Source organism: Pararge aegeria, chromosome 6 (assembly GCF_905163445.1).
Source record: "Pararge aegeria chromosome 6, ilParAegt1.1, whole genome shotgun sequence".
Classification (NCBI taxonomy): Eukaryota; Metazoa; Arthropoda; class Insecta; order Lepidoptera; family Nymphalidae; genus Pararge; species Pararge aegeria.
The window spans coordinates 704,133-848,311 of NC_053185.1; the positions used below are offsets into that span (position 1 = coordinate 704,133).

General features: G+C 37.6%; 4 protein-coding genes and 1 non-coding gene across 7 annotated transcripts; 1 reads left to right on the top strand and 4 right to left on the bottom strand.

Annotated features, from left to right (window-relative positions):
• Positions 1 to 685: 685 nt before the first annotated feature.
• LOC120624370 (ankyrin repeat domain-containing protein 29-like) lies at positions 686 to 52,688 on the bottom strand. 3 transcript variants are annotated; one of them, XM_039890874.1, is made up of 9 exons: positions 52,356 to 52,688; positions 15,117 to 15,227; positions 7,944 to 8,042; positions 5,719 to 5,817; positions 4,973 to 5,071; positions 3,840 to 4,037; positions 3,338 to 3,433; positions 2,046 to 2,129; positions 686 to 1,997 (listed from the first exon to the last, which is right to left on the bottom strand). In XM_039890874.1, the coding sequence occupies exons 1-9, from the start codon at positions 52,365 to 52,367 to the stop codon at positions 1,887 to 1,889; spliced, it is 909 nt and encodes a 302-aa protein (XP_039746808.1). In that variant the 5' UTR covers positions 52,368 to 52,688; the 3' UTR covers positions 686 to 1,886. The 3 variants fall into 3 exon arrangements, with proteins under 3 accessions (XP_039746808.1, XP_039746809.1, XP_039746807.1); XM_039890875.1 differs by having other exon boundaries at positions 686 to 1,949; positions 1,998 to 2,129; XM_039890873.1 differs by having other exon boundaries at positions 686 to 2,129.
• Positions 18,578 to 20,702, top strand: LOC120624369 (protein ANTAGONIST OF LIKE HETEROCHROMATIN PROTEIN 1-like). Its single transcript, XM_039890872.1, has 2 exons — positions 18,578 to 19,242; positions 19,784 to 20,702. Exons 1-2 carry the CDS (start codon positions 18,811 to 18,813, stop codon positions 20,600 to 20,602), a joined length of 1,251 nt encoding a protein of 416 aa, XP_039746806.1. The 5' UTR covers positions 18,578 to 18,810; the 3' UTR covers positions 20,603 to 20,702.
• LOC120624371 lies at positions 19,241 to 21,399 on the bottom strand. Its single transcript, XM_039890876.1, has 3 exons — positions 21,134 to 21,399; positions 20,701 to 20,792; positions 19,241 to 19,759 (listed from the first exon to the last, which is right to left on the bottom strand). The coding sequence occupies exons 1-3, from the start codon at positions 21,372 to 21,374 to the stop codon at positions 19,265 to 19,267; spliced, it is 828 nt and encodes a 275-aa protein (XP_039746810.1). The 5' UTR covers positions 21,375 to 21,399; the 3' UTR covers positions 19,241 to 19,264.
• A 453-nt stretch (positions 52,689 to 53,141) lies between the features above and the next one.
• LOC120624250 (zinc finger protein 540-like) lies at positions 53,142 to 66,728 on the bottom strand. Its single transcript, XM_039890689.1, has 6 exons — positions 66,712 to 66,728; positions 64,013 to 65,901; positions 63,086 to 63,577; positions 55,143 to 55,244; positions 54,178 to 54,334; positions 53,142 to 53,360 (listed from the first exon to the last, which is right to left on the bottom strand). Exons 2-6 carry the CDS (start codon positions 65,890 to 65,892, stop codon positions 53,142 to 53,144), a joined length of 2,850 nt encoding a protein of 949 aa, XP_039746623.1. The 5' UTR covers positions 65,893 to 65,901; positions 66,712 to 66,728.
• Positions 66,729 to 85,742: 19,014 nt separating this feature from the next.
• On the bottom strand, positions 85,743 to 85,814 carry Trnam-cau. The gene has a single exon. It is a non-coding gene; the product is annotated as a tRNA-Met (tRNA).
• Positions 85,815 to 144,179: the final 58,365 nt, after the last annotated feature.

The following is a 144,179-nucleotide window of genomic DNA, read 5'->3' on the forward strand; positions in this document are numbered from 1 at the left end:
ATCTTAAGCTCGATAAGTATTGTTTTAAAGAATGCAGGCGAGAAGCTGACCCTTCAATTAAATACAGTAACTACCGTTTATAAAATATTGTTTTATTTACAGACATTTCATGTTATATTTAAGTGATATTTACTTTTAAAATACATGTAATCAAAATATTGTTATTATATAATGAGGTATACATATAAGGCGATGCTAAAATGTTACTCGATAATAATGTAAGTGACGTAGTGTATGGAAACTGATAGTACGCAGTCACGATATAAATGTCCTATTAGCAAATGTCATAATATATATTACAACCATAGAAATGTTGATCACCCTAGAAATGTTTTTGGCACTTCAAGTATAGATAACACTTGTCATCGAACGACGGCTACTAGCGGCCGTACTACCTATACAACGGGTAACATAATTAAGAAATAATTTTGAAGGGTATATGTATATTTTGCATTTGTATATTTCTGAAAATGTTATATTTGTAAAAAATGTTAAATCAAAAGAAGCATTTTTTATTCCATACAAACTAATCATCAAAACATTCATAAGTATTTACTTATGTCAACCCTATTGAAGATAAAAGACCGACATGCCCATAGTACCTACGCTACGCGACGCGTATCTAATAAAGTGACAGGAGTCGCATAATTTTTAATTTTGGATGTTATGTTAGGGCTGTATTTGATTTCTTTTAGTTTTAAACTATGGCAGTGGTTTACTCAAAAACTATTAGGTTTTCGGTTTCACGTTAAAACTCAGATATGTACGTGTAAATGGTTTATCAGAACCAGCACACTAGTAGCTTTAGAGCGTAGAGGCAGTTTTTTATATATTACAATGTTTTCGTGGTACGAAATAACAATTGGTGTGCTCAGAGTCTCGTTCGCGACGACAAATTGACGCGTACACAGCATTTCTAGGGTCCTGTTATTAATATTTCTATGATTACAACACAATGTTAAATTAATGATAGTTGTAAATCATCGTAAACAATTTTATAGGAACTTGTAAACTCATTAAAGAGGAACTACTGATTAAAAAAGGGCACTGGCCTCTTCTCTCATACAACGCTATATAACCACAAGTCGTTGCCCGCGACTTTGTGTGTAGAAATGTTTATGTGTATGCATAAGTTAAACTTTATTGTATAACACTATGCATAACAACATATCGATCTCTTGCTCTATGGAATACAAAAACAAATTCTTTTTTTATATATTAATAGCGGGCAAACAAGCAAGTGGGCATCTCACGGCAACGGTACATTTTTGTGGAATATATATGATTTATCTCTGTGCTAAATTTTATTCAGTATCCGTCTGCGTTCCAAAATTTCTTATTTATGATACTAGTATAGATAGATTTATTTAATGTCATATTAGTAAGATGGGATGCCACAATCAATATCACAAAAGGGATAGAGTAACAAATCTCTAAAGCTACAGATGATAGCGTTAATCTCCTAATATTAGAGGATTCGGATGTGTATTTTCTCGCTATAATGTTTAGAGCATGTCCTCTCGGATCTGTTGTCCTATCGGACTACGAGAGTGAGGGAGTAGGGAGTGCAATTTGTTTGCGCATACACTAAAATATCTACCGCAAGTTGGAAAATCACTCTGGAGACCACCGCTGCGCAAGTTTTTGAAGAAAACTGTATTTTATCTTGGACTAGCGGTCCCCCGCGACTTCGTCTGCTTATCAGTCTACCTTGAAAGATAGGCATGCTGTCGCGGACTTGGCGTTACTTTATCCGTTTCCGTATCCGCTCCGCTCCTATTGGTAGTAGCGTGATGTGATATAGCCTGTAGCCTCGATAAATGGACTATGTACCAAAAAAAGTTTTTCCAGTTGGTTCTTGAGATTAGCGCGTTCAGTTTCACGCATCACGAGTGCTCGAGCTGGCGCAGGTAGGCCGCCACGTCGCGCTTGCCCGCGGCGGCGGCGGCCTGCAGCGGCGTGAGGCCGGCCGCGTTGCGGAGAGTGGTCACCGGCACCTGCAGCGGCGTGAGGCCGGCCGCGTTGCGGAGAGTGGTCACCGGCACCTGCGCCGCGCGGCGCCGCGCCAACAGCCGCACGCACGCCATCTGGCCGAACATGGCCGCGCCGTGCAACGCCGACTGCCCGTTCTGCGACCCACTCGTTATCAACAACTAGTAAAAGTTAACTAGCCACTCTGTACAAGCCAAATAAATATGACGAACACTGCGACTTATATTATTACTTTTGTAGGATTTTTCTCCCAAAAAAACAAGTGAAATAGGTATATGCACATAGAATCAGCCTGGCTGTTTACCGAGCATGACCTTACGGTAATTAGTTTTAGTTTGAAGTCTATTGTAACACTAACAATAAGAATAATAATTCTTTATTTGGTAACTATGACCCATCTACACTATTATATAACAGAATAATTAAAAACAGTAATAATAAAAAGATATATATAAATAAATAAGAATTATAATAAAATATATTAACATAAAATATATTGTTAAGCAAAGTACCTACAACTATGCAAAGATTTAATAAAAGGAACGGATTTGATACTGTAAAGGTCACAGGGGGTAAATTCTGACCACTGGATTATAAATAAATAAATATACAATACACACATCGCAATCTAGTCCCAAAGTAAGCGTAGCTTGTGTTATGGGTACCAAGATAGCTGATGAATATTTTTATGAATATGATACACATAAATACTTATAATATACAGATAAACACCCAGACACTGAAAAACAATTATGTTCATCACACAAACATTTTCCAGTTGTGGGAATCGAACCCACGGCCTAGGACTCAGAAAGCAGGGTCGCTGCCCACTGCGCCAGTCGGCCGTCAAATGTGCCGTCGGCCGTGGATTGTACAATTATGTTATTTTAAATACCTACGTTACATATAAAACAACACATCTTACTGAAAGAAATACAGGATTTGTGAACTTGGCTACGATAGTTAATAATTCATGATGATAAACAACTTTCGTTCCGTAACTTTGAAGTCCCAGAATCTTTGTATAAATATAATCATTATAATCATTGTAAAAAAAAATACGCGGTGACAACCATTACATCAACTGTGTAAACATTTAAGGTCAAAGGATCACGGATGACTATGACCACAGGAAAAAGGTTTAAATGTTTTAAAATACTGATGTGAAATTATTACTTTTAGTTAGGATTGACATTTGTTTTAGATAACTTTCATAAGAAACTGATGTTTCTACCTTTTTTTGACTACAGAGGTAATAATATACCCAACTTGGGTTACGTGGGATTCTCAACAACAATCGACTCTCACCAGATCTTGCTATGCTTTTATCTACCACAATACTAACCGGTAGTATGCCCAGGTTGGGCTTATATTTGAGCAGCTCCGCTACGACGGCGGCGTGGCCCTTGTGCGCCGCTTTGAACAGCGGAGTTGCGCCATCCTGAAATCAATGTAACAATGCAATCAAACACTATTCTAAGATTTGTAAGCTTTTGACATTTTAAGAAGTTTTTTATGCCCTTATAATTTTAAGTGGATAATCACTAACGTTATAAAATAATATTATAATATAAGAATTAAAAGAAAAATTTGTAGGGCGAGTCAAGTGGTATTTTATAAAGAAACTAGATATAGCGTAAAGGGAAGGTGGAAGAGAATGTTATTATCAGGAGTGCTGGTGTATCCCACTTCTGATGATGGCTTTCATAACTTAGCAACACAATATGACACGACGTGGTAGAGTTACTACAAACAGACAAAGTTTCTGACTATTCGTTCACCCACCCACTCAAGCCATCGTGTCGTGTAATGTGCGCATCAGAAGTGGGATCAGTGTGCCGGCTCACCTGGCGCAGGCGGTCGACGTGCGCGCCGGCGGCCAGCAGCGCGCGCGCCACGCGCTGGTGGCCGCACTGGCAGGCGATCCACAGCGGCGACGCGCGGTCGCTGCGCACCGCGTCCACGCGCGCGCCGGCCGCCAGCAGCGCCGCGCACACCTCCTCGTGCCCGTTCTGCGCCGCTATGAACAACGGGGTCGCCTTGTCCTGCAAGCCGGGACGCGGTGTTGTATGCGGTGTATTACATGAGTGCACTAAGTATTATCACACGAGTATTTTAATACCTAATTGTCAACAGTTTAATTAGATTTCATCTACACCTATAATATTAGACTGCTACAAAAGATTCTCAAACATTAGAATGGTAAGTCTACTGAATATATATACACGTAAAATGGTAGTGACTGGCGTATCAGTAGAGTTTCGTGAGTAGAGTTCTTTTTATTAAATTCATACAGAAACAACGCATCGAGCAGTATAAATGTAACTGTCTAGTAAATCCTTTGCTTAGAAGGAATAAAAAAAACAAAGGAATGTTATGATATTCGGTAGAACAATATCATCCAAAAGATGCGATATGATATTATGGTTAATATGGCATTGGGTGTTTTAATGTCCGCAATAAGTTAACTGTTCCAGCCAATCATTTCTAGAAAATTAAAGCATAAATACCTACATGGGTATGTGATTAAATTTAAAAAAAAAATCTATTAAATACATTTGTAGGACTTCTGTCATTTCTGTCACATGAATTTTAAGATTTCAATATTAAATGTGCGTTAAAACATTTTAATACATTGGGCAGAGTACATACTCTGCCCAATGTATTAAAATTATACGATTGAAACTTAAACCAAGAATGGAATCACTTAGATCGTAGACTAAAGATTTTAAACAAAGATTTTCGTGGCTAATCAACATTTATTAACAAGTGAGGTCAGTGTAGTATGTCGAAAAGTTCGTGAAATATCAACAAAAAGAACACGAAAGCGGGTAGTCAGATTCTGCCCGTGACAGCCAACTTGACATCTCGCATCTCCGCAGTCCTGTCGTGACCGCGACCCATGCAACATGCTCCAAATATCGAGAAATCCCATCTTAATATCGGGTTATGTACAAGTCGAAGTATTTTTACCATTTACCTTCATGCAGGAGTTGACGTTGGCTCCCCGGCGCACCAGCTCCTGCGCGACGGGCAGGTGGCCGCACTGGCACGCCACGAACAGCGGAGTGCCGCCGTCCTGCGCACCCACCACTGTACCTCACTGACTTGTACTAGGTTTGCTCGCTCGCTTTTGGGGAGTCGCTTTCGCAACTTCCTTGTATTTTCCTTTTTTTGTTGTGTTGCAATAAAGTTTTTCTATTCTATTCTATTCTATTCTATTCTCTATAGCGTCAAAGTGAAATGGGCCTGTAGTCACTCGATTTAGAGTCTCAAATCCAATCCAGGCCGTAGTCCACCACGCTGGCCAAGTGCGGCTATCAGGCTTATTTTGTTACGATGTTTTCCTACATCGTAATTGCGTGTAATTAAATTACTGAAATTAAAAACGCACTTAACTCAGAAAAGTTAAAGGTGCGTGCCGGGGCAAAGAGAAGCCGAAGCTCTTACCACTAGGCTATCACTGTTCATATATCCTGCTGATTTTTTTTTACACATGCCAAAAGCTAGCTAAGAATTGCAGGCTAATTTGAGTTTTAAAAATATTAGCGATTTAGATTCATTTTATCCTGACGTTCAAGTATTTCGATAAATGAAAACGACTCTTCGATACCGAGCGAGCAAATCTTGTACTAAGTGATCGTGAGTCGATCAATGTAATAGACAGGTAAAAGATATTGTATCTCGGTGAATATAGTTACATCAGAAGCTAGGTCGCGTGCGTACCGTGCTGGGCGCGTCGATGTCGGCGCCGCAGTCCAGCAGCAAGCACGCGATGTCCAGGAAGCCGCCCTGCGCCGCGAAGAACAGCGCGCTCGTCCCTGTCTGACACACGACCCCGCTGTACCCACTGTAGTACCCTCTCTCCTAGCAGCTAGCCCTGGGCTGGGGCTAGCATGCTCGACACGAGCAGTGGCGTGTATAGAGGGTATGCAGGTGATATAAAATGAAGGAAGAATACTTAAGGGTAGATAATCCTTTCTGGAGATTTTGTCATTTTATATCATCTGCATACCCTCTATGCACGCCACTGGCCACGAGATAATCATCTCTACCCGTTACTCGTATTTTCTACAGAGATAGTAATAATAATGTAATAATAAGGTAATGTGTAGACAAAACTCGCTCGTGGCGCACATGCTAGCTTTATACAGGTGATCAATAACGATTTAGTCTAAATTGGTAGCGGGCTAACCTTTTAGGGGTATGGCATGAGTTATATTAAACCCTTATACCCCAATCTCTCAATCGCTTGGCGGCACAACTTTGTCGATATGGTGAAAACTAGCCACGGAGAAATTTCAGAAATTATAAATTTCTAAATATACCCCAGGTTGTAGCCCGGGACCTTCCACTCTTAAGACCACAGGGCTGACCACTGCTGGTTTGGCGACCTCCTCGGGGCATCGAAGAACGATGTACGAGTTTATAATTTCAGAATGTACTCTGCTCTCCTAAACCGGAGCATCCTCAGGAGATGTTGACTTTACAATTAATTTGAATGTTAATTTCGGAGCGAAACATTATACATTGACGTAGATCTGTTTGGTGTGGAATATAAGGATTGAAGAAATTATAAATTAGCCCATACAGATTCTCCTGCTTTTCGCAGAGTATGTATGTACACCCAATTAATTTCCATAATATGTTGAGTTGAATGTCTCTGGTGTAATTACTGAGTGTGCTGAGATTTAAATTCATAAGGCATAACGTAATAAGACCAACACACATTAGCACATTAGGTCAATAACATAAAAGTTTCAATACGGCTAAATTATTAAAACGGTTCGGTATTCAAACCATCAAGAAGTCGTTTATTTCGCCGAGTGCACACTTGAGCGGTACGAAAGCAGCTCATTCATAAACCGTGAATTGCGATGAAAAGCGCCAAGAGCGAGCGCTTTTACAAAATGCCAGCTTTCGAGCTCGCTACATGATTCAGGGCTTTACTACCAACAAAGGGGAATTTTAAATGCGAGAATCTCCCTATATGAGTAGAGGTACTAAGGGCACTGAAGCAAGAATGGTATGTCACCAAAATAAATCTTATGTACCTACCTAGTCAAATCGTATGTATATAAAAATAAAATGACCTGACCGATTTCAATGTTTTCTTTTTGATTTCTTTGCCTACTATAATTTGGTAATATTTCAAAAAAAGGATTTTGAGAACACCATCATTGTACTTTTCAAATAAAATTATATGTAACGTTATTCTTTTGACAATTTCGATTGGAAACTTTAAGAAAATTAAATTTATGAAAACGTATGGATGGCCACTCGCTGCTCGATGGATTCTTTGTAAAATAAGTTTTTGCATTGCAGCTGTGTATCGCATGTTTCAATTATTGTGAATTTTGCTTTAGTGACACATTATTGAACCAGAAGACCTTGTGAGATCAATCGTAATAATAAATCATAAAATCATACGCACACGCACACATATACCTATACACTCACTCACATACTCGTACACACATACTCACACTCCGTTTACATTCATTAGATATTAGGATTTTCGGAATAAAGTACAAATTCATTTATTTCAAGTAAGCCCCTACTTTTTTTGAATCGTCAAGTCTGTCTGTTTGTAGTGAATCTAACACCGGTTCGGAAGGCAGACTCTACCGAGAAGAAGCCGGCAAGAAACAGCAGTTCCTCTATTCCAACATTGACTATTTATATTTTACATTTTAACCTTAATTTTTTTTTATCTTGTGAGAGATGAAAGCAGAGCCGGATACTTCCAAGCAACACAGTACAGTACAAACTCATGGATGGAGTCTAGCTAGCGAGCACAACAAGATCGCTAGAGATACATTCTTTTGTGACTAAAAACAATACCTACCTAACGTTACAAACGTTAAAGTTAGTTTTACCATAGGAGTTCAATAAACTTTTTCATTTTCATTTATGTCGGTGCGGGGATGGCACAAATGGGTGGCACGTACCGTCCGGCAGCAGGCGGGGTCCGCGCCCTGTGCCAGCAGCTCGCGCACGCACTCAGTGTGCCCCATGGCCGCCGACAGGATCAGCGGCGTGGTGCCGTCCTGCAAGCGGCACAAAATATTATGGTCATACAAACACAGCTCAAACAAAACTAAACAAATGTAACATCATCATCTATATTGAATATAAGCAGACGTTACTTTTAATTCGATTATATTTTATGAAAATTAAGCTTAATTATCTTTACTCCGCGAAATGCAGGAGAATCTGTGTGGTGTTATTTATAATTTCTTCAATACTACACACCAAAGCAATGTACGCACGTTTCGCTCCGAAACCGGAGCAACCTCCTGAATATTTGTTAACAACTTGTTATCTTGTTAACAATTGTTAATTGTAAAGTCAATATCTCCTGTGGATGCTCCTGCAGTTCGCGGAGTACATCAAATTAAGCTTAATTTTCTTAATGTATCATCATCTATATTAAACCAGTAGCTTTTGCCCGCTTTTTTCGTCCACGGTTTACGATTTTTACAAATTCACCATTGTGTTACAAATCCACCGTGGGAACCATTTGTTTTCCTGAAATGAAAACTATCCTATGTTAATCTCCATTCTTACAACTAACTCTGTGCCAAAAATCAAGGAGATTGGTTGCTTGGTTAGGGTGTAAAAGAAGGACAAACAAACAAACTTTCACATTGATAATATCAGTAAGGATTACCGGCCCACTGGAAGGCATGGGTCTCCTCCCAGAATGGGTAGGATTTAGGCTGCATTGGACATGTGGTAAAATTCAAGATTCAAAATTTTTTTATTTCAAGTAGGCCTAATATAAGCACTTTTGAAACGTCAAGTCTGTCTGTTTGTAGTGATTCTACCACCGGTTCGGAAGGCAGATTCTACCGAGAAGAAGCCGGCAAGAAACTCAGCAGTTGCTCTTTTCCAACATCAACAATTAGATAGACTTAACACACCTTTGAGAACGTTTTGAGGAACTCTCAGGCACGCAGTTTTCCTCAAGATGTTTTCATTTACCGTTTAAGCAAGGGATACTTTAAATTTAGTAGTCGAAGAGCTTTTTGTGACAGATCACATCCGGGGAGGTATTATCACCATGCTTATTTCTGCCGCTAAGCAGCATTGTTGCAATGCTGTGTTCCGGTGTGAAGGGTGCGGTTCAAATTGCAGGACACAAGGCAGCATGATGCTATAGGCAACGGTTTTCCACTAACCATCATGTGGGCCGTCTGCTTGGTCCGTTAATTATTACTATAAAAAAAACCCGCTCAATCTTAGCTTTAGGTTTAAGTTGGCGAACGAAGTTATCACCATCCCCTTACAATTATGTAAACAAATATGTATGAACGCTTCATATTTTTTTTTGAATTTGAATTTGAATTTGATCACCCCGAAAGGGAGGCCGAAGGTCTAACCACTGAGCCTCTAAATTAAATCGAAATTCAAATAAAAAATTCCACATATTCGGTGATACGAGAAGCGTGGCTTTATTGGCAAAGCTCTCAGGTCGGAATTGCCGAATTGCCGGGGAGATTGCATGATCAAATCATTGCCTGTTTCAAAATTATAATTTACATTTCAACTTTATTTATTTGATTTTTACTCCGAGTGTAGGTTAATAACTTTAACAATTTTAAAATAAAAAGCATTCTTAAAAGAGTTGGTTTTAAAATAATCCTTGATTACATTTGATAGCCCAATTCTCTAGTATGATTGTATGCTATTTCACATAACGCTAGTACGACACTTAGTAGCCGAGCACATGAAGTAAAAGCGCAGGCGTCCGTTGTGACACGGTGGGTCGGGGTATATTATTTAGAAAAGCGGATAAAGTTGCGGGGAACAATTATTTAGGTAGATATATAAAAATAATGAATAAATTATAAAATCCAAATACAAATATACATTTTATAATAATATTTATTGAATTTGATAATTTTAAAACTCTATTAATATTGTACTGTATTGAACCTTTAGTACATGTTAACTCCTTGTAACTGGGCTACTATTTATAACAGTTACATCAAGTTTTTCCTTGTATGTAATTTAGTAAGTACAAAAAGAAAAATAAACAAAAAAAAAAGGTATAAAAAGAAAATCACCAAAATTGTTATGTGACGTCAGCACCATGATGTGATCCAATCGCCAATTATCAAAAATGTAGAACATAGACATTTTTTATTATTTTCCTCTACAAGTTAGACCTCGACTACAATCTCACCTGCTGGTAAGTGATGATGCAGCCTAAGATGATAACGGGCTAACCTAGGGGTACCGCAGTTATATATTAAACCCACACCCCTCGGCTAGCGGCACTTCTTTGTCGGTAGGGTGGTAACTAGTCGCGGCCGAATCCTCCCGCCACTCAAAAATGCATTATCAATCACTCAAAAAATTTTCAAGGTCAACAGACTCATAGCACAAAAGCTCCAAGAAATCGTATTAACGTTGCGTAACTGATTGCGATGCGAGCGCGTTGTCGGTCGATAGCTCATAGCGCTATAACAATTACGACCTCTTGCTTACTTGGCGTAAGCGTGTAAGCGACAGCGATTACTGGAGCTCGATCATAGCAATCTTAATAACGAAACACAAGAAATGTTGTGTAAGCGTCAACTTGACGCCGCCAACTAGACTCAGAGCACTCGAATTTCAACAAAACATCTGTCGCGTAGCGACTTTATTGGAAATTTTAAAGAACATTGCCTGTTACGATCTGAAACAACTGGTGTACGCTGTTGTGAAAAACAGAATTGTATACTCCCGACAAGTGTTCTCCATCCTTAAAGTACTATAGCTCTGGTTATTACGATTTCCATGAGCTTCAACTACTTTTTTTACTATGTAAATGTCGACTTTAAAGTCGAAAAGTGATGTAGCGTTCCAGTTCGATTTCGCGTAGAAAACAATTAAGACAGGCATGGGTTTAATATAACTGCCACATTCCTGCTTCATCACTTACCAGGAGAGTTCATAGTCAAGGACTAACTTGGGCCGAGTCTACCGAACTAGTTTTTAAAGATTTTTATAGTCTGTGCCCATGCTTTGTCCCCTCGGAGGACAGAGGAATAAAAATTTATTGATATTACAAATACGCATATTTTGTTATAATCAAATATACAAGATATAGTTATTTTAATTAATAATATAATAATAGATACATCTTTAATGTCTTAAAATTAAAAGAGAAAAAAAGAAAATAAATAATTTGAAAATTACAAAATAAAACTTTCTTATCGCTCTAATCGATATTTTCCAGACAAGCCTTTATGGAAGAATCAAATATAACGAATGGATGGCGCTTTGATCGTAATACTATATTCTATACAACGCGATTTTTAATCGCTGTCACTAGTAACTTAGGTACGAAGAATAGCTATCGAAATAAATGACCAAAAAAAACTTGAAAGTGGAGCACGCTACTATAGTACAATCTTTGTGATAGATTGAGTTCGGTTGCATATTATATGAAACCAACCTGTTATAGGCGATTCGATTTTCTTTATGTAGTAAGTTTTTCTGTTGTCGAGATTGCGTATGACTAATGAATAATGGTTATTATAGACCGGTCAATGCTTGACTACCCGTTATATTTAATAATTTATTAGAAAAAACAGCTCGTACGCGCGGTTTCACTCTCGTTACCTTTGGATCGTATTTTGTTTATTTAATTCCCCGGAAAAAAGGTAATGACAAGGTTGCTTGGAAGCATCCGGCTCCGCTTTCATATCTCATGTAACGTAATAAATGTCTATTTAATTACGTTACATAAATTTTATAATAATATTGTTGGAATTTGCGCGCGGGCAATCTTCCGAAATGTCGCGAAACTGGATCCCGGCGCGAGGGGAGCGGTGCGCGGGGACCAACCGCGCTCGCGTCTTTCTAACTGGACGAAAATTCCAGGGTTCGAGTTTCGAGTCTCAAGTTCGAGTTTCGAGTCTCAAGTTCGAGTTTCGAGTCTCAAGTTCGAGTTTCAAGTCTCAAGTTCGAGTTTCGAGTTTCGAGTCTCAAGTTCGAGTTCCTCGCTTCGAGTTCCTCGTTTCAAGTTTCAAGTTCCGGGTTCGACTCCCTGTTGTTGTCGACGTCACCTCCGACGCCGATCTCCGGGTGCAGCTGAAGACCACCTCGTCTTCGCCTGCCTCGCCTCGAGTCTCAAGTCTCAAGACTCCCTGTTGTTGTCGACGTCACCTCCGACGCCGATCTCCGGGTGCAGCTGAAGACCACCTCGTCTTCGCCTGATCCTTCTGGGCCACGCAATCAACGGCTACAAGGGCAGTGCTCGCCCACTGCAGAATTTGGAAGCGAACTAATTGACTGGCCCTTTCACCCACGACCGCTGACCTTGTTACCCTAAATAAATTTGTGATTACGTGTTCCATCTTTTACTAGACCTAACTAGAACCGTTACACTCACAAGATAGAAAAATAAATTTTAAAATGTAAAATGTAAATTGTTGATATTGGAAAAGAGCAACCACTGAGTTTCTTGCCGGCTTCTACTCGGTAGAATCTGACTTGCGAACCGGTGGTAGAGTCACTAAACACAGACAGACTTGACGTTTCAAAAGTGCTTATATTAGGCCTACTTGAAATACTTAAATGAATTTTGAATTTGAATTTGAATTTTGAATTTGAATTATTTTATCCCACTACAAGTAGACCCTTGACTGCAATCTCAGCTGCATGGCTAGCGTGGGCAGGAGACAATTATCTCCCCTGGGAAAGTATAAAAATATAACTTCTCCCACACATTTATTAACTCCAATTAACATGTCCACCTGCTAAAGCACGGGAACAGGGAGAAGTTTACCCCCTCTTTTATTATTGAACATATATTATTTCCACTTGTGCGGCGATGCTCTCAGAGTTATATTATATATACCTATATCCCTAATTGGTAAACAAATTATAAATCTCTCGGCAGCACAGCTTTGTCGCTAGAGTAACTAGCCACTCCGAGGCCTTCCAACAAACTATCCCAGAGAAAATTCAGAAATGATGAATTCCCAAAATACCCATCCGGGATCGAATCCCGGACCTCCCAGTTACAAGACCACATCACCACTGCGCCAGGGAGCTCGTCAATGCTGATGTTATGATAGCCTCACTTACTTTAGGTACGGGATATGTAATGTATATTTTTCATATAACTCGCTCCACAAGACTTGTTATCTAAAGGCAAAGGACGTCATAACATTCTTAAGGCTTGGCGGGGTGCGTGGGTGTAATATGGTACGAGTATCTACTGAAATCCGTTACCACTTTATGGGTTGTAATGCGATTTGAAATGAGAAACTTCCCGCATTTAGAAAAAAATCTGTTCAATCCAATATTGCTATAACGCTTCGGAGAAAGATTTCATCTCTCGCATAATTTGAATGTTGCATTCGCCAGAGCCCACGAAGCGTGAAACATATATAAAAGTATCTATAGATTATTCAATTTATTAAATCCATTTCCGAAACATTGTATTGAGGTGTTATTGAAATTTGTCGCGAACTGTGAGAAGTATAGTTTAAATAAAACTTATAGTAATATTTTACGGGCCAAGCAGATGGCCCTCCTGATGGTAAGTGTAAAACCTTCGACTATATATAGAGCAAGACTTCATAGGGCATGCAAGGCAGTGGCGTGCACTTCATGTATGCACAAAAGCACTGCCTACCCAAAAATGTTTGTATAACTCATAAATGCGCAGAATTTTCACATTTTATGGCAGCTTCCTTCTTTATGCATGCCCTGGGCAAAAACCCTGTGCACGCCACTGATGCAAGGTGCACGTCCTGCAACATGAGCATCAATTTGAGGCGTAGGTGTTAAGTCTCATGTGCGTAAAATTACACCGGCAATCGCACCCTTCAGACCGGAGCACGCCATTGCGACAATGCTGCTTAGCGGCAGAAATAAGCAATGCTACATCCTCGGACGAGCTGTCACAAAAAGTTCTACTACTACTAAATATATAGTTAGTATAGTTGTTTACATACAGGTAATGGTGCCTTTGTCTTGGGCGCCCCTAAACCCCATGCTACACTCTGGATTCGATATGGCTTTACATTGCATTCGTGTTGCATAATCTACTATTTGTTTCCGTAGTAGCTTTTTGTTCTTTACTTTGCATATAAACAAGAAACGATAGAATATAAAGGTAATATTGTAAAGTGACGAAGACTAAATTATCGTCTTGATGGTAGTAACCTGGTAACCACATAAGATTGCTAACGTGTAGTGGAATAAAAAAAATGCTGTTCTAATTTGATGCCATTATTTCCTGAACATACAAACTCTTTAAGCTTTAAGCTGTGTGTATCAACTCGGCCAATCATAGCGTGCCATTTAAAGCAGCCAAATAAGCCAAGATAAGCCAGCCAATCCCTACCAAGCCTAGGGGCTTTTTGAATAAAGTGAACATTATGAGCCGAAACTCTGCCAAACTGAGTAAATTGTAATAGTTTAACATTAAAATAGATGTATGATTGTGACTATCAAGTTTTGCTTTGTTATTTTATGCCCACCGTTTCCCTTTATGATATTCATATAGTTAAAAAAACTGTTAAAGGCTTGTACATAAAAGGCCGCTGTACTTAGTGCACTCGCCATAAATCATCATCTGAATGCTTCCTCTCACGGACACGTCATTAACCTAAAAACGAACGGTCTCTGCGCGGAGTGTTACGGAACACGCTCAAACATAAATAGCGCTGTTTACAAAGCAGTATTTACTCTTGAGGAATTAAGTTTTATATAAACAAACTAGCTTTGCTTACGGGGAGTAAATTTCTGTACCTACAACACAATTTGACGATCACTCTTCGCGTTGTGTTGAGTGTTAATGCCCCTTTTTTTTTGAGATATTTTCTCTCAGTGTTTTGATAATGTCTCACTAACCTGCATTGGCGCAGGTTGGTGGGTCTATATTCTAAAATCATCTCTCCGTTGACGTGGTTTGTGCCCAGCAATGGGATGTTAATAGGCTGTGGACGATGATGAATGTCTCATTGCTGGGAAATCTCCTCCTAGGGGAGAGGGGTTATCATCACCATATCAACTATAATGATGATGATGATGATGATGTTTGATCAACTATGATGATGGTGATTATGATTTTAAAGTACAAATAGTTCGCAACGTAAGTTCGCATGTTCACTCACCCTGTCCCTGGAGTCAATGTGCACCTTCCCCGTGTCCAGCAGCTGTTTGAGGCGCTCGCAGTCTCCGCGTAGCGCCGCCAGGTGGAACTGCACGTCCGTGCGAGACTCTTTCTGCAACAAAAGAAGGGCATCAAGACCCTTGGACTGGAGATATTCTAGTGGGAAGCGAACGAGACTAGTAACGACAAAGACGTGTCGCAAAACGATAATTGAACGATTACGTATCTCGCGAGAGGCTTACGACGTCACTTTTGTTCATTTATTGTATGGAAAAATTACGTCATTTTTGTTTATTTATTGTATGGAAAACTGACGTTTGACAACAGTGATTACAAGATTTACGCCTGTCGCAAGCCTATCGCGAGATACGTAAGAACCCTGCCGGTACGACGCCGATAGAAACCGATTGGGATGGGTTCAATATATAACTTCCAAATTCCATACCCCTAGCAATGGCTAGCTAAGTTATATAATTTATTAGATTAAATGTCACTTTGCATCTTCGGCATCACTAATACTTCAGTCAAAAAAATTGTTACAAGTTCTATAATACCAGCACTTTTGAAACGTCAAGAATTTTTATTTGTATGCCTGTAACACTGTTTTGGAAGGCAGATTATACCGAAAATAAGCCACTTGTGAAATGTCAGAATGTCTGTTTGTAGTAACTCTACCACCGGTTTGGAGGGCAGATTTTACCGAAAAGAAGCCGGCAAGGAACTAAGCAGTTGCAGCATTTTGCAGTTCGTAGTCTTTTCCAACCTCATTTTACAATTTAACAATCATTGTTCTATCTAGTGTGAGATGAATGCGGAGCGGCTTGCTGCAGGAAACCCTTCTATTAGGGATTTGATCAATGGAACTTACTTAAGTGAAGATTTAGTCTTAGATGGTAGCGAACCTGGTGTTAATCAATGATTGCAGCCAAGTCAACTTGTAGGGGAATAATTAAAATGATAAGCGCATCGGCTATCAAAATTCGTTCGAATTTAATACCTTATTTCGGTTTCACTTGAGGTGCAGACGTACTAATGGACAAGTGTACATCAACAAGTCGGGCATCACTCATGCCCATTTTCTCGAAACATAGACATCGCCTTAATCGAATGCCTAACGATTTACGTGATGTCTACAGAAAATAAAACTCTTAGGTGGTAACTATTGGTGTACGGTGGATTTATGCGTAAGAATCTCCTTAGATTAGGCGTTACTTATTTAGATCTTCTACTTATTGTCTTATTGATCGTTAGTGAAAACGGGCATCAGTCTACAAGATGCTGCAACGTTGTTCAGTTTCAATTCTTAACGTGCTTCGAGACATCTTACTTATTTTATAGTGATAATTGACGGGCTACATAATGTACTTTTGTAGGTTGCCTGCTAGAGATCGCTTTTAGGCGATAAGGCCGCCCATAGCTGTTTGCGTGTTTTTATTGCTTTTATATGGTGTAGAATAAAATGTTTTTTGTTTTGATTTTGATTTAATTATCGCCTATAATACGGGCAACACTCAGGTTAAGAGTAGGAACTTAGGTAGACACAGAATCGTCGAACTTCACTAAATATTGTTACACAAAATTCTAAATAAATTTTTGACAAAAGAACTTTTATTACTATTGAAATGTTGTCATTTGATTCAGTGCCAAGTTCAATATAAACGCGTCAACAAGACGACGAGGTGTCGCAATCAGGTTAATCCGATTGGACAACAAGCGTGTTCATTGTTCCTCGGTCACAGTTCACAAGAGTTGGCGCGTCTCACGTGTTGTTGCGATCAATCAACGTTATGAGGAATCAGGGTTCCTGATAGACTGATAAAATTAACGATAAATTAAGTTATGTCGGACCTGCAATACAGTTTAAATATTTTAATTCACTGATTATATATGCAGTGTGGTGACGGCATATCAGAATACAGATGTCATCACCCTTTCTTTTCCTGCGGGTGTCGTACGAGGTGATTAACGGAATTTATCAGAGTTACTAGTAGTAGTTAGTACTGCTATCACCAGCCCTGTCCTGCCCAGTCTGCCAAGTATAGTGATTATCGGCATATGCTTAAGCCCAGCAGTGGACTATTATGGGCTTTTTTTTAATAAATTAATAAATATACTTAGATAATACACACATTTATTTATACTATAATATACATAAATTCTTATAATATACAGATAAACACCCAAACATTGAAAAACATTCATGTTCATCACGCAAACATTTTCCAGTAGTGGGAATTGAACCCACAGCCTTGTACTCAGATAGTAGGATAGCTGCCCACTGCGCCAATCGGCCGTTTAAACCTAACCTAACCTAACGTCGTAAACGTAATAATAACGTAACGTAATTGATGACGATAAGGAATGCATATTTCAAGTTTATTTTTTCCCGCAAAAATTTTTTTTATTATTTTATAAATTTAAGAATACTTCTGTCCGCAGAGATTTATTTTTCGGCATAAAAGCAGTCTCCAGCACTCTATACAAAAAGTCACGTCTTTCCGTTGGCATTGCTCCGCTTCGTGAAAGAAGGACAAAACATTAACCAACATACTTTCGCATAGATAACATTATACTATTATTTTCTACATACGAATAGAAATCTGGTCACGATACAGATACCGTTACATTATGAGGTTTACTACGCAATACTTTAAATGGCAGCTTACATAGGTCCAGTGGAGGGATATAGGTCATTCAAGATAATTTCTTTGTCTGTTTTAATTTTTAGCCTACTTACTTATGTTGTTTTTCTTAAGTTTTTTTACATTATTTATTTATTTAGTAGTATATATTATTTATGTACTATAAATTGTGAATGAGAACATAATATGATACAAAAAGTGTACAAAGGAAAGCTTATATCTCTATAAGATATCTCTTTCAGCTACCGCAGGATGTGAGTAAGATGATTTTATTTTATTGTAGGTCAAATTTTTAGTAGTTATCATTTAGTATTTTGTACCTTTATTAGACCTAACCACAATAAAAAATATTATAAGTAGTGAGTGATAAATATACAATAACTACCTTCATAAGAAGGCAACCCTATTTCCAACTGTAACGTATTATAACTAACTGTTTACATTGCTATACGCGAACACCGTTCACGCGAAACCGACATTAGTCAGATGAGCCAAATTGGTTACTTATCTATGTTACGTGCGGAATCAGAATTTTAGCTGTATCATCTTCGGTCTGTATTACTTATATACCACTAATGGGAAAAGGGTTGTTTCTCTCATGAGAAAATCTGGTGTAAATAGATTACCAGAGAGGGTAAAAAATACCAGCCAATCGGGATTTTGCGCTAAGCTTTAGGACTAACTAGGCATATAAAAATCTCCTCACAATTATTAAAAAAATACGTTTGAACGCTTCACTAGACTCCAAACAGTACAAAAAACTTTTTAGTTCGAATGTGCTGTCCCAAAACTTGAGTTATGTTTGGATCAACCTTAAGGGTGCTCCCTCACCGGGAGCATTCACGTGTACTGTAACATTATAGATTCGTCTTTGAGCATTACATTACAATTCTACCTCCCTGACGCTCCCTCACCGGGAGCATTCACGTGTACTGTAACATTATAGATTCGTCTTTGAGCATTACATTACAATTCTACCTCCCTGACTGACGAGTATTTGCGTGTAATGTAATATTGATTCGACTTTGAGCATTTTCAGCATTTCATAGCAAGATGTCAGACGAAGCGGTCGTTGTGCTGAGTGCGGCAATATTAATTCGACATTGTTATTTACGTAAAAAAAAAACACAGAAGAAACGATATTGGTGTCATGAATTATATCAAAACCGGCAAAATACAGGCGGTTTGGATATTTTAGAAAGAATCAACCGACCCATAAGTAAACTTAAAATGTTTTTAAGAATCTCTTCTTCGGATTTTGAACACTTAATAAATCTCATTGGACCATATGTTAAAAAAGAAGATACTAATTATAGACAAGCAATAACAGTGCAAGAAAGATTAGCTGTTACGTTACGATTTTACGCATCTGGTGATTCTTATTCAAGCTTGCAGGTTACTTTTAGAATGTCCAATCAGATTATAAGTTGTATTATCAAAGAAGTGAGTGAAGCTATAATTGGATGTTTAAAAGAAAATATACTGGTGAGTTTATTAATCTAGTTTATTAATCAATCAGATCTCCAAATTCACGCATAAACCCCTCACTTTCTTGGCTATTAATACTGGCTTCAGGCGAAGAAAGTTGGGCGTCTGCAGTGGATGGAACTGCTGCTGGTGAGGGTGTACTTTGGAGGCCTGATGGTCCAGCATGGTTTGATTCATTACGCGAAAGTTGAGAATCAGGAGTCCAATATCCATGTTGCTGGTACATGTACTCATATTCACCGCGATCGGCACTAAACAAGATATTGGAAATGTGGTGCTGTACACAGGCCCTAGTATTTTGAGAGTACGTCTTGAGTTTTTCAGTAATAAATTTCCCAAAAGTAGTGCATTCATCCGATTTAGCAGAAGTAAAGTCTTGCAAAATTTGGAAAGTCGAGTGCATTATTTCATCACTTCCATCCACCTTCGCTTTTTTCCGTTGTGGTGCATCAGGATTTTCAGGTGGCTTGTTGCGAGTCTCCTGCAAGTCTTGTGTCCCAGGTTCACAAGGAATCTAAAACAAGGTTTTTTTTTTCAGTTACCTAGCATACCAGATGGTTGGCTAAATTTGGCTGAAAACTTCAATAACCAGTGGAATTTCCCTCATTGTGTCGGCGCTATAGATGGCAAACATGTAGTCCTGCAAGCCCCATACAGAAGTGGAAGCGATTACTATAATTTTAAAGGTTTTTTTAGTATAGTTCTATTTGCGGCTGTGGATTCAAATTACAATATAATATATATAAACTGTGGCTGTCAAGGGAGAATCTCTGATGGAGGAGTATTTAATAATTGTAATTTGTATACTAAAATGCAGAATAAATCTTTGAATCTACCACAGCCAAGAGCATTGCCGATGCGGAACAAAGAAATTCCTTATTATTTTATTGGGGATGAAGCTTTCGCATTATCAGAAAATATAATGAAAGTGTATTCAGGACATCATCGTAAAGGAACAAAGGAGAGAATTTATAATTACAGACTTTGTAGAGCACGGAGAGTAGTCGAAAATGTGTTTGGCATTATGTCAGCAGTTTTCCGAGTGTTGCGGAAACCCATGTTATTGCAACCAGAAAATGCTACTTTAGTAGTTAATGCCATAGCACACCTACATAACTTCTTACGAAGAAATCGGCGAAGTAGGGATTTGTACACACCTCCGGGATCTTTTGACAGGGACAATTTAGGAGTAATCACACCAGGATCTTGGAGGGCTGATACCGAAGAAAATGCTGGTTTAATGGATTTGGATGAACAACAAGAAGCAGCACAAATAGTTCCTCAAGAGATACGTGAAGAAATTAGTAATTATTGTTCGCAAGAAGGAGCAGTACCATGGCAAAACGAATATGCTTAATGTTTATTAATGTCCTGCTTTATTTAGCCTTGATAGGTTAAAAAATATTTAAAACCTGTGTAAACAGATATTAAATGTAATATACATAATATACTAACTGAATCTGTTGTCTTCCGTGGTTCATATCTGTCCAGTATAAATGATAAAGCTGCATATGCGAACCAGGTACTAGTATATACTTCTTCTGCACCTGAAATATAGATTATGTAATATGTACTGAATTGAATAAATTAATAAATAAATAAATAAATAAATAAATGGTGAAGGCACCTATAGTCCACTTGTTTAGGTATGCGGATGCCCAGTTTTGAAGTGTAATCAACATTGATCAAGATCATTTCTAATCAAGTTTACATTTTTTCTAAACAAATGGCCTATAGTGAAGGTATCATCAACAAACAAAACATGCCCTAGGTACACACGAGTCGTGTGGAATGTGACCTCTCCGCCACTCACACTCACCCCTTGCTTGTCACAGTTATTGTCATGACTAAAGTAGATGTAGGTACATAAATAAAATATGTTACCCACCTTTTCCGGTTCCTGAAGCACTTTTTTTCATTTTGCTCTTTTCTCTTCTAAGAGATGCTAACAGGCTTGTGATTTTCTTTTGACATTCTTCTACGGTTATTCCAAATTGATCCGATAATTTCACCCAACCGTCTTGTTTTATTATTTTATTAAAGTGTTGAGGATGCTTAGGGTCCCATAATTCCCTGATTTCCCTATATTTTTCTATGAATAATAGAGTCTTCTCTTTGTCCCAAGCCATTACTTAAATTTACAACTGTCCGTGACGCCAAAAAAATCTCCGAAGCGTCAGAAACACTTTATGACAACGTGCGTTCACTTCACTGTCACGTAGGCTACTGAGCGGGCGGGCGGGGGGCTAGGGGCAGTGAAGCCCCCCGCCCGCCCGCTGAAGCTGTGAAGCGCATTGATGTTACAAGTTGTATCAAGATATTACACATTGTATCAATACAAGGTGCGCATTGTAATGCTCGGTTCTCCTCCTTCACTGATGTATGCCCGTTTTGTATCATTACAAGGTGCGCATTGTAATGCTCGGTTCTCCTCCTTCACTGATGTAATGCTCAAATCTGTAACGTTACATAACACGCGAATGCTCCCGGTGAGGGAGCACCCTAATAAATAACATTCAGGACATTACATAAGCAAATTGCTGTGACCTATTAAAAGTACCTAAGTACTTTCAAAATTAGCTCGTTAGTCGACAAATCCGTGTTAGAGGAAAAATCATTTTTCGAAGGATCTGCTTGGCAATAAAAACTAATAATCATCTACCATTTACATTGTGGAACAGAACAGCTGAATACCATCGCGTACCTCAGTAACCAAAGCCCTGAAAGTGCCACCATCGCGTGACAATCTAGCTCGGTGCAGAAATAATAGCTGTAGCGGCCACCATGTAATAACGGATAACTAGCTGACATTTCTGCACGTAGGTCTGTAATGGAGATTTTATGTCATGACGATATTATGCCTTATCTAAATATCATCACAGCTGGACCACGTAATTGATGTTTACCATAAAATTGGGAAAAGTGTTGCTAGCCCACAAAGCGAACAACATTTCGCGGTTGTGAATGAGCCATACCTCGGGGCGTCTTCTCTGTTTTTGGAAACAAAAAAAGCCATGGCTGTATGAGGATTCTATTTGTTCTGTGGTTTCACAGGATAAATCAGAAATATAGATTATCATACGCGTATCTGTGTGTGTGTTTCATGTGAGGGCGATGGAGCGCGGAACAGCCACGTTAGCGCGCCGGTATGCGTCCCAGGCTGCAGGAATTACTAGGATTTTAGTACACACTCCACTATCATTCTACCATATCCTATAACATAGCCTAAAGGACATAAGGTCTCTTCCAACCGAAGGGTTTGCCAATAATCACCACGCGGGGCAGACAAGTAGTTGAACGCTTAACTGTTTTGCTTCTCATTTTCTATGTTTTAAACCCCGACGCAAAAAAGACGAGGTGTTATAAGTTCGACGTGTCTGTGTGTGTGTGTGTGTGTGTGAATCAACCGATTCTAATTTTCTTATTTGAAAGATGAATGTTTTTAGCCATATTTAATGAAAATCGGTCCAAGGTAGCCGCCATCATAAAATACATATTTTTTCACAACTCCGTCAATATGGACATCAAAACGAAGCGATTTTTTAATTTAAAATTTTTTGTTCTTTAACTGTGTGTCTGTGTGTGTGTTTGTTTATGATAATCATTTGTTCAACAGCCGGCATGAATAATGGCTTAACGTGCTTTTTGACGGATTATAAGAATGTACTTATTATACTTAGTTCATTTTTTTTTATTTTATTAATGTTGATGAAGTCTAAGATGCTAGGTAGCTAGGTTAGGGTAGTATCTATTAGTGATTCCAATATCGCCCCTGTCTGGGGATCGATCCGGGGATCTTACATTTACAAGACCGCACACTGCGAGGAAGGCCGTCAAGTATCGTATCGGATGTACTGATTACATGTGGAATATCCTGGTAAATCAATGAGGTGGTAAACCCAGCGGTAGGTAAGGCGATCCGATCATTCCGCGCGGTAAACCGTGCGGCACTGCGATGCATATTGAATTCCTCGCAGAGCCGAGCGACGGACCATATACGTGAAGTATTCATATACAATTTTATATACCTATCGCGTTTCTCCGCCGCGCCAATTCGTCGCGGCTGGCTGGCATGTAAATACTTTAGTATAAACCACCCTGATGCCCGTTTTCGCTAAACCTAGGAGTCGCCTTAACCGGATGCCTAGTGATTTAGGTTATTGCTAGAGACAAAAAACGTTTAACGAACTCTTAATAGTATTCTTAATTTAAAATTCATAATTCGTTTAAAGGAAATTGCATACAATTGTACAATAAACTACCCATTGACATCTTGGAGATGTCTCAGTTCAAAGTTTGTATTAAACGTAAGCTTATAGAAAAGTCCTATTATAGTGTAAAGGACCACGTATTCGATAAAAAAAGCTTGGGTGTGAATTATTGCTCTAACCAGGTTGCTCTTCTAATAATTTGACATTGTGAGATAGTGATAACAAAAAAAACACCCGGCTAAGTTTGTTGTGGGCTTCTTTTTAGACCAGGACGCGTTTGGAACCCTCGTAGCTTTAGTTTTAAGTTTACGAATGTGGTTATCCATCACCTCACTACCGTGTAATTCTTATATTCGTTAATAAAGACATTTTTGACTTTGACTTTAATAATAATAATATGTTATCCCTAGCCGCTTCGGATACGGTCACTGCACACTTGTTGCATTGTTAAAAGGGCTTCGCTCGTGTGCCCTATCTTTGCACTGAAAGATCGAGGGCAGTGAGGACAAGTTAAGGTACAATCAACGTTGGCGGCCGATTGGCGCAGTGGGCAGCGACCCTGCTTTCTGAGTCCAAGGCCGTGGGTTCGATTCCCACAACTGGAAAATGTTTGTGTGATGAACATGTTTGTTTTTCAGTGTCTGGGTATTTATCTGTATATTATAAGTATTTATATGTATTATATTCATAAAGATATTCAACAGCTATCTTAGTACCCATAACACAAGCTACGCTTACTTTGGGGCTGGATGGTGATGTGTGTATTGTCGTAGTATATTTATTTATTTAAAAAAAAAAAAAAAAAAAAAAACGTAATTATACATTATGTTCCAGTGTGGTTACGAACTCTTATGTGATATCTAACGACATTAGGCGCCGTCTAAAGTTACGAAACAGATACGACGGATCGAAAAGTTAAGGGAACTCGTAAACTGACACAGATGACAAAAAATATAAATTCGGTCTTTTTATTAACCCTAAATTAAGACGACCAAATGGTTCTGCAGAGTCCATCAATTAGCGCACTAAGGGATTACTGAAGAGGGAAGGTCGCTCGCTCGTTTCTCTTCTTGTGAGTTTACTCGCGACTATCGAGCGTGCATTAAGAAGCTTCGCCCGAATACTTTTTATAAGCATAGCAGCTGTGTCACGGTTTTCTCTACATCTAAATGTATGTCATGTTACACGTTGAATGAATATGCAGTAGATGGAAACATTGTTTTCTACTCACTTAAAGATGTTTAAATCAGTAACAAACATATTTGAGTGTTTAATTTTCATTGTCTTAAGGAAAGCTAAAAGGTTTTTTTGTATAAAACCATGTTAAGCGATTCCAACCGTTAACATGTCCGTTCGCAAAAAAAAAATACATTTTTTTTAACGGAACCTCCATTTTACCAGGTGGTACACCCGAATTGCTCACCCAACCAATTATATCAATCTGGGTTACCAGCGCAACTTAAATATTTCCCTCAACAAAGATTTACCAACTACGCGGGAGATATTATTTTGTATTCCGAATTGCAGACAGCCGGTTGGCGCAGTGGGCAGCGACTCTGTTTTCTGAGTCCAAGGCCGTGGGTTCGATTCCCGCAACTGGAAAAATGTTTGTGTGATAAGCATGAACGTTTTCAATGTCTCGGCGTTTATCTGTATATTATAAGTATTTATGTTTTTTATATGCATAAAAATATTCACCAGCTATCTTAGTACCCATAACACAAGCTACGCTTACTTTGGGGCTAGATGGCGATGTGTGTATCTTAGTCTTGATAGAAAAATCAAATACTACTTATTGGCCTGATCCGTGCTTAGAACCCTTGGCCTCCTGATCTGCCGAGACCGACCAACGAGAAAGACAACCTATATAACAAGCTATGAATAAAAGTTACAAACGTTTTATTAAAGTTTACGATGTCACTATTGAATCAAACCGACTTTATTGAATAGCATGCTCGGCTTTGGATCAGGTGACGCGACTGGGTTCGATGTCGATTTCCGGGTCGGGAGAAAATTCACAGGTCAAGTTTTCTGTCAGGAAATTCTCAGTATCTCTCCAGAGTCAGAAATTAGACGACGTATGTTTCACCGCCTTGGCGCAACGGTGAGTGCTATAATTTAAGCAGAAGGTCCCGGGTTCGACTCCCGGCTGGGGCAATTTGGGAATTTATTATTTCGGAATTTTCTCTGGTCTGGTCTGGTGGGAGGCTGCGGCCTTGGCTAGTTACCACCCTACCGACAAAGACGTGCCGCTAAGCGATTTAGCGTTCCGGTATGTTGTCGCGTAGAAAACGATAAGTGGTATGAGTTAAATATAACTGCCACACTCCCTGACAGGTTAGCCCGCTACCGTCTTAGATGTCGTCGTAGTGTAAATAAAAAAAAATATAAGGAGGTCGCGATGTGATAATTTTCGTTTAAGCCCGCCAACCTGGAGCGGCCTGGAAGGTCAAAGTATTTATAAGCTAAGGAATCGCGAGGATAAAGTTATATGAACCAAATAACTGCCTTGACTTACTTCTCTGCACAATGGTTTTTAAATTAACTGTACTTTTTAGGCAATGTTTAGTCTATGTTATAAGATTGTTATTATATGTATTAAGTTAATAATCAAATAATAATAATCAAAACTCCCAGCGTTCAAAATCTCCAAATCTCCGTAACAAAGCGATCAATAGCCAACATCCCCACTGGGCGCGCGTGCCGTCGAAATAGAGAGTTGTTTACATCCGGGCGTTGCGCGGCGTCACTCGTCACTGTCAGGTTTTTGTGTTCCTGCCGCAAAAACTGACGGAGGCGGGCATTGTTCGTGCTAGCAGAATCGCGGCGCCACCCGTATGAACAAATATGTATTTTTTACGAGCGGCGTCGGCTTCGGTCGCATACAATTAATTTATAATTATTTTTTTCCGATACATACTTTTTTCCCCTGTTATACAATTTTGAAGATAGTTTAAAACTGCTTTGGTCGCGTACAATGAATTAATAATACATTATTACTGATATTTCTATTACTTCGTACGTCCTTAAATTAAATCCCCCGGTTCACTCCCTCATTTTAAAATTACTCTTTCTTAACATATACCAACAACCTAAAATCTAATTTAATTATAAACCTAAAAGATTTAAATTCCAAATTTATTTAAACTATTGGCCGGAATATAAGCAATTTTAAACTACAAACTTGAACTACTAACTTTGTATGATATGTTTTGGGAGTATTGTAACTATAACCAATAAAAAGTATTGTAACCAAACCAAAAACCAACAAATTTAATATTTATAATATTAGTGGGCTAATGTTGTTAACTGTATAAAAGCAGAAGCGGTTCAAAGGTGCCAGCGGTGGCTAATAAAACGACCGGATGGCGAGCACAAGTCACATAACCTTAGCCTCAGGACTTTCTAATGATTTGAATGCTCCAAATTGTTGGCGACATTATAATAAATTTAAAATTCCACCATTCTGTCATAAAATCATTTAGGTCTATAAAACAAACCGGTTGAGTTTTTTGCTGGCTTTCTTCTGTGCAGTCTTTTTGGTTTTTAAAGCGGTAACAGTGTTAAATATGTACACGTATTATGATGTTGGGTAGGCATATTTCTTTGACTTTGGCGCAACGGTTTTTCCGAAATCCTTAAGAAAATAAATGGGTGGGAATTGTAGGTCGGAAGACCGATAGAGTCTATTGAGGAAGGTTCAAATGACTACCTCAAAAGCTTAGCGATGGGTAGACTGGCCCACCGAGTCTTTCATTACTTAATATTATAATTTTCTTTGTTTGTAGTTTACATCTGCGATGATCTTTTGAGTAAACTACTGATTTTATAGAGTGGAAAACTTAGTGTAGTGGAATATTATTCACTGACCAGCGATAAATAATTAATTACAAATTAATGTCGGTAAACAGGGTAACATTTATGTAAATAATTTTTTTATTTAGTTTTTTCCAATACTTATATTATTCCACAGTTTCTGTTTATTCACGGTATGTCAGTGTTATTTAATCATTTGGTATTTTCGGACAAAAGCTTTTTTTTTGCGCGAAAAAAGGGTCAATAATGCCAGTTATAGTACCTACTAAATTTTAAAAAAAGTTTTAATCGAGAAAATATTAAATTTTGGTACAAAACACTCATTGGGTCGCTCGCTCGTTTCACTTTTGTGTCTGAATGTGCGGTATAAAACTCTGCTTCGTCATACTTTTCACTTGAAGCAAATATACGGAACTGTATAGATATAAGCCTAACATGACTTAGCTTTATTGTATCAACCTCAATAATGACTTCCACATTATAACAATGCAATGAGATTAAGACTCGAGATAAAATAAAGTGTGCGTTACTTGCACTTCGCACGCACAATCGTTTCACAGCCATCTATAGATGATCCAACATGTCGGCTGCGGAGACATTCCAAGTAGGTAATAATGGACTGACCAAGCAGATGACCTACCTGCAGTGGCGTGCATAGAGTGTATTCACAGGGTATGCAGATGATGCAAAATCTCCAGTACGAGTTATAAATACTTAAAGGTAGGCTTTTTATAACTCTTAATATGCCTATCCTTGGGTTTTTCATAACTAGTACTGTAGATTTTCTTCATTTTTTATCATCTGAATACCCTGTGCATACCCTCTATGCACGCCACTGCCTACCTGATGGTTAGTGGAAAACCATGGTCTATGAACAGAAAAACATTTCGCAGGGCACGAAACGAATACGTCCTGCAACTTGCCGCCCAGTGACCATCAACCCGTGGCGTAAGGTTCATGCGACTGTATTCTACAAAGCCGTTTAAACCGAAACACAGCATTGCAACAATGCTGCATAGCGGCAGACAGTGGCGTGCACAGAGGGTATGCAGATGATATAAAATAAAGAAAAACTCGAGTACGAGTTATGAAAGACTTACGGATAGGCATTGTAAGTTATTAAAAGTACGAGTTATTTATACTAAAGGGAATTTAGTATAAATAACTCGTACCGAAGACGTACATCTGCATACCCTCTTCATACCCGCTATGCACGCCGCTGGCGGCAGATATAAGCATGGCGGTAGTACTTTCCCAGGCGAGCTCAGTTACAGAAAGCTCTACTACTACTACTATTTTGGTAATACGGATCCAGTCAGGCTTATAAGCAATGCAATCAAGCTGGCTACCGAACAATGAGGATACTGTAATTCAAAAATTGTATAATAGCACTGCGGGCATTTGCAGGTCACGGGTCGACCTGGCATTGCAATTCCGCCGGGATTTGCCAACAATTATAATATAAAACCTCCTTGAACTTTGGTGCAGTCTGTGTATTCCATATAACTAAGTTAAATAATTTGTTGGAATTGTAACTTAAATTATGAAGCAGCTTGTATTTGGTGTACATGCGTGTATGCGTACAAAACTTTAGACTATTATTTTTAGTTTAGTTAAAATTAACGCTTTCTTTGAGCTGGGGCACCTCTTCACCGATTGCATCCATTTTCCAGAAATTTTAATTTGAATTTGAATACTTTTATTGCACACCAAACATTTAATTACAGATTTTTTTTCTTGCGTTTATGTGTGAAATAATTCTTGTTGTGTATGTCATGTCGGAGCGTCTAAAAACGCTGTTTAGGAATGTGACCCAGAAGGAGAAGGAGTCATTATCGGTGTCAAAAGCAAACTTACACTGCGAGACGACGCGTGCAAATATTAACACCGTAGTAGCCCTTCTCGCATAATATATGCAAAAATTTTTTTGGAATCGCTATGTAGCGATAAGGCCACCAAATTGGAACATTGTTCTATGTTTATTTATATTACTATGTTCATCTTGCTTTATGTTTATTTCTCTATAACTACTTTTTCTTAGGTATACAATAAAAGTGGATTCATTCATTGCTTCAAATATTCTTTAAATCATTACCGTCTTTCCCGCCACAAGCAAAAGCAAATTAATCTTCAGCGATCATCATCATCAACTCCACTACAAGAAACGGATCTCTTTTCAGAAGGGTCCAAGCCGTAGTCCACCACGCTGGCCAAGTGCGTATTGGTGGATTTCACTCGTATTAGAGAACATTATTTTTGATTAGTAAGAATTGACGGACCAAACAGATGGGTCACCTGTGGTAAGTGGAAAAACATACCCTATATAAGAAGAATCAGTTCACATGGCATGCAAGGAGCACGTCCTGCAAAATGTCGCTCTGTGTCCATACATTTGAGGCGTAGGTTTTAATAATAATAATCTTTATTTCGGTCATTTGTCCATATCGTGTTAGTAATACAATGTAATTAAACCTATGTACTTAAAAACAACCTTATTCTATACACAAAATTCTTTATAGTCTAACTGAGCCCCCCCCTATAGCGCGTGTGCACACCATTCCAGCAAAAGTTAAGTCTCACGTGCCTGAAATCACAGCGGCAATCACAACCTTCAGACAGGAACAATGCAGCTTGAATTGCTTGAAGCAGCAGAAATAAGCATGGCGATAAAACTTCCCTGGACGTGCTCTGTCACTGTCTGTCAATGTGAGATGGTGATAACGAAAAAAAAAAATAACAACCGGCTAAGTTTGTTGTGGGCTTCTTCTTAGACCAGGCCGCGTTTGGAACCCTCGTAGCTTTAGTTTTAAGTTGACGAATTTATTTATCGCCATCAAATCACTCCTATGTCACATTTTACACGTTACGGACGCATCAAAAGTGCCATCTATGTGCTTATTTGAATAAAGAAATATTAGACTTTGACTTTGACACCAAGCTCTACTACTACTAAAAGCTACACTGCTACCATCTAAAATCACAGACTAGGTACTTTTAAAAATATTCTTAGCACTTAAGCTACTTGGATAGTATATAAATATTAACCATTAACATTTCTTTTGTTAAGAACTTAACACATTATTTTTCTTTAGCCAATACATTATTTGTCGGGGGTTTTTTTTTATATTTTTGATTTATTTTACATTACTGTATTGGTAAGATAAAATTTGAAAAGTAAAATAGTAATGCAAATCGGTTCTCGCTGTGTGTAAGAAGGTGTCTCAAAAACACTTGCCACATTTTAACGTAACACTAGGCCACGTAATTATTCGTGAAACCTTATCTCTGTCACCCACATAACGATTATGCAGTTGTTGAATAATAATACGCCTGTCTAACGAAACCTTGACTTCTGTGCCTTTTACACTTGCAATAAACGAGCAAGTAAGTTGGCAACGACTCTTAGGTACTTTTGGCATATTACGAGAAACGGAAAATATGACCTGATCATAATTCTGGGAAATATACGTGTTCTTATAAAATGTTGGTTAAAAATGTACGCCAATTTTCTATGTTTTTTCCTTTTACGCCATTGGTTGCCTGGAAGAAATCGCTATGTAGCGATAAAGCCACCAAATTGTACTTACTCTCTTGCTATGTATTTATATCTCTTTGACTACTTTTTTTCTTTGATGTACAATAAAAGTGTATTCATTCATTCATTCATTCAATGTTGCGGGAAAAGTACCCAAAAGTTCCGTGCAGCTGGCACCATGCCTGAAATGACCGGATTCGTTTTCAGATCGTTGCAAACTAAAGTAGTGGCGCTTTTTGTGACAGAGCTCGTCCGGGGAAGTACCCACCAACACCATGTTTATTCCTGCCGCTGAGCAGCAATGTTGTAATGCTGTGTTCCGGTTTGAAGGGCGTGGTTGCCGGTGTAATTACAGGCACATGAGGTTTAATAGCAACGACTCAGGTTGATGGACACACCAACACACACACAGGGCTGTACGTTGCAGGACGTGTTCCTTGCATGCCCTACAAAATGCTGCTCTGTTTTAAGGCGATGGTTTTCCACCTACCATCAAGTGGGCTACTTTCTTGGTCTGTCAATTATTACTATAAAAAAGCGTATTCCATGCTTAGTGGCCGCTACGAGCGATTTTTTATTTGTTCTTTTTCCCATTTTTAGTTGCCTAAAAATATTACCTAAACATAACCGAAATAACAAGATCGTGGAGGCTCTGAATAACTTGTGATTGGGAGGGGAAACCTGCGCAGTAGTGGTGAATGGACTGACAATGATAATGAACCACTTGATTAAATAAAATCTACAAGTGCTTAAGTTTATCTAAGCTAAGAACCAACCTACATCATTCATCATCATTCATTCATTCATTCATTTATACCTACGTACCACACAATTGCTAAATATTATCTTTGTTATTTTTTATTGAATAATAAACTCCGAAAACTAAAACATTTGAATTAAGTAGGTACCTATATCAAGTGGGTTTGTTTGCACAATAAATTACTTACATTTTTATCTCAAGGTCGCATCGTTCTTTCCTTCTACTTGTTTTGCGAAGGTCGTGTACATGACTTACTGTTATTTGTAAAGCGTTGCTACCATTACCTATGATAACCGTTTGAAAATATTTGTCAATGACGATACAATACACAGGAGATTTAAATATTATATTTAAATTGACTGCAAAACGACTTTGTAAACTGGGACTGTCTTGTAATAAACAACCGGCCAAGTGTTGGACTCGCGCACGAAGTTTTCCGTACCATAAAAACGCCAAAAAACCATGTCTGTAGAAGCGTTTTTGGGGGTACCGAGTTTCGGGCATGCACCTGTCACTTATCGTAGTTTTGTGCAGTATTTGATCAGAGTAGTGTAGTACTCTCCTCTCATCCTGAGAGGAATCGGTTGATAGTGAAATTTTACATCACCGGTCATGACTTTATCATTAACATGACGTCATAAGTACCAAATACCCACTCAGAATTATGAACACAATATATAACCATTAAAGCTAGCCATTGCAATGCCCATGAGGCCCAGGGAAATCCCCTTTGAAGCATTGCAGTCTATCTCGGAACATTGGGGTATGTATCTAGTTACCACTACTTATGCCCGTTTTCACTAAACCCAGGCATTGTTTAAATCGAATGCCTTATGACTAGGCGATGTAAATAGAAAAAAAAAACTTTTCACCAACTGTATGCCTAGGAATCTCCTAAGATTGCGTTACTTGTTTAAGCAATCTTTGTGCGTCGTTAGTGAAAACGGGCATAAGTTACGGTAAGATATCATGAGTAGGTATATGACGGAGATTTTTTTCTATTCCACTACAAGTTTAACCCTCCCTGCTGCTAAGTGATGATACAATCTTAGATGGTAACGGGCCAACCTTTTAGGAGTATGGTATTTATATTAAACTTATAACCCATAATCAGTGTCTAAACAGCATTGTAACGGAACGCTAATTCGATTGGCGGCACGTCTTTGTCGGTTTGGTGGTATCCTGCTGGGTACCACCGGCCAAAGCATTATACCACACAAAAACCATAGAAGTACCATGATGAGGACTTTGATATAGTGAGTAAATACCGGTTTTGATTGTACTAGAACATTATGCAATAGTGACTGTTTGGATGCATTGTCGGACAAATGTTAGGGCACGGCTGTAGGGGCGTTGAACCCGTGATGAGTTTGTAACTTTTGAACAACGGAAAATATTGGATCGATATAATTATTTTCGAGCCAATATCTGTTTACTTGTTTCTTTACAAAATGGTACAAGCAAACTTGCAACTTTCCATTTCATATCATTTTTAAGCAGTTGTATTTATAAAATAATGAGGTTTGCATATTATTCCAAGACCTATAGTACCTTAATACAATATTTTTTCAAAATTACCGGGATAAAATAAAAGTAATGTATGATTCTTGCAGTATTGAACAATCTCTACATTATAAAAACATCACGTTGCTCTTTTCTGGAGACAAACAATGGGTAAAAACCATAAACCATTTATAACCACAACTATTTTTTCATTTGTAAAATTAATCTTAAACTCACATATAAAGCTAAAGAGTTTGTTTGTTTGTTCGTTTACTTAAACGCTATGATCTCAGGAAATACCGATTTGCGACTTTCCGATTTGAAAATTTATTTCAGTGTTGGACAGCCCATTTATCGAGGAAGGCTATTAAATATACCTGATATCGAAGGAACCAACCATGTAGGTTTTCTATATTATGTCCTGAGAATAAAAAAAATGCATCAAGATATTTCTTGTGGACCATTATCGGTCCGGTCCGACTATATAATAAACTCGGCCCTTATTAATAAGCAGGGCATTACGTCGAGATCGTTTTCAGTGTGTTTTCACGCTCTTCCATTTAAAAAGGTGCTGTCAGTTGAATTGTGTCAAACAAATCATTCCGGCGATCAATTCAAAGCCTTTATTACTCCTGAACAATATTGAAACCGAAACAACATTTTGAATTTAGGAGCGAACGGTCTGTCGACTGTCGAGAATCTAGATTTTGTAAGCAGTAAGTAAACGTTATCCACACGTTGAAAACGCGATTTCCCAATGAATCATTCACTTCGTTGACCTCTGGCCACAAACTGCGCCGCTCCTCGCGAGCTGCATACCAATGCATCGTCCGTATAAATTAGACCTTTGACGTTTTCATTGGCTATACCATTCACACAAAATAACGTTCACTTCAAATACTTCTACTATAAAAAATATACAAAAAAAAAATCGTCAAACTTTACCAAAGGAGGTGCTCAGCTGGAGACATGGTACGTAATGTTCTTTTCTATTACTCTGATGCCCGTTTCCACTAAACCTAGGAATCGCCTTAATGGGATGCCTCGTGATTTATTTAGGTGATTACTAGAGAAACAAAATGTTTCACGAACTCTTATGATATGTGACGTTAAGCGCCTTCTAACTCACTGGACATAAAAATTATATTTGTAGAAGAAAACGCAGTTCATTATCAAAGAACTGCCATTATCATCATCATACCCGCGTTAAATTACCAACGTCGTTTTATTACCAAGTTCCGTTCCGTTCAGTTTTATTACAAATACGCCTTTTTGAATATTGGACAGAAGCAGGCGTTCCTTTGAGGAAATCCATAATTTGCTATACTCCGCGAAAAGTAGGAGTATCTGTTTAGTGTAATTTATAATTTCTTCAATCCTTATACTACACACCAAACAGATCTTCGGCAATGTACCCTTTACGCACGTTTCGCTTCGAAACCGAAGCATCCTCAGGAGATGTTGACTTTACAATGAATAATTGTTTACAATCATTTATGCAACAATTATAAATTACACCATACAGATTCTCCTGCTTTTTGCGGAGTATGGCAAATTAAGCTCAATTTTCATAATACGCCTTTTTGTTAAATATACCGTAACCTAACATCTTACATGATCGTCTGACAAGAATGATCCATACTCAATTAACAAAGCATAATTAACTTTCACCAATCTATTAGTAATCTCCTAAAAATAACAATAGTAGTTCCTCTAATCTTACACGTAACACGGTGCTTTACAGTTAATTATAGCTTAAAGGTCAAACTATAAAACATTATGCAACCTACAGTGGTCGACGATTGTCGAAATAGATACAGCGCTTAAACCTAAAAGCTGTTATCGGATTGAACTGAATATGAAATGCGAAATGTTTTAGTAATAATATAAACATAAATTCGCCTTCACATAATGTACTACTTACTGACTCGAGAGTTGTCTGTCATCATTTATTTAATTATATATTTATTAGCTCTCCAGAGAAACTAACAGTAATTTTATACAATATAAGAGTAATGAAGTTTGTTTTAAACACATAAAACGATAAACTTTTTACAACTTAGTTATACATAAACGATATCCATCATCATGAAAATCATATCAACTTTTTTTTTTACTAGGTTTTATTCTTTGTTAATAAACCAACGAAAAAAATATTTTTCATTTAAAATTAATATTTACAATAAATATAAGCCGTCTAACTGTTCACTTATGGGCATGGTACCATCATCGTATCAACCCATTACTGGGCACGGGTTTCCTCCCACAGTAAGAAGGGGTTAAGGCCGCAGTCCACCACGCTGGCCCAGTGTGGATTGGAAGCTATACAGCTTTAAAAATAATTATTCGTTACGACACTTTAGTGCCTCTTTGGTCTAGTGATAAGCATATTCGACTTCGGTTCACGAAGTTTTTGGTTACTTGGACCAGCCCAGAGCTAGAAAATCGTTGTAAGCTAAAATAGGGGGTATACCTATCTACTCGTATCTCGATGCGAAAAGATTAGCTATCGTCTGTGTCATCGGTCATGCGGATAGATCGATTTTAATGCGGTTAACCAGTTCTAAGCTGAATATTTCTCTTTAGCAATTTGATAACATGCTCTTCTCAAAGTTACCTCTTTAATTTTCTCAGCTGTTCTTCCAGAACTGGTAGAATAAAATTATCATCACTCGTCATAACACAAGTTATGCTAACTTTGGGGCCAGATGGCGATGTCGTAGTATATTTAGTATTAATTTCTGGACTTCTGGTTCTTCTACGAAACGCATTTCTGATTTCATCACTTAAGAGACTCTGAACATAGCTCTCTCCATTGACATCCTTCTGATAGTAAATCTCTGAATAACAGGTAACTATAACCGTCACTGTATCAGTATTATAAATTAAATGATTTATGAAGGAGGCGTAGCTGCGTTACGTCAAGATGCAGTCGTGTTAGTATCGCTTGGAGAATTTGCAGCGGAGCTCTATCTTGATAAGATCAAATCGATCAACGTTATCAAGATATGCTAATATACGTGCAGCGACTTATTTTTCAACCTCGAATAACAGCTGCATTCCGCGATTAAAGAGTAAATTAATTCATAGGTTACAAAACATGTTAGTCCATACTAGTGAGTGAAATGGTAAGTATAACCTTTTTCTAAATCTTCGAGAACACCTATGCCCGTTTTCACTCACCCTAGACGTTGCCTAAATCAAATGGCAAATTATTAAAGTGTTGTCTTTGGAAAGAAAACGTTTCCCATACTCTTAGCTAATAACTTTTGGTGAACGGCAGATGTATGGCTAGGAATTAAAATTAAAAAAATTAAAAATATTTATTTCGTTTCGTACAGCAAAATAATACATTGAAATTGGGGTCATCCTAGTAAGTTACTAGTATTACTACTAGCACTTGTGGCAGGCAATAGCCTTAGAATAGCCTTAGACTAGGCATTACTTATGAACGGCCTACATGAATTAAGTTTCATATATACATTAACATGTATAATAAGACAATGCGTAACAACAATAAGTTACACTTAATCAAAGAAGATTCCCAGGCATACGTTTACCTTTAACCTATCTATTTTCAATAGGCAACTCATATAACCTAACTTGTGTATGGTTTTTGCCACAAGCTATGTATTTTGTGCTTGTATTATCATATTTTCATTTTTCGTAAGGTTTTAAAGTTATTAAATAAAACTAATTTATATTTTTCATAAGTTTCAGTTAACGAATTCCCTAAATCTTAGGCACCGTCGAATCGGTCATGTTACTTAAGATGACGATTTTGACTTTGGTCATTACTAGGAGTTGATGAAACGTTCTATTGCTCTACGCATCACCCAAAACATTAGGCATCCGATTTAAGCGTTTCCTAGGTTAAGTAAATCAGTGCAATTATTATCTAAATGCTCGGCACATATGGCTCCTGGGATTGTAGTGTTTGGACCAACCAGGCTGCTCCAAGCAACTGCAACCTCGCAATAAGCGAAATTCAGTAATTAGGTTTCATATAGAGGATGGTTTAACTTGCTTTCCGAGAAAAGACCCAATATGCAAACCTACGCTGGGCCTTTCAGTTACCGAAATAAGTCAATGTTGCTTAACCAGTGCAATCGATTGGATTTCGCTGTCATGTCTCTAGCCTTGTTTCTAGCTACCCTCGTTATTAAGATAGTTATAGACAATGTAATCTAGAAATGTGATCTATCTTATTCCTTTATATTTTTTATATTTTTTTAGAACTACCCGTCGTATTTTGTATGTAGCTTTAAAATACTTTACCTACTTATAATTCCGAGCGCTGAACGATGAATACCGGTGTACGGATAAACCCGATTGGGTTTTTGTTACGCTGTAACAGATATTATTATGTTAACATAAAAAATGTATATTTTTCATTAAATAATAATAATAATAAAGTGACAGAATTTAGTTACTGAAATCAATTGTGTTGAGAAACAAAAAGATCGTTAGGTTTACAGATAAGCGAAAACACTTGTATCAACAAGAGCTTTGCATTCAAATAATTATCATATTATATATATGTATATATATAAGAGAGAGTTCATATAAAAAATAAATAAGAAAATATCTTTATTATTATCGCTAAACACTGGGTGTTTATCTATACATAATAAGTATTTATGTATATTATTCATTTAAATATTCATCAGTCATCTTAGTACCCATAAAGCAAGCTACGCTTTCTTTGGGGCTAGGTGACGATGTGTGTATTGTTGCAGTTTATTTATTGTTCCGTAAAACAAATATACAAAGTATAGGAATTTTACAAAAGCAAAATAATGGCGTCTAAATAAAACAAAAAATGCGAAGATGGTGTCTACATACGACGCACAGGAACGTTATAATCCTAAAGAGGAAATAATCAAACTGCTAATAACACTTTTGTAGTTAAAACTCCTACAGAAACTAGCGAGTGGGCTGTTAATAATACAAAATTTGTGTGTGATGCCTTACAAATTGGGAGTAATGGTTCCCCCTGAAAAGTTAATAATAACTATTATAACATCCGAGCGGTGATAGCGCATTGGGTAGGAGCTCGTCTTCACTTTCGGGAGTCCGAGTTCGAATACGTAAACACGTACCGCTAACTTTTCTGAGTTATGCGCGTTTTAAATAATTAAAAATATCAATTGCTTCCACGATCGTCGAGTCCATCAATCCGCACTGGGCCAGCATGGTGGACTGCGCCCTTAACTCCTTCTCACTGTGGGGGGAGACCCTTCTCTGTAGTGGACCGGTAATGGGTTGATTTTATGATGAAGATTATAACATAAGATCCGAAATAAGACGCTGTTATATATTTAGTTTACTGGAAGAAGAATTAGTGTCTTGTTACGTTGGTGACAAATCTTAACCTAAGGAAGTAAAGTTTGTTCGATCTTTTTAGGAAATTTAATTAGAAATCGGAGAAGTATTGAATAGAAGCAGGCGTTACTTTGCGGAATTACACAATATATTATGAAAATTAAGCTTAATTTGCTATACTCCGCGAAAAGCACGAGAATCTGTATGGTAATTTATAATTTCCTCAATCCTTATACTCCACACCAATCAGATCTTCGGCAATGTACCCTCTACGCACGTTTCACTCAGAAAACGGAGCATCCTCAGGAGATGTTGACTTTATGATGACATAATATAATGATGTTAATCTATACACATTAAGCTTAATTTTTGTAATAAATCGGAGAAAATAATTTATCCAAATAGTTAAGTAGTCAGTCAGAACATGCTTTTCAATCTTGTTACATTTTTTACATTGTTGTTTTAAACATCCATATAGCTTTGAAGTTACGACAATAATGAACTAAACATGCCTGCTATGAGAGCCAAGCGGCAAAAAAATCAACAAACAGAAAGCTCAAGTTAATTACTTCTTATGAGATTTAGTAGGTATAAAGTCAAAGTCAAAAATATATTTATTCAAGTAGCCCATAGGTGGCACTTTTGATGCCTACATAAGAATAACACGGTAGTGAGATGATGGCGATAACCACATTCGTAAACTTAAAACTAAGCTTTAGTTAGGCGAGGGTACCAAACGCGTCCTGGTCTAAGAAGAAGCCCACAACAAACTTAGCCGGGTGTTTTTTTTTTGTTATCACCATCTCACAATGTCATTTTAAATTATTATTAATATTGCTATAGCAGGGTTATAGGCAATACTACTTCTGAACATTATGGAAGTGGGTAAAAGCGTCTATGCTATACAAGGAAAAATGAGTCTATGCTTTTAAGCGAGGTTCAGACCGGAAAAGCCCTCGAATCAATATTACACAAAGCAGCCCGACGGCGGGGCGGGCCCGGCGTAAAAGCATGTCTATACCTTTTACGCACTTTTATAACAAGTACATTATCTACATCTGAAGTACTTAATAGTGGCAAGCTTTGTTTAATTGTTCTTTAATAAAATCGTTCCTGAATATAAATTAAACTGCATTAAGCAAAAAGTTAAATATAAAGTTTTAATAATCTCAAGATAAAATAAAAATAACTAAAGGTTCCAATTAGGATGAATAAATACATTTGGTTTAAGTTAAAACTTAAGAGTTTCATAAATCAATATACCTACCTAGAGTTTTTGGTGAAAATTTTTCACGGACAGATCAGACATTTGTATTATACAACGTGTACATGAAATCCGAAATAATACTTTAGAGGCTTTAGGGGTACATTATTTACTGTCTCTGGGAATTTTCTGTTAAACCGAAACGCTAATAGTTTTTAAGTAAACCAAGTGTCTCCTGTCACTTGATTAGGAGCACGTCGCGTAATGTAGGCAGGTTCTATGCACGTGTCGAAATAATTTTATCGTCAATAGAGTTGTAATAAAAATAGAATGTTACTTAGAATGTTTTGAAATTTGAAAATGTTTTTATGCACCCTTCAACAGTATTTCGTAATTGTGTTACACGTTGTATACAGGAAAGGTATTTATTGTAGAGCTTACAAGGCCAGGGTCGACTTCAAATCACCCGTCAGCTGCTTAGCATAGGAGATCGAGTCACGATTATAATAAGCAAATTGCGCAATCACTGGCAGGAAATAACGGTGAAATAGATGTCATACATAAATATAAAATGGTTTTATCCTTTTAAACAAGTTTTCTTGGCAGCTTTAATCCGAATTCTGTACATTTGTACACATATTATGACAAAATAGCATAGTGATCAAGGCATCGGAATTCTTTGCGTGGAGACCGTGTTCGAGCCCCGGCGCGCAGCACTGACTTTACGGAGCTATGTGCGTTTATAATTTAAGCAATTTAAATAAATATCACTTGCTTTAAACGGTGAAGGAAACCTACATGACTGAGAGTTCTCCAAATGTACTCAACGACGTTTGAAGTCTACCAATCCGCACTTGGCCATCGTGGTAGACTACGGCCTAAAACCTTCTAATCCTGAAAGGAGACCCGTGCCGTATAGTGGCCCGGTAACGGGTCGTCGACGATGATGACGATGACAAAACAATGACCCTAAAAAGTAATAAGTTTAACTATATATATAGTTATTATAAACATTGTAATTGCCAATATTTTAATTGTACCTAGAAGTAACAAATTCAAGTTTTAAACACTACCCTGAAAACAATTTGCATGCCAATTTGGCGTGGTACAGTTAAGATCTGCATATATTTTTTTTTTCCTGTAACACCTATTTACCTGTATCAGCAAATAAATAAAATTGAATTGAATTGAATTGAACTACTGTAACCCGAAAATATTTACGTAAAGAATTAAAAGTACTTTTCGAACAAAAATCCAAAAGGAGATACGACTGTTTGTTACGGAGCCTTAATGAATTGTTGGGCTTTTTATTAATTTACATGTGTGTCAACGCTATGCCAAAACAACAAATGATCGAAGAATGACATCACGTGTACGTGTCATGTTCAAAGATAAATTTTTTGACAAAAACAGAATCTATTTTAATCTCATCAACTTGATAACTTTTTATTTTTGAAGTTATAATTCTTATGGCGCGTTAGGGAAAAATGGCGAGAGTAAATTTTTACGACGCGCGCGCACACCGTCCCAAAAAACCGACACCATGAAGTTAGCTATAGTATAGCGAACATTTTAGTTTTTCTAAAAAAGGTTTAACAGTTAACTTTCAATAATTAAAACAATACCTCTATTCTATTGTTAGTGTCTTATTTTCTTCAAACGTAGAATAAGGCGAAATATATTTTTGAAAAGATTTTTATCTTGTTACGGTATAACTTCTAACGCGTGTATATGAGTGCACACAAGTGTTTATTTTTAAACTGCGAATCATTTCCTAGTTCCTGGTCACATATGCAGCACTGATGGAACTGTCTCACACAACGTTTTTCTCGTCGAGTTTACAATATTTCTTAAATATAGTTCAACGGGTATACTTGGATGTCACAATAAAAATAACACGAAAGCGGGTAGTCAGATTCTGCACGTGACATCCAACTTGACATCTCGTACCTACGCAGTCCCGTCGTGACCACGATCCATGCAACTGGGTCGAAATATCGACAAATCCAAAAATATTATCGTGGTATGTACTCGTTGAACTATATTGAAGAAATGTTGATTAACCACGAAAATCTTAGTTTAAAATCTTGAGTCTACAATAGATCTAAGTATGTATTAAGGGTGAAAAATGATGCAATGTGGGTTGGAAACGCGGAAGTGGCAATGGCCACAGACATGGGTCATGGGCATCGTATCGGAACGCCTAATCGCTTAGCGGCACGCCTTTGTCGAAAGGGGCAATGGCCAATTTAGGAGTTAAAAATTCCCAGTATGCACCTGCCGGGAATCAAACCCTCCGGAGACCTCCGCTTATAAGACCTCAGGGAATTCGTCGAAAATCGCTACAGAAGGTATATAGGTATATAGGTATATATTTCCAGCAATAAACGTGGACTTCTTCGTTGCTTCTACCGGATTTTACTAGAATCTCAAATGTTACAGTCTTATAGTTTCACCTCAGGTCAATCTCAGGTCGAGATGTTGTTAACCCATTTGGCCCGTTAACATTTAGGTAGTTACGATCTCCTGCCAAGAACTAATAGGTCAAAAATAAATGAAAATGGAAAATGCGCTCACGTGAAAATAACGATAAATCTTGAGTTAAATTAAGTTTTTAAATTAAGCATCAGGTTGAATGCAATAACCAACAGAAATGATCTATACTTATGCATAGAGGTAAAGTTTGTGCATTTGTAAGTTTGTTATACTGTCGGGGGTAATCTTTATATATACTGAACCGATTGTATATATTAACCAGAAAACTGAAAAGAACTTTTCGTCGTACTCGGATTTGAAAAGTATGAGAGAGAAAAAACGGTCGTAAGAAAACGATTCTTACGAACGCTGTGACTGTGAGAGATATATGACTATCTTTTAAGGTTGTTAAATACGCGAAAAAAGTCGCGAGGGACCGCTAGTTATATATGTATATACTATGGTAAGTAAAAATGTATAAAGCGGTTGTGATAGCGTATATATAATATCAATAGTTTATGCTTATTAGGTAAGCTTAGGCAATTGAGTCAAGGAAGTCAATCTAATTTAATCCCGACGTTAGTTGGTCGGGATCGTTAATTTAATTTTAGTAAATAAGCACTCTGTAACCAGGTGGGGAAGAAAATTGACTGATGACAATGATGATAAATAAAATGCCTTGAAATAATAAACATTAATTACTCAATGAATATTTAATTAAATAGCGCAAGTATATTGCATGAGTCAAGTTCAAAATAAAGTTTAATTAATTAAGAGGGGAATAATATCATTAAGTCATAATGCATTGCAGCCAACACGCTTCTGGCCGTCAAACCGTCTACGGACGTGCAAACAAGTCGGCTGTCCACCGAGTCACGCCCAATAGTACAAAAATATTAACGCTTGCGAACGCAGTTGTTTGACGCCTAGAAAAATCCAGCGGTTGACTTAGTTTTGATTCGGTTTCGGCATGCCTGCGATTTGACTAGATGCAATTAATTTTTTTATTTGCCATACAAGTATATAACCTATGTAACCTGAAGCCACATTTCATTCTATACAAACTTTGCGATAACTATGCGCTCCCAATAACTAATTAAGGTTAATAAGTTATTGGGACAGTTCCTAAATATAGGCCAGAGGGTCATTTCTTATATAAACGTTTTTAGTAGGCCTAAGCCAACCATACCGAATGATGTAACGTGATGAGTCTTTTTGAAACTTTTCTGAAACCTAATGAGAAGAGGCGACAATTACTGATATTGTACAACCATCGCTATCAAAATACCCGTTGTCTCTATCATAATAGAGACGACGCTAGGGAAAAATTAAATAATACGACAGAAGTCTGATATACAACTCCGCAACCCGCAAATTGGCGGATCTGTAGAAGCGTAAAACAGTAAACCGACCAGTTCAGTGCGTTTGCGCAACGTTGCACCGTTAACACGATTACCGCAAATTAGACACAGCCGCGCAATTATCCCATCATTTCTATGATTGAATGAAATGTCTACCGCGCGGTGGGTAATTGGTAGCTATCCACTGTGCCTAATAAATAAATGGAGAATTATTGTTTTAATATTTTTTTTAAGTGAATCTACCATGCGGGACTGCGATTTAAATATGCAATTTAGAAAGGTTGTCTCATTAATTTCTTGGTAAAACTATGGTTAGCGTATGGTTTCCTATGTCAAACAGCTTATTCATTAATTACGGTTAGTAACTAACGCCTGATTAAATATAATCAATTTAATCCAAACTTTCAGAAGGCAGATCCAATTTATATAAATAAATATCCAATTTATAGAAATAAATATCCAATTTATAGAAATAAATGAATTTTGAATATTACTTAAAACGCACATAACTTAGTAAACTCTGCCCCCCGAAATTGAAGTCGAGCTCCTACCCACTGAGCTATCAACGCGTCAACGGTACTATTATGATGATAAAACTAATAAATCTGCTTTCGCATTCGTAATATTACCTAGTTTTCTTTGAAGTAATTATTCAGTGACATAACATACAAAACAAGTGCTAGCGGTAATTGAAGGTAATACAAACACTAGCAGCCTCAACAAGTGGCATTTACGTCGCACCTGTATTGTTTTGTTGCGCGCAGAACACAGTTCTCATGGCTTCGCAATAAGCACCAGACATTGTTATGCGGCAATTGTCACTAACAGAGGTCAGGTTTTAATTGCGGTAAAGAGTATTTGCTAATACGAGTTGTATACAGTTATGTACAGATGGAATCTATTATTCACTGCTATTCTCACATAATGTTATGGTGTTCAGGCTCGAGAATGTGATAGTTTGTCAGAGCGTTGAATAATGCGCAGATACCTTATACTTATACACGTCGTCATTATCAACAAACTAGCGACCCGCCCCGGCTTCGCACGGGTGCGATGTACTCATGGGGGACAGTAATACAAATCTCGTAAGGATTAGGCAGCGATTGCAATGTACGACACCACATTTGAAATCTTAAAATTTATTTGCTTTGCTATTCTCTAATCACATCAATCCATTACCGGTCCACTACAGAGCATGGATCTCCTCCCACAATGAGAAGGTGTTAAGCCCGTAGTCCACCACGCTTGCCCAGTGCGGATTGGTGGAAATGTGGCTATTCTATAATATATATCTTTAATACATAATATAACCCTTCCTCTTGAATAACTCTACCTATTGCAGAAAATTGCATTAAATTCTGTTGCTTAGTTTACGAGATCTAAGCGTACAATCAGTGTGAGCGACTTTACTTAGTATACTATGTAAAGTAAAAGACAGGGCACGGGTCTCCTCCTGGTTCAGTGCGGATAAGTGGACTTGTCACATGACACGCCATTGAGAACGTTATGGAGAGCCCTCAGGCACGCAGGTTTCCTCACGATGTTTTCCTTCACGGTTCATATTAAATTTCTTAAAACGTACGTAACTTCGAAAAGTTAAATGTGCGTATCGGGATTAGAACTTGGTTCCCCCGAAGCCCTAACCACTAGTCTATCACCGCTTGTTTTTACACGTGAATACGTTAGTAAAAGTTAATATCAAAATGATGTTGTACTTATAAAAATCTCTGAATTAAATTGAAAGTTCTGGAAATAATGCTGTCCTTACTACTTTGTAAAAAATACTGTAGTACTTTTAAGAAGACACTTTACGTTAAGTTTAGAGATTTGTGTTTACCGGTATCAATGAGACAAGATTAGCCCGTAATCAAGTTATTGATAGTTCTAAACCTAGAGAACTCACAAAACATATGTGCATTCTCGTGAAGCTAAATTTCCCACAGCACAAGTCTCCCAAATCAGTATATCACATGGCTTATGAGCTCCGGTACGACAGTAATGTCATGTCCGAGACATACCACGTCGCCTTTTACAGGGAGAGAAGCTTCGACAGCTTTCTTAACGATTTTGACACAATTATGGCTGCGACCCCAATTTCTCATTCCTCATACGCATCGGCATGGAGCTATGATGGTTACGCGTTTTCTCTCTAAATAAGCTCATGCCATCGGACGTGACTCTATTTCGTACATTATGTGTTTACATTATGGCTTTGGCTTCCCTTTCGGCGGATAGAGACTTTGAACAGACTTCGAAAAAGGAAGATTTCGTATATTTTTTTAAAGTTTGTTTATTAGTTATGTTCACGGATTTCTCTGCTAACTGAGGACCGATTGAAAAGAAATTGTATTTTTCGGTACAGTAAACTTGCTAGGTGGTCCCATGGTCAGGATATGATGATGGGATCCTTTTTTTTTTTTCTCGCTGGGAAATTCGTTTAGGCATCCCTGCCAGGGTATGTGGGACTCACTGGCTGGTAAAACATCAGCCAGAATACCCACTAAAACCCAGCGGAGCCGCCTGCGCCCAAGTCGGGGCGTCAAAGGATCGCGGTCGCATGCAACTTTGACGCCCCGGCGCGCTCGCCGAAGGTACACGATGGTGTCTACGGGGGCCTGTTCTCCTTCTGCGGAGGGGAAGAGCATCAGCCGCCTGCTCTCTCTCTCCGAGGCCTCCTTTACAGCCAGATTGATAACGCTCGACAGCGAGAGGTCACCGTCCAGGAATGATGATGGGATCCTGGAGAAATCGACGGCAACCCTTCAAATAGAGTAGTTACCTAAAGCTATTTGTGTTTTTTATAGTTGTGCATTTTCGTTCGATATGCACAACTTGTTTCAATAAAACTGATTTAAATGAATACGTATGGCTTCCGAAACTATATAATAACAAGGATTCCACAAGTTGTTATTCGATTACTTGATACTTAATATGATAGCGAAGCAATTTATGCTCATCATAACAAAGGAGCTGCTGGTGAAGTACCAGGAGAACTCCTCAACAATTAACGTCCCCTCACTGGGAAAGCATTATTTTAAAATGTCACGTCATCTTAGTTCTACAAAAGTGGCTACTACAACTGAAATAACTAAAAATCAACCCAGTAAAAAACGCACGCTTTTTTTGTAGTGAAAGTGTATTAAATCATAAATATGAACCAAAATTAAAGCGTGTTGTTCCAAGGCAGAAGGTTACAGTTAACAGATAAGATTTATAGTACCGTATTGCAGATGTTTTAGCAATAGAATGGCATGGCAAAGTTACGGTGTAGACTGGCTGTCTAGCCATGGGGAGGCCATAGTTAAAATAATCCTTTTAAAATTAATCTATTTGGTGCCACAAACTTTTAAATTGAGTCGGTTCGAGTTAACTTAACATTTCTTTCACATCAATTGAACAATAATAAAAGCTTATGTAAATTTTCATTTAATATTACTGTATGTAACGTAATTGTCCAAGATAGCACACTACACTACAAATTTGTTAAAAGATTGTTTACATAAATAAAAATAAAATAACTGACTATGGTGACTAATATAGTCAGTTTTTCCACCGGTTTAGAAGGATTCTACTGAGAAAAACCGGCAGAAAACTGAGCAGTTGGTCTTTTTCAAAATCAACATTTCCACACCAAATAGATCTTCGGCAACGTACCCTCTAGGCACGTTTCGCTCCGAAACCGGAGCATCAATGCGAAATGAAAAAAGCACAATGAATAATTGTAAAGTGAACATCTGAGTATGCTCCGGTTTCGGAGCGAAACGTGCGTAGAGGGTACATTAAGCTTAATTTTCATAATATCTTTGATTTTATTTGTCTTCCTATTATGGTTTCTCATAAAACCCGCAAGAACTGTACATTTTTCCCAGATAAAGTGTGGCCTTTGTATTAATTCAAACTCGGGGTAGAATCTATCTCTGTTGAAAAAATCAGTGAAATAGTAACAAACATCCAACCATGCATACAATATTTCGCCTTTATAATATTAGTTTTATTAGTAGGATTCTTCCTTTCAGTTCACGAGAGCTATTTAACGCTAACGGTGTCTGAGATAGCGTCTGGCTCCAGGAGGGCAGACGTGGGATGAACAATTTTAGACATTTTGCATTTCAATGAGCGCGGGTGAATATATTTAGCATGACCTATAACGGTGGTCGACTCGCGATAGTGCCTGTGCATATATAAACAAGCAAACAAATTGTATTGATACCCAAGTAGTTTTTAGCATAGCATATTACCTATCTTTTGATAAACTTGTTAGTATTTCAACTTCCAGTGCTGGCATATCCGCCGTAGGCAGTGTAGGCAGCATAAACTATCACGTGCTTTATCATCAGCATCATATCAACCCATTACCGGGCCACTACAGGGCACGGGTCACCTCTCAGAATGTGAAGGTTTTATGCCGCAGTCTACCACGCTGGCCAAGTTCGGATTGGTGGACTTCACACGCCGCGCCGTTGAGAACATTATGGAAATCTCTCAGGACTACTACCTCTCTTTGAGTGATGGAATTTGAAGTAGATTCTTTATATTCTTTTTTTTTTAAACTGTGTGTTAAAATCTACTTATAAATATTACGTTTGTTATATATTTATATATATTATGTTATTATATATTTATTTAAATTATATATGTATTTGTATCTTTACATTTTGGTATTTATGTATATCTATCAACACTCTTGGCACTATCCCATTCTCTTGCTGTAAGTCCTATCTACAAAGGTTGCCTGTAAGAGATTGTTTGCAGCAATAAGGCCGCCTTTTCATGTCTACATTGTGTACTCTATACTCCTTATTGTTTCTTTTCCTGTATGTTATACGTGCAATAAAGTGTTTCTTCTTCTTCTTCTTCTCTCAGGCAAGCAGGTTTCCTCACGATGTTTTCTTCCACCGTCAAAGAGAGTGATATTTAAATTTATAAACGCGCATAAGCGATAAGAAAACATAAGAAAAGAAAGGAAAACTGCGTAAGGAGATCTGTATTCCTGACAGCTCTCCATAATGTTCTTCTCAAAGGCGTGTCAAGTCCAAAAGACCCGAGTCTTGCCACTACAGCCCACTGGCCATAGTGGGTTGTAAATGATGCTGATGAGTGTAGGGGCTTCTCGTCAGCCAGGGGTTCTGCGTGCTCTCTTCTCTTTTTATAGCTCTTCGCGTGGATATTATTGAATTTCAAATGATAATATTCAGAAGTTTCCGCAACAAATCCTCGATAGCATTAAAAGTTATTTAGCAATAGGGTACCTACACTAAATATATTTGAAATGAAAGCAGTAGCATAGCATGATGAATTACATGTCTTTATATCATACTTATTTAAGCACCAATAAATCATTAACGAAATAAAATGAAGCAAATGTCAGCGCAGGTGGCGCAAGTAGAGTTAAGGATATTTAGTAGGATTAGCGTTGGGAATTAACGCAGGTCGAAGTTAATTATACTAACAAAATAATGAATCTCTGCGACATAAAGTTTTTTAATTAATAACTATACTACATTCCGCTCTCGTTTTTCGTCTGCGTAATTACAATTACGTAATTAGTAAGTTAGTTGGTTCATAATGATAATGCTGATGTCAATATAAGTTTGTTTGTTACGCTTTCACGCAAAAACTACTTAACAGATCCTCATGAAACTTTGTACACATATTCTTGGAAGTGTTAGAAGTAATATAGGATACTTTTTATCCCGACATTAAGCTCGGCTCCTTTGGGAGAGGGGATGAAAGTTTTAGACTATTTTAATCCATAACTCCGACAAATAAAAACCGATTTAAATAATTATTTTTGTACTATAGAGGTTATAATATGTGGTAAATTTAGCCCAAACTTTGTGTGGATCTGAATGTGGTTGGAGATAAAGGACAGAACTCCTCAACGGACAGCAGCAAACCCCTCATTTAAGGCTTAGTGATACTAAATACTTAAATTTTTTTTATAACTACAACTAAATTGAACGCCACATCAAAATATAAAATCAAACGCAGACGAAGTCGCGGGCAACAGCTTGTATGATATAAATAAATAAATAAAATAAAGCTTTACACTATGAGAATGGTATAAGTGACAATGTCATCTCAAAGGTGAGTAAATTGTTGTGAATTTAGGAAACTACAGAGTGCTAAACTCGGTATATTAATAAAGTGTTCTTCCAGATGATTTTGCGGTTCAGTGACTGAGAGCGGGACTGGTTTAGGAACAGGTCGGGCCGGCGACGCTAAATATGGCACCTCTCTGCACCCTCGCCGGCTGTTGCTCAACTCAACTGCACTTAATTGGTGGGAAAGGTAAATATCTGCAAATTCCAAGTGGTCTAGTATTTATAAAATTTGCATACCTTACCACATTATGACCCTGATATTACCTACCCCACCGAGCGTAATTTTAGCGTTAGAGTTATGCACTCCTATCTAAAGGGATTTCTATACAATATCCTGTAATTTTCTTATAGTTATATTTATGTATGTGTATTGTATATTTAAATGCAGCTTTTATGTAAACTAGTGGTCCCTCGCGACTTCGTCCGCGTTTAAGTCAAACGTAAAAGATACTAGACTTTTTTTTAACTTTTGAAGGGTAACAACTTTGTCATGCCATGATTTTATCGAAACTTCTCAGAAGGAAAAAAAAACCCCGATTTTGAAACATTCTTCATTGGTCTTAACTGTTACCTAACACTGAAAGAATTTTTCAAATCAGACCAGAAGTTCCTGAGATCATCGCCTTGAAGTGAACAAACAAACAACCTTTATATATTAATATAAGATATAATATAATATTATGTAAACAACTCATGCATAAAAAGTTCCACTTCCCGATCACAAGGTTCTGGGTTTAAGCGAAATTGTTACCTCTCGCTAACAACAGTGGGTTGTCTGTATATGAAGATGATACTTTAACTAAGTCTTGAAAAACTAAAGTACTAAAATCCCGTCTAAGGTAGTCGATTAATTTACTAGACGATCACAATCAAAATATGAAAAACTTGAAGCAGAAATTCAAGATATTATTTCTACTATAAAAACGTTAATGGTTCTACATTATTTCGCAGTTAAGTTGCAGAGACTTCGGACTGGTTTTGTAACAGGTTGGGCTACAAAATATGGCGCCATCCTCACCGGCTGTCAAACTACTGTAATAGAATGGTGAAAAACAGGACACAAGGAATATCTGTTTGATTAAACATGAAAAAACTGACTGACCTAATAAATACAGGAATTCCGTTTGATGTATTTTCGGAACTGTGGGAAAATGTCTTTAGCATTTTATTCTTGTTGACATAATATTAAATACAGTTTATATGTAAATAGTCCATGTTTTTTCTGAGAGTGGAAAAAAACTTTTTGGTTTTGCTGTAACTTAAGTCGTACATAAAATTAAAACCTAATTTTTTTTTATGACTGAGATTTTACCAGCCCTTATAACTGTGCTATCAATAGGTATTGTAACAAAATGTCCTTGTTATAATAGCTTTGTAATGGTTAAAGAGTTATTAAAATCAGCAAAAAAAAACAGTTTATTAGTTTATCAATTACAAGCTAGCAAAAAGATATTTCTTCTTTATAAATATAATTATTTAGAGCCATATAAAAGGGATAAAAAGTATCTTCCTGTGTTATTCCAAGACTTGAGGAACTTTAATGCCATCATTTCTGTCATTCCAGCAGTTCATGAAGAAGTAACAGATGAACTTTATATGTATCCCAGAACTAAGCCCTTTACAGGATCAAAAGTAGCCAGACCACCTATCTATACATAATATCTCATCAACCTATTTCTCAGTTGAGCCCTAAAATAAATGGGAATTCTGATTATATTATGCATTGTGGTCCATTATTTATAAGACATCTTGCGAGTATATTTTCTCTGAGCTTCTGCAAAATAATGTTTGGGTTTTACTGAATAAAAAGAAAAATGCTAACTAACCTATGCCTTATCACATATAAGAAAGCCAACATACTCTTGGTTCATGTATGGAAATACTGATCAATCTATACTATTTGATGTTATATAGTGAAATAATTTTCTTATGTAGGTATCACTGAAACAAAATAATAGAAATAGAAGAGAAAAGAAATCCCCTTTCCCGCTCGATATGAGCCTTGAAAGCCTGAGTCCATTGCATAGTTACAACAATAGTTCAACAGATTTGAATTAAATCTATCAACTTTCAGATTATTGACAAACCCCTCAGCTGATGTTCTATGAAAGCTGATAGTAGGAGAAGATGCAGTCTAAGTGTGATAATCTGGAACCCAGAAGGTAAAATCTGTCTCAATTTTGTATAATACATATCTTAATGCTAAGCTAATCAACCATATGTTTAGATTGGTTTCCAAAACCAAGTCTGCTTACTTCTAACAAGTATTGAGGCAGATAGTTAGTACTAAGGAAATTAGATAAGCCTAGAAAAAAATTTACAGATCAGATCTAAGTGAATCAGATATTAATTATTAATTGCGTATTTTTTTTAACAAGACTGCTATTTATTTAAGTATTATAGGCATAAAAGCCACACAGTATATCTAAGAAGAAATCTGTTTTAATAAATTAAATTATTAAATATAATATTGTGGTCTACAAATAATAACTACATAGTAAAATAATTTTTATGTAGATAAATGTGCCAAGCTCAATTTATGAGCACGTGAGGTTGATAAAAATTTTGTTCCAATAGCTAATAAAACAAAAAAACGAGGGTAAACAAATGCTTAACGCAATAAATTGGGAATTACTTTTGGATTGAGTATTTTTAGAGTACGTTACGGAGATGAAAGCACGTGTACCTAATCAGCAGTAGAACCTCAGGCAAGAGCTGTCAACAAATTCACGACCGGTAATAAAATGCACTGCAATGCAGTACGTACATTTGATCTAAAGTCGCAAATAAATAACATTATAATGATTGATACTTACCTTTAACGACATTTTTGCATTAATTAATTTATCGCCTATATATCTCAGCACTAAAAAGTCATCATTCGATGAATTACTTAAACTTAATATGTAGTTTTTGCACTGCAAAATTATTGTTTATTTACTGTTTACACTTCACTATTAAACGCACAACAAAATGATTACGTAATTATATATTTCGAAGACTATTTACTCTTGATTCTGTAATAAATTACCGTCACGACGATCGAATTCTGAGGTCCTCGAATATTTATGTTTCCGTAAATACGAGCGCACAGCGCAAGTCGCGCGATTTATTGCCTGATCTCTCGATTTGCTTCGCGCGCCCGCTGGCTACCGCGCTCTTGTACGAAGTTTGACAGTGACAAATGACACAGGATTGACATTTGCATTAGCAGTGTTGCTCTCTAATAAAATGTATCAATGTTGCTGCTGTTTAAACTTTTTGAAAACGTGATTAAGTTGAAATGTATTCTCCTGCAACGTAAAAGGTGCTGCCAACGAAATTTGGGTTTGCAGAGGGTTTTTGTAATTATTAGCTATCTATTTTATATTTTAAAACCCGTAGCATTTACTCAAATCTACCAATACAAGCGATGCCATCTTTGCAGTAAACCTGTGTCTAGTTTCCATATCAGTGACAGATGGCGCTGACTCATTTTTTTCTTTCTTTTCTTCAAATGTAACGTAAAACGTGCGAAAAATGGAAAATGCGAAAAAAACAAGATATTGTAAGGATGCTATGTAATTTTAATAAGAGTTAGTCAACAGATAACATATGCTAAACTAGGAGCCGCCAGAGGGCGCGTCGGGCATCAAGTGGCGCTTGACAGCCTCTGCGGCGCGTTTGGCGTCGAACAGGTCGCTGTGCGCGGCCGTGTAGTGCGCCCGCAGCAGCTGCGCGCGGTCGGCGCGGAAGCGGCACGCGCCCGGCGCCGCGCGGCAGCGGTAAAGCGGCAGGCCGCGGTGGCGCCCGCTGCGCAGCACGTGCTTGCGGAGATTTTCCTGCAATTTTAAGACATGTCTGAAAACTCTAACTATACCTACCTTGCTCATTGTTTTTCGGCATGGGTGGAACGCCTCCTACAACAAGCATGCCACCCTCAGTAGCGTGCACTTCATACATGCGCAAAAGCACTGCCTACCCTAACATTTTTTTATAACTAATAAAGGGGAAGGATTTTTCCATTTTATTGTTTATATCAAAAACCCTGTGCACGCAACTGGTCAACCTGAGGCGTAGGGGTTAAGCCTTATGTGCCTGTAATTACACCGGCAACAGCACCCTTTAGACCGGAACACAGCATTGTGACAATGCTGCTTAGCGGCAGAAATAAACATGGTAGTAGTACTTCTCTGGACGAGCTATTCCTTAAAAAACTAGTACTACTAGAGGAGAGTATAGGTTCGGGCTTAATAACAGGTAGGTTCAGAGATTGATAATGTTTCCAACTTAGCAATTAATGTTTTCTTAGTTTTCATCATACAGGAAACGACGACGTTCGGCACAATGCCGCGTTGCCAGCCATCTTAAACTGATAATGGTCGCTGCATTATCATTAGCTCCCTAAATTAATCCAGTAACTTTTCTAACACTTTTTTAGCACTATGTCTGTAACAGTCACAGTAAAATTTTGCGTATTGTTTGCTCACTTAAAATGGAATAATATTAAAAAAATGTTTCTCATCTTAAAACTTTTTTTTTTAGCGGATATAGCCGAAGCCTCTTGCCAGACCAGACAGAGGAAATTCAGAATTTATAATTTCGTTCACGGAACCTTCCACTTTTAACCACAGCTTTCACCAATTCAATATTGCTCACCAGACTCCCGCAGGTGAACTCGCAGTGCGGACACGCGTACGGCTTGACACCCGCGTGGCACACAAGATGCCTCTTCATGTGGCTCGCTTGGTCGGTACGGAACTCGCACATCGAGCAGTCGTACTGCTTCACACGCTCCCCGTGCGCGCGACGGTGTCTGAATTAAAATGATTAAAAAGTCATTCAAATCAAAATTGTACAAACAGACGATTAGCAGACTTTATGGTACTCTAACTGAATCAAAATTATACGTATCAGTCGAATTTGTAGTACTCTAGCTCAAATACAATCATATCCGGAATACAAATCCCGGATAAAATAGTATCCGGAGAAGATTTCGATGACTTCCAACAACAAGAGATATACCTATATATAGTTATAACTATACCGTTGTCCTATCGGTAAGTGATCGGCGAGACCATTGGACCCAATGGTAGAAAGCTTTTATGAGATTGTTGTAAGGTGTAAAGAGACCATTACAACGTACTAGCTTGGGCACTTTTTAAATTATAGGTAATCTAAAAATACCCATACATTGTAACATGATATTGTCCTGAACCAACATTAGAATAAGTATTCATAAATTATTTACTACTGCTGCGTACCGTTGATAGGTTGACAGGTACGTAATAATTTAAAAAGTGATACTTTGAGAAAGTATACTCTAGTGTCTACATGCAGTGCCATCTGTTTATAACCTAATAAAACTTGTATGACATTCAATGCGTGCCATCTAGTGAAAACTCTATGAACTATGATGTTAAGTAGATTCTTGTAACGTAGTTCACCGTGGCTACGAAAGATGTCTCTACCTCTTTACATATTAATTAGATCAAAATAGAAAGATGTGTTTATCAGTTTGCTCGGAATTCTGTGTTTTTTTTTCATTTTAAACAGACTTTAAAAAAGGAGGAGGTTCTCAATTCGTCGGTATCTTTTTCTGCAACTGCACCTTCTTAGCGTACCTATTTAGCTGTGCTGCAGTGGATGCAATATAGGAGCACTGCTCATGAGGGCAACGCCTTTCGTCTACCTCGCAAGCGACAGTGTGGTGGGTTAACGCGAGGCTGGAAAAATAATATTAATTTTTATTATACTTTTAGATCGTCTGTTAATCTTACACAATATTAGATTTGATTATGATTTAAAGAAGCAGGAATTACTACAATAAATCTATAGGTATACTCATATATGGATCATAAAAGGAAGTTCCCTAGTCCTTTGTTAAACAGAATAAGAATTCATTCATGGTCTCCATGATACAGGCTTCCTAGGGCGGATACAACTAGCAATTAAAGTTGTCTTTTTGATAAGAAAGTTTTTTTTTTCTTATTCTATCGGAGGTCTGTCTAGTCTTAATGAGGCTGGCTGCATGACGACGATGATGATAATAAAAATAAACTAGCGCACCCCAACGCCATCTGTCGGGCTGATTTGTGAATCTAAACCATCCAGGGTGCCACCCAAACGCATACTAAAAAAATCATTCAAATCGGTGCAGCCGTTTAGGAGGAGTTCAGTGACATACACACGCACACAAGAAATATATATATAAAGATAGCAATGCTATTCTAACGAGTTTGGTATATTTTTATATCGAAAGCGAAACTACGGAAACGTTCCTCTGATTTAAACCTGCAACCAATAAACCTTGTACCACACTGTCTAATCAGTACGCCATTACGGTCAACATTTTGTATCAGCAAAGTAAATGTAGTAAACAGGTAATAAATAGCAACGGGTGGTAATTACATAATTTTCAGCCGGACGGGATAGTCGACGCAGAAGGAATTCTCTCCGACGCGGGAATGTGATGGACGGGCGGACGGACTGTTATATCTTCTTAACTGCTATCGAAACAAGTGGCACATTCCACCTTACTTTACTTACTTTTAACTCAAAAACAGAAGTGTTCATCTAATGAAGAAAATTGATCTCCCCAATTGTGATGTAAATATGTTGCGGGGCTGTATTTGAGTTTTATATTTACTTTTTATTTATCATCATCATCATATAAACCCGTTACAGGCCCACTACAGGACACGAGTCTTCTCCCACAATGAGTAGGGGTAGTCCACCACGCTGACCCAGTGCGGATTGGTGGACTCGACACACCTTTGACAACATGCTGAACTCTAAGGCATGCCTCCTCACGATGTTTTCTTTCGCCGTTGAAACAAGTGATATTTTAATAACATAAAACACACATAACTTAAAAAGGTGCGTGCTGGGATTCGAACTCGGCTCCCCGAAAGTGTTAAGTAATTTTTATGGGTGGTGATAGCATATTGGGTGGTAAAGCTTCGGCTGTCATACGTCACTTTTGCATAAATAAATGTGTAAGTGACTTTTGACAGCAGTGATTGCAAGATTTACGCCTGTCGCAATCCTGTCGTGAGATACGTAACCCTGCCGCTTTCATTTGAGGGGAACCGAGTTAGAATCGTTTCGCAATTAAGTAAGTACAATTATCACTACCTCCTCCCGCGGGTGGCGTAGCAGTGTTCTCTGTGCTACTACTACCAACTGCTGCGATCACCAACGCGTCTGCCCAGCGTTGTGATTATGAAGCATGGGTAAACCCTCCCGCTGGGAGAGGCCTTTATCCAGCAGTCGACTTACAAAGGCTTTTGATGAAATAACACTAAGTACAAGAAAAGATTGCGAGGAGACCTGCATGCCTTCGAGTTCTCCATAATGCTCTCAGACCGTTCCCCGGGCCCGTAATGGTTTAAAGATTAGCTAACATTAAATGTATAACTTGTAGCCTTAGTGCAAGGTTAGCTCGCTCGCGATTGAGGAGCCGTTTTCGAGTATTAAACTTTGTATCGACAAAGTAAAATGGACCATATGTAGCTTTATTTGGAGTCGCAAATCCTGTACTTCCTTCCTGATTTTGGTTTTACATACGTTCCGTTTAAACCCCAGAAATTGTAGGCCAATTTGGGCTTTTATCATCATCATCATATCAACCCATTACCGGTCCCCTCCCACAGTGAGAAGGGGTATAAGCCAGTGGCGTTCCAAGGGTCTTGAATAAGAGCAAGCCCAGTTACATATAGACTAATTCCACTCATCATAGGCAGTTGTTTATGTGCCAAATAACAGACATTTACTCATCTTTGAAAAACACTACGATTATGGTCCACACGCGAGTTATGATTAGAAATTTCGATTGATAATAAAAGCCTGGCTTTTCGGCTTCTATGGTAATACCATCACTGGTATAAGCCCTAGTCCACCACGCTGGCCCAGTGCGCGATGTTTTCCTTACCGTTGAAGCAAGTAATATTTTAATTACGTTAATCGCACATAACTTAAAAAAGTTGGGGGTGCGTGCTGGGATAAGTTAAGATCAAAATTGGGGCTTTAGTACAGATCAAGTATTTCGATACTCGAAAACGTCTCCTCGATTGCATGCGAGCCAATCTTGTATTAAGACTACGGGTGGGTTTTAGCCATTGACAGTCGCTAGTTTCCTCTTGGCATGTGCATTAATGCAGCGGCGTCGACCGGCGGGCAATAACGCGTAAGATACGGCGCAAGTTGGATCATCAGCGGCGCTAGACTCGGCGAGCGCTGGATGCGATGAAACTTTGTAATGGCGTCGCCAAGATTCATGCGACGGCGACCGCAGCTAGGTGCTAAAGTTTAAAGATCTAGCCCGCGTCGTGATAATCTGCATTCGCAACTTCTGAGGATGGACTCCGACTCTATTGAACCCTGTTGAACTCAGTAGTGTGTGTATCTAGGTACGTAATCTATAATACATATATACTAACTTCTGCTCGCGACTTCGTCTGCGTGGACTTCAGAAGTGGGTCTAAAGCTTCGCTCGTTAACAATTTTTACTCCTACCGCGAGAACTATTTGAGAGATCGGTATAGAAAGTACGGTAAGGTAATTTGGCATGCATGAAGCCTTTGACATGAAAAAGAACATAGGCTGCGTTTTATCCCAATATCTTAAGAAATTCCCGAGGGAAAATTGAAAATTGTTTATTTTCAATTTTACCACACGTAGAAGGGTTTAGGCCGTAGTCCACGCTGACCCAGTGCGGATTGGTGGACTCCACACGCCTTTGAGAACATTATCGAGAACTCTTAGGCATGCAGGTTTCCGTGCGATGTTTTTTCCCTCACCGTTGAACAAGTTATATTATAATTTCTTAAATCGCACATAACTTAGAAAAGTTAGAGGTGTGTGCTGGGATTCGAACTCGGCGACCCAAAAGTGAAACCGAAGCCAAGGCACACAAGGCTATCGCTACTTTAATGATATTATAACTGTACACAAATGAGGTTATGATAAGTGTCCACGTCATAAAGGAACTGACGAATACAGTAAGTTTAATTGAGATTTACACGACATGCCCACACGACACGCTATGGGTGTTAATAATGACGCGTGACGTGCGAACGAGGCCAGGATAAAAATATAACTGGTGCGAACCAAGTTTATTTATATGATATGAGGTAAGCTCGATGTGAGATGGCTATATAAATTAAAAGCTCCGGTTTTTTTATACTAATAGTTGGCGGACCAGAGGGTTCACTTGATGGTAACTGGAAAACCATCACCTAAACACAGCAACACTTCAAAGACATGCAAGGAGCACGTCTGTGTCTATCAATTTAAGTCCTAAATTGCCTTTAATTACAACGGCAACCACGCCCTTCGTACCGGAACACAGCATTGCAACCAGTGGCGTGCACAGGTTTTTTGACCAGGGTACATGTCATAAAATAAAAAAATTCGAGTTATTTCAAATAATTTGGGAATGCAGTGCTTTTGTGCATTGATGCAGTGCACGCCACTGATCACAACAATACTGAGGATAGTACCTCCCCGGAAGAGCTCCTACACAAGAAGACTGACAAAGTCGTGTCGCTAAGCGATTTAGTGTACCGGTGCGATGTAGCGTAGAAACCGATTAGGGTATGACTACCATACTCCCTAATAGGTTAACCCGCTACCATTTTAGGCTTCATCATCACTTGCCACCAGGTGAATTCAAATTCAAAATTTATTTATTTATGTAGGCCTACCACAGGCTTCTGAAGCGTTCATATATATAATATTATAAAATGAATAAATAATAAATGAATAAATAAGGGGATGGTGATAACTTCGTTCGCTAACTTAAACCTAAAGCTACGAGGGTTCCAAACGCGCCTTGGTCTAAGAAGAACTCACAACAAACTTAGCCGGATAATCACCATCTCACAGTTAATTTATACTAAGCTATGAAGTGAGAACAATTCACACCCAAGCTTTTTTAACGTTTAAGTAATCCTTAACGTTATAATAGGATTTTTCTGTAAGTCAAGGGCTAACTTGTAGTGGAATAAAAAAAGCGCTAATGGTATATATTACCTACTGTCAGTTCCCACCATTTCGCGGCTTAACCGATCTTGATGTTTGGCACTAAGATAGATTTGACTGTGGTATTTGTGACACGCTGTTTTGTGCGATATTATAGCTTTCGACTGCGACAGCAATTGCATTTGTTTTTTTCCTTTATACAAGTAGCCTGTTTGGTTTGCTCTTCGACTATTTTAGTTGCGAAATGCATGTCGGTCTGTTGAACCGTTGCTGCATGAAAGATTGGTAAACCAACAAACAGCATTTATAGTATTAGTATTGGTTTAATCTTAGATCCAATCCAATGGAGTAAAATAAATATAATTTAAACGAAATCTTGTCTAACTTTTCTGCATAGGTACGAGTATATCAATATTTGGACGGCCGATTGGCGCAGAGGGTAGCGACCCTGCTTTGTGAGTCCAAGGCTGTTGGTTCGATTCCCAGAACTGGAAAAGTTTGTGTGATGAACTTGAATGTTTTTCAGTATCTTTATATTGTTCATAAATATATTCTTCAGTTATCTAAGTACCCATAACACAAGCTACGCTCACTTTGGGCCTACACTGCAATTTGTGTAGTACCTATATTGCTTTATTTATTTATTATTTATTTGATTCGTGTCGGTGTAACTTTTAGCAGTAGTACCTAAACCATTTAACCGATTGAGAAAGCAACCGCCAGATATAAACTAATCAAAATTAATTTCCATGCAAAATACGACTTTATCCGTACGTGGGCGAAGTCGGGGTAACAGCTCATATTAAATAAGCCAAAAGCTTCGGCACTATTGGATCATACAAAATGCAAATCCTCATAAGTTACAAACTAATGCTACTGTAAAATCTTTAAGAACGGGAATCCATGAAACAAACCGGAAAAATATAAAAAATAAGTAATTTTAAACATGAACTGACTTTACTTTAAAATCGAGCAAGTGTTACAGTTAATTTATAAAGTGGGTAAATAATTAAACTTTTGATGACTATAACTTCCAGATATTTATGATCATGACATTGAGTTGGTGGGTATTTTGATATAAACACGACTGCATTATCGATGCACCGCAGTCCTACATGGACTCGAACGATGCAAAGATACCTCCCGGTGTCTTAGTCGTTTATCACAAGCTTCGATCAAGCACTATCTATATTCATCGCAGCTGGTTAGCTAGATTATATTATTACATCATGGCGTTAAACTAAAATACCTAATTAAGCTAGAAATGTTGAAGTAGTACTTAATCTTACTTCGAAGTCAAAAGATTGACTTTGTCTTTTATAACATTACTAGTGCTCCGTGATTTCACTTCCATCAACTATAGGCCGTAGCTTGATGGGGACGGACGCCAACAGGGACACAACCCCACTCAGTTAAAGGAATCAGTGTCATCATATTATCAACACATTACATGGTCTCTTTAGGGCACTGGCCTCCCCTCAGAGCGAGGTTTTATGCTGTTTACCACCAAGCTGGTCTATCTAGGACGGGCTGGTAGACTTGACACACTTGATAATATTATAGGAACTCTCAGGTATGCAGGTTTCCTCACGATGTTAACCTTCACCGGCAAAGCAAGTGAAATTGGTGCTTGCCAGGAACTCTATAGGCTATAGCCGTTTTTCGGCTATCGAGTCACCAAGACCGATTTTTACCCAATGTTGGAGTGTTGGTAATTTTTCATGAGGCCATCACGCCAATACCAATTTTAACCCAACAAGCTGGCCCAAAGTTGCGTGGTTAGCCTACAGATATATTTGACGGCCGATTGGGCCAGTGGACAGCGACCCTGCTTCCTGAGTCAAGGATATGGGGTCGATTCCCACAAGTGGAAAATGTTTGTGCCATGAAGATAAATGTCTTTCATCGTCTGGGTGTTTATCTGTATATCATAAGTTTTAATGTATGTTATTTATAAAACTATTCATCAGTCATCTTAGTACCCATAACACAAGCTACGCTTACTTTGGGCTATGACTGAAAACGTAATATATTTATTATTTTGTTTTTATGTGGATTGTGGACGTTTTATAAATATAGGTGCAACTTCGGCTGTTACCGTTTTCTAGTTTAACAGTAACGTTACAACACGTGCGTACAATAAAATGAAATGTCAACCAATGTCTTTGGTGGCACTAATATTTTGATCCGGCGTAGTTGTGGGCATCCGGAGGGAGTTTATCCGAATTTATTATCGCGGGGTGTAAACACATCGTCGCGGGAACACCGGGCGGGCGGAGAATGCGGCATCGCGCGCGGGTATCAAAGAGTGTCGACAAATTATGAATGTTTCCCGATATTTGTGAAGGAGTTGCGAGACAGCTGACACGGCCGCATCCGCCGCGCGTCCCATCGGCCGAGTGATGGCGACACCGCGCCCGCTGACGCGCCGTTTATTTTGGTTGGCCGCGCCGGAGTGCACAGCAGCGCTTGTTTATTGTCACAAACATATTACAAGTGTCATAACGCACATATACAACTGAAATAAATGTCGAATATTGTCGCGTAAATATGCCGCTGTGAAGTCGTAACAATAAAGTATAATGCCTTAACCACAGATTATTTATTCCGTTGCCAATGATTTTTTTGATATGCAAATAATATAGGTACTTCTTCTCATGCTTATAATTACCTAATACTATACTAACTATAAATTAATATGACTGAATTACCTGTAAACATAAATACTTATAATAAATAGATCAACACCCAGGCATTTTAAAGTTGCGGGAATCGAACCGACGGCCTTGGACTCAGAAAGCCGGGTCGCTGCAAACCGCGCCTGCCGGCAATTGACTTATGTCTTGCCTATTTGCGGTAATCACCTTGTGATGTGAGCAATTGGATCCGCGTCATATCGCCCGCCCTGGATATTTCTTCATTTGCTTGGCGGATTAGAGTCGTAACGTAATGTTTCATTAAAAGCTTATAATATTCTTCAAGAATTCGTCTATCAAAATATGTAAGAAAGATTTTTTAAATTCCAATTTTAAGGAATTCGTAGTTCCAGAGATTTACGCGTTCGAAAAAACCAAAAACATTATTTTATTGAGCATTCTTTCAATTACTTACATACACAAGACACATATATAACAGCTCACTGCTGAACTAAAGGCCCCTCCCAACGGGAAGGGTTGTCCATAATCGCCAGTTAGGGCAGACGGGCTGGTTGTGTACGCTGCTGTTCTCTGTTCTATCATCATATAAACCCATTACCGGCACAATACAGGGCACGGTTCTCCTTCCACAATGTGAAAGGTTTCGGCCGTAGTCCACCAAGCTGGCCCAGTACGGATTGGTGGATTTCATACGCCTTTGAGAACATTACAAGGCAATCTCAGTCATGCAGATGATGTTTTCTTTGTGATATTTTAATTGGTTAAAATCGAACTCGGCATCCCGAAAGTCAAGCCGAAGGCTATCGCCGTTCTCTGGTATATATTATACTTTATAAGCTTCGAATTAATTAAGAGACAACCTGAAGACAGGACATGAGACTGGCGACTTAATTATAAAAAACGTATCAAATTTCATAGATTCTTACCTATCTGCGAATTTTTTCTTGCATTTGGTGCATTCGAACGTCTTCGGTATTTTGGTCATGCCGGCCTCCAGCGGAGCAAGCTCCGTAAGTCGAGAATCCAACCCTCCGTGGTCGCTCCTGCAGTGGTTTGCCAAACTAGACTGGCGCGTGAAGTTGGCCGCACAGATCGTACATACGAAAGGCCTCTCAAAAGTGTGTTGTCTCAAATGCAGCCGGAGGGACGCTTTCTTAAAACTCTTGGGGCAAAGTGGACAGGTGTATTTCTGGACTGATTTATTGACAGTCCCGTCGCTGGTTTCACTTAAAGGTTCGGTGTGAAGAACCTCGTGGAAGAAGCATTCGGCTTGAGAGTCGGTGGTGAAGATGCACTGGCTACAGTTCCAGAGGATGGACGCGTTCAGTGTTTCAGTCTTTTGGAACGAGCACGCGTTGTCTCGGATGTGACGACTCACTTCTTGTGAAAAGATGAATGATTTACCACATTTCGGACACCTGGAAAATTGCAAATGCACCAATGTAGTTGATTTTATGTATTTATAAGTTGAACATGAGTTTGAAACTATATTAGGTAGTAGTAGAAGGATTTTTGTGACAGAGCTCGTACGGGGAAGTACTATCGCCATGCTTATTTCTGCCGATAAACAGCATTGGTTGCCGCTGTAATTACAGGCACCTGTGAAGTGTTCCTCTGTTTATAGGTGATGTTTTCTACTCTCCATCAAGTGGGCCACCGGCTGGGCCCGTCAATTATTGCTATAAAAAAAAAACTTCTTTTGTTACATAATTTTAAACACGTAATTGGGAAAACCTAATATACCTATCCTAAAATAATGATAGATTTCCTAAAATAAACTTTAGGATACGATAACTTTTATTTGGCATAAGTTGTTACTTTATGATCTTATGAATTGTAAATATGTCACTTACTTTTTTTTAATATTAGGATGGACTCGCCTAATGTGTTCTTTCAGTTCCAGTATATTTTTCAAGACAACTTTTTCGGAGCAATAAGGACATTTTTTACTCAAATCCTTGGTCTCAACTCCTCTTTTATTCATATTCTCCTTCCTTCTTACCCTGTGTTCTGAAGTCTGCCGATGGCGCTTCGCTTCTTTTGAGGCAGTGAAAGTCTTTGAACAGACGAGGCAAAAGAAAGCCTTCTGTTTGTGTCTGGATTTCAGATGTGCTGCCAACGTAACTGAGGATTTGAATTTTTCTTTGCAATGTTGACATCTGTGTAGTTCCTGATAATTATCGGTAGCTGTAGCAGTTAGCTCATGACCAGTATTCAAACAATGCTTTCTAATCTCTATGTTGTAACGAAATTCCTTATCACACGTCGCACAACGTATAACTGTCTTCTTTCGTATAATAATGGGCATAGATCGGTTGATGACTGCCACAACTTCGCTGTGCTCTGAACTCGACATGTGGTTAAGCATTTCTTGAGACGTTTCACACTCGTACTTACAAAAGGAACACCAATATCTGCCATCGATTGAAGAAACGGTAAGCTCATGCTCCTCGGAATACCAGTGTTGCATGAAATTTGAAAGCCAATTTGCATAAAATTTGCACGGGCTGCATTGAAATGGAGCCTGATGGACTATGGCCTCTATATTGTTAAGAATTAACTCTCGATCGTCGGCGTCACTTTTTATGTCTGTAGCTTTTCTGAAGTGATAGTGAGAAATCAAATGTTTCCCCATTAAGTGCGTTCTGACACGCGATTTACAACCAGAGCATTGTACGAAATAAGATTTTCTTTTCCTCTTCTTTTTTTTGATTTTTATAACCTTCGGTTCCAATTTTTGTTTCTTTTTCTGTGGTTGCGCGCTTGAGTTTTCATTCACGAATATAGACGGGCGCGTTGTTCGCTTTTCAATATTTCGTATTGGTTCTAAGTGTCCTGAAAATTCCAACTCGTGTTCTGGAAGAACTTTGCGCATATGCAAGTTCGACATTAGATGTTTCTCGTAAATAGCCCTTGAGCCTAATCTACGGTTACAGGGACCGCACCAGTATTGAACAGATCCTTTGGATTGGATTGTTGTTTGCATTATTTGTGTTTTTTCATTCGCACCTGGGACCCATTTTCCTTTAGTGTGACCCGGTGGTGGTGCGTCATAATCATAATCGCGATCGTGATCCTGGTCATCTCTCATATCCCAATCTTCATGGTCCGGAGAAGCAGGCCGCCATTTTCCACCTGTATAATTAGGTGGTGGTTTCCATTTCCCACCATGAGCTTCTTCTTCATCATCATCTTCAGAATCTTCGGATTCCTCTGATTCATCATCACCTTTATAGTCGTTGTATGTGCTAATGTTATAAGATGTACTTGGAAGATCCTTTTTAACAGAACCACTTATGCTCGCAACAGCATTAATAAGTTTTGTTTGATTATCCTCGTTGCTTCCTATTCTTAAACTGTGTCCACCGATCCAGTCTTCTCCCCTCAGGTTACTTTCTATGGGACTCATTCGCGGGATATCTCTAGATGTAGACGCGGCGGCTAGTGAGCTTTTCTTATCGATAACTTTTGAACTCGGTGTGGGTGGAGTTAGTCGAGATAGAGGGGATTTTTTGACGCTACTCTGTAATTCCAATGACTGGAAAAATACGTCAGCTCCTAGGCTGTACGATGGCTCTAATGGATCGATGGGTTGAAGGTCTGTTTTTTGGGTGTTCTTGCCTTTGCCGCAGTTCTGTTTTCTGTGTTTAACATAATTGTCGAGACCGATGATCGTAGCGTTGCACTTGATGCAGAGATGGTTGTCGTCGTCGTCGTCGTGCGGTGACAGCATCTGAAAGTTCTATTCATAATTCATATTCATATTCTTGTTTCACTAGAATCATACCTGATGAAATGCAATGATAAAATTGAATGACTTTTACATGGACTCCCATGCATGGCTCTTATAGATCTTGTTTTAAAGTATTATGTAGCCGTAGAATAGATGTACCTACACTGGGAAGGTAGCGTTAATCTACGATTGTAGTGTATGCTTCGTAGTACCGGTTATCATCATGATAATCATTTGTTATAATCACCGTCATTAACCTATTAACGCCGCACTTTACAGGAAAGACGACATCCATGGCGCAATGGTGAGCGCTGTAGTGTTAAGTTGAAGGTCCAGGACAGGGCAATTTGGGAATTTATTATTTCCGTCTAGTAAGGTCTGGTGGTAGGCTTCGGCCGAGGCTAGCTACCACCCTACCGACAAAGACGTGCCTCTAAACGATTAAGCATAAGTATGATGTCGCGTAGAAACCGATTAGAGTTATGCGTTAACTATAACTTCCATATTTCCTAACAGGTTAGTCCGCTACCATCTTAGACTGCACCTTGAGATTGCAGTCAAGGGCTAACTTGTAGTGTAATAAAAAAAAAGAGGGACTAGCTTAGCTCCACGCTGCTCAAATATGGATTGGTGCCCGAGAGCAATGGCAAAAAGAGCTTTCCAAGGAGTTTTATTTATTTCGAATTTTCGAACCTGTGTGATACTAACATTTTCTTGGCCGGTTTTTTTTTTGAATCGAGGCCAGGATTCGAGTTCCTACCGATGCCTATGATACATAGATCCGGAAGCGCCCTTCAGACTACTTTATCTGCTGCTGACCTTAAAGATGCCGCCTAGCACGGCGTCTCACAGTTCTGTTGTTGATAGGCGAAGGAAGACCAACGTTCGGCGATTCTTCGTTGGATGACAGCATCTGAAAGTCAAAGTATACAAATCTTGAGATGTTCCGACAAGATTGATAGCCCGAGCGGGATAGCGACGGGGTGGTGAGGGTGGTGAATCTCGTGGAGGTGGTGACATCGTCGCGGGGTGGAAATAACTCGTTAATCGCGTGGTGCATAGATATTAAGCGGTGACGTCTCGGAGGTCGTCGTTGAACTGGGGCATTAACTTCGCTTCGAATGCGAATTATTTACCCTACTAAGAAAACGTGATGCTTAGTTTTATTTGGTTTATGTTGTCTGTTCCGTTATACCTCCTTTAATTATTGCATATTTAAGTTTTTTTAAATAACATGAAAACAGACTGATGTCTTTTATATTATATTAACTAGAACCTTAGCCCGCGACTTCATCTGAGTTAAATTTAGTTATAGTTATTCTTGCGGGGACTTTTAAATTGACCGGTTTTAAATGATGCTAGATATAAGCTCAATTCATTAAAGATTTCAGACGAATCGGTCACTATAACGTAGAGTAATTACATAAAAACCAACTAATGGAAGCGTATCATCATCATCATCATCATCTCAACCAATTGACGTCTACTGCTGGACATAGGTCTTTTGTAGGGAGTTCCACAATGCACGGTCCTGGGCCGCTTGCCTCCAAATGTAATTTTCTACATTTTACTTTATAGAGTACTTTATAGAGCTCAGCCTGATTGCTAATGATTTTCTGTTATCCTCTAAGGAGTTCCGGCCTCAATTCCTACAACCTTACCTCCAGGCAACGAGTAAGATTTGCCGATGTTATGTACTACCGTCAGTGGCGTGCATAGCCCTTGGACCCAGGGTATGCACAATGTGTTTAGCACACCATTTTAGTAACAAAACTTTATTGGTCCTATCTGAAGGCTCTGTATGACCCTGAGGTTAGGGTATGCACTGCTTATTTGCATAAATACAATGCACGCCACTGACTACCGTCGACTAGAAAGACAATGGTCCTCCATCTTCGAAGGTCGGTTGTAAAAGAGCGAAAACCGAAGAAAGAGAATTTTATACGATCGTCATGCCTCTTTTTAAACCAACTTTTTCAAATTAAGAAAAAACTGACTATTACCCAGTTTGAGTGAGGGTATCATAAATTCACACGATAATAATTGCAATGAAATATCAATAACTTTGAGGGCAATCTGCACATTATCAAAACGGGATAAATAAGATGATACTTTCAAAGAAAAATTATATTGAAATTATTTAGCTAGAGGCCAGTTAAGTAGACAAGATAAATAATATTATAAATTTCGTAATCATGAAACTAAAAATGTTGATGGCTTTACGTTCTCCCAGGCTCCCATTGTCATTTCCAAAACGAGTAAGTTAACAAAATGACCGAAACAACAACTAACTTGTATATTATATATGACTTCAATCTTAGCTCTAAGGCGTCAATAACAAAAAGAGGTACGTATGTTTGTTTCCACAGAATTAAATATATACAGAGTCCTCATTCAGCCATTATTGCATGCAGTGTATTTTGTCCTAAAACAGTGAAAACACCCCGCGCATGTCTTATTCAACACCCGAGGAATGTTGTTTGCGCTTGCAAACTTTCCCATTTTCCCCATTTTATGGTAAACGTTAACCTACGCCTACTCTAATCGGTAGGCCTCATCATCATCATATAAACCCATTGCTGGCCCACTACAGGGCACGGGTCTCCTCGCATAATGAGAAGGGGTTAAGGCCGTAGCCCCCCACGCTGGCCCAGTGCTGATTGGTAGACTCCACACACCGTTGAGAACGTATTGGAGAACTCTCAGGCATGCAGGTTTCCTCACGAAGCGTCGAAGCGAGTGATATTTTAATTACTTAAAACGCTATGTGCGTTACTTTGAAAAGTTAGAGGTGCGAGTGAGAGGTGCTGGGATTCGAACTCGGCTTCCCGAAAGCGAAGTCGAGCTCCGACCAACTGGGCTATCACCCTACGCGTGGGAAGTTAAAATAAAAATGATAATTCCAAAGGATCTTTTGTATGGGGATTGTCTCTTCGGATGACGTAAACTAGATGGCGGTCTTTAAGGTTTTCGGAGTAAACCGGATCATTTCGTATAGGAATTATAAGTTGCCGTAAAGATTTGTCTAGTTGACGCCGCTTACAGCAAAATGAAGTTATTGTTCATTTTGTTTTAGTTGTTGAAGTATAGTTGGTATTCCAGCGATTCCGTGATGATCGATAATGTATGCGAGCCGCCACAGCCAGGTCTCATTACGGTGAAACTTTGTTTCGCCATAACCCGCCATTTGCATAAGGCTATCTATCACTCCATTAGCATTAGTTTAAAGAGAACTAAGTTAAATAGGAATGTGATTGCAACTCGCGACGTCGACTAGGCCGGGGAATAAATATGGAGAATTGCTGCAATACGACGCAAATTGAAGTTTAATGCCGTAGTTTTGATTAAACAAGGCTTGGTGGTTTTAGGACGCCATCTATATAAAGTATTACTAGATATAAACATTGAAACATTATAGTTATAACTCCCAATGTTTTTTTTCTATCATTTATTATTGATTTTCATTTATTTAATAATTAACAATGTTTAATTATATAAATAAAAATAATACTTATACAAAAAAAAACAACCGCTTCTCCGCTTGCGGGGCTTTTGAATGCCCCAGTAACCGACGCTCAGTTTCAAGGACTACTGCCTTCTGTATCCGAACCTTGATCCATCAACCAGGCGAAAGATGTTGGTCGAAGCTTTTCGCGAGAATACCATAGACTGAAATGACTATCGAAACAATAACGGTCGACTCAACACTCCACATGGCGGTAATCTCGTGAGCAAGGTCCAAGTATTTAGATATTTTTCATTTTCATCAAAAATTATTTCACGGCGCACTGATCGATCGACTAGCACTATATCAGATCTATTAGCTGATATAGTGCTTACCTGACCCTAATAATATACAACGTGCAACAGATTTACGAAACAATATTGAAGGATACATGAGTATATTTCATTAGGAATAAATAAATCAAAAGAAGCATATTTATTTTTCCATATACACGAATTTTTAACATTCTAAGTGTTTACTTATGACAACCCTATTGAAGATAAAAGCCCGACACGCGCGTAGTACCTACGCTACACATACCTAATAAAGTGACGGCAGTCACTTGATTTTACTTGAGATGTTAGGGCTGTATCTGAAATGTTTTTAAGCTTCTATTTAACATAATTACAAACTTTTTTTTAAAATTTGAATCGAACCCACGGCCATGGACTCCGAAAGCAGGGTTGCTGATCACGGTGCCAGTCGGTGGTCGGTGTTTGAAGGTGAAAGGGACTTTTATTAGTAAGTATAGGTCGTAGTATCGATGAAGGGCTGAAGGACACGTCCAAAATGTGAATCGCTGGGTCATTAATAATGTTCCGTTCACCTGTCCGCTTACTTCGCTACACCACTGTACTAGTACAACACCCCTAGTACAAGTTTTGTAAGTTACGATAGCGAAATTCACTGTCGAGTTCTTTCCTTATAAAGTCCTCGCGAATATCGAGTGTGTCTTCCATCTTGTACTTTACAAACATTACTGCTTTTCTCAAGACATGATTTTTGTTTAGTTCGTTACACAAAAAAAATCTATCTAGCGTTTCTTGCGACTTCTTCAAAATTCAAAATTCAAAATTCATTTATTTCAAGTAGGCCTAATATAAGCACTTTTGAAACGTCAAGTCTGTCTGTTTATAGTGATTCTACCACCGGTTCGGAAGGCAGATTCTACCGAGAAGAAGCCGGCAAGAAACTCAGCAGTTGCTCTTTTCCAACATCAACAATTTACATTTTGTATTTTAACATTCATTTTTCTATCTTGTGAGAGCTGAAAGCGGAGCCGGATGCTTCCAAGCAACCTTGTCATTAAAAAATTCATCAATTGTATAGTAACCTCGCTCTAATAAATGTGTTTTAACAAATTCTTTAAACTTGTGCATTGGCAGGTCCAAAATCACCTTAGGAATCATATTATAAAAGCGTATACTCAATCCCACAAATGATCCCTGTACCTTACGCAGACGATATGCAGATGACACTAATTTATGACCATTTCTTGTAAGTCGACTGCTTATGTCCACTTTTTGTTTATAAAGACTAATATGTTGTCTTACAAATACTATATTGTTATAAATATATTGTGAAGCTACAGTAAGTATCTTCATAAATTAAAGTTTAATAGTACCAAGATATCTTAGAGTTGGTTACCTATTAGACACGTTTAAGGCTTGATACAAATATAAAGAATATGATTAAATTTAAATTTTTCACAATTCAAGATTTACCAACAATTATGTTGAACACTATAATATCAACTAACCCATTGCACTGATTGCGAATGGTTGACTGTTGTTAGTCTAAGCATATTATTCCTATTTAAATTTAAATTTGAACACGTACATCATACATCAAACAGTTACAAAAAAGAAGGTAAGGTAGGTCTAATTTACTCAGTGGCTATAATAATATCGACACTTACGAAAACCATCAATGTTTTCGCGATACGGAAATCCGTACTAGTGTTAACACTTTCACTAGAATCATTTGCGAATTGGATCGGAAATTGATTCATGCGTATTACGTTCACTATTCACATTCCGATACCTAAATACAAACCATCGCCTTAGAACTGCAATAAATGCTTGCGAAATATTGGTTCTCGGGTGCTTGATGGTTTTGTTTGAATTTTGCACCAATCTCAGGTAGATCTTATGCAAATCGTATCATCCCAATACCGGCTCTCTACAGTTAACAGTTCTCCTCGCCGAATGAGAAGCGTTTAGACCCCAGTCCAAGTGCTGTTTCATGGCTTTGTTTGAATTTCGTATCGGCTCTCAGATAGATATAATGTAGCCCGTTTTATTTATTTTCATTACGAAACCATTACCAGCTCTCTATAGAGCACTGGTCCCAGAATGAGGAGGTTTAGGCCCTATTCCACCACGCTGGCCAAGCTGCTTGGTGACTTCACACGCATTTAACAACATTACGGAGAACATCAGGCATGCAGGTTTCATCACGATATTTTCTTTTACCTTTATATATATATATATATATATATATAATACAACGTGTACATGAAAACCGAAATAATACTTCACAGGCTTTAGAGGTATATTATGTACTGTCTATGAGACATCCGTGGAACCGAACAACTAATAGTTTTTGAGTAAACCACTGCCATAGTTTTTACTGAAAGAAATCAGATACAGTGCAAACGTGCAAACTTAGGATCATGTAACTCCTGCCAGTTTATTAGTTACGCGTCGTGTAGCGTAGATACTATGCGCGTGTCTGTCTTTAATCTTCAATACGTTTTAGCCTATGTACTCTCCGTCCTTTCAACTAACACTATGCTAAATATGAAATTGATTTCTTGCTTATTTAGGGTGTGAAGAAAGGACAAAAAAAAGCCGTCCAGTTCAAAGTTGCCATAGTTGGACAAAACGGCAATTGTAACGATTTTACTACTCCATGAGAATTACTTCGCAACTAAAACAGAAAGTGGCTTTCAATAGTCCATGGTACGATACTGACGCACGTCAATCGTGCCCTCGCCGGCTGACACCATTGTGCTGACAAACAGCCGACAAATGACAGCTGACAAGTGACGGCTGACAAATGGCCGCCACCGTCAGTGGCGTGTCGTTAATGTCATGATTGCCATTACACCGCGAGTTCGGGGAACTTTTAATAATTATTATTTGACGCCATCTTGAACCGACGGCATGCTTTATTAATATTGTTTCCATTGTCAGATTTTATTGATGACTTTTTAGTGTGAATGGCTACAGGTCATGGCCAAGAGATTGTACTTCTGTGTGTTTTTTTCATTTTTTCTATCGTAATTGTCGGATCAATCAGGTGGCTCACATATTTGTAAGTGAAAACCGTCGTCTATAAACGGAGCAACACTTAGTATGGCATGTAAGAAACACGTCTTGCAAATTGCCTTCTGTGTCAGTCAACGAGAGTTGTAGGTCTCATGTGACTGTAATTACTGGCCCTGTAGTCTGGAACACAGCAATGCTGCTTAACGGCAGTAATAAGCATGGCGGTAGAAGGTACTTCCCCGGACGAGCTCTGTCTCACAGAAATCTACTACTACTATGAAAGTCCTGACCACTAGGCTTCGTATACTATGGAGTATGGAACATCACGAAATGCATTTGTTGCATAGTTAAGATTTCAATTTTATAGAGAAGGGCCAGTTCAGTTCTATGTGAAAAAAATACTTGAAAACCTTTGTTATAATAACCGACAGCGTTTATTACGGTTTTTCACAAGCCCCATACAGATAAAAAGCAACCTGTGTTACTCGCCGTCATTTCAACTAAATCTATGCCAAGAGTGCCTGTAGAAGTGAAAACAATAACTGTGTTTTTTATAATCTTAAATATTTATAAAGTTTTATCAATATGTAAAATTAGCACGTTAAACAACACACACTCACCTCACAATGTAAAACAAATAATTGTTAAAATAATTATTATTAAGTACCAATAATAATAGAAGCGGGCACGCACCTCTAACTTTTCTAAGTTATGTGCGTTTTAAGTAATTAAAAAAATCACTTGCTTCGACGGTGAAGGAAAAACATCGAGAAAAAAAACTTCTTTATAACGTTCTCAAAGGTATGTGGAATCCACCAATCCGCACTGGGCCAGCGTGGTGGACTACGGCCTTAGCCCCTTCTCATTGTGGGAGGAGACCCGTGCCCAGTAGTGGACCGATATTGGGTCGATATGATAATTAATAACAATTAATTAACAAAGACGATAAAATTATTAGGTAAGGATTGAATATACACAACGACACAACAGCGAAGACCAGCTGACTATATCTTTCTCGGTCGGGTACACTCGGCGGTACCGAGTTCACCCGATCGAGCCTTTCATCTGAAAGCGTGACGGATAAGCCTAGGTTACTACCTACGGAAAAATCTGAGTGCGGTGCACTTCAAAAACTAGTAGATTTGTTGCTTTGTTAGGGATTCAAAGAACAAATAAACAAAGACACTTCCGCTTTATAATAATACTAGACAAAAGCTGTGAGTAGACCCCACGTCCTTGTGACACAAGTAAATTTGTAACCTTTGTACTTATTATTCTAAACCCCATGTAAGAGAAGGACCCGGCGGTGGTCATACCTATATTTGTTTTGAATTAAATAAATACAATACCTATGTAAAGTTATGTATCTGTCAGCGTTTATTAAAATAAACTCTTAAAACTGCGAGGGAATTTTTCTTATCAGAAATTGTAAGCTAGCCGGTGAATTCGTAAATTTTATTTAGTTAGCGATGTTTTCTCTCACATGTCTCGATCTCGATGTATCCACGGTTACGAGTGTGTGTCGTGTACACACGCTGTGTGTCTGTGTACGCGACGTCCGTCAGTCACGTGTCCGCGGAGTGGTGGACGCCTTCTACTGCACGGGGGGCTCTCGATTCGGTACAATTTCTGCAGTGCTCTTGTCTTTTTTATTCCAATAAAAGTTCGGTCTTAGCTGTTATATAAACCGGTGTAAAGCAATAATGTAGTCTAAGATGATAGCAGGATAAACTGTTATGGTACTTACATAAAACACCAGAACAAACCAAAGGAAATTCAGAAATTATATATTCCAAATTGCTTGTGACATGGATTGAATCCGGGATAATTATAAATCTGTCCAATGTAGATGTTTTTTCGTTTATTTGATCCTCTATTTATAAACACATATATACAAATTTGCGCTAACATGGGTGTGGATAAGTGAACATGAAAACTTAGGTTACTAATGAAAAGTTAACATTTTACACAACTCCTATAATGTATGGTATGATATCAAAGTAAAAATTTCAGAGACCTGAATATAAATCTTGAATCTTCCTCAGAATCATGCTTTTAGGATGGTAGATGATAATTCACCTTGTTTATTTGTATTTACTTTATTTGCTTGTATAAATTATGTTAAGTCATTAAGTATATAAATTTTGAAACGAAAAATATGTATGCCTTATGTATATTAAAGCACAGCCCAATCGCCACAATTGCCATCAAATTACGTAATTATAGCTACCAACCGAGTTGAAATGAACTCAGTTGGAAACTTAAGCATGTACTTTTGACAGTAGGTGTAGTATGCCGTAAGTACGCAATTAGAAAGGATTTTTGAATTAACCTCCAAGTTGGTTTAATACGGGTTGAAAGTTTTGAAATGAATTCATAGTGCCTTTTTCGCTTTTGGCTGCAAATCTGGACGGAATGGCTGTGTGCGGAACCCGCAACCGGGCGCGTCGTCAAAGGCTGTCGCCCTAATAACGACGCCGGCATCGATCGCGACGCCGTCACCTTCGCCTCACGCCGGCTTTTTATTTACTCGGCAGCTGGAGTCGCACAGGGCGCTTTTCAGTTCCACTACAATAGAACCTACAATTTTACGTGTAATATTGACACAGTGGATATAACTGGGAGGTACCGCGTGGGGCAATTCGGGAGTATTCCTTACCACTCTGTAGCAGTGATAGTTCAGAGTTAGGACTTCGGCTTCACTGTCGGGGGGCAGAGCTCGAAACCCAGCACGCATCTCTAACTTTTCTTAGTTATGTGCGTTTTAAGCAATTGGGTTGGTTTTAAGGGATTGAATCCAGAACCTCCACTCATAAGACCACTGCGCACACGAACTCCTTCGGTTCGCCAAGTTATGATGCAGTCTTAGATAGTATCAGATAGTAGCTATTAAGAATATCGCACCAATTAAAAACTCACTTAACTCCGAAAAGTTAGAGGTGTATGCCGGAGCTCGAACTCGGTCCCTCTAAAAGGGAAGCCAAAGCTTTTCCCCACTGGGCTATCCTCGAAAAGTACCCATACTGAACATTTTTCATATTAATGTACTACTAATTATAACTGAGGCGCAGACATTTAAGTTTAATATGTTTTTAATAAACAATTAGCATTTAACTATACGAGTACAAGTCTTGCCCTGAGTACAAAGTAGTACAAACTGCATTAATGTAGAATTAATACGATTCGTCCATTACGCGCAACTCGATGAACAAAGCATTGACAAACATGCCAACTTGAATGACCAACACAGATCAGCTACTGATTTCTTAATCTCGTCAAACGGCGTAGCCACGCTTATATGATGGTTAGCCAGTCGGGATTATTCCTGTTTCAAGTTTCAGTATCCAAATTCAGATGTTTGGGCGTAGACTTTTTTTACATGAATTGTAATCTAAAATAAATTCAAATGCAACCTCAACGTAAAAAATTAAGCTTTTGTGTACCTTGCTTGTGTGTTGTTTGATTAGTACTATTAGGTACATGTATGAAGTCAGTCCCCGGCTTAGTATAGTCCTATATTTGGAAGGCAGTTGTCATCTTAGCGCGTCTTTTTTACAGTATTAAATTGACGGATCAAGCATACGACCCACCTAATGGCAAGATGGAAAACCATCACTTATAAACAGAGCACCAGTTTAGCCTTATGCGCCTGTAATTACACCGGTAACCACTCCCTTCAGACTGGAACACAAAAATAAACATGGCGGTACGGTAGATCTTTCACAAAAAGCTATAATTTCAATGAACAATCTAGAAGATTGCGTCTGTAAGGTTATCTCAATAACTTTCCATAGTAAAAAGGCTAATGAGTGTTGCATTGTCTAAAAGAGTTTAATTACCATTGTTAATTGAACGTGTAGTTGGTTAATCATAAATTGGCGTTGGAAATTGGCATATATCTAGATGCTTTAATGCAAGGTGCAGTTGTGAATTTTTCCCCGCGATCTGGCAATAAATCCCGCGCCCCGCCCAAATCTAATGGGAATTTTAATTGATTCCCTCCCAACTAGCCTGATCAATGTTGCCAGTAAATAGTCTATGCCTGCCGCGAAGCGTTCGGCCGCTATAAGCTAATTCATTCAAACACAGGAATTAATCAGTAAGAAGGTACATATTTTGTGAACAAGTTATCGACAAAAGGCGTTTAAAATTTTTCTATACAATTGATAAATTTCTTATTGAAAAGATTGCTTGGGAGTAGGCTGCTCCGCTTTCACTCATTGTAAATTATTTTTACATAAGAGATAAGATATGTAAAAATTATGTAACTACAATGATTTTAGAAAAGAGCAAATGCTGAGGTTGTTCCTGCTTCTTCTCGGAATACAACTGTGATTAGTGCCTCAAGAATTGGCTATTACTATCTTCTTGAACTAAATTATTTTTGCGTCCATTATTGCATGCAGTGTATTATGTCCAAAAGCAGTGAGAATGCTCCTCGCACACCTCACTTCCCACAAGTGTTATGTTGCTAGCTCACAAACTTTTCCCATTTTCCCCACTTTATGGTAAACGTTTAGAACATTAGATGTAAAATAATAACTGTCAACTGGCTTAAATTGACTAAACGCCTGTTCGAGAAACACTTCTAAAATGGGGTGGTTTTTTAATATTAGTCGTGTACACGCTTTCTCTTTTTTATTTTTTATTTGCTTTATTTTTCTTTTCATGTGATAATAGACGGATAAAGTAGATGGTAAGAAGGAAACAATCGCTTAGCAACAGAGAAACGCTTTGCAAGGAACACGTCAACAAAGTGCCATCCTGTGTCCATCAATCTGAGGCCTACCTGAGACAAATGAGGTCATTTGCCTGTTATTACACCTGCAACCACGCCCTGGAGATCGGAAGCAATGCTGCTTGTGGGCAGAAAGAGCTCTGTCACAAGAACTTTACAACTACCAATAATTTTGAATAAATAAATTTGAATACCTCAATTTGAATTTTCGAATTTAAAGCATTCGTTTTGAAGACCTCCCTGGCGCAACGTGGAGCCCTGTGAATTTAACTAGAAGGAAGAGGGATCAATTCCCGCCAGGGTCAATTTGGGAATTTAAAATTTCTGATTTTTTTCTGATCTGGTCTGTTGGGAGGCTTCGGCCGTCGCTAGATACCACCCTACCGACAAAGATGTGCCGCTAAGAGATTTAGTGTTCATGTAGGGGAATGACTACCATACTCCCTAACAGGCTAGCCCGCTACCATCTTAGACTGCATCATCACTTACCAGGGGAGATCGCAGTCAAGGGCAAACTTGTAGTGAATTTTGTAAACTAACTATACGTGTACGTAACCTACTCTATCTAAACTAACCCGGTTATTTCATTAGTCGATGCTCGAAAGAGGTCCGTACGTTGCGCGAAGTTGGTATCAGTTTTGAATGCCGCGACGGGTCCACAGGACACTAATGGGAGAGCCCGCGGGACACATCCGTTGTCCGGCGAACAGCTCCCACTGAAGACGGATTGGCTTTGGATACTACCTTCATGCTAATTTATTGATGTCTTAGCGATGATAAAATAACACCCCGGTGTGTTGGTACCTGTACTTTGTTATCGCTGGGCGTTAAGTCTTTTTTATTTATGTTGCTCATGAAAAACTTGAAACTTATGCTAAGTAAGTTTGAGGCACGATAATCAAAATTAATCCTGGTTAAGAAGACTTGTCTGCATATTTTGTAAATATAACTTAAAACCAATGTAAATTTTATATATTTGTGATTTGTGATGAGAAATAATTGTTTTTTTTTATTTTTTATTTTTATTTTATTTAGATGTTCCAAATCCCGTGGGAACCTTTTTCCGGGTAAAAAAAGTTGCGAAAATTACTCTCTGTCCTTTGAGCACAAAAGATCCTGGAGGGTCGAAGTGCATCCGCTGAAGCGGGCCTCTTTACAAGATAGATACTATCTATCCTTTCAACTAAATCTAAGACAAAAATGTAGTTGATTAGTTGCTTGGTTAAGGCGTAAAGGAAGGTCAAACAAACAAATACACTTTCAAATTCATAATAGTAGTGAGGATTATTGCTCTACAATTACAATCTCACTTGGTGGTAAGCTTAAGATATCGTACCGGAACGCTAAACCATTTGACGGCATGTCTTTGATGGTAGTGTCGCTGGTTACCAATAGCTACGGCCGCAGCCTCCCACCAGTCCAGAACAACCCACGGCCTCCAACGGCCTTAAGGCCATTTCATTTCAACTCAGTTGGCAGACATAGTAAAATAATATATAAAAATGTTTTGGCTGTCATTTGATAGCAGCTTTTCCCATTGGTTAGCTGAATTTGGTGTGAAACTAAGATACAGAGTCGTCTTGAAGACAAATTTATTAAACTACCCTGCCCCCGGGCTAAATCTGAGTGAGTCCAAAATCAGCAGATGAACGTACATTATCACGTGAATTAACGTGGAAGCATAAAGTACGAACCTGTGGAAATATAAAACTAAAAAAAAGACACTGCTGTAATTCTAGCACCTACCAATGAAGCCTGCGAATATACGACTCAAAGATCCATATCGGCAGCATGTATATTGCCACAATGGCTTGAGCTGCGCTCTATCCGTCATTGGGCGGCCGCGCGGCCATCATTACTCCACGTCGCGGCGCGCATCGACGTGCGCGTGCGCTCATTACGCGGGCCAATCAGCGCGCGGCGCCTGCGCGCCCCGCCGCGTGCTTTACGGCACGCATGCGCCGGCATATATCACGCGTCAAGCCTGAAAAGGGCTTTTTACAAACCTATCTCGTATTCGTCATCGTTAACCTGTCGGGGGACGGGCGCGCGGCCAGTAAATAATAACATGTGAGAACGAGTTATTTATAAACTTGAAAGCTAAAGGGTGGCTTCGATTTTTAAACTGCCTTTTTTTAAGTCACGTTCGAATTGACACGGATTTGTGGAAATTGATGCGTTCGTTTATACCTGTCCCGATCTACAGTATATGTTCTCAAAGTTGTTCTTCTTCAGAACTTGAATTGCTTTTAACCATCAATATTATACTCAGCTTTTTATGCCCTATTGTGCTAGGCTTGACCTACCACGCAGCTTCGACTAGGGTTTATAGGCTTTAACGATTATTGTCACTGGCTAGTGATTATAACCGGAACCGATGGCTCTACCGTGACGGTCGGTGTACACAGCAATCCGCAAAGGGATTCCGTAGACTCAGTTCACCCTCAGGTGTGTCATGTGAATCTAGAAGTTTTATAGGTTCGTGCCGGGAATCGAACTCAATGTACAAGTAACTACTAACCACTAAGCTATCGCCTCTCTAACCTTATATACAGTGGCGCAAAAAGTTTGAGAACCTCCAATGTTCCTGCACTGAGTTTTGATAAACAATTATCATCTTTAAAACGTAAGTGGTAAATGCGATAATTGTCTGCACCGTGACGGCGACGCAATGAGATGACTTTATTTGTATTTATTCCTCGCCTGGAATGAGATGGAAATGATTGAGTTTAATATTATTCATGGACGAGCACTTAATGACAAGATGTACGATACATGACCACAGTCGAATAGAAATGTCCAATCATTTAAACTAAAAATATAGAAGTTTTATAAGAATAGAGAAGAGTTTCCTTTATATATTATATCTATTTATTTTCAAATTATTATTAATAATAATAAATAAACTATGACAACACAGACATCACATCGTCATCTAGCCCCAAAATGTGTTATGGGTATTAGGATGACTGATGAATAATCTTATGAATAATATAGACACTAAAAAACCTCAGGTTCATCACAGAAACGTTTTCCACGTGTGGGAATCAACCTTGGACTCAGAAAGCAGGGTCGCTGCCCACTGCGCCAATCAGCCGCCAAAATAATTCACAGACAGAGCAGAAGGTCTACATATAATGGAAACCATTACCTTAAAAAAAGCAACACCTCGCAAGGTATTCAAGGAACCAGTCCTATAAAGTGCCATCTAACCTGAGGCGTAAGTTTTAAGCCTTATGTGCCATTATTTCATCGGTGCTCTTCCGTCTTAAACACAGTAATGCTTCGCTTCCTTCTCTTCCACCAGTGGCACGAGAAGGAATTGCGCTTGGCAGTAGAAATAAGCGTGGTGGAAGTAACCCCCCCGGACGAGGTCTGCACAAAAAGGTATTTTAAATGGTATGAAACGTTTTACCACTCGCGGGTAACAGCTAGAAAAAATAATAATTCTGATTGAAACTATATCACTTTCATCATTGTAATTTAGAGCATTAAACCTGGCAGTTCTTGTAAAACAAGAAAAGGTTTGACGACACACGAATTTATTGCCTGCAATGTTAGATTTATGTAGCTACTAATTACGAATAAATGCTAATTAAGTTTTACTTACGGGGCTTTGGAATGCCCAAGCCAACGGCGGTCAGGGCTCCAGGGTGAGGAAACTCCTTACAACGCGCCGCGCCGTTTCAAGGACTACTATCCGACCCTTGATCCAACAAGCAAGCGAAAGCTTCTTAAGATGTTGGTCGAAGCTTTTCGCGAGAAGACATTGACTGTAACGACTATCTGAACAATAACAGTAAATTTTATTATTATTATTAAATAATTGGACATTTCCATTGAGGTGGGGCACGATGACAAGATGTACGATACACGCGGGCAGCTTAATAGGAACGCATGGGGATAATAAAAGGCATTCGTGCTGGACAATCGGAGAGTTATTGGGCAGGATGAAGACTTCCTGCGGGTTTTTAATCGCGCGGTGTAGAGGTGTCTTAATATTATGTGCCTTTGTGTCTCAATTTTTTATTTGTTTATTCTTCTACCAAGTTACATGTCTGCAATCGCACTGGTAAGTGATGATGCAGTCTAAGATGGTAGCGGGCTAACCCATACTCAAATTTAAAAGATTTTATTCATGTAGATCTATCACACGCACTTACGTTGCGCTCATACATATACAACGTGTAACGGAATTATGAAATACTGTTGAAGGGTGCTTAAGTATATTTCATTAGCAATCACCCTGTAAAAATATTAGATCTTAAGGAGCGTAGGTATTTCTTTTTCCATACAAAGTAATTCAAAACATTCTAAATGTTTACAAGTGGCAACCCTATTGAAGATACAAGACCGACACTTGCATGGTACCTACGCTACAAGACGAGTACCCAATAAAGTGGCAGGATTTTAATTTTTCATGTGATTCTAGGGCTGTGATTTCTTGATTGCCGTAGGGTTACTCAAAAACTATTAAATAAATAATAAATAAATATACTACGACAATACACACATCGCCACCTAGCCCCAAAGTAAGCGTAGCTTGTGTTATGGGTACTAAGATGACTGATGAATATTTTTAGGAATTATATATAAATAAATACTTAGAAAATACATATAAACACCCAGACACTGAAAAACACTTATGCTCATCACACAAACATTTTCCAGAAAGCAGGGTCGCAGCCCACTGCGCCAGTCGGCCGTCAAATTATTATTATTTTCTTTATCGTATTAGCGCTGCGGTGTTACATATTAGTCTCAGAAACAGTAAATAATGTACCTAAAGCTTCTGAAGTATAATTACGGTTTTCATTTACACGATTTATAATTACCATTATTGAGAGGTGATGGTGATAACTACATTCGTTAAACCTCTTAGATTTGGTTTTGCCAACCGCGCCCTGTTATAAAAACAAACTTAGCTGGGGTTTTTTTTTGTTATTACCATCTCACATCGTAATCCTTTCTATGCCGCATCGTACCGGAGCGCTTAGTCACTTTGCTGGACTTCTTTGTAGGTAGGATGGAAACTATCCACGGCCGAAGCCTCGCACCAGACAAGACCAGAGAAAGTTCAGAAATAATGAATTTCCAAATTGCCCTGCCGGGAATCGAACCCGGGACCCTCAAACTAAAACCACAGCGCTCAATGCTGCGCTGAATTATAAAATAAACCAAAATAGATGTACAGTTGTCAGGAATTTAGTTTCCCTGTCGGGGACACCGAATTTGATCCTCGACACGCACCTAACTTTTCGGATTTTGGACTTTGTTAATCACGGGCTGTAAAGATCGTGAACCTTGCGTGCCAAAGTCTATTCGTTCTTGGCCAGCGTGGTGGACTACGACCGAAACCCTTTCTAATTCTGACATGAGACTCGTGGCCTGTAGTCTTAGTGCAAGATTTGCTCACTTACAATCAAGGAGTCCTTTTCAAGTGTGGAATACTTGAACATCGGTGTAAAATGAATCTTACTTTGATTGCTCTTAAGCTCAAATTTGCCTACAATTCTTCAGCTCAGACTTTGGATGGAACGTTTGTACATCAAAAAAAATTTGGAAAATCCAAAAGTGCACGACTCATAATGCTCATTTAATTATCAAATATTGAAAAAAGAAAAAACAAAAAAAAAACAAAAAAAACAAAATTTAAAACAGCTGTACTAGGAAAGTGATGCACAGGCGCCCCTGGTGGAATAAAATGTACATAATATCTATAGATATAGATTTATCACCATCCATGTTAATTTTACATGGATAAATATAGATATACAGTCTTGCAGTTTTCGTTTTTTATTAATTGCAATTAAACTACACTGAATTAATTAATCATTCGCATTCAGTGACCTACAATCGTCGACTAGAATTAAAAAAAAAAAAATTTAACTCAAATAATGGATTTTTTCACAAGTTAGAGTGTTTTCGGGTTTCACACATGACGGACAGGAAATTTTTTTGACCTATTTTGGTGTTTTTTTCCAATTCTATTGCAGTAAATCAATTTTTTAAAAGTATGGAACTAATCTCCATTAAATTATCTCGACAATAGTATGCAAAATATCTTGATTCCGTGAACTAACAAGGCTATAATAATAAAAATAGCCGCCGAAATGAGGCGAAAAAAATTTTTAATCGATCGTAAAGCACTCTCTGATGCTTCGCATCATGAGTCGTGCAATAAGAATGAAATTAGATTTTACTTTGGCGATACAGACTTTATAAGAAAATCTTGTACTAAGGCTACTGTAGTGTAACGTCTGAATCGGCGTGTGTGTGTCTGAATGAGAAATGTATTGTTGTTTTGTTAAGGCAGATTTTTTAACAACTTAATAGTTTTGTTTTCGTTTCAGAACCGGATGACCTAATATACCCCAGAGGTTATATGGCAGATAGACTTGAGGCATTCACCACTTTGTGATAAGATCGGATAATTTATCCACAAATGCCAGCGTTTTTAACAGCGTAACACGAGCTTGTTGGCACACCTCAAAGTGAGGCTCTTCGGTGTGAGGGCGCCTCATGTGAGGCCGAATCTCGGCTAAGGCGACGATTGTAGTGAAGGGGCTTCAGACGGTGATTAGTCTGCACGCTACCGAGGCCGAGGTGTGAGCCTACGTCCGGATAATGTTAGAAGTCAGGGCAAATGTCTCTGTAACTTGATGTAAGGAAAGCAAGTGACAAAACTGAACTAGGCTATCCTAGGTTATCCGGCACATGCTAGAATGTGGTGAAACAGGCCCTTGGTTTTATTTAACACAAGTAAACTCATGTACTCAGGCTCTACCGTGTCGGGCCTTCGCCCCTCGCGCAGTAGGCCGCGATGGCATAAATCAGCGCTGGCACAATAAACTCTTAGATTTCAATTAAACATAAATCTCGCATGACGGCTCGCTAATGGAGTTCAGAGTCTTGAGCGCTTGTCTGCAATTACATTCATTGCGGATCGCGATAGTCAACCGACTTGGGAACACGGAGGTTTCGATTTGATGATTTCAAGCATTTGCAGGCAGCCAATATGAGAAAAAAGACTGCCATAAAGTTATTAATAGCCACTACAACAGTCCACTGCTAAAGGCCTCTCCCAACGGACGGGTTTGCCCATAATTCGCTGGACACAAGGGTTTTTATTTCTTAATTTTTATCTTATATTTATCTCTGATTTTTACAGTTTTATTCTTACAATATTATTTACTCGTGTTGAATGAAACGGCACATGATATTTGATACATTGGATATTTTTTTGACTTAAATAATAAATAAATAAATATACTACGAAAATAGACACATCGTCATCTATCCCCAAAGTAAGCGTAGCTTGTGTTATGAGTACTAAGATAGCTGTTAAATATTATTATGAAAAAAAGTACACATAATTACTTATTATAAACAGATAAAAAACACCCAGACACTGAAAAACAATCATGTTAACCACACAATCATTTTGCAGTTGTGGGAATCGAACCCACGGCCTAGGACTCAGAGAGCAGGGTCGCTGTCTTCTGTGCCAGACGCCATACCAAAATAACCCAAATATTACAAACACAAGGATAAAAGGCTAACAGTTATATGTACGAAAATGTTAAAAATGGAATATTGGAATATCAATAGAGCATTGATGCGTAGCCAAAATTGAATAATGCCAGTTTTCACTAACGGACAACAAGGCAACGCCTAAATAAGTAAGGCCTAATCTAACGAGATTCATAGGAAGGTACAAGTCTTAAGATGGTAGTAGAAGCACAAAATACCGTGCTACCCGTCTTCCGTTAAAAATTGAATATGAAAAACTATTCCTATTGCATCTATATTATCGTCAACACCAATATTTCTTTATTCACATAGGTCCATGGAAGGCACTTTTAATGCGTATGTTACATTAAAAATGTGTACATGGTAGTGAAATGATGAAACGCATAATTTAAAATAAAAGACCCCGTAAAATTTATTTTATAGTTTTAATATAAATACACATTCTGTGAAAATAATTGCAACATCGTTATAAATCTATTGAAGTCGTTGAATTGTTATAAAATTATAGGTATCATATGTGCGTGTTAACGTAAACGTATTTACTTGATACATTCTAAATAAGTTTCATTCTAAGACCTATATTTCTTTAGATAGATACGTAGAATACTTACGTAAAATATGAAACACGCTATGTAGTAGTAGATACCTAGTAATGTCTTATATAATATGTGCTTTGGAGATTATGATAAATTGTGGGAACCTGAACGTAAAATTATGATTATGGTTCGTAACATTTACATTCATTAAATAAACTACATATTTCATTATTAAATAAAAAAAAAAAAAAAACAAAAAGGAGTTATAGCAGAGCGTGGTTTCGATCCACGGACCTCTGGGTTATGGGCCCAGCACGCTTCCACTGCGCCACTCTGCTCTTGTGCGAAGAATCGAAAATGTAGTTTAATTACTTCAGGTCGTATAATATACTCGCATTGCGTAATATTTAAAGGAAATTAATCATGTTCAATATCAGAAACATAATATTTTGAATAATAATTAAACATTGATTAATAATGAAATTTAAAAAAAAACTTTTAATTGTAAAATTTCATGAACCTTAAAAACCCAACGGTTTTTCTTGGAATACTATTTTTATTTCAATAAAAATGAATTAATGACTACTCTAAATATTGATACAAAAATTATAAAAAAAATGTTATATAAAAATGCAGCGTTTGCAGGCACAGACGTTTCGTATAGTAGCTTAAATTATAGTTCTCGTTAACGTTCAGGTTTTAGAAATGTATTTTTCTTTGTCCATAAAAACTGAAACTTATTATCTACCTACCCACCTATTGACAATTTACTAGCAAAAACAGTTAGTTACGTTGAACATGACAGTGTGATTATGAATATTTCTCGAAAGTGTTGGTTGTGTGGGTTTGATTGCTGATGATTCATCAGTCATGTTTAAAATTAAACGACAAGAAACAACTCATGACGATAAACAAATCTCTCGCTAGAGTAATAAAATGGTTCGAGGCTGAAAAAGGATAAAAAAACCAAGTTTATTAAATCCACGTTACCGAATGTTAAACAATGAATTGGATTTGGTGGACGGCTATTTTTCTAGTAATAACTTTAGATGCTAAACTTCAATGGGGCCCATATGTGCCTAAACAATTTTTCGAACAGCCTACGCGGTTAAAAAGAAATATCATATTAAGTTTCACAGCATTATGTCCCATGGCGTTTTATTATGTGGAAATGCTGCTGATATTGATTGTATTATCGTTCTGCAGTCTTAAGAAAGATATGGGCCCAAAAGAGGCATTAATGAATAAATTTAATGAAGTTGAAATAATGACAGTGCATAGTCGGTACTTACATATTATTTGAATATATTAAAATATATATAAATATACAACATAATTGAAAAAAAAGTGGGCTGTAACAATGTGAATATAAGAAGGAAAAGTAAACTCGTGCAGTTTTACTAGGCTACATAAAAATGGTAATTCATTGCATGGAAATTGTATTATATTTTATTCCTCAATTCGTTCAAAGACAATATATAAAAATAAGAATATGAAGAATTAATTCATCGATAAAAAACGCTGGGTACCTATTAATTAATCTAACTTCTTAGGTAAATATGAATTGATATGGTGATAACAAAAATAAAAATACCAGGCTAATTTTGGGCTCTTATTTTATCAGGGCTCGTTTGGAACTTCAGGTTTAAGTTGGCGAACGTAGTTATCACAATAATTATGTGAACATGTATATATATGATCGCTTCATAAGTGAGTGAGAGATACACATTCATACTACATCAATAAATAATATATAGATAGATAAATAGATAGATCTTTATTTGCATAACACACGTTTACATAGATGTCATTTTAAAATCAATTACGAAGTCACAGTGTATTTATTGCCATTAGCTGGCGTGCAAATGTTACAAAGCATTGGTATTTTGAATTTGAATTTATCATTTTCTCCTTGTCTGTTTCTACCTACTTATCTTTTGCGTGGTCACGAATGTATAATTAAAATTGGTTTTAAACCTCCTTAAAATGAAACAAAACAAAATCAAAATTACGTATTTATTTACTGAAACTTTTTTACATAATATTTTATAACTGAAACTTAAATAAAAAACTTCTACAGTGAAGAAACCATCTTCCAGAAGCTTTAGTTTCAATTCATTCACACCGGATAGTGGACGTCAACAGTAAATCATTTATTTTAACTTTACCATAGTGCTACAATAGTAGTAGAAATGTGTATTATACTACGATAAAATTGATTTTTTTTAATGTATAATTATAGAATAAATTTAGTATTTTACACACTATCGATAGCTAAGTCGGAAGTGCCCTTTTTAGTAAAAAATAAAATCGGGATTTAAATAAATCACAATTTTAAAATAGAACAACCTTCAACAAACAACTTAACGAGTCCAATATCGCTATTTCTAACTCGGTCAAACCACGGTAAAAATAACGGAGGTCATAATCTTCACGGAGTCATTGTATTGTCACCCCTATTACATTGGTACCTATGCTAAATTCCAATTCAACTGGATGCTAGAAAATGCTGGAAAATAGATCATTGCTCGGTCAGATCAGTATAAAATTTCAACCTAATGGGATGTCATAACTTAAAAAATATGTGGGATGCTAGCAAGTTCTTGAAAAAAGGCAAGCAATAATAGCTTGTGAAATGGCAAAAGACATCTCTTTATCTGCATAAGTTCATGAATAGTTTATAGCAGTCCACTGATGGACTTAAGGCCTCTCCCAGAGGAGGTCTGGGAGGGTTCGCCCGTCATCACCACGCTGGGCAGACGGGCTGGCCGTGCTCCGTTATCCCTTAAAGGGGCTAGTAGCGTGGCGTAACTCGTGGCAAGAAAAGGGGTGGTGACTTGCTGTTGTCTGCGTTTTTCGACCGCGTTTATTACGGTTTTTTTTTTACAAATTCCGGAATAAATAATATTACACTTAAAGCCTATATGTTACTTTCTTTCCTTTTAACTTACTCTTTACCAAAATCAAGTTTATTGAATACTTAGAGATAGATCGCGAGAGAGATTAAAATTAAATTATCCATTCTATTGACACTGATGCATATGTATAAAACAGTCTCCGAGGTGTGCACGCTCTAACACCGCCCGCGCGACGCGCAATAAAATAAAAACTCCGTCGATATTGTTACGAGGCGGTGGTGACGTGCTTATTAACAGGGAAAATTGAAAATTGACTCGCGCGATGATTGGCAGGGGAATATTAGCTGGATGCAATTTTGCCGCGTTTTGTTTGCGTTTTTAAAGGAAACCTCTCGTGTGACGCTAATCCATCATTTTGGCGCGCCGGTGCCGGCGTGGTGACTTATAACAATGTGTTACGTGGAGGTAATTAAAAGCTGGGGTTGCAAAATTTAAATTGCTGTTCTCGAATGGAAATTTGTTTTTAGAATTCCCGTTCTATTGAAATTTTTAATAGCTCGCTTTGATTTTAGTTTTGCGTTCTATTTCGTCGCTGTGATACGAGATGGCGCTATTAGTATAATTTTGACTGGATATTTATTTGAATTGTTCTTTTAACCTGATGAACTTTTTATTTTATTTATCGGTTTTTGTGTGTGATCAAATAGAACAATATATAACCATCGAAAATCATTATTTAACCTACCGATTCTTATATGATTTAAAAGGAATGTCAGTCAAAAGAATTAAAAAATTGAGGTTTAGTATTATTGTAGCATTATTATTGAAAACAGTTCATCAACTAATAAGGCATACTTAGAGACGAGAATAATTTTTTCTTTGTAACATAAGAACCAATACCCTTAGTACGTATAAGATTAACGCGCTTGCGATGGTGTTCGAGAATCGAAATCACGCAGTTGTTCTCGGACTGGCTTTACAAACTTTGAACCAAATGGTGAAGGTTATTCCACCAAGGACATTTTATTACGTACCTAAGTTAAAAATGGTATGTCTTATATCTACTTATCTCGTGGCACCATCTTAGCCCTACAGCTGGCCTATACTCTGAAAAGTTGCGCTTTAATCATGGGTAAAACCCTTATTTTACATTCTGTACCTTTCTTTCCTAACAGAGATGCAGTTCTTACGACCTCCATCTGGGTTGGCAATTGAGGTTACAAAATTATGTATTGATAGTTGTTTAATGAGCATCCCACCTACTGGTAAGTGATGATGCTAAGGTAGTAACGAGCTTACTTGTTAAGTGTATGGCAGTTATAATAAACCGGGGTATGGGTTAACTATAACTGCCATACACCTTTCTAGTTTCCTTAATCGGTTTCTACGCGACATTGTACCGGAAATCTAAATCGCTTAGCGGCAGGTCTTTGTCAGTAGTGTTGTTACTAGCCACGGGCGAAACCTCCCAATATACCAGACCAGACGCCGAACCTCCCTTTTAAAAACACAAGATTCAATGCGGCGCAAGGGAGCGAGCCACAACAAAAAAAAAAATAACGTTTTATAGTTTCTAACGTTATTTTGACGGCCAATTGGCGCAGTGGGCGGTGTCCCTTATTTCTGACTCCAATGCCGTGGATTCCCACAACTGGAAAATGTTTGTGTGATGAAAATGAATGGTTTTGCAGTGTCTGGGTGTTAATCTGTATCTTATAAGGATTTATGTATATTATTCATCAGTCAACTAACACCCATAAAACAAGCAACGCTTGCTTTGAGAGTGGATGGCGATGTGTGTACTGCCTTAGTATATTTATTTATTTATATCCACTAAGTTACTGAATAGGCCCGCTTTATTAACTCCCTCGACTCGTGTAAGTTTCATTCTAGGGGTAGTTAAGAGCAAGTAGCTGTGTAGCGGCGGTGACGTCGACGCAGAGCGACAGCAGCGCCGCGGCGGCGAGGCGTCACAGCTGCGTCACCAGTCCCCCATTACTGCGGTGTTATTGTCGCGTATTTCCAATATTTTCGCGCGCGCCATCTCATTACTCGCCGCGCTAATCCGCCGGGACCGGAGACGAGCCTTAATGGAGGTGATCATGTGTCCTGACGCGCCACGTATTGAAGTATGACGCATCGGCCCACCTGAGGGACCGCCTTAATAAACGGAAAAAGGCAGCTGAAGTGCGGCACGGGCCCCACCTCGGACTAATGAGATCTGTAATTCCGTATTATATCTACATCTTCGTAATATACAACGTGTAACCGAATTACGGAATACTGTTGAAGGGTACAGAAGTATATATCATAAGTAATCATTCTGTAAAAATATTAAATCAAAAGAAACATGTATATGTACTTATTTTTCCATGCAAACTAATTCAAAACATTCTTAGTGTTTACTTATGACAACTCTATTCAAGATAAAAGACCGACACGCATAGTAGCCTACCTACCTACCTACTTACGCTACGCAACGCGTACCTTCTTAATAAAGTACTGTTACACTAGACAAAAAGGGTATACAGCTCAGCATTGGCCATGTATTTACATGCATGACACTGATTTTCAGCCGTAAAAAAAAACGTACTAAAGCAGGTAATTACAACTAAAGTGATAGAAACACCTTAATTATGATTAAATAAACAAAAAATAAAAATATAATTCTTCATAAAATTTTTCATTAAATATTTAGCGTTAGTATAATATGATTTGTAAATAAAGATAACAGATTTACTGAAACTATACATGCTCTCCGTGATACACCTAAGTGACAAATCTATCGCATAGCCTTCAAAGTTTAATTGCTTAGCCAATAAGTTGCATTTTAATTTATCATTAAACGAGCAATTTTAACGTTAAGAGCCGAAATAGTTAAGATAGTGGAACTCAAAGACAATAAATAATTACTTGTTCTCACGGGAGACAAAAGAAATGAATACCTAATTTTTCGATTGAAAACTTATTTTCACGGCTGCATAATGTTATATTTCTTCATCAAAAGTTATAGTTCAGCCATATTTCTCTGTATCGCACATACAAAAATACACCTGTCTACTTGTGTTGGTAGAGGGCAGGGACTCGATTCGAAATCAAAAAATTCCATTACGACTGTTTCTTTTTTTTCCAAAGGTTCACGGATCACTACTAAAAATATCTCAGACTATGTAATATAAATCAAACGGAGAAGAAATGCCAATAAATATAGCGCCGAAATCCAATAATTACGAGCCAATGAGCCAGCCGGCCACAAATCAAAAACGGACGCGCATACTAATGTCTTATCCTAACATCAGATTAAAGGCATCAATACTTGTCAATAGAGGTCGCCTCCCACGTAATTATAGCCAACAGTATCCCGGGGAGGCTGCGGCCGGAGGATTAACGTATATCAAGTGGGAATAATTGAAGGAATCGATTAAATGAAGAGTATTAATTGGTGATGCGCCCGCGCACGCCTTTGATGCGGCGCAGGCTTATCTTGATCATTTGAATCTGTCGACTCTAGCTTTGCCTTTAGTTATTACTGCTAGGAGTAAACTCCAATAACTATTAGTTAGCTGGTACCCCGTGCTATTCATTCGAATAAGAGTTTCTTAATTTTCAAACGCATTCTACTTAAAGGAAACTCTTTTGATACCAATTTCTGCGAAAGAATGCCGACGTCACGATCATATGTAGTGTCATGAAATACGTTTATAAGGTTTTAAAAGCTATTATTTATTTTTCTTTGTCCCCGTGTTTTTCCGACACTCTGAATTATTTCGGATTTTTAAAATAATGTTTTTGTCAAGCAATGGCAATGTTTTTATAGAGGAACAAGTCTAGGCGCTGGAGTTGAAAGATGGTCATAGGATCTCTGCTATTAGTAGTATTTGAGCTTTTTTTGACAGAGCTAATCCGGGGAAGTACTATCGTCATGTTTATTTCTGCCGCTAAGCAGCATTGCTGCAATGCTGTGTTCCGGTCTGAAGGGTGCGGTTGCCGGTGTAATTACAGACGCATGAGGCTTAACACCTACGTCTCAAATTGCTGGACACGGGGCCGCATGTTGCAGGACGTGCTGCTTGCATGTCCTGTGAAGAGTTGCTTTGTTTATATGCGATGGTTGTCCAATAACTATCAGGTGGGCCACCTGCTTGGTTCGTAAAAAAATACTATTAAAAAAAAAGTAGTCGATAAAGTTTGCGCTCGTTAGTTTGATTTCGATGATTAGTTGGTTGACAGATGGTATGACGGTCAGATAACAGATAAATGGTTTTATTGGAAAGAAGCAGGCGTTACTTTGCGAAAATCCATGATATATTATGAAAATTAAGCTTAATGTGCTATTCTCTGCGAAAGGCAGAAGAATCTGTATGGTTTAATTTACTTCTTCAATCCTTAGGTATACTCCACACCAAACAGACCTTGGGGAATGTACCATCCACGCACGTTTCGCTCCTCAACCGGAGCATCGTCAGGAGATGTTGACTTTACAATGAATAATTGTTAAGTAACATAAAAATTAAGCTTAATTTGCTATACTCCGCGAAAGGCAGACGAAACTGTATGTGTATAATGTAATTTATAATTTCTTCAATCGTTATACTCCACACCAAATAGATCTTCGGCAGTGTACCGTCCGTTTCGCTCCGAAATCGAAGCATCGTCAGGAGATGTTCAAACGAAACAAAGCGAAACGTGCGTATTGGGTACATTGTCGAAGATCTGTTTGGTGTGGAGTATAAGGATTGAAGAAATTATGAATAACACCTTAAAGATTCTCCAACCCTTCGCAGAGTATTGCAAATTAAGCTTAATTTTCATAACAGACAAATGGTATTTTATAAACGTTTTGAAACAAAATTGTTAATAGATAAACTCTCAAGAGTATCAAATATCAACGGAATGTACACTAGTTTATTAAATTCATAAGTTTTAATTCGGCCACGTTTAGCGAAACATTCGCGATTAACACGGGTTAATAACGCAATTTAAAAACCGAACAAACAAATGTATGTAAATTGCGCAACTCTATGTAAAAGCCGGCGATAACCCCGCAAAATAGAAATACGCACCGAGCACACAAAAATGACCCCTAAAGCTTCGCAAATAAGAAATGAGCGGGGACGGTTTAACTTTGTCCGGGTGGAGTGAGCTGGAAACAAGCACGTTCAGAAACTGCTTACACGAATTAGCGCATCAAAGGGGCGAAGGGGGCGAAATTAGAAAACTCGCCCCCCCTCTTCCAACCCGGGGCGTCGTTCCGCACGTCATAAACTGACAATTTACGATAACTCCCGGATTAGCCTGTTTGTCTGTTATGCATCCGAGTATGAACCGGCGAGGCGCGGGGCGCGGGGAGGGGCGACGGAATTGTTTCACATTTGCATTCACAAGTGGAGCACCTCCAATCGTCGGATTGATCAGACGCTGTGTTTTCTGTTTTCGCGCTTTTTCGTTATCATCGAAGCTTCGAGACTTGAGTGTCTTATACAACGTGTAAAAACCGAAATAATACTTCACGGGCTTTAGAGGTACATTATGTACTGTCTCTGAGACTTATCTGTGAAACTCTATATCTGTGAAGCCATAGTTTTTACTGAAAGAAATTAGATACAGCTCTAACATCATATGCAAAATTTAAATCATGTGACTTCTGTCATTTTGATAGGTACGCGTCGCGTAGCGTGGGTATTATGCGCGTGTTGGTCTTTTCTCTTCAATAGGGTTGTCACGAGTAAACACTTAGAATATTTTGAATTCGTTTTAATAGAAAAATATATATACTTTTGATTTAATATTTGTACTGGGTGATTCCTTATGAAATGTATCCTTTATTTTGTTTTATTTATTTCGTTGTTCGGTTACACGTTGTATATATTGCAAAAATACATCGATTCACCGTCGATACTATGTCTATCATCTTCACGCAACTACTGAGTATTTTAATTTTAAGTATAAACGACTATCACCGCTTCAACAAAACACAGTTTTAGGAAAAGGTCCATTTATAATCCCAATTTGTAAATGTAATGCGTACCTCCATAACGAATACTGCCCTTTCTAATGCCACGGAGATAATTAACAAAAACTCGTCGCTGGGTCAATCGTAAATTCGGGCCGAAACTGCGCCATCATTACATTTGCCAAAACACACAAATAAAGAAAGGCCGCGAAGGTGTTTTATTGTCAAATTAATTTGCCTACAAAGTCGTTTGCTTTGTGCCCATCCGCGTCTATGTCGCCCATTAAACGTTACGGCGACCATGCTTCATAAAGAGCGGGACCGTAAAAATTAACGTCCCGCCGCCCGTCCCGACCGTCCCGCGCGAGCCCTGCGGGACAGATTTCAAAGCTCGTATATTGTGTATACTCATATTTTATTTTGAATATCATTTTTGTTATATAAACAACACAGCGGAGGTTTTTATTAAGGGTCCGTCGTATGAGGTTATTAAAACACGGAACGCATTAACGCGCAGTTAATGCAAATGGACTCTTAAAACTTTAACATAAGTCTTAGAGCCCACATATACTATAATCTTTATTAAGAAGTGTAGTAATAATACTTATTACGCATGTTCATCAACCCACATTGGACAAGCGTGGTAGATCTGCAACCAGAAAAAGAACGTCAACACGCTGATGACGACGATGATGTAGTACTAAACTTTTACTTGTCATTTATACGATTCATAAAAAAAAAGCTACGTTGAAAACGTTTTCGACTACCTTATGGGAGTCATACATACAAAAAAATTAAATTTCTAAGACCGAAATTCTTATTATTCTTCTTAATTTCTTCACTCCAGTACTAAAATAATAAATATTTTTTATACCTTTACAAAGCTTTAGTTACTGGAGTCATGAGCAAGTATAAGGTAGGTATGCTTAGTCATTTAATATATTAATTCAACTTAAGTTATATTTATAAGCAAAAAAAAACCTAAAACAATAACCTAATAAACTTATGTACCTGTACGTATAAGATGCTGGAAGTATTGCCGTTTTAAATTAATTCTTTGGCCAAGCTAACTGCCAGTTCTAGGATCACCGGTAGTCTCGATAACTCTTGACACTGATAGATTTTTTAATATAGGCTAATTTTATTTTGAAAGCCGGTTGGTGCTGTTGGCAGCGACCGTGCTTCATGACAAGGCCGTGGGTTCGATTCCCACAACTGGAAAATGTTTGTGTGATGAATGTGTGTTTATCTGTAGGTATATTATAAGTATTTATGTGGAATATATTCTTAAAAAATATTCATCTTAGTACCCATAACATAAGCTACGTTTACTTTGGGGCTGGATGGCAATGTGTGTATTGTCGTAGTAATTTTCCTTATTTATCTTTTTCATCTGACGGGTGTCCCGTGACGACTTCCTTTTTTACCATTGGAAACCATTTGTTAAGATGGTATCATTGGACGCTTAGTTAATATTTGATTTTTTACAAAAAAAAAAAAAGTCCTCAGGAACGGTACAGCAGGGCCACATTATTGCTAATTTCTTAAAGGGCGACCACAACCACGCTCGGTAAATAATTGTGCTGCTAAAAGAAAGCTCAGCAAATCTACGCGATTAGCATAAAAACCATCTAAACAGACCGGCGGAAGCGTCGCCTTCCTTCCGCAATATTTGTAGAGAATTAAAAAAAAAAAACCACGTTTCCGCCCGACATTTTGTCTACCGCGCTCGCTAACAAAAAGTCCGCTGATGTTAATTGCTGCAGTCTAATAAAAGTTTTAAAGTTATTAATGAAGAATAGGTATTTGTTAATGTTGCTTTTTTGCATTGTTATTTCGTTTACTCTTGACATAACTTTAAACGGTGATAGCGCATCGGGTGGGAGCTCGACTTCACTTTCGGGGGGCCGAGTTCAAATCCCACCAGGCACCTCTAACTGTTCTAAATTACGCGTTTTCAGTAATTCAAATATCACTTGCTTCAAATATGAAGGAAAACATCGTGAGGAAACCTGCATGGCTGAGAGTTATTCATAATGTTCTCAAAGGTGTGTGGAGTCCACCAATCCGCACTGGGCCAGCGTGGTGGACTACAGCCTTAACCCCTTCTCATTGTGGGAGGAGACCCGTGCCCTCTAGTGTGCCGGCAATGGGTTGTGATGATGATGATGATAATGATGGTGATGACATTACTATCACTTCTCTATTAAATTCAATTCTTTACTATCCGACGTATTTACAAAGGGTTTGTCGCGGACCTCCCAACAGCTTCCTTTTGCCCCCTACGGACACTGGACAGTTCCAGCCAAATTGACAGTGACAGGCTCAGGAACAGAAGTAGTAAAAGCTATTTTTTGCCTTTACGATACACTCATAGAATTATCATCACCAACAACCCGCTAACGGCTCTCTACAGGGAACGGGTATCTTCTCAGAATGAGAAGGGTTTAGGCCGTAGTCCACCACGCTAGCCTAGTGGAGTTTGGTGGACTTCACGCAACTTTGAGAACTCTCAGGCGGGCACGTTTCTTCATGATGTTTTCCTTCACCGTAAAGCGAAATTAAAAACTAAGAGTTGTGTGCAGCGTGTGCGTCTACATACCTTAAGTATCATACCAAAGAAATATAAGTGTGTTGAATATTATATATCTCGTATATTCTTGTTAGTATAGCCGCAGGGTCAAATTTGAAAACCTTAAGTAAATTAAAAAATGCATAGAAATGAAGATGTTATCTTATAAGCAATTGAAGATCAAGGTAATGCAGATCTTACGACCTTCGAGGTCATACTTTCTACCTGACTACTCGATAAGATTTCCAGTCACCTAATAGTTGTCAATACATTGAATTCAATTCGGTTCTTCGACAAATAATAACAATTTATGAGATAATTTTATGGGGTTATAATATTTAGGACATAATAAGAAAGAATAAGAAACAATAGCTTAAAAATAAATTATTTTTGCTGCTCTGATAATTCTCTAGCTTTCTAGATTAGGGTTTTCGTTTAAAGAACAAAGAAAATGGATGCATTTTTATTTTATAAAAGAGACAAAGGTTTTGGAAGCCAGATACACCTATTCAGTATTCGAAATTAAAATACAAACATATAGAGTAATAAAGAATGTTATTAATACCCTTTATCACTATACCTAGGTAATGCCTTAATCGGATGCCTAGTGATAAAGGTGATTCCTAGAGAAAGAAAAAACGTTTCACGAACTCTTTTGTGATGTCCAACGACGTTAGGCGCCGTCTAAAGTTACGAAGACGATTCGATGGATCGTAAAGATTAGGGGACTCGTAAACTGACACTAGAGATTAAAAAAATATCAATTCGGTTATTTTTTAGTAACTACAACTAATTCCTTACAAAAAATTAAAAATATGATATTACAAACACAAAATACCAATGTGGCAAGAACCATAGATAAGTTATAAATAAGTTGTCTAGTGTGAATCTAGTGGTGAAAGGTAAATGAATTCTTAGGAAGCTTCTTTGATTAGGCGTTACTTACTTAGGCATTGCCTTGTCCGGCGTTAGTGAAAACGAGCATAAGAAGCCTATTGTAAGCTAATTCCAATATGCTTTAAGTTTATCAATTTTAATCGGCAGTTGCAAATTCATTGGCATCGCAGAAGGATGTCGCTCGAGACAGAAGAAAGTCGTTAATCCTTTGACAGATTTTGGTAGACAATTTAATTAAACCGAGCGTATCGGCCAGCACTCCGCAGAAATCATAACCGCCAGTAGCAGACACGTCGCGTCGTTAAAATTTACGAATAATTTCGCCCACAGAAGGCCCCCGAATCCAGCAGACATCTGTTCCAAATCGCAATAAAAGTAGACGGCGGCAGAAACATAGAATTTTATCACGGCCGTGTCCATCATAAAGCATCCCCCGGCGGGGCGGTTGGGGGGTAGAAGTAACATAAAAGTTTACAGGCATTCGGCTAATAAATCGCGTCAAATAAATAAGTGTTGAGTCGGTTGGCGGCATATTGATTCGTCATGTGCCGCCTTAGAGCGGGCGGGGCGCGGGCGGGACGGGTGGTCATAAAGGTGCGTAATGGCCGACGTCGGAAGACAGCGCAGTGCCGCGCATCGATTAGCACTCCTCACAGCGCCGGCCGCCGACGCAACACGCGCTGGGCACCCGACCAAAGTCGGACCCGACTTGCCACTTCGATCACGCGACTGACGATTAAGCGACCCTTGACACTGGAGCCCGTCCTAGGTTCATCCTTCACGAGAACTCTGTTAGCAGAATGCTTTGTTTGTACATATTCAAATAAACTCGACGTTATTGATATTCTTATCAAGTGTTTTTATTAACTCCTGGGTTTGCTCAATTCTGAACATGCCACCCTCATCGGAGCTACACTAAAGGTCCTCACGACTGTCTACGCTTCACGTCCCTCTTTATAATTTAATTGTCATAGTTTTAAAATCACGATTACAAAAAATACAAGATTACAGATCTAACGCCAGCTCCAGTTTGGTAAAATACGATTATCTAATTATCCATCAATGCTGAGTCAAAAACACAATAAGATACTAAAGACCATTCAAGACGTTTACATTTACATAAATTTTTGGCATGCTTAAAACGAATGTTACCAAAATTTTAAAAGGTTTTAATTACTTTTTTTGTCATCGTAACTCATCAGTATTCTGACATATAGGTTATAGTGTTTATCATAGTTGTTAAAAAATGCGACTGGCGCAACGGCGGTATTTGGTTTGCATCTTTAATACAGACGTTTTCCACAGACTTATAAGTAGGTGACTCCTCTATAATAACTAGCATTAAAGTGACCGTTGGTAATTATTGTAATTTAAAAACACTTACCCGCCTATTTAGCACCAATAAATTTTAAAATAAGAATGAAAACGTTCATTCCTTATTTGAAAATTTGAGCGAACATCATACAAACGGTCGGCAGTTTCTAAACCCATCAATAGATGGCGGGAGTGGTACTTGGTAAGCGCGTGACAAGTTAGTGTTATTCCGAGTACAATAATAAAACATTAAAGCTTAATAGCTGCAATTGTGTCATAGTAAGTTAATAAGAGTCGTAAATCATACTCGGTCTGGGCTAAATGGTTATTATAAAGCTGTCAGGCGGGATATAGAAACGTCACCCGCGTAGTGTTGCCCAAATTCAGTCTTGGTCTTGCAGTCTTGGTCTTGTTCTTGCGTTTTTGCAAGACCAAGACCAAGAACAAGACCGCGTATTTTTAGCAAGACCAAGACCAAGACTGACCGTGCAAGACTTGAGCAAGAACAAGACATAGCCTGCAAGACTCTTGCGTCTTGCAGCTAGGACTTAGCGCTATTTCACGGAGTAGTTAGGTGTAACAGTTCGGTGTATAGGTAGGTAGGTACGCTTAGGAATTCTATGAGACGCAAAAAACTATATCAAAGAATATGAAAAACTGGACCTATGCGCATTACGACTAATACCATAAACATAGCGAATAAAAAAATGTCTATTAAAATCAAACTGAGTGCATGCATAGTTATGTTTTAACCATCGGCACTTTGATAATGCGGCATCAAAGGTTTTGTACTTACTTCTCAAAGAAATTTGCCGCTTTTCGGAAGTACATGGTTATGATACACGCGCCGGCGGCTTCTTTTGAAATCTAAAACAATCGTTGCCGCCGCGCCGAAATCATAACATTTGACACTATTCATGCAAAATAATTTCGAATTTTAAGAGTACCTACAGGTGTTCCAAAGAATAAATAAGTTTCAGAGTGCTTAGAATGAAAATGAATACATTATACTGATCACGCAAGTAGTATTATGATTAGGATAAAATGGTGAGGATAGGTAGTAGATGTCATAATAATTCATTCTAGTAAGTAATTATAATATTGATTACTTATATGGTTTTAAACTAATTACTTAGGTACTATTATTGTACATTTAGTCATTATATTTCTTAAGTTTTTACAAGAAAAAATAGCAAAAAAGTGTTCGAATATCTCTGAGAGAGATGATGAGAGTAAGTATTTACTAGCTGTGCCCGCGACTTCGTCCACGAGGAATAGTAACTTTGGAGGTATAGTGACGTTCAGGATTTATTTATTTATTTTAAAACTTCTGTCATCAAACATACAAACGAACTCTTCAGCTTTATTCAAATAAATGATAAATCGTAAAACTCTTTTATTAAATTTCTTTTAAGTTGAGGGTTCAATCTCTTTCTAGACAGATAAGTATTGTTCTTTAAAATACAGTCAAGTTATTGTAATTAATTTGTTTTTTTACATGTTTTAGCAAATGTAAGCTTATAAATCATAAATGTTTATTAAGAAACAGTTACTTCCATGGAAAACGACATATAGGTCAGTTGATTTTTCGAATTTCTTATCAAATCTTCAGTTATTTATTAATCTGCTTGATCTTTACTATGGTTATGTTAATTCAAGCTCACAATGTTCCAATTCTAATACGTTTTTCTAAGATTTAAAGTAAACTTTAATAAATAGTAATAGACTAATAGGTAATTGCAAGACTTGCAAGACTCTTGCTGCAAGACCAAGACCAAGACCAAGACTGGGAGCGCAAGACCAAGACCAAGACCAAGACCAGGTGTATTGGCGCAAGACCAAGACCAAGACTGGCTAAGTCTCGTCTTGTTCTTGCATTTGGGCAACACTACACCCGCGCAATGTGCTTTTTGTTTATTAGGTCGGTAGGTAAGCGGGGAACTAGCTAGCTGCTACCCGTGACGGTCGGCGTCGAGTAAAAGATATATTTTTAATATAAAACCTAGATAACCTAGATAACCTTGGCATTTCAATTTTATTATGAAATATAGCGAAACCTATCTTTTTTAGCTTTGAAGCACTTCATAGCTTTAATAATAGTTTATCATTTAAATAATATCCAAATTTGACAAAATATTTACCTATATGGCATTTATTATTTTTAAAATGAATCCGGAAAATGTCGCAATCACTATTGGTTAAAATATACCTAGTTAGACAGAACCTGCATACGTACAGCGAATAACTATCGCCATAATCGCAAATATAAAACACAAGATTTGCAATCGATTCAACGTCATTGAGAGTATATAAGTAATCAAGACACACGGCAGTGTGTCATTCAAGATCCAGCCAAGAATAGTGTAGCCGTTTAAACGTTTCACAAGAGTACCTACATAAATTTCTTTTACAACATATAGGTACATCACTTCAGACAATATTTCGTCTAAATCTACCCCAAAAGGGGTAAAACAGGGGTTGGAAGTTTATATAAAAGTCCAATGTCTTCGAGGTTAGAGACAGCGAAAATCGCATTTAGATTAGTTCTAAATTATAAATAAAAAAAACTTATATCAACGGTTTTTTTTTGTTATCACCTTTTAAGGGTGGGAAATAGGGGATAAAAGATCCTGTTTTTTTTTATTACTACGTATAAAACCGTGTAATTTTGAAAACACGTTTCGGGTAAAACAGGTGTTGGAAGTTTGTATGTGCTATGTTTTTTTAAATCAGAATCACCAAAATTTGCATTTAGGTTAATATTATGAATAAATAGGCTAAAAGGTCAAGATTGCGTAAAACAGAAGAGAAGCTTTAAATGCGGAAACCGGCCCAGTGGATAAAAGAAAAGAGGGGGTTGACTTGAGGCGGTCAAATTAGTACCGGAAAAACGGATACTTTGAAACTTCGCTTAGGTAAAGCTACAGCAGTGGCGTGCACTCCATACATGCACAAAAGCAGTGCCTACCCTAACATTGATATATATACCTCGATTAGGAGGAGAATTTGTGCCGTTTTATGCAATTTTGGTGTAGAAACCCTGGTAAGAAACCCAATGCACGCAACTGAGCTACAGTATAAACTATTAGGCTGACCTTTGCCGGTAGCTTTCTTTCTGGGCATAGTCACCGATGGGGACCTTCTTAAGCACACAGGAAATTAGGAATTTAGCTGACGAAGCCGCATGCATCTGTTTTAAAAGCACTGAGAGCACACTGCTAATATCCTTTTGCTAATAGTATTTTTTACAACTTTGCTTTTATAAATCAGATGTTATAATATAAAAAATAAAATAAACGGGGTGAGCTAAATAAAACAGTTTAATAAACTAGAGAGTATGTATTTCTTTATGATTGTGACCAGATACTAACTTATAAATCATGGACCTGTTTTGAGGTTCTGTTGGATATAGGCGTAGGCGTTTTAATTTCTAATTCTAATTTTTAACGGCTGATTGGCGCAGTTGGCAGCGACCGGACCCTGCTTTCTGAATCAATGCTGTGGGTTCGATTCCCACAACCGGAAATTATTTGTGTGATAAACATAAATGTTTTTAGTGTCCTCGTGTTTATTTGTATATTATAAGTATTTGTGTATATTATTCATAAAAATATTATCAGCTCACTTAGTAACACAAGCTACACTTACTTTGGGGCTAGATGGCGATGTGTGTATTGTCGTAGTATTTTTAATAATCATTACTTAAAAAAAAATCAGGGCAAATCAAATATTTCTTCGCGGACGAAGTCGCGGGAACATGTAGTAGCTTATAATTATATTTACTGTGACTTTTTTTACGGATACTATAAGTAGGCTAACTCTTGAAGCATTTTTGAAAAGTCAAGTATGTCTGTTTGTAGTGACTCCCCCCGGTTCGGAAGTTCCAGTTCCAGTTTCTCTTTTCCAACATCAACAAACGAAAAGTTAACTAACAAACAGACTCACCTGAATCGACAGTATGAGTGTAGGTACGTTTGCGTGCCCACTTGATCTAAATCTTCCTTAATGGAAAACATAAGAAGGCATTTTTAATAAACTGAAGGTTATAAAGTTGTTTTATTGATTCGCTCAATATTCATGCGATTGTGACGTATTGACGCAGTAAATTACAATATCATTATTGCCGAGGACTGTCCCTGGATTCCCAATAACAAATAACCGATTTCACTACATGACGATGTCAGTGCGTAGGTAGGTACAGGGTGTTGTTTTTTACTTTCTTTTTATTTGTACCTATTTGTTTTATAGGGGTGCTCTGTAACAAAGTTAAGTTATACTGCGATCTTAGAAACATTTTTTTTTATTCCACTACTAGTTAGCCATTGTATGCAATCTCACCTGATGGTAAGATGGTAGCGGGCTAATCTGCTTGGTGTATGGCACCCCAATCGGTTTCTACGCGACATCGTACTGGAACGCTAAATACTCCCTTTTCTAGGCAAGTGCGTCCGAACTTAGACAACATCGCATAGTGCTTGTTCAATGATGAATTACGCCTCTAAAACGTAAACGACCACTATGAGCCTCATGAGAAGGCTCAGACTTACTAAGCGAGAGAAAGAGAGAGTTACGCTGGTCTCCACATAATCAAATCAGAAACGAGGAGATTCGTAAAACAACCAGAGTTACTGACATAGCTCAACGAGTCGCGACACTGAATTGGCAATCGACGGGCACATAGCTCGGAGCACCGACGGACTTTTGGTCCTAAAGTGCTGGAATACCGATCCTGCACCGGAAAACGAGTCGTTGGTCGACGCCCAATGAGGTGAACTAAAGCCATCAAGCGAGTCGCTGGAAGCCGCTAGAAACAAGCGGCCCAGGATTAACGATTTTGGAGCTCCCTATCAGAGACCTTTGTTCAGATGATGATGTTGTATGATTCGAGCATTGATTTAATATTTTACTATCGAATTCAAGGCACAACTTTTAATAACAAACGACTCAATGACTGTCTTTTTTTTTAAGAATAAAAATTGTGCGGACCAAGTCAAAACCAAGCCCACCTCACCGCCAATAATCAGAGCAACTCTTCATAATACTTGCAAGGAACACGTCCTGCAATATGTTGCCCTGTGTCCATTAATGAGGTCTCATTGCCTGTTATTACACCAAGCTCTTGAGACTTGAATCACAGCATTGAGAAAATGCTGCTTAGCTGCAAAAATAAGCTTCGCGATGGTTCTTCCCCGGACGTGCTGTGTCACAAAAACCTCTACTACTACTACAGATTATCTGGTTATAGAAACATCAGCTCTTTAAGTAACAGGTTGTTGCTGACGACTTCGTCCATGTTTTTTTTTCGGTTGTTTAAAACTTTAGCAGGAACCGTATCCAAATAATATAGAATAATAAATAGTATAAAGAGTATCCTATGTCCTCTTCCAGGGTGCAGTGCGATCAATGGAGTAGTTTAGGAGAAAATGGGTAACAAACAAATATACCTATTTTCGTATTTCTAATAAGTAACTAGTTAAAGTAGATATGTAAAAAAGGATAAAGGCTTCACGCTGTATCAAATTCAATAAAAACAGTAGACATAATATTAAAATTGCTACAGCAGATATGTACCGTAGTGCATTACAAAGATACATGCATGATACAAATGAATATCTGCAATTAATCGTTTATAGTTAATTGCTCGTGGAGCATCCTGTGCATTAGCCGGGACTCGAACGCGGTCCCGACTTATTGCCGCTGCGTTCGGACGTTGATTAAAATCTCTCACTACATTCACACAAAGCTTTACTTTGATATATTTATAAATCTTATGAAACGTCGGCTTCGACCCGACGACCTGGCGTCACCTGCACGCGATACTGACCCCTGACATACAGGAGATTGGGTTGTCATTTGCGAATCAAAACTCAGAAACCTGCCTACCACCTGTCAAGTGATATATTGGCTTTAAATAACATATCTTATTTATGTTGAATCGGAAACAAAATGTATAAAAAGGTTTTATTATAAATAATCGTGCGGTCCCGAGTGGGAGGACGACTAAATTTGTACTCAGCCTTGTATTACAACGTATTGCCTGCCCAGTTTTATTCCCTCTTTGGGTACGAAATTATACCTTCAGCGGAGGAACCCGACGTCGGTGCTTATTTACTCCACGATTACGCAGAGTTAAGTATGTGACTTGATCACATTCGTAGTTTTTTTTTTCAGTTGTTTATGTACAGTTTAGACCACAAAAGTATCTAATAATAGAGCAAGCAATGTCTTAAGTAAGCCAGCCCTAAACACTAACTCGTAGTTTGGCAATAAGTCTCTTATCTGCCTTGTTTAGTGTTTTAGTCTTTCGAACTACGTTGTTGTTCTAAAGGCATACGAATTCGGGATTATTTTTAAATCTCATTCCGGAGTTACGAAATTGCACGATCCTCAGAATGTGTTCTGGGGAACGGGCGTTAATGCTCAAATGAAGATAGCTATTTCAGCAGCGTTTGAGCAGAGTCTAAGCTTTGAATCCTACTTCCCAATGAAAAAGGAAGCCTGTGCCCAGTTGTGCCATAGTTTTACTGAAAGAAATCAGATGCAGCCCTCAAATCACATGCAAAATTAAAATCAAGTAAATCCTGTTACTTTATTAGGAACAATGCGCGTGTCGATCTTTTATCTTTATTAGGGTTATCATAATTGGTTGGTTGGGTTTTGAATTCGTTTGTATGGAAAAATAAAAATGTTGCTTTTGACTAAATATTTTTACAGGGTGATTAATCATGAAATATACTTATGCACCCTTCAACATTATTTCGTAATTCGGTTACTTGTTGTTTAACAAGTCCACATTGTTTAATAACATTGTAACAAAGAATACATTAAAATTGCAGGGCAATATGACATTGTTCATGTATACAATTGCCGATTTTTTAAAGCAATTATTGACGAAAGCAGCGGTGCTGTTTGGCGGCAGAAATGAGCATGGCGCTAATACTTTCCCGGACGGGCTGCAACAGAAAGCTCTAATTAGACTGAAGGGTTCTGTAGTCCTCTTACAATTAATAACTAGATAAGAAACAATATAGTAACATATTTTATCGTCGACACTGTTAAAATATACTGAATAACATTGTTTCATAGAATGTTTTGGACTCACCCTAAGATACCGATACCCATACAAACAGTAGGTATTGCCAAAGAGAATCTTCTGTACTTCTGTCATTATCTATTCTATGCCTGGATACATGCTTGGCGATCTAGCCAAGCCAGGTGTAGATAAATTGCACAAGATAGTTTTCTCTTAATAAGCCGATTGTAAGTATCCGTCCAATCATTGATATACACTCATAAACGTACTTATCGATAACAATAATCGAATTGAAATGCAATAATTTATAGGCCATTGTTGGAAAATGAGACGTACCCAATGAGCACAAATTAATTTACAACTACAATTTAATACAGCTGCATTTAAAAGAGAATAATCCAAGTGACGTTATGCTCACGCTTTTTATTAACAACGCAAAAGTACCTGTGTAAAAGTCTGTCTGTTAGTGGCTATTGCAAATAGTTTACCTACTTTATAATTGCAGCCTACCGGAAAATTGAAATACTTTGCTACCACAATCTCAGTCTTTTATGTATAAGAGTCCTTCCCTGCGACGTCTTCTCCGTTCTCGTATATCGAGTAGAAACCTGGACACTTACGTAAGCCCTATGCAAGAATCTTTCGAAATGTGGATATATAGAAGAATGTTGAGTATTTCATGGGTGGAGCATGTAAGGAGCACACAGTATTACAGAGGCTAGGCAAGAATCTGGAAATACTTAAAACTATTAAACAAACAAAGTTAATAGTATTTTGGTCACTAGGGGTATAATTTAAGGTTAATTGTTTATCATTTTATAGCAAATTACCAGATGAAATCTTTGAGATGTCGCTCAATAAGTTCAAAGTTTATATAAAACGTAAGCTTATAAAAAAATCCTATTATGATATTAAGGATTACATGTATGATGAAAAAGTTTGGGTATGAATTGCTCTTACTTCATAGCTCAACATTAACTAGACTGTGAGATGGTGATGACAAAAAAATCCTGGCTATGTTTCTTAGACTAGGCGCTTTTGGAACCCTGCTAGCTTTTGTTTTAAGTCAACGAATGCAGTTATCACCATCACTAACATTAGTGTAACATGTTAAATGTATGAACGCTTCATAAGTGCTTGTAATAAGGTCTAAGGTAAAACATTTTTGAATTTTGAATTTTATTATGAGAAACAATAAATATGACTTCCTTCAGCTCATTTTTCATTGGAAAATAAGCGGCAGAAGACCACCTGGCCGAAGAAGAACATCGTGGCAAAAAAATTAACGGTTCGGGAAAAGTACCCGATCGTTGTTCCGTGCAGCTGCGTCCAAAGTCCAGATAGCCTTAATAGTTGCCAACCTCCGATAGGAGTCGACACTGCTGGAAGAAGACTTTATAACTTATAAACAATTTAAATTGGTTAAGGTTGAGCGACATACAAGACTAGATGTAAATGAAAAACGGTTATTGGGACACACTATTGGAATGGGGTATTGAGGCTTACATTCGATTAAAATAAAGCACAGAATTAAGATCATACAGAAACCGTGACAAGACTTATATTGAAGCAGCAAAAACCACTCTACTTAAGAGTTGTTTCTCGAACAAACGGACGTTTTTTAATGGCCGTTGTGAAGTTCAGCATCTTGTTTTCGCGTTTATTTAAATTCGTAGCATGACGTTATATCTTGGTAATCTCTTCACTAAGCGGTATATCGTACGTTTTTATCGAATCGGGCGCGATAGTTTCTGGGAATAGTGGGTATTAATGTTATATAATAAAGTAATACTAATAATCTTTATTTAGACACATTAAATCCATTTCTAAAAAAAAAAGTATATATTTTTAAAATTAAAATTGCATTACTTAAAAGACCTAAAGCTATGTCAGTATGCTATTTGACATATCTTCCATTAACAGAGCACTGAGAAAACATATACATGTCAGACCAGTGCTGCATAAACGGATTTTGTTGTTTTACTGATGGTGTTTTCAGAATACTGTTGGAGCTTCCGCGCATTCGGCTCATCACTGATGCTACTCTTTTTATCATAATACCAAAGAAATTATTGGCTCGAGCTTCAGCAAACTTCAGAGATGCAGTACAGAAACGCGGGAACCCCATCAACACTGCGAAACCATTATTATACTGGACGCGTAGGTCGTTGATACCTATAGATAGATGCAGTATGCACATACTCTTTAGCTTTTAAAAGTCTGCATTTAGTGTTTAGATTGAAGATATGAAATTGAAAATCGATATAGGTATTTGGAGTGCTTGTACATATTTTTCATTGTTCCCTGAATTTCACTTACACCTGACATTAATATGAATTTTAATCATAAAAATTATTAATACGGCGATATATCACAACCTTTTTGGGCGCAGTGCACGGGCCCATTAAAACGGATCATAATTCAACACAGATCGAGTTCCAGCCCCGACTCTATGACGTGCTCGCTAAATCTCTCGGAAGGCGGTCTCTTGCGCCATAAATTATTATTTTGTAAATAAAAATAATGAAAATAAAGCCCGCGCCGCCGGAAACATTTGTCCCCGACGCGTCACAGATAATCCCTCCACTTGATTTATTAATAATTAGCGCATATTATGTTATTCCAACGCATATATATATATTTATAGTAGCCGATTGCATCGGGGTCCCGGGGAAGACTTTTAGAGATCCCATAGAAGTATGATCGGGATCTCTGAGCGAGATCACGGAGGCCACTGGGTTCTATATAGAGTACGAGTTGTTGCCTGCGTTTTGCGTTTTTTTTCTTGGGTTAAAAATTTTAATATGTAGGTACCCTAGAAAGTTTTATAAAGAAATTTGTATGTGAATGAAATATTAATAATAATATAAATAAATCTTTATTATAAATTTTAATTAAAATTTAATATAAGTTTTTTATCAATCTGTCACAGTAGTTTATTTCGTATTTATATCATCATTTTCAATACATTTTATTTTTTGGATATTGGATAGAAGCAGGCGTTACTTTGCGGAAATCCATAATATATTATGAAAATTAAGCTTAATTTTTATTTTTTACCGGAGATAATAATGATAATGCACCTATAGTTGTTTCTTGAAATGGCACTGGACAGAATTGTTTCTTTTTTAATGTTTTACAATTAATTGCTGGTAGGCCTTATACACCGTGTAACGGAATTACGGAATAATGTTGTAGGATGCAAAAGTATATTTCATAAGGAATCAACGTATGAAAATATTAAATTAAAAGAAGCTTATTTATTTTTCCATACAAACGAATTCAAAACATGCTAAGTGTTTACTTATGGGAACCCTATTGCAGATAAACGACCGACACGCACATAGTACCTACGCTACGCGACGCGTGCTTAATAAAGTGACGAGAGTCACATTATTTTAATTTTGCATGATATTAGGGCTGTATCTGATTTCTTACAGTAAAAACTATGGCAGTGGTTTACTAAAAAACTATTAGGTTTTCGGTTTCACAGATAAGTCTCAGAGACAGTACATAATGTTCCTCTAAAGCCTGTGAAGTATTATTTCGGTATTCATTTACCCGTTGTATAAATAAAAAAATATGTGAGCCCGTCCTTTCAACTAACTCCATGCCAAAATAAAGTTGATAGTTAAGGAACAACAAACACACTTTTACATTTATAATACTAGTAACGATGAAACATGGAATGTCGTAGGAATGTGGTAGTTAGTAAGCATAAGAGTAAGCTGTCGGATATATCTAAGTATCATTAATAATGTTTAATGTTGAACCAGGGTTATTGGTACTGGCTACTACTACAACTAAAAAACTTTTTTTCAACATCTTTTTCCGTTTCGAGCAATACTTTTCAGAAATAACTTTACAAGGTAACATCAAAAATTTGTATATAAATTGAAGGTCTGTTGACCTGTGACAACAAGAAAACAGTTAGGCCCCTAGATATATGGAAACAATAAATCTGAAACAGGTTCACACGCACACGCATACACGTGTCAAATCTGGCCCAAAAAGTATTGTTTTTTTTCCCCTAAACTAGGAAATTCGCTTTATCCAGCCAGCATTATATTTTGATTGTGCATTGTCTCAGTTAATATCGCAAAAGTGATAAAATTATCGTCAAAGCGTGTCACGTCTAATTCTTCTAAACAAGGGAAGGCATGTGCCCAACTGTGGGATTAATAGACCGATGATTATGATAATCTATCGAATAGAAAAAAAACATTTTGTTAATACTTGAGCAGTTCCAACAATAGCTATTTCTAACGGTCTTCATAAAATCGTAGAGAAGAAAATGTATGGTTTTTTTTCGGAACAGTAAACCTTTTTTTATTGAAAACTAACGAAAGATGAATAAAGACCACATCTATTTGATATTAATAGAATGCAGTTTTTCTATTGTGACGTTCGCTTACATTGAAACAAGAAGTGTGCAATTGGGGTTACCACAATATGTTAAAATGTATGCTGAGTTAATCCGGATCCCAAATATTCTGATCCTTACTACGACCAACTGAAGTTAAGTTACTGAACAGTGCCTGTCGCCAGTGTTGGCTTATTGCTCCGAAACATGGTCACTGACTATGGGTCTCATAAGGAGGCTCAGAGTCACACAGCGGGCGATGGTGGGAGCTATACCTACTTGGAGTATCTTAACATGTTCAAATCAGGAATAAGGAGATCCGTAGAAGAACTAGAGTTACCGACATAGCTCCATGAGTGGCGTAGTTGAAATGGCAATGACACATAAGTATACGATGGACGTCCCAAACTGCTGGCAATTGTGAAACCATGAGTCGCTAAGACGGGACGGTTCGCCCAAGAATTTTCTTCCCGAAAGGATGCAGCATTTGGTAGGTTGGGTTTCTGTTTATTTATACATTTATTCATTTCGACGGCTGACTGGCCCAATGGGCAGCGACCCTGCTTTACGCGGCCTTAGACTCACAGAGTCTAAGGCCGTGGGTACGATTTTCACATCTGGAAAATGTTCGTGATGAAAATATATGTTTTTCAGTGTACAGGTGTTTCTGCATATTATGAGTATTTATGTATATTATTCATTAAAATATTCATCAGTCATCTTAGAACCCATAAGACAAGCTACGCTTACTTTGGGGCTAGATGGCGATGTGTGTATTGACGTAGTATATTTATTTAGTTATTAGAAGCGGTAACAACACACATATGATACGTTTCTAAATTAAAACAACAAAACACCTTGAAAATAACTAAAACACTATTACACAATATGGTTACACTATATTCGATAAATGCAAAACATTGATTAGAAGCGGGACGGATGAACGATTCCGATAACGTGCGAATAAATTACGAGCGATCCAACGCGTGAGAATTCACAATCAATAAAACTAAATATATCTACACTAACTAACTGTGGCTTTGCGGTACGTACACCTTCGGTAACAGCTATAAATAAAACCGTTTTTGTTTAAAAACGCTTGGATATTAACTTGCAATAAAATAAAACGCTAAACTGCGCATAATATTTGCATCTACCGCGCCTAATCTATAGATCTATAGAAATTATTGTAAAAGTGTAATAAATTGTGTCTAATTGATTGTTATATTGAAAATAGTATTTGCAATACTACTAAAATACAAATCATAATAAAGTTAAAAAGTCCATCTGTTTATACTATCGAAAACATATAGACTTTTCTATAAAATATTGTGGGTTTTTACACTAATAATTGACGGACCAAGTAGATGGCCCACTTGATGGTAAGCGGAAAATCATTGCCTATAAACGGAGCAACATTTCTCAGGGCATGCAAGGAACATGTCCTACTGAAGCGCCAATGTTAAGTCTCGGCAACCACACCCTTCGGCACTGCCACCAAGCAGCAGTGCCGAAGGGTGTGAGTGAATAAGTATGGCGGAAGTACTTTCCCGGACCAGCTGCCACTAAAATACAGCTCTAATACTCCTAAATTAAAAATAATACAACAAAATAAGAGGTAGAACGAATTTGGGTAGGAATGCAGCTCCAAATCGCCTAAGTCGTGTCTATAATGATCTTACTTAACTTAATTCTGCTTTGTCAAGCAATCCGGACTGCACTTTTGGATTTTAATTTTTAGTTTTCTTTTGTTATTTTTCTTACTGTATTATTAGTTTTGTTTAACTTTTCGTATTTTTATTATAGTTTTTAGTTTTAATATCGGTCGTTTTGTAGTAAATACTGTGCACACCTTTAAGTGGCTAGTCACACAGATTAGAAACAAAATATTTGTAATTTTTCTTTACTATGTATTGTGAACAAGCTGTTGGTGTGGTGTACCTTTAATAAATAAATAAATAAAAAATTATACCTAAGTATATTTTCCATTAGAGGCTTCAAACGGGTAATCTAAGATCTAAGACTTCCTGGATTTTCGAAAACTCATAACACTTAATAAAGTTAAACACATAAGACATAACGTACGTGGAAAGGTGAGCGAAGACATAGGATCCTTCATACTTAAGATGGTTACATTATTAATACGAAATGTATGCAGGCGCATCGACGGGAAAACCTAGGTATCATTAAAATTAATTGCAGATGAAAAGATAATAATTTTATCTACAAATGTATTAAATCATTTGAGTTTTATTTTTAAAGAAAACGAGTAATTTCGCGTTTAATTTAATTAAACTATTAATATGGTCACGCAAATTAAATCGATTAAGTACCTATTAATTAAAGATAAGATACAATTAATTATTTTTACCTAATAGCTACGTTTTCTCTATATACTTTAATTAATCGCTTAATCGCTAAAAAATAAAAAAGATAGATGTTTCGGTTATATCTCGATTTAATTCGACTGTATGGTTTTTTTAATCGGTGCCAAGTAAAATGTAGAAAATTACTAGATATTTTTTTACTACATTATACTTGGCGTCGACTTAAAAATGATGCATATAATGAAATCAAGAAACAAATAAATATAACCTCCTTGGGCAAGACAGATCAACGCAAAATCTTCCTGGGGCCACAGCTGATCCATTCTGAGTGTCGTCAACAACATGATCGTCCTGCTATGCTTCTGGAGAGAGCTAAGAAATCTGGAGTTGTCAGCCCAGAGGGGAAGAAGTTCTACAGGCAGGAAACAAACATTTTGGCTCCTGATTATATGCACCGATAATGGATAATATTTATATGTTCACCTGCCAAAACACGGTAACAGGGTAAAGGAGAAGTTTACCGCTGGTATAGGTAGTATAATAGTATTTGAAGTGGTGTGGGAGTAGGACTTCGGCTTCACTTTCGGGGATCTGAGTTCGAACCCCAGCGTCTAACTTTTCTAAACTAATGAACATTTCAAGGAATTATAATATCACTTGCTTCAACGGAGAAGGTAAACATCGTGAAGAAACCTGCATGCCTGAGAGTTCTCCATAATGTTTTCAGATGTGTCCACCAATCCGCGCTGGTTCAGCATGGTGGACTACGGCCTTAAGCCCTTCTTATCGTGGGAGGAGACTAATAATGGGTTAATATAATGATGAATATTATTTCTACCCATACAGTAATGGCGGGAGTGTATAAAACTGTGGGTGATGATAAACATTTTGTCATTTCTCCGTCGAGAAAAATGTCTCCAGCCCATCCCAGCCATGTTGAAGCTGTTTTAATGCATTTCCTGACGCGGAGGCTGTGGTGTTTATTATAAGTGAAGGTCACTGGTTCGATCGACGGAAGAGCCAGTTAAGGGATATATAACTTATGAATTTTGTCCTGTCTGCTCTGGTGGGAAACTTCGTAGCTAGTTACACCCAATTACCTACAAAGTACGAGTACGGACAAAGACGTGCCGCCAACCCACTTAGTGTTCCCATACGATGCCGAGGATACACCGATTAAGGGTACGGGTTTAAAACGACTGTCCTACGACTAACTGGCGCGTAAGGTGTAACTGGACTTCTGCTTCCATCCTTCTGAATTTATAACATGCTTTTACCGAAAAAAGTATCGTTCTTATTGGATAGAAGCACTACGCCAGCTCGTGATGTACCTACTATGAAAATTATGCTTATTAAATGGCAAACCCTTTATTGCTGTGGGCTCCGCGATGGTGTAAGCATTTAAAAAGTGTTTGTAAACAGGTTTACTTGAATAAAGAGACTGTAACTAGGCATTTATGCACCAATATCCATTTTATCTGCCTTTAGTCAAATGGAAATACTCTTAAAAGCTTTATTTATAGAGCAACTGAAAGCTATTATAATAACTTCTCGGATTTAGATTTTATTTAATCTTACGATTCCACAATTAAAAAAACACCTTTATTCTAAATTTTAATTGTTCTACTTATGAATGAATGTTAGAATGTATGTTAAGTGAATATATAAAAACATATATACCTAGCTATGTTTTCATATATTCACTTCACACACACACACACACACTAGATAATAACCCTTATAATAGGTATATACCCTATCTATAAACATGTGGATATTTCAAACGCATGATTAAAAGTTTCATAATTAAGTTTTACGTTTCCTGACTATTTGTATGTATTCGTATGATTTATTAGCGGCTACTTAATTGGTGTAACTATTTGATTATTATCTTTTTATATCTTTGTATTAAATCTTAGTATTAAGTAAACTGTTTGAGACTCAAGAAATAAAATAAAATAAACTTCTTAACTTGGAAAATACAAGTCCATACGCCAGAGATGTCAAACGTTTTATAAGTAACAGAACGATAGGAATAAAGCGCAGATATACACAATCAGAACCACCGCAGAGCAAGCTTTTAATATTTCTAACAGTACTCGGTATTGATTTTAAGAAAGGATCCCCACGAACTTTTGAAAGAATAGAGAGAATTATGCAACAGAGCGATGAGAAAAAACAAAATTTACGACCCACAAACAATAGAAGTAATGCATCACTCGTCATAAAGGGCAGATTACGCACGTCTCGGGCGACAGATTTACGAGTAGTTGCATAATAGTAGCCCGACCGAAAACAACCGCGCGGGTCTTAGGCCGTGCGAAATATGAATGACAATTTAACGTATTTTTGTATGATGAATATAATTCTTGACACTGAAAATGAAAGCTAAGTAGATGCTGCACATAAATCTTAGATTAAAACAGATTTAAATAAATACATTAGGTACCAACCCCTCTCCTTAAGTACTCGGGTAATAGACTAAGAAGTTAAGTTGGTTTTACGAAATAAAATCGATTTAAAAATACTTAAAGAAAGAAAAGATTAAAAAGAATTAAAACTTGTGTGTAAGTAAAAAGATATACTAAGTGAAATTAAAAAAATCTACCTCCAAGGCACAGTGGTGCACGCTGAGGTCTTGTTAGTGTGAGGTCGCGGGTTCTATCTCCGGCAGGGGCAATTTCGGAATTACAGTTCCTGAGTTTAGTCTGGTCTGGTCTAGTGGGGGGTTCAGTCGTGGCCAGTTACCACCCTACCGACCAAAATGCGCCGCGAAACGATTTAGCGTTCCAGTACGATATCGCGTAGAAATCGATTAGGGGTATGGTTAAATATAACTGCTATACCAATAATAACAGGACATATACTGAACCTTTATTTGTCTTAGTTAGTACAAAACTTTATGACACCTAAGAGAAACCCACTCGTTTCAGATAAAACAGTTTATAGATCTCTGAAATTAATAAATCATTGACAGAAGTAGGCGTTACTTTATGGAATTTCATTCCATGCAAACAAGAAATCATAAAATAGCATTGTTTTGCCGTGTTTATTTGCGACAAAAGGTCTTTTTGTTTCTAATTGAAGCTGGTTTATACTACCTACTGATCAAACTTCAGAGAACTCTTCCCCACTGAAAAGTACTAAAGCAGACTTGTTTTTGTTAACGGATCAATCAAGTTTCCATAAAACTTCAGGATAGTATAACATTACCTGAATACCTAAGCAGGTTTGACATACATTTATTAAAAAATTAAAAATGAATTAAATATATTTTAAGTTGATTATTTTTATATCCAAACTTTTTATTGTCTGTATTATTTGTCATCCAGGGCTTTACTAGGGGTAAAAAATTAATATCATAATTTACTCATAATAAATAAATATACTAGGATAATACATACATCGCCAGCTAGCCCCAAAGTAAGCGTAGCTAAATCAAGAGTGAATAGGCATCTTCTAGGCAAGCGCGCTTCATCTTAGGCTGCATCATCATTTACCATCAGGTGTGATTGCAGTCAAGCACTTGTCTATATACTTAAAAAAAAAAAAAAAAAGCTTGTGTTATGGGTACTGAGATGACTGATGAATATTTTAATGAATAATATGCATAAATACTTATAATATACATATAACCACCCAGACAATGAAAAACATTCAGGTTCATCACACAAACATTTTCCAGCCGTGGGAATCGGACCCACGGCCTTGGACTCAGAAAGCAGGGTCGCTGCCCACTGCGATAATCGACTGTCAGCTCAGCACCTCCCTTAAGGTGTTGACAACGCCATCTATGATAAGCCGTGTAAAACTTAAGTCAGTCAACATTTTGAGGTTATTCATACCGAATTCTAAATTCAGTGCTTTAAAAACGGCGATGGGACAAATTTTATCCCCTAAAAATCATAAATGAGTTTCCTCCTTTTTAATAAAAGCATCATAGTTAAATGAATATAACTACTAGCATTAAAATTTGTATAAGTACAGACTGGTAAAAGCAATCTAAGAAACATTTTGTTATACACGCTTTAACATAATTTAAGCTTATAAGATACATTTAGTCAAGAATAAACTTCTTACAAATTCACTTACCCGAGTTTTGATGATTTAAAGATGTAAATATACAAATCTATTATGTAGTGAAATTACAAAACGATTGTGACTCAGCTCACCTTGCGTTCGCGAAACAGACTGAGTTCCGACGGAAGCCGAGGTTGATCGGAGCCCGACTATAGACCCGCCCCCTCGTGACGTGCGACTTGACAGCAAACGCGTGGAATGCGCCCGATGTTTTGAACGTGTGGCGCGATAACGTGAACGTCGCACTCCATGCGAAACAATTTTGAATTTCGAACGCGTCTATGTCTATGGAACTTTTATTTAGTAATTCGTTTTTTGATATCCGGCAAAAAACAATGACCATACAGCTTATTATAAATGTGTTGCAAGAAAGCTTTATTATATAGTAAACTAGATTAACGAGAAGAACAAAAAAAAAATATGAACATAACATAAAAAAACCTTGTTGCATTTGCCTAAAAAATTTAAGTGAAGTTATGTAGACGGGTGCTAAGCTATGAGAATGAGTACATTAAACATTGCATGAAATAAAGTTTTTTATGGTGACTCGATCTGTGTTGTGGTATATGTATCGAGGGTTAAAATAAATGAATGGGAATAAAAAAGCAGATGACAAGTCCGTGTAACCGGTCGGCGGGAAGAGATTTAAATCGTTGAGCAGGTAAGTCGGACAATGGCCATCGGACCACGATTCGCTTAATTAAACATGACAAATAAAAAACCCATAAGCAGACCATCGGATATTCAAGATCAGTCTGCATTATTTTGCTTGCATGTGAGCATACGGGCTACCAGATATGGGCCCATACATTGTTACCTGTACACGGATTCATTTAGATTAATCAAAAATGCGGAATAGTAGTTAAACCTACCTAAGGTACAGGTGACTTCTAGGTTCCAACTAGATATAGGTCAGGTTTATTATTATTTATTATTTACATAAAACATATTAAGTATTTATCTATGTATGTACCTACTAATCTCTTAAAAGTTAGACTATAATTTGATGACCGTTTCTTGTGGAACAGTAGTGCATTTTTTTAAGAAATGCAGGGAAATGTCAATTTAGTTTGTACCTATGTAGTAGTGATTCGATTGTAGCTATAAAAACTATGGATAGCTCTAATAGTACGTGTTAGTTATAGTGCAATGTTACAAAGTAGGTTTTATTCAATTTTATAACAAATAAAACTACTTCAGAATACGAGGAATAAGTTACTTGCAAACTTTTGCATTCATATTGCGTGACTTGTCAAAAGATGGCGCCACCCGTCTTAAAAGTACGTTAAACTGCAAAACGAAGAACATTGAAACCATAACTTATTGTTTTCATTTGTTATCTAGAGTGATAAATAATTAATATTTTAAACAAATTTAGCTTTAAACGAATATTTATTACAGAAATATTAGGTGTTTTAATAGCTAAAACTTCTTAAAAGTGGGGTAAACAATAACTTATTTGCACCTTATGGTAAAAGCACCTACCCTACGGCAACAACATGTAACATTAAACCTACAATGTTTGCTCCAATAATATATATATAAATATGTATTTATCCTTGGATTTTTATACCTAATAGATGCGATTAAATTCAGCCGCGCGGGTTGCGAGGTGCACGTGTTTCTGATTAGGTAAATTCTTATACATAATATCATAGCACTCACCGCGTTCTATTAATGAATTATTATTACGACCAATAGCTTCGAACTTTTTTTATCGTTACAAATGTTCCTTATAAAGATACAGCAATTGCTACTGGATCAGTTTACAGGTGTTTTAGTTCAAAGTTTATATGAAACGTTAGCTTACAGAGAAATCCTATTATAATGTAAAGGATAACCGAAACAATAAAAAGGCTTTGGTGTGAATTGCTCTAACTTCATAGCTTAATATTAATATACTGTGAGATGATGATAACAAAAAAGAATACCAGGCTAATTGGCTCTCTTAGACCAGGGCGTGTATGGAACCCTCGTGGATTTAGGTTTAAACTGGCGAAGGATGTTATCACCGTCCCCTTTAAACAACAGCTATGTAAATATATATGTATGAACGCTTCATAAGCGTCTGTGATAGGCCTATTTTAATAAAGATTTTTTGAATTTTATGTAGTTATGATTGGCGTTGCTCTTTTATTATAACTCAATGGTGTTTATTTATACACATAAGTGTTTAGTTTAAAACTCAATTAAATTTAGTATAAAAAATTAATTATTAAGTATTACAAATGAATTTTTGTTTATTGTTGAATATAACTGCCAATAAATAACTCACAGTAAAATAAATCATTGACCCAAGTCAAGTAGTTTCTACTGGTCTTGATTTTTGTCTCGACTCCTTTGGATGTGTCTTTGAGTTCTGACCCAGGATGTCTCGATGCCTTGTGGGCTCTGAACCAGTTTTGTACCTATATGGGATCATAACCAACTTATGTCAAATAATTCACACTTTTTTGTTCGATATAATAAATTTAAAAAGTTTGTTGGAAACTTAAATACATTTGATATGGAAACATTTATATCTATGGAGTAGCAACTGCCAACCAGGTTATAACTACTAACCATACCGTAAGTAACATTTGAAACATGTAAGAGCTGTGCATTATTAATGTAACAAATTTATTTAAATTATTATTATTAACTACCTAAGAGGGAAAAGATATAAATTATAAGCTAACAAGTTTTCCGTTAAAACTCAAACAGGTGTCGGTTCGCCCAGGAAACCATTTGTAATTACGTATATGGGAATCTTTGAAAAACGCATAAAAAGTACCGTGATGTTGTTTTTCTATTAAGCAATAAATTACCATAGTAATTATGTTTACTACGTTCAAACAGCGCAAACAACATTGTTCGTGAATTCTTGTTTTAATAATGCGGCGATAGATGGCGTTACTAGTTAAAAATTGGGATAACGCACATATTAGGCACTTGGTGCACGTCGTACAGCATTACTTCCGAAATCTCATTACAAAAATTTAAATAGGTATTCAAATCAATATCTTCACAAATAGGTTAGTATTTACCCGTTTGATAAAACATAGAAAATTGGAAAGGGGTATTTTATTTAATTCCACCACAATTTAGCCCATTGCCATCTCAACTGGTGGTCAAAGTCAAAATATCTTTATTCAAGTAGGCCATATGGCACTCATGATGCGTACAGTACATGAGAAAAGAGTGTACACGGTAGTGAGATGATGGCGATAACAATATTCATAAACTTAAAACTAAAACTACGAGGGTTCAAAACGCGCCCTAGTCTAAGAAGAGCCCACAACAAACTTAGCCGGGTAATTTTTTTTATCTTGTTATCACTATCTCACAGTAAATTAATACTAAGCTATGAAGTTAGAGCAATTCACACCCAAGCTTTATTATCGTTGTAATCCTTGACATTATAATAGGATTTTTCTGTAAGCTTACGTTTTACAAAACTTTGAATAGGTATCTAATTAGCTAGCTAGCCTGATTCTAAAACTTATTTATTCCATCACGCGTAAATTGTCTTGGTTAAAAAAAGTGTTTCTACAAATTTTATTCCGTGACAAAAATCATATAAGACCTTGAGCAGACAACACAACAATTTCGGCTAGTCAGGCATTTCAGCGGAAATGAATTCCAAAGTTCCCAACATCAACATCTAAGTGCCTGGTCTTGGTAGGCATAAAAATCTCCAATCTTCATCTGCGAGCCGGCGCAATGTCTCGCAATCTAACTTGGCTCGTTGTCGCGCCGTTAGTGTTGCCAGTCGCGGGAATTCCACTATCCCCCGATAAATAGGGAGCGGGGTCATCGCGGGGAAAAGTTTTAATGAATTGCCGTGGACTATACTTGGGTTCTTACTTTGTTTCGCTCATTTCGGGCCTCGGGACATGCTATCTTGTATCTGATTAGAGCGTAAAAAATATTCAAGACTGTCGGTTGATGCGGAAATCAAGAGTTATTTATAGTAAGATTATAAACGAAGTTGTTATAGAAAAAGGGAAGTCTAGTGGTTAGGGCTTCAGCCTTACTATCAGCGGGACCGTGTTCGGTATCCGGCATGCATCACTAACTTTTCGGAGTTACGTGCGTTTTTACTTTTTTCTTTTTCTGTTGTTATCCTGCGATCAGTCCTTGACTATGAGCAGATGTGTTCATAGTTATTTTAAATATAATATATATATAATATTGAGGAAAGACTGGTTTAGCATTTATTTAGGTCTAGAATATTTTTTCTTTTAAGCCGGTTGAGACAATCTGGTACGGTGAGTTGAACTGCCAGCTGGTTGGGATGGTGCCTAAGTCGTATTTGGTAGTTACTACTACACTGTTGCAGTTCTTCTTTTACGTTCCTGATCCTCAGATACTCATGGACCTCATTGTAGACGTCCGATTGGCGTAGTGGGCAGCGACCCTGCTTTCTGAGTCCAAGGCCGTGGGTTCGATTCCCACAACTGGAAAATGTTTGTGTGATGAACATGAATGTTTTTCAGTGTCTGGGTGTTTATATGTATATTATAATTATTTATGTATGTTATTCATAAAAATATTCATCAGTCACCTTAGTACACATAACACAAGCTACGCTTACTTTGGGGCTAGATGGCGATGTGTGTATTGTCGTAATTTATTTATTATTGAAATATATTTCAACGGGTACATACCATGATACCATTGTTCTTGATAAACCAAGGGGAATTACTTTTCTGAGTTACGTGCGTTTTTACTTAAAATTAAAATATCTCTTGCTTTAACGGTGAAGGAAAACATGGTGAGGTACCCTGCATGCATTTATTGTAACGTTCACAAAGGCGTTTAAGTCAATCCACAATTGGCCAGCGGGGTGAACTAGGGCCTAAACCTTTCTCATTGAGAGGAGTGCCCTATTGTGGGCCGGCAATAGCTTGATAATGATGATTTAAAACGAAAAAAGGTCAAATTTCTAGATTCAAAGAGTTTAAAGAGAGATCTAAAGATCACGAAATTACTCAATAACCATAGCAAGGGGTTCCAATAATGTTAGACTCCTGGTTGGTACGGAGACTTTCTAGAAAATCATCAAGAACTCCTGCAAAGTAGTCACCTGTTTCTATCGCCCATATTTGCATGTATGAACACTCTCGATACATTTCAAATCGACGTCAAAAATCGCGATAGCGATATCCTTGTATTTATTTATAAAATATTTTTTACGTGTATTGAAGATAATAAATAAATAAATATACTACGACAATACACACGTCGCCATCTAGCCCCAAAGTAAGCGTAGCTTGTGTTATGGGTACTAAGATGACTAATGAATATTTTTAATGAATAATTAATATTAAAAAAAAATATAATATACAGCACCTGGGTGTCTGGTCTGGGTGTCTGCCCAGACACTGAAACATATTCATGTTCATCACACAAACATTTTTCCACTTATGGGAATCGAACCCACGGCCTTAGATGCAGAAAGCAGGGTCGCTGCCCACTGCGCCAACCGGCTGTCGAAAGTTATTTTATTTATGATGTAGGTAAGCACAGAACTAAGAACATTTAAAATCCGCATTCGTTATTGTATGCAGTGCATTATGATAGCCTGGAGGTTGTCTGGAAGAGATCGCTCTAGCGATAATACCGCCTTTTTGTACCTAGCTATACATTAAGCGTATGTTTGTAATCCGTTTTTTTAATTTTCTGTGGTATACAATAAAAAAGAAAAAAAAAATTATGAATGATTATTATCGTTAATGAGGGATGCCGATGTGACGAAGCTTGGCTTGGTGTTTTGCTCAAAAAAGCATACGAAGGCATACTACGGGATCTTCAGATTGCGCCGAATGGTTCAACTGCCATATTCGCGGCCGTAAACGTCGCTCGCGCATCAGCTTATGTAGATACAAAGAGGTCCGTCTCTCAAGACATACAGGCCATTGATTGATGGATTGATTGACAATAAATAAATATAACTACTGCGACATGACAGATGAATATTTTTATGAATATTCTTTTAATATATGTTTATAAATAAAACCCTAAAATTTTCATGTCCATCACACAAAACTTTTCCAGTTTTGGGGATCAAACTCACTGTCGTAGACTCAGAATGTAGGGTAGCTGTCTACTGCGTATATCAGCTGTAAAAAAAAGGTATTTAATCACAAACATACACGCAGTTGGTAATAAAACAAAACGAATGATATGACACTTGATTGACGTTTTCTAGAGTTGTCAACTTGACAAGTATATCGGGCTGAGTGACTGCGTGAGTGACGGGTGATTGAAGGGCTGTGATAAGAGGAACGGATGAAGGTCGCGGTGATAGCGTGTAACTGATTACGCGACACGTGGGTGGAATTGATAAGGTTACCAGTGAATGCCCAAAGGAATATTATATTACTACTGTTTATAAGTGACATGACTCATTATCTTCTTCTTCTTGGGCCTGTCTCCGTACTTGGTTGGCCGGAACTGTCCGTTGTTACTTACTAAATAAATATAGCCGCAGGTACTTCCCCCGGTCACTCCAACCAGCCAAGCTCACTCCAGAAGCTTAGCAGGCCGCCCTGGTCGCCAAGTGCTTCATGGAGTGTTGCTGAGGAGCCAAGGTGTGCTGCGAGTTGTTCTGCTACTGCGATGGATCGGAGTATTACGTGTGTCGGCGTTTCGTCTACCTTCATGCATCCTCCATGTGTCTTACACGACCTCCCTGGCGCAACGGTGAGCGCTGTGAATTTAAGTAGGAGGTCCTGGGTTCGATTCCCGGCAGGGGCAAATTGGTAACTTATAATTTTAGAATTTTCTCTTGTCTGGTCTGGTGGGCTTTGCCCTCAGATAGTTACCACCGTACCGACAAAGAGTTCCGCTTTAGTGTTCCGGTTCGATGTCGCGTAGAAACCGATTCGGGGTATGATTACCATACTTCCTAACAGGTTAGACTTAGACTGCATCATCACTTACCAGGTGAGATTGCAGTTAAGGGCTAACTTGTTTTAGTGGAATAAAAAAATCAAAAATTTCAAACACTTTATTTATAATTTTAAGTCACGAGAATTCGCGTCCTGATTCTACAAGAACACCTCATATGATTCAAAGTACCTACCACGGAGAGATTACGCATACTAGTAGTTTTCTCATGATTTTTTCTTCTGATTCATATTAAAAATCCAATCATATGTCATCTATCAGAAGGCGAAGCTTTTTGGTTGCTTTCCTAAGTAGGTACTAACCCTCGTTCTAACTATTCTTGTTTGAGATATGCCTTACCCACCGTCCAGTGGCGTGCATAGAGGGTATGCACTGGGTATGCAGATGATATAAAATGAAGAAAATCTCCAGTACGAGTTATAAAAAACTTAATGCCCTTAAGTTTTTTATAACTCGTACATTGTAAGAGTTATAAAACCCTACCCTCAAGTATTTATAACTCATACTGGATATTTTTTTTCATTTTATATCATCTGCATACCCAGAACCTAGTGGTGCACTTAGCCAAAGATCCCAAGAAATGGAGGACGGAACCCATTATTTAATTATAAATATGGCATTTTTTTTCGTAAATTATAATTATATAACTAGATTCAAAAGTAATTATGAACCAAATGAAACGTAAAAAACAGGTGCTCCATTCGAGGAACTGAGCGAATGTTAAAATGAATCCAGCCGGCAATAAACAATATTTTCTAAAAATAAACAGACAGTTTCGGCCTCTATCGGTAGCTATTACGAGGGTTTATTATAATGACCACCGCGGTGAGATTTAATCGAGGCTGAGGACACGTCCGCACCCGATGACAGATAGCGACGAAATGCGTTTAAAACTTAAACTTTAAGGCTCGGATTACACGGTGTCCGGCTGCAGTCCGGTCCGATTGCGAACGAGCTAAGGCTGGGACTACACGGATCCGAATGAGGTTCCGGTTCCAATTCGTTACTTTTCTCGACTTAACTGGCTAGAATTATCTCTCTTTGAGTATAAATTTCAGTATTTTTCTAAGTACTCTTTCTTTCTTCTTACCTACGTGGTGTTATCCGTGCTTCTACAGTTGTTTTTTTCTTCTTGAATAAGTATTAATTTTCAGTAGTTCGGCTGTGGAACAAGTGGTCGGAGTGGATAAAAAGAGCCCTCCTTAAGAGACTGTTCAAGGAGTAGGTACTTACCTCTTAAAAAGGGTTTGAGTGACACCATTCTCCGCGGTATAAACACTCGCGTCTCCATATGTTCCTCGTTATATGTATATATTTTATATATATATTCCTATATATACATAAATATACAATTTATAGACATACGTGCACAATATTTTGACGTATATATATATATTTACTTCCTAAAGTTTTGGCCACACCCTCACTCGTTTTTCTCGCACGTCCGAAGGTTGGCTAGTATAAAATGCTTTAACATTAAGTCCGCCTTTTGTGAACCGTTTTTTTGGTTGTGCAATAAAGTGAATAAATAAATTTATGATTCGAATATTCATTTCGTCACACGATCATTACTTAAGCATTTTAACGAGTAAAACTTGCGATACTTGCTGAAAGAAAACATCGTGCTGAAACCTGCATGCCTGGGAGTTCTCCTTAATATCCGCACTTGGCCAGCGCGCAGCGTGGTGGACTACAGCTCAAAATCTAATTCTTCCTATACTTGTGGGAGAAGACCCGTGGCCTGTAGTGGGCCTAACACGGGTTGATAAGATAATGTATAAAATAAATACATATACTACGACAATGCACACATTGCCAGAATAAACAGATGTAAATTATAAATTTTTGCCACGAACACAACTGAAGATGTTCAGATGTTTGGAGACGTGTATGATTATTATTGTATCTTGTCTAGACCTTTTTAAGGTCTTTCGTAAAGATTTCAAAATTCGAATGTCCTCACTCTCGTCGCTCACGGCACCCTGGTTTGATGTCTTCTGTCTACCAAATTGCTGTCTACCGCTGCTGTATGACACGATGGTGGACTAGAGTGCTATCTGTGCCGTGTAGACTCAGCTTAAGGTTTTAGTCGTGGCTCACCGTGCGTGTGCGCATCGAAATTCCATAATGAGCAGGTGGCCGGCGTATCGCGACGTGGCGTGTCAACTTAGTGTCGGGGCATGTGAGGCGAAATAATTAGCCTCCATTTTGTTTTACAATTGCCCGCGCCCCGTTGTTGTGTTCGCTTAATTTGCAGAAATGTAAAAACATTTCTTTCTTATCTTGTTAATGGTAAACATTTAAACATAATAGAACAACTAGAGTCGGGTTTAATAAATATTTTTGCTGAGCGTCACGAAATATGGAGTGGCATACGAGGGTGGGTCCGGGCGACATTTGTGACTGAACTGTCCTAGGAGACAATGTTTCAAGACTGAATTGTTTGAATAATGCATTAATAGTGAAGCATAGGAATTTACTTATTTATTTATTAGGCACAAAACACGTAACAGGTAACTTTTTATTGTTTAAGTAGGTAAGTACAATCTATAACTTAAAGCATGTGTTAAAAAAAAGGGTGGCCGAGGTTAAAGTGAATTATATAAAATTTAAAAAAAAGTTAAGTTTCAAAAACTTAAAAATAAAAATGAGAACGAAGATAAGTAAGGAAAAGCAAAAGATAGAAATATTCTTTTTAAGTTTTTGATGAGATCGAAATAAATAACATAGAACCCGTTAGGCGTGGCCAAACCATGATGTCCAATCTGTGAAATCACAAACATTTTCCAGTTGCGGGAATCGAACCCACAGCCTAGGACTAAGAAAGCAGGGTCGCTGCCCACGGTGCCAATCGGCCGTTAAACCAGGGTCAACTAGGGATGGGCACACACACTACTAGCTGTTTCTGTACAATAAAAAGCCTTATATCATAATCACTTCCACCGTCAATTGAAGTCCACTGCAAGATGTAGGTCATTTGTAGGAAATTCCATAATCCACAGCGACTCGCTTTATGTCCAACTCGTTGGGGGCCGACCTACGCGTTTACCGGTGCGGGATCGCCATTCCATCAACTTCGAACCCCAACGTCCATAGGTTCTCTGAAAAGAAGAGTAGAATTAGAAAACTAAAAAATGATATATTGGAAATTCGTGTTTCATTTAAATGAATGTCGAAATAAAAAAGTATAAGTAAATCAATTTGAAGTATCTATTCATAAGATGCAAACGCATAAACAGACGGGCGCATATTATTTATAGGTCATAGGTAGCTACAACAATGTAATGCAAACTCATTCTCCGAAGAGTTTCATTCAAAAGGCACAATATAGCTCGCAAATTGAATTCTCTAAAAACGTGTATAAGGAATTTCTTAAGGACATAGAGCCTACAACGATCGGTAGTCCCTTAGTATTAGCGTATGTGGGCACAAAGCGACAACAGAAACAAAAAAGGTACAGCAAAAAATGTCTGCCGCGCTATCTACAGCTCGCGATCCTGTCTCAAATAATGGCACAGTGCTGTGTGTGGAGCTGCTGAAATTACATTCCCTTTGAAGTAAAACTTCTTTAGGCGCGACTAGGGTGTAACTCAGATATTTCTAACGGAAGTAACGCTAACATTAGACGTCTGTGTAGTTTCTGCTATTTAAAAATAATAATTAGGATTGGTCGTGAGTATAATATGTCATATATTCCACGCTTGACTTATACGCCAGCTAGTGGCAAATATTTCCAATATTTTCAAACGGATCAATTGTGAATTCAACAGTCTTAAAAAAAAAATTTAAATTGCAAAGTTCTTAGAAAATCTCTAAATTTACTTGTTCATTTATTACTTTTGTAATAAATAAATTATGAACAAATTTTCTGACGATTGCGACTTTCTAAAATATTCAATGATAAGGTTATATTGACATGTGCTGATCTAACATTCTATTATCTACTCAAATGTAAATATTGTTGTGATATTAATGAATTTTGAATAGAATATAAAATGCAAATAGTGAATATTAAATGAAATGGCGGAGTCAAAGAACATTTCTACTAAAATCGCGCGTAAAGGTTACACACACACACTTTTTTCCATATCTAATTTTGGTGTGATTTTATTTAATTTTATGACATAGCTTACTTTTAAAAATTTAAAAACCACCAACTTTCAATATATATAATTCGTTATATATATTCGTCGTTTCGTACCAGTTAACGCTCCACTTTCCTCATCAATCTAGAACATTGATCAGACGAAATACAATTTTCGAGTTTTTAGTTTTCATTTCGTTATTTAATATGACCAAATGATGCTTCTCGAAAGCAAATACTCAAGTTACTTTAAAAATACTCAACTGAAATAAAGATAGGTATTTCCATTTGAAGAGTTCCAAAAATTTCCCCAAAATCCCTCTAACGGATCTTGACCTGATTAAATTGAGACCACATTAATAATTTCTTGTTTGACCGGCATGTTCTGAGACAACGAACATAAAAAAAATTTAATCTAATTGATAACCTCCTCCATTATATATAGGAATATGAAGAATAAGATATATATTTTGTAATTTTCTGAATTAAACTCTTACTTTGCACCGACTTAAAAATCTTTTTAGTCGTATGACAAAGTCGTTTTTTTGACAGTTTTTTAACGTTTATCGGTTACAGTGAGTTAGGAAGTTTTACGTAAAAAGCATGTCAGGGAAGGCGTTTCCACGACTCCCTTGTGCTCAGGTCGGCCCAGTAGAGCACCCTACGCCCGCAGCACGTAAATCTACATCAACGCGTTGTCCCTTCGTTTTGTTCTCATTCACTTAAGGCTCGCACGTCCCCTCCCGCGCCCCGCACCGCCGCTGTCACCGCGGAGCCTTATCATGGCATTCTCAATAATATAACTCGATATATTATGTATAAGCAGTGGTAGTGGGTAAGGCTTCGGCTTTCCTTCGGAGGACCGCGTTTGATCCCTGGCATGCATCTAACTTTTCGGAGTTATGTGCGTTCTTAATTTAAGCTATTAAATATCAGCCCCGAATTAGGAAATTGCTATTGCAATGCCCACACTAACGCATCGCAGAGCGTTGAGCCTTAGGTTCTGGTAATTTGGAGCAACGTAATTATCTCTTAATTCCTCATTCCTATGAATTCCTGGTACCACTGCTCATTTCTACGATGAGATGTTGAGGATAAGGATATCCCCTTTTGCTCATTTCCCTTATTTTAACCAACTCAAAACAAGGAGGAGGTTCTCAAATCGATTGTATGTTCTTTTTTTGTAAATTTGTTGTTACAAACCTATTTTGATAACACTTTTTTGGTATGTCCTAGTAAATCAGTTGTAGTCCAATTTAAATTTGGTGAAGATCTATTAGAGGGGTCCGGGAGAAATCGAGGGGGGGAGAAATGAAACTTATGATGACACCAACTAAAAATATTTATTTCTTGCTCTTTACTTTTAGTTTAAGAATACTACAACTAGTGTTGGTGGATTCGGATAGTTACGGGAACATAAAATTCTGATGAAAACCGTTATATCAAAGATTATAATTCGAATTTGCCGCAGCGGAAAACGCGTAGCGAATCCACAAAATGATTGCGTTCGCGAAAATAGCCCGTCACTCACGCGTCATGACGCGCCGCGGCTGCGAGCGGTCTGACAGCTCCATATCGCGTCACTGTCATGTGTCAATCTCTCTATTCGGATTTGGAACGGTTTGTCAGCTGACTCTGACGGTAGCTGTCCACATGACTGCGACTCGCGATAACGCTGGCATGTTTATATTAGAGGCCGCGGTCGCATTATTCGATACACGGAGGATATACGCCAAATATCATATTCGACAATTACGAAAAATAATATCTGAAATTTACAGTCTGTGTATATTTTCATACTGATTCAAAATTCAAAAAATACAAAATTCATTTATTTTAAGTAGGCCTACATTGTACAAGCACTTTTGAAACGTCAAGTCTGTCTGTTTGTAGTGACTCTACCACCGGTTCGGAAGGCAAATTCTATCGAGAAGAAGCCGGCCAGAAACTCAGCAGTTGCAGCAACATCAAAAATTTACATTTTACATTTTAACATTCATTTTTCTATCTTGTTAGAGATGAAAGCGGAGCCGGATGCTTCCAAGCAACCTTGTCATTAAAAATTTCATCAATTGTATAGTAACCTCGCTGTAATAAATGTGTTTTAACATATTCTTTAAATTTATGCATTGGTAGGTCCAAAATTACCTTAGGAATCTTATTATAAAAGCTTATACTCAAATCCACAAATTACTTCAACAATTTTCACCCTGAGGAACTACTAAAGGAATCTAGATGAAAAGTAGCCTATATTGTTTTCCATTTCAAAGGCTACATGCATGCTTAGTTTCATCCAAATCCGTTCAGCCGTTTTTGCGTGATTGACTAACAAACATCCACTCTTTCACATTTATAATATTAGTAGGATACTAGGATTTCACGGAATCTTTAATTAGGGCTGAATTCCGTCCATTTCATCGAATTCGAAATCGGGCAATTTGACTTGTGGACCCTATTCAAACTAACCTGCAAGTTGGAAACTTTAAAGCACCGTGGAGTCGCCGAGTCGGTCCGCTTTGTGTGTTCTGTCGACTCTATTGGGATGTGTATCCCTACCCCTTCCCTTATCTCAGATCATATCATGCGTCGCCAAAACCGATTTCATCTCCACCAACTTGATAGTATTATTTGTTTTATCAGACTGATGAATGATTGAATGGGTGAATGAATACACTTTAATTGCGCACTACATAAAAATACAACGAAAAATGTTATCGATACATAGTGACCAGGCAACCAATGGCGTTAAACAAGACGAGAGGTAGGTGGTGCAAGTAAATATATTTATAAATATATATAGACATATTATGTATACTACTTGTAAATAAAAACTGAAATAGTACTTCACAGGCTTTAGAGTTACATTATGGTATGTGCCTAGACTTATTTGTGAATCCGTAAACCTAATAGTTTTTAAGTAAAAAACTGTCATAGTTTTCACTGAAGAAATCAGATATAGCCCTAACATCAAATGCAAAATTAAAATAATGCGACTCCTGTCACTTTATTAGGTACGCGTCGCGTAGCGTAGGTACTATGCACGTGTCGGTCTTTTATCTTCAATAGGGTTGCCATTAGTAAACACTTAGCATGTATTGAATCCGTTTGTAGGGAAAAATAAATATTCTTCTTTTAATAATTTTTTTTTTACAGGATACAACATTATTTCGGATTTCGGTTAGACTTTGTTTATATACAATGAATATTATAATAAATAAATTGGAACAGTATTGGCAATCCCCAAACAAAACGGAAGAGAATAGGCATTACAAAGGTACCGAAGATTCAGACAAAAAATGCTGACTGTTCATTAACATAGAATTGTAACTAATCGATACATATTTATTTTTCACATTTTTTTTACTCCACATATTTCTCTAATATGCAAAAATCAATCGAATAAAGTTTTTATTTATGTAATTACTACCCATTGCCCGCGTTCTTCGTCCGCTTTTATAACGGTCTTTCATAAATTCCGTGGGAACCGTTTGTTTTCCTGGAATGTTACTCTCCTACTCTTTGCCAAAAATTATGTTCAATGGTTGCTGAGTAAGAGCGTAAAAGAAGGGCAAACAAACAAACACTCTTTCGTGTAAATAACATTACTATAAGTAGGTATAACTTAAAAAAAAAAGCTGTAGTAAACATCAATATTATCATCATATCCACCCATTACTGGCCCTCTACCGGTATTATCCATCATGCTAGCACAGTGCGGATTGGTGGACTTCACACGCATTTGATAACATTATGGAGAGCTCTCAGGCATGCATGTTTCCTCGCGATGTTTTCCTTCACCGTTAAGTAAACCTCTAAGATGCTAAAAATAGAATCTCTCGGAAATTTCAGTCAGTCAGTCAGGACAACGCCTTTTGTACGTACTACTACTGGGTTTAAGCAATTTAATTATCAATCGCTTCAAACGGTGAAGGAAAACATAGTGAGGAAACCGGCACGCCGCGAGATCTCCATAATGTTCTTAACGGCGTGTGAAGTCTACTGAACTTGGCCAGCGTGGTAGACTGCGGCCTTAACCCTTCTCAATCTTAGAGGAGACCCGAGCCCTGTAGTGGCCCGCCTGACTACAGGATAAAATGCTGAATTAACAATACTCACAAGAAATGAATACTTTAATCGGCGACAATAAACAATCCAGTGTTAAACAGTACGTTTAACACCGTACGTGTTAAATGTTGCCCGTTGAGTTATTTTAACAAGGGCCAGTTCTGACGGCACTATTATTGTTAAACGGTGTAGTTATCGCCTAATTGTGTGTAGGAATAAAAGAAAAAGTACTTGAAATAACAAAGAACACATTTCGATCATTCTTTATACAGTTTTATTGTTTGGTCTAACCCGTGTAATTGTGTGTATGCATAATGAGACGAGGTGTAATGAGCTGGTCGCACCTGCCGAAACACTGTGTAACATCCCTATCCCTACTAATATTATAAATGTCAATGTAAGTTTGTTTGTTACGCTTTCACGCAAAAACTACTTAACCGATCCTCATGAAACTTTTTACACATAGTCTTGGAAGTGTTAGAAGTAATATAGGATACTTTTTATCCCGACATTAAGCTCGGTTCCTTTGGGAGAGGGGATGAAAGTGTTTGGCGATTTTACACCATAACTCCGACAAATTATAACTTATTTAAATAAGTATTTTTGTACTGATGATGTTGGAGATAGAGGATATAGCTCCTCAGCGGACAGCAGCAAACCCCTCATTTAAGGCTTAGCGATACTGAATACTTTAAATTTTTTAAGAACTACAACTAAATTGAATGCCACATCAAAATACAAAATCAAACGCAGACGAAGTCGCGGGCAATAACTAGTATGTATAAATTACGTTACGGAAGTCATTTGACAACCGCCTGGCGGATCGCCGCCAATTACCGGTGTTAGAAGAGCCTGTTGAGTTCCATTATACGCTGTTCGACTTGAAATAACGCTGGAGGTCATTAATTTTTCTATTATTTTATATTATTTAATAGCGATAAGTATAACGAATACAATCTTAACTGTTTTTGATAATTTAACTAAAAAGCGTGTGTTATTAGAAGATGGATGGTCGAAGTTCCTTTTGGTTGCTTTTTGCTCCGCGATTCATGAACGAACTACCTTCAACGTTGATCCAAAAAGTAAATATTAAAAACATTATGCGTAAACAGAAAGAATACTTTTCAGCGAGGTTAGTTGGCTAATTCTTTTGTATCTAGTATAGTTTATATTCATTTATTTCGGTAGTTACTACTATTAAAGATTAAAATTTACACGCTTACTTAGTTCCTAGCGTTCTACAATGTAGCAGTATGTTTTTTCCACAGCTGGTTTTTTATTCTTCTAATTAACACCTAAGGTAATCGCTTCAAATAGTCACCGGGGTAAACCTCTGCGGTTTTTTCGGTGCTTGAAAACTAACCATTTTGATGTGATTGCTTTATTTGCTAAATGAATTAGAAAAAAAGTAGTAGTAGATCATTTAGTGACAGAGCTCGCCTGGGGAAGTACTATTACCATGCTTATTTTTTCCGCCAAGCAGCATTGTTACAATGCTGTGTGCTAGTCTGAAGGATGTTACTGCTGGTGTAATTAATAATTAATTGACAATAGGTTAATGGACACAGGACGGCACGTTGCAGGACGTGTACCTTGCTTTGTTGTCAAATAATTACGGGTTTTATACTAACAATAGCTAAAGGTCAAAGTATCTTTAATTTAGAAGAGAGCAGGCATATTCTATAGCTCTTAAAATTAGGTTGCATTTTTACTTACCTATGTCTGCCCCCGAGCTTTTTTTATAAGGCACATAGTTCGCAAACATGTTTCGAAGATTTTGGTTATACAGCAAAAATAATGAAGAAATGAAAAAAGCCCGACTTTCAATAAAATGTACATTATTCTATTAGTCAAGCCTTGCCATTTGTTACCCATATTGAGGGACTTGTAAAATAATTTGTAAACCGCCATTTTGTAGCGGCGGCCATCTTGTACCGATTTTCTTCAAACATAGCTAAGAACACTCCCGACTTGTTCAAAAAACAGAAAGATCTATGAAGGAAGGAAGGTCTATGAAGTTGCATTTGTTTTGCAGATATGATCTAAAAGGTGCGGGGATAAAAAAGGAGTTGTTTAGCATACCGCGGGGAAGGGCGCAGAAGTCGTGTTCGTAGTAAGCATACAATTGGCGGCCACGATCGGCATACAAATGCGGTCAGTGGACCTTCGCATTTTTTCGGTTTCAACTCTACCATATACTGGCCAGTCATTCTTTTATACATAGGAACAGCATTTTTCAAGGAATATCTGAAGCAGCAACGGTAGCAGTGAATCAACGTAAGATTTAAGAGAATTATTGAAATTTAATAGCGTTGAAGCTGTGTTGGGTTTAGGCCGCAGTCCACAACGCTGGCCCCGTGCCTACTGGTCTACACACGAGTGCTTAGTGGATTACCCAAGACTTTGAGAACATTATGGAGAACTATCAGGCAGGTTTCCTCACGATTATTTTTTTCACCGCTGAAGAAAATGTTATTTTTAAATACTTTACACATAACTTAGAAAAGTTAGAGGTGCGTGCTGGGATTCGAACTCGGCCACTCAAAATTGAATTCCAGCTACTTTCCACTTGGCTATAGGTACTGAAGGCCTAGCACCAGGAAACAGGAACTTTAAATAATTTTCACAACACTGATTTTAACACATCTTATATTTTGGAATTCTACCAATCGTGCTCACACAATATCGTCTAAAGCCACGTCCGTCCGCCTCATCGTATGACCACCTCCCACCCTCAATCCAAAAAACTACCGCACAGATGTACCCTCAAAAGTATCGTTGATTGATTATTTTATAACTAGTTTGTGTTTCTACATTTTAATTATTATTAATATAATTCACACGTATATTTATAGGAATTTCGAAAAAGAAAATAACAAATATTAGTGCAACAATTATCAAGATCAATTACTGCATATAACTCAATATCACAAATATACGTAACTTTTAATGTAGTTATTTATACGCTAGCTATAATAATTATTAGTAGGCTTACAGCTCGGCCTTCCTGTTATGAGTGAGTCCCCTCGCTCTCAGGTTTAATTTAACAATTTTAAAATTTTATATATAAAAAAAAAAAAAAATCTTTTAACTTAAGACTAACTCTTAACTTAATTTTATCTCTACTTTTAAGTATTTTACATATTTATTTTATTTTTATAAATTAATAGATTCATTGATTTATAATGAACTAACGTGCCATCACAGAATTATTAAATTTAGTTCATTACATATTATAATATACACTAAAGTAAAAAAATAAAAATAAATAACTAAAAAAAAAAATTAAATATCTCGTTTTAATAAATTAAAATATTTTTTTTTTACGAGATGATGAATTATTTCTTATAAGTATTACGTAATTTTCTTTTTAGTATGTATTAAGTGAGAAGTATTTTTATTATTTTTGTGATTACTATGTTACAGTGGCTTTATGTGATAATAAACAATATTATTCTTCGTCAGAATCATTTTCTTCGCAACTACTTTCTAAATCCCTAGAAAAATTTAACCATGGCTGTATTTTGTCTACTGCAACAATGGCTTCGTAGCGACGATTATTTTTACGTGATAAAGGAGTATCTTCAATGACATACCTGTCATTGGGAAGAGTTTTTATGATGCGGTATGGGCCCTGATACTTTACGACTAGTTTTTGCGACTGCCCATCGTGAGGTACTTGCCGCTCTACTCTTACTAAGTCGCCTTCAGAATATTGTTTTGGGGCTTTTCTGTGGCTATTATATTTTTCTTGGTCTTTTGTTTGCTTTTCTATTATCTTTTCTCTTGCTTCTTCTCTACTACATACCAATTCCTCCTCAGAAGACACATTAACGGTGTCATTTAAAACTGCGCTGAGGATACCTTCACTTCTACATTTAATGTTAAAACCGAAAAGCAACTCTGATGGTGTCTTTTGAGTTGTTTTATGTGTTGTTGTATTTAGCCCTAGCTGAATGTCTAGAATATTGTCATCCCAAGTCCTTTCGTCTTTACCATGATTTAAAGTTGAGAGTGCGTTCAAAATGGTTCTGTTAAACCTTTCCACCTGCCCATTTGCTCTAGGAGTTGCTACTGCATTGACAACGTGCTTAATACCGCAGAACTTTGTGAACTCTTTAAAGATACCGCTTGTAAAGCTTGTACCTTTATCTGTAATGAGACGTGACGAAACACCAAAGTTACTAACGTGATCTTTAAGAATCTTAATTGTGGTAGAAGACTTAGTGTCCCTAACAGGTCTTATATTGACAAATTTCGTGAACCGGTCCACTATAACTAATAAGTAGCAGTTACCTTTCTTGCTTTTTACAAAGGGACCAAGATGATCCGCGTGGATCGTATGAAAAGGCACGCTAGGTTTATCTATAGGGTGAAGCTCTCCTTCCCGCCTTCCTCCCGGTGCTTTATGATGCAAACATTCAAGACAAGAGGACACATATTTTTTTACAAACTTTCGCATCTTTGCAAACCAGTAATTTTTGCGGATTCGTAGCAAAGTTTTATCGAAACCACAATGACCAACGTCGTCATGGTTCATTTTAAGAATTTGCCAACGAACTCCTTTCGGCACAAGCCACCTTATATCCTCTCCGATAATTCTGTATACACGATTATTTTTTAATTTGTAATTTTTGTGAATATCCATTATTTGTTCTGTATTAGGAGACGATAGGATTTCTCTTATCTTCTTTACTTCCTCGTCAGCGGATTGTACAGTTACTATCCAGTCTTCTTCACCGTTTTCGAGAGTCATAACGTCAAGATAAGTTGGGGTTTCCATCTCACCATCCCCAACTGGATTTCGGCTTAGCGCATCAACATGGGACATACGTGACCCAGGTCGGTACTCAATTGTACAATCAAACTCCTGAAGCTGAATCCACCATCGCGCAATTCGCGGTATCAAATCACGTTTGACCAAGGTAGCTCGCAGTGCGTTGCAGTCCGTAAATATTTTAAACTTAATACCTATAAGATAGACTTTAAATCGATTGAGGGACGCAACCACCGCCAGCGTTTCAAGATCGTAAGAATGAAATTTTCGCTCTTCCGTGTTAGTTTTTCTACTGAAGTATGAAACAGGCTGGAAAACCCCATTGCAATTCGCCTGTAGAAGGATACCGGCTAGGCCTTCCTTACAGGCATCCGTGTGAACTTGAGTGTCAGCATTAGGGTTATATAACGTAAGAATAGGTCTATTTACCAACAACTCTTTTATTTTATTAAAAGCACAATCTTGGTTGTCAGTCCAAGACCATTTGGCATCTTTTTTTAACAAATCCGTTAGGGGTGCAGCCAATAAAGCATAGTCTTTGATAAACCTCCTAAAATATCCCGATAGTCCCAGAAATTGTCTCACCTCATGCTGATTGCTGGGCTTAGGAAATTTAGCTACAGCCTCGGTTTTACGTGTACCAGGACGAATTCCATCTGAATTTACTTCGTACCCGAGAAAGTCAATCGTTTCAAGGAAGAAATGGCACTTGCTTAATTTTAGAGTGAGGCCACCTCTTTTAAGCAGTTCCAAAACTTCTTCTAATCGCTTTAGGCCTTCGGTTACGTCTTTCGAAGGAATAAGGATGTCATCCATATAGACTAATGCATATTTAATTTTTGCCTCAAGCAATATTTTATTAATTGTACGCTGGAAAACCGAGGGTGCGTTTACTAAACCAAATGGCATCCGGTTATATTCATACTGGCCATCTGGCGTCACAAAAGCAGTCTTGTGTCGTGATTCTTCCGCAATTGATATTTGGTAATAACCCGAGGCCAGGTCTAATGATGTAAATATCTTGTTGCCAGTCAATTGGTCGAGTTGGTTCTCGATGCGAGGGAGAGGGTAGTGTTCCTTTTTAGTCTTGCGATTCAACGCTCGGTAATCAATGCAAAGACGTTTATCGCCAGTTTTTTTCTGCACTAGTAGAATTGGACTAGCGTATGGCGAGGTTGACTCCCTAACTATGCCGTGGTCGACCATCTCCTGTACCATGTTTCTGACCAAAGAACGATCAGCATACGACATACGGTACGGTCGATAGACGACCGGTTCCGTGTCTTCAAGCTCAATCACCATCTCCGTAAGGTCTGTAAAACCCAGATCATGAAGTCCGGTCGAAAAACAATTGCGGTATTTTTCTACTAACTCCTGTAACATTGTTCGTTCATCTGTACTCAAATTGTCGTTACAGTTCAAATTATCGCTTTTCTGGGTTTCATAAAATGTAATATTGCATGAATTCAAAATATGTTTGTACGACTCAGAACTCTTAGGAACTACGCGTGATAAAAGTGTTCCCTTTTTAATTGCAATGATGTTGGCAGAAACGTTATAAATTAAAAGGGCACCATGACCATTTCTAACTTCGTAGTCTCCCGGGAGAAGGTAGTGTTCCTTCCCTTCGGGGCCCCTTACCGATCCATTTACAAAAACTTGACCACACATATTCGGTTCAGCGATGATTTGAACAACACGTAATGTGTTTGCTGGTATTTCCGTATCTTTACTTGCTACTAAGCTAGTTTTAATATTCTGAATCTTTTGAAATATTATCTCCGTGGGAGTCTTTGTAATAATTATATCTGGATTTTCAGTAAAAGAATGACCTAATAAAACTGACTGAGTAATAACATAATCATCGACGATATACATATTCACAGTTTTCTTTATTCCTTGTACTTCAACAGAAACTACCATACCTACTGGAGCAACAAGGTTGGCACCAATAGCTCTGAGAACGGGTAAATCATCCGATACTACTATTTCTAACTTAAGTTCTTTTGCTTTCGAAAGCCTAATGAGAGAACACTGACTTCCTAAATCCAAATGACAATCTATAGGGTTATTATTTATTTTAATAGTGATTATATATTTGGCAGTGTGGTCCTCCGTTTGACTTAATTGAGACACTTGTTTTTCAGGTTTATCTTTATTAGGATTTTTATCCTTCTCACGATCCCTATTAGTCTTATTTTTAAAGCAATGAATAGATAAATGGCCTGACTTCTCGCAGATAGAACACTTTGCAGGGGGTTTACTGCATTTGAAGCTCGGGTGACCAGGTTCATCGCAATTGTAACATATCATCTTCGTATCGAATTTTAAGCCACCGGATCTAACAGCCGATATGGTACTCCTACGCTCATTTCGAAGTTTAAAATATGATTCGTGATTTTCGCGGCTTTGACCTACTTTGACAGTTCTAAGATATTTTAAGACCTTTTCCGGTTCTAAGAATTGTGCAGCTTGTGCACCAACCTTTACAGCCCTATCTTCAATGCCATACAGTAAACAATCTACAGCCTGGCGTCCATAAATTTTACATCTATTTAACAAATTCATCTTAGCGTAATAATACTGTTCAAGAGATTCTCCATATTTAACCCGCTTAGCCAGCATTTCAGTCAAGAGTTCAGCGTAGTCTTCACGAATGGGAAATGACTCTATCAACTTGTTTTTCCATTCGATCCACGTATACTTCATAGTTGGTAAACTCTGATACCACGACTTAGCTACACCAGTTAGTTTTGGAAGAGTGTAATGAATGATTTCCTTATCCTCCCACCCGTAAATTTCAGAACATTCTTCCACCTTTGTAAGCCAAGTTAAAATTGTTTGCTCTTTTGACATAGGATCAAACTCAGGTATAATATTAGTATTAAAAGTTAACTTTGACTTATCTGAACTCTTGACTGACTGCAATATTGACAAAAATTTATCTAGTATAGCATCAGTATTAGAACTATTTTTTTTACGCCGCCTAGAAACAGATGGTTGCGGCTCACCTGACTCACTTGATGAACTCATATTCCTTTTGCGTCTTGTTCTGAGTCTAGAATTACTTACCTCGTCCGCTCGTGTACAATTGTTATTCATTTCAGCTCTTCCCCTAGTATCATCTTGTTCCAGATAATCAGCGTTAACCGCTTGTTTTCGTGCAAATATAGGAGTGCAAAGAGATCTTTCTATTACTCTTCGCCCATGAATTACAGTTCGCTGCTGACGCTCTCCGTCGAGCTGCTCATTTCTCTCAACCTCGGTATGGCGCACCCGCGATACCCTTGGTTGCTCTGAATAACAGTGTCTAGCTCTCCTGACCTGTCCCTCTAACCTGGGATCTCCTGGCCAGCTAGCATGACTAGAAGCACCTTGCCTCAGATCTAGCGCTTCCCGACCCTGACCCTCGAACCTGGGTACACCTGGGTCTGCACTAGATCTATCATGGCTGCCTCTACAACGGTGATCATCAACACGATCCATAGCCAAGAGCTGAAACTGACAAATTTCAGTTTAGACACCTCGTTTGTAACAACCACAGTATTAAACCTACGGCTATGAGTAATAACTCATAATAAAAACAATCGATATCTCAGGACAAGAAGGAAGGAATTCCTATTAGGTTATATTCATTAACTACAATGCAGTTAATGATTATAGATAAATAGATAGATACTCTTTATTGCAACACTTACAGAGAAAACAGTATATTGAAAAGAGAAAAAAAAACAAAAAAATAACTTAACAAAAAAAAAGTAGAACAAGATAAAATGCACTAAATATGTCTTATCGCTTCAACCGATCTCCTCCAGGTAACTCATTATGAAAAAAAAATATCATGATTATCTCGTAGATAAGGTATAACCTAATTCTTAATGTTAATTACTAAAAATATTTTAATTCTTACTTTTATTTTAAAGAAACCGAAATAGATTTGCGTGCTGTTAAGCAGAATTTGGCTAAGGAAAGAACAAATTTTAAATTGAAAAGAAATACATATATAAACAAACAGTATCAAAGTCAAACTAAAATCTGACTAAGAACTTTAGAGTGTTATGTCATTGCAGTGCCTTAAATTATTGGTGTAGTCCCATTACGATCGTAACTCTTCCTATTTAGTATACTGGTATACTTTAGGATTTAGTTTGAAACTAAATTTATTGTGATTGTTAAAGAGGTAGAAAAAAAAACAATAAAAAAGTAATTAAAAAGTGATAGTAGGTAATTGGTCAATAACATTGATTAGCATAATTTGCTTTCCATTTTCGTAGATAAAGATAGTGTTTCCTTGATAAAACATTGATAATAGGATAAAACCGACTTCTGATATTTGCGTGGGAATACGAATAAAATAAAATAAATGTCAAGTAGGTAGATGTACCCACGCGATACTTACGTTTTTACGTTGGCGTGGAACAGAAAAAAGTATTATTTTCCTTTTATCCCACTTATGAATTGAAGGCCTAGCACCAGGAAACAGGAACTTTAAATAATTTTCACAACACTGATTTTAACACATCTTATATTTTGGAATTCTACCAATCGTGCTCACACAATATCGTCTAAAGCCACGTCCGTCCGCCTCATCGTATGACCACCTCCCACCCTCAATCCAAAAAACTACCGCACAGATGTACCCTCAAAAGTATCGTTGATTGATTATTTTATAACTAGTTTGTGTTTCTACATTTTAATTATTATTAATATAATTCACACGTATATTTATAGGAATTTCGAAAAAGAAAATAACAAATATTAGTGCAACAATTATCAAGATCAATTACTGCATATAACTCAATATCACAAATATACGTAACTTTTAATGTAGTTATTTATACGCTAGCTATAATAATTATTAGTAGGCTTACAGTACTCTATACCTAAGCAGTAAATACTTTTAAAAAGGCGAGTTTTTTTTGGAATTAAACCTACAACCCGACAAACACAATATTTGCAAAAGTGCATGTTGTTTGTTTATTTGTAACCTGGCCTGGCGGGAGGCTTCGGCCGTGGCTAGTTACCACCCTAAAGACAGGAACGTGCCGCTTATCGATTTAGCGTTCCGGTACGATGATTTGATACTGAAGCAAGTGATGTTTGCATTGTTTAAAACGCACATGACTTAGAAAAATTAGAGGTTGGGTTCGAATTCGGCACCCCAAAAGAGAAGCCGAAGTCCTAGCCACTAGGCTATCACCGCTGGCTTGCTGAGAGTGAATGTGCCATATTATCTTGCCTTTCTTAGTCTTTTAATGAGTCATTACACTGGATAGGCTGCTGTCACTTATATTTTGACGCCATTTTGTGGCTATGAGTTTTGAAGATGTACTTAATTTGAGTGACATAACAACGTAAGTTCCAATATCAGATGTGGGTTTTAAATGTGGACAAATATTCAGTTGTCTTTTGTAAATTAAGAGCGAGTTCAGTGATAGTATGGAGGTCACGGATTAATTATTTTGCTACTGGCGTCAATTTGCCAACCAAGCCTCGATCATGTGTTATTGTTATAAAGTATAATGTTTAGTAACTCTGCCTAGTAACCAAAGCTGCCAGTTAGATAGTAAATATTAATTAATGTATCAACAAAACCGCCGGGGGCGAATTAAAAATAGATTAATGAAACTCAATCGCTTTACCAATTAAATAAAACAACGTCCATTTTCATATTTATTATCCGTCAGTTGCAGAAAGGCAGCTTTTAATGTAATTCACGTAGTTTTATTGGCTCACTTGAAATTTGTAGCGATCATTCAAAAACAGGTACAAAGTATTAATTTGTTCAATGGACTGTAAGTTTCAAAAAATAGAAGATTCTCGGTTTTAATTCTTACGTACGGGCGAGATATTTTCATAAACAAATAGTACAAAACAAATTGGAACCGAATTAAATTTTCTTTTAAAGTTATTTAAGCACTAGTTCTCCGTGAGTTCATCAGCTTGTGGATGGGTATGTTTCATGTTTCATTCAGGTTTTTAATTCGAAAATGTTTTTTTTATTTTATTTTTAAATATCTGCATTCCGAACCGGTGGCAGAGTCACTACAAACAGTGACATACTTGACATTTCAAAAGTGCTTATATTAGGCCTACTTGAATTTTTTGATTAGGTATCCGTCAGTTAACGATAGTGTTGGGACTCCTGAAGAAAGTTTTACAATAAAACCTGTGTCTTAGGGTTCCCACTCACCGTATACAATTTAACTATCTTAACAATGAAAACAAAATACCTATAACCTAACATGCAAATTATTATATGTGTGTGTGTGCGATCACACTACTAGCTGCTGCGATCATGAGCCCGTCTGTTTAGCTGCAGCGTGGTGATTATAGGCAAACCCTTCCGTGGGGAGAGGCCTTTAGCCCACCAGTGGGCTGTTACAGGCTGTTGTATTCAAATTCAAATTAAATTAAAAAAATCTTTATTCATATAACATTATCACAGACACTTATGAAGCGTTCATGTTTACATAATACATAATTGTAAGAGGATGGTAATAACTTCGTTCGCCAACTTAAACCTAAAGCTACGAGGCCTGAGGGTATAAAACGCACCCTGGTCTAAGAAGAGCCCACAAAAAAGTTACCGGAGTAATTATTTTTTTATCACCATTTCACAGTAAATGTGGCTTATAGCCTGAATCAATATGAAACACAGAAGTACGGAGACACTTTGTAACGTAGATATATGTACTAAAAACTGCATTCAAATCCATCCTTCTTTTTGCACGTTACAACGACGCAGAAGTTTTTTTTTCAACAACTAAAATGAACGAATCCACACACCTTGAACTAATTATAATGCACGTTTAGCACTTAAACTCTATAATAACAGAGTATATTTAAGGCGACCGCTTAATAGGTTAATTTAGTAATTACTAATAAAAACGAAACCCATCTTGATAATTTTTACCTTGATAGTAATTAATTTCTTATTTACTTCAATGCTTCATTAATCTATGACCGTTCTAACATGTTAACTTTATTATTTCAACAGCCTGTAATTATGCAGACCAACGCAATGAGTTTTTAACCCCCGACGCAAAAACGACGAGGTGTTATAATTTTTACGTGTCTGTATGTATGTGGCATCGTATTTCCCGAGTGGAATAACCGATTTGATTTTGTTTTTTTGTGTTTGAAAGGTCAATTAGACGCTTGTGGGCTTTGTTATGTTTCATGAAAATCGGTCCAAGATGGCCGCCTCCACAAAATGGCTTATTACAAATTTTTTCACAACCTTTGTATTGGTATTAAATGAAAGGTCTCATCGTCACTAGTAGAATACTATACAGTGTGATTAATTTCAATCCAAGACTATCACTACAAAATAGCAAATTACATTTTTTATGTTGGTATCAAATGAAAGGGATTAACTAGTAGAATAATGTACACTATGTTGAACGTCGGGGTTTTGTCAATTTTTTTTTTTTATATATCATGTATTATTAAAATCATTTAAAGTATGGTGTAATTTATATTT

Bases quoted from the DNA above. Each gene is read 5' to 3' on its own strand.
- LOC120624369 (XM_039890872.1), top strand. From the start codon at position 18,811: ATGTCAGACGAAGCGGTCGTTGTGCTGAGTGCGGCAATATTAATTCGA. The intron at 19,243-19,783 runs GTGAGTTTATTA...TTTTTTTTTCAG, and splicing joins GTTTAAAAGAAAATATACTG to TTACCTAGCATACCAGATGG.
- LOC120624371 (XM_039890876.1), bottom strand. From the start codon at position 21,374: ATGGCTTGGGACAAAGAGAAGACTCTATTATTCATAGAAAAATATAGG. The intron at 20,793-21,133 runs GTGGGTAACATA...TCTATATTTCAG, and splicing joins TGCTTCAGGAACCGGAAAAG to GTGCAGAAGAAGTATATACT. The intron at 19,760-20,700 runs GTTAGTATATTA...ACCTTGTTTTAG, and splicing joins CACGGAAGACAACAGATTCA to ATTCCTTGTGAACCTGGGAC.
- LOC120624370 (XM_039890873.1), bottom strand. The intron at 8,043-15,116 runs GTGAGTGAACAT...TGCCGCTTGCAG, and splicing joins ACATTGACTCCAGGGACAGG to GACGGCACCACGCCGCTGAT. The intron at 4,038-4,972 runs GTAAATGGTAAA...CCCGGCTTGCAG, and splicing joins ACGTCAACTCCTGCATGAAG to GACAAGGCGACCCCGTTGTT.
- LOC120624250 (XM_039890689.1), bottom strand. From the start codon at position 65,892: ATGCTGTCACCGCACGACGACGACGACGACAACCATCTCTGCATCAAG. The intron at 54,335-55,142 runs GTACGCTAAGAA...ATTTTAATTCAG, and splicing joins ACTGCAGCACAGCTAAATAG to ACACCGTCGCGCGCACGGGG. The intron at 53,361-54,177 runs GTGAGCAATATT...TTAAAATTGCAG, and splicing joins AGTTCACCTGCGGGAGTCTG to GAAAATCTCCGCAAGCACGT.